The sequence below is a fragment of the Pectinophora gossypiella genome, chromosome 4 (assembly GCF_024362695.1).
Source record: "Pectinophora gossypiella chromosome 4, ilPecGoss1.1, whole genome shotgun sequence".
Classification (NCBI taxonomy): Eukaryota; Metazoa; Arthropoda; class Insecta; order Lepidoptera; family Gelechiidae; genus Pectinophora; species Pectinophora gossypiella.
Window position 1 is genome coordinate 10,682,488 of NC_065407.1, and position 144,179 is coordinate 10,826,666.

General features: G+C 39.0%; 5 protein-coding genes across 8 annotated transcripts; 2 read left to right on the top strand and 3 right to left on the bottom strand.

Annotated features, from left to right (window-relative positions):
- The first annotated feature begins 21,271 nt into the window (after positions 1-21,271).
- On the top strand, positions 21,272-86,017 carry LOC126382440 (teneurin-a). Of its 2 annotated transcripts, XM_050032311.1 has the most exons (24): positions 21,272-21,347; positions 30,720-31,058; positions 37,366-37,425; positions 45,906-46,159; positions 53,796-53,912; positions 53,988-54,668; positions 54,775-54,969; positions 61,396-61,605; positions 61,878-62,063; positions 62,261-62,407; positions 62,509-62,716; positions 74,285-74,404; positions 77,160-77,324; positions 78,075-78,249; positions 79,094-79,336; positions 79,605-79,832; positions 80,037-80,227; positions 80,318-80,553; positions 80,645-81,370; positions 81,472-81,875; positions 81,962-83,847; positions 83,929-84,082; positions 84,172-84,526; positions 84,637-86,017. In XM_050032311.1, exons 2-24 carry the CDS (start codon positions 30,931-30,933, stop codon positions 85,626-85,628), a joined length of 8,061 nt encoding a protein of 2,686 aa, XP_049888268.1. In that variant the 5' UTR covers positions 21,272-21,347; positions 30,720-30,930; the 3' UTR covers positions 85,629-86,017. The 2 variants fall into 2 exon arrangements, with proteins under 2 accessions (XP_049888268.1, XP_049888269.1); XM_050032312.1 differs by lacking the exons at positions 21,272-21,347; positions 37,366-37,425 and having other exon boundaries at positions 30,634-31,058.
- A 2,495-nt stretch (positions 86,018-88,512) lies between these two features.
- LOC126366031 (transcription factor SPT20 homolog) lies at positions 88,513-103,376 on the bottom strand. 2 transcript variants are annotated; one of them, XM_050008914.1, is made up of 18 exons: positions 103,187-103,376; positions 102,850-103,092; positions 102,319-102,474; positions 101,757-101,996; positions 101,107-101,328; positions 100,103-100,255; positions 98,905-99,214; positions 98,416-98,555; positions 96,973-97,061; positions 96,030-96,090; positions 95,187-95,378; positions 94,523-94,672; positions 93,771-93,903; positions 92,869-93,086; positions 92,126-92,287; positions 91,243-91,441; positions 90,262-90,420; positions 88,513-89,187 (listed from the first exon to the last, which is right to left on the bottom strand). In XM_050008914.1, exons 1-18 carry the CDS (start codon positions 103,220-103,222, stop codon positions 89,102-89,104), a joined length of 2,949 nt encoding a protein of 982 aa, XP_049864871.1. In that variant the 5' UTR covers positions 103,223-103,376; the 3' UTR covers positions 88,513-89,101. The 2 variants fall into 2 exon arrangements, with proteins under 2 accessions (XP_049864871.1, XP_049864872.1); XM_050008915.1 differs by lacking the exon at positions 90,262-90,420.
- Positions 103,377-105,301: 1,925 nt separating this feature from the next.
- Positions 105,302-105,962, bottom strand: LOC126366102 (signal recognition particle 9 kDa protein). The gene is made up of 2 exons (XM_050009040.1): positions 105,722-105,962; positions 105,302-105,427 (listed from the first exon to the last, which is right to left on the bottom strand). The coding sequence occupies exons 1-2, from the start codon at positions 105,860-105,862 to the stop codon at positions 105,332-105,334; spliced, it is 237 nt and encodes a 78-aa protein (XP_049864997.1). The 5' UTR covers positions 105,863-105,962; the 3' UTR covers positions 105,302-105,331.
- Positions 105,963-107,626: 1,664 nt separating this feature from the next.
- LOC126366034 (brain tumor protein-like) lies at positions 107,627-118,594 on the top strand. 2 transcript variants are annotated; one of them, XM_050008918.1, is made up of 9 exons: positions 107,627-107,888; positions 114,569-114,736; positions 114,819-114,963; positions 115,047-116,445; positions 116,515-116,798; positions 116,882-117,070; positions 117,163-117,331; positions 117,489-117,721; positions 118,112-118,594. In XM_050008918.1, exons 2-9 carry the CDS (start codon positions 114,627-114,629, stop codon positions 118,214-118,216), a joined length of 2,634 nt encoding a protein of 877 aa, XP_049864875.1. In that variant the 5' UTR covers positions 107,627-107,888; positions 114,569-114,626; the 3' UTR covers positions 118,217-118,594. The 2 variants fall into 2 exon arrangements, with proteins under 2 accessions (XP_049864875.1, XP_049864876.1); XM_050008919.1 differs by having other exon boundaries at positions 107,627-107,772.
- Positions 118,595-126,248: 7,654 nt separating this feature from the next.
- On the bottom strand, positions 126,249-129,858 carry LOC126366066 (N-acetylglucosamine-6-phosphate deacetylase). Its single transcript, XM_050008979.1, has 6 exons — positions 129,480-129,858; positions 129,036-129,310; positions 128,286-128,504; positions 127,524-127,659; positions 126,951-127,127; positions 126,249-126,566 (listed from the first exon to the last, which is right to left on the bottom strand). The coding sequence occupies exons 1-6, from the start codon at positions 129,682-129,684 to the stop codon at positions 126,364-126,366; spliced, it is 1,215 nt and encodes a 404-aa protein (XP_049864936.1). The 5' UTR covers positions 129,685-129,858; the 3' UTR covers positions 126,249-126,363.
- Between the last annotated feature and the right edge of the window lie 14,321 nt (positions 129,859-144,179).

Here is a 144,179-nt window from a genome sequence, read left to right on the forward strand (position 1 = left end):
TGAAGATATTAATGTGCCTATTGGCGATGACGGTGTGGTATGTAATGTAGGCGGCGCGGCGCGGGCGCGGGTGTCTTCGCACCCTAGCCACGCATTTATTATTTCAACTTCACCTTTTATGTCACAATGCGAGTTTTATAGCTTTTATGAAATTCTTTACACAATTAACTTGCACCCCCTGGCTACAAGCTCCTGCTGTTAAGTTTTTTGTTATTATAATTAGTGACACGCAGAGAGCAAAGTGAAAAGATAATTTTGATGAGTAGTAAAATACGTTTAATTACTTTTAAAAATCTGGGGCATCAGTCATACTAATACCCTACGTTATACTTACGAGTATTCTAGTTCTATTAAACTTGACCGACTAAGGATTAATGCAGCTCAATTATAACAAAACCTTTCTTTTGGTTTAACTTTCTCAAATATCCTCGACGTAACTCGTCCTAATTGCCACGTCTTTACTTCGCCCTGGGTTCAAGTATCATTTACTGGCCGTCCTGTTTCTTGCTATAAAAAATAGCTCGTTTGTCCGTGATGAATGACGCCGGCGACAGCTACGGCGTAATTGGGTGTCGAAGACTGAAGCTAAAAGCATACACGTGTCAATAGCCGCACTCTGATAGGCCATTGTCCATGCTATCTGCTGCAAGCTTGTGTCCAATAAATCGTGCGTGTAGCATTGTGTCGGCCTAAGTGGCGGCCAGTTGCTCTCAAAGCGGCCGAGAGGCTATGAGATACTCGGGAAATCGTAGAAAATCTACTTTCATAAAATGTAAAAAAAGAACAAGGAAATGTAATAATAACTTCACTAAGAAAAGTAATAGCTTTTCTAATAAACAAACTGTAGAATTGTAGATAGAAAGACAATGTTGTAGTGAATGCGTTTTATAAATAGTAAGTAAATTGTACCTAAGTGCACGTTGCAAGAACACTTTGGGAATCACCGTCATACAGTCGCTTTCGAGGTGTGTGAAATACCGTCTCGGAATGTTATTAGAACGCGGTGGAATACCCAATCGATCGACGGCATTTTCCGCACAGAAAAGGAAGCTTTTTGCGAGCCTTCATCCAAGTTCGGTAAGAGATAGAAGCCGCTCTTTGTGGTTTTTCGATAGCAAGCACAAAAGGAATGCGCCCACTTTTAGCATTTATACAAAATGAATGGTAATATTGGTTAACGAGACACGAGCAAACTTCAATATTGTTTCTCGGAAACTAATTGTGCCGCTGTCGGTCGAGAGAAACTAGTTTTGATCAAAGGTTGGTACAATTTAATATTGCATTGAGTCGGTGACTAGGATAGTTAGGTCAATATGAAGCAGGAATTGATTTCAGACGCATTCTATCGCCCATTAACTTCGTTTCCGGCTGCTCGAACGAGGACATGGCCGGTTCGCAAATTATTATGAGCTCGAAACTGTGTGTAATTTTACGTAAAATTAATTTAAAGTTTCATCATTATTTTGTTTCGCATGAGCTTGCGATTACATCGCAATTGGGGTAACCAGGGGTACATCCATCGCAAGATGAACTAAGTACCCACGTGTCACATCGAGCTTTCTGTTAGACGAACGTTATTTTGTTTCGCGTTACCTATTATATGACTTTTATCATTTTATTGGGAATGTTATCACAATTGTATATGTATATGTAACGGTTATTTATAAAATTATAACATTCTGTAGGTATATTATATCCTGCAAAACCTATGAAAATGCGAATGGCGGTGTCCACTGAGTGCACCTTTAGTGATATAAAAGGACTAAGTTCTTAATTGTTCAAAGAAACGCTCCATACGATGAAAGCAGAATCAGTGGCGCGGCTGGTTGCCTAGAAACGCCGCCATGCTTCCTCTCTATAATCCATTCCTAATATAGCCTGCCCACCCCTGTATACTGGGTGTTCTTTATCATCACCGTATAAAATGTGCATTGATCAGAGAGAGTATCCTTGATACATCATTATATCAGTTAGCAGATATTCTTAATAACTTCATAAATAGACTGCACATTCCAAAAACAAAAGCCCCTTAACCTTGACATGAACTTTTGCGTTCTCAAGTACTTATTTTTCTTGTCTCTATCAAAGGTGCTCAATTCTAAATCCCAGTAAGTAGGTATTTACTAGTAGTTGTTTAAGATAAAACAACACCCCATATAGCCTCGTAGAGCCCGTACACGCCGCCCCGTTCGCGCCGCCATTGTCCGCTTCTCCTTATTCTCTCCTTTTCACGCTCCACGATAATGGGAATTTTTGAAATTGCAACAATACACATACGGACCGGCTGCAATAGTGGCCAGCGGAAATTTTCTCTTATTCTGCCTTCTGTGAGTAGACACTTTATTTTAGAGACGTACGGAAGTTTATTATTGTCCTTTAATGTCGGACGAGACTGGAATCTGCTGCAAGCGGTTTATAAAAAATATATTTAAGTACGGTGTTTCAGAGAGGAACTAATGCACATACGTAGTTCATAAACATGGCTCGCTGAAGTGGTGGTGAGCTAGCTACGTTTGTCAGAGATATTATGCTCATTGAAGTAGACGAGTCTTTAAGTACTTATGGATCTATGCATCCTGTAAGTTACATCGCTGCTTAAAGACGTAGTCACATATTGAATAATAAACATTAACCTACATACACTGACCGGACGTGTACGAACGTATATTGATCAAATTGGAGATGTCCTCAGAAAAGGTTTAGTACGATCTACTCTGAACCAGCGTGCGTGCGTGTGTGTCAGGTTCGAAGCAAATGGAATTTCGTAGTTTCTGCTTACCCCGGTGGGAAATAGGCGTGAGTTTATGTATGTATGTATATAAACATTATCCTATGTTTCTATTGTCTTTCGTAAAAGGGTATTTCGTAAACAAAATAATATAAATTAATATTATGAAAATCACTTATTGAAATAAAGGCACTTGCACCAATAACCGTAAAACGAAATCAAATCCTTACCTCAATCCGACAACTGTGTCCACAAAATTCAACCCCAAAAAGCTATATGAAATTCTATACTTACTCTTCGACTGACCACCTGCGGTAGATGTCAGGAAACGGAAGCACACGCGTCCACCACCTGGCCTTGTGACCTACACATCCTTTAAACCTTAGAAGTGTTACTTGACAACTAACAGGCTTCGAAATTGCTCCATACTTCTTTAAAGGTCAGTCAGTGCCCTTTGGAAAGAAGCTTAAACTCATAACTTATGAATACTGAGTGGGCATCGATAAGAATAGCACTGTTGAAGCCTTTAAAGCAGAAGTGCTTCAGTAGGCTTTAATATACCAAGTATTTGTTATAGGTATTACGATATAAATGTTATCTTCATCTGTAGAACAGTTCAGAGCTCCAGTCGTTACCCACGTCTTTATAACTACTCGTATCAGCTTCATTATAACTTCACCACTGTTTCAAATAAACAGCTTTTGAAATAAATATATCCTTTTAAAAAAGATTCAGAGTTTAGATTTTAGAGAAAATCAGAGACGCTGTTGACTGTTTTGAAGTCCTGGACATTACGATGTGTTCCTTCACCTTCAAGCAGGTGATATACAGTTATGATCATGTACTAGAAAACATTATCCGCTGAAAACTGAAATCAGACCAAAATTATTTTACATCTCACGTGCTGTGAATTTATTCGCTTAAGATAGGTAGATACAGAGTCACAGTATGGTATAAGTCAGTCTTACAGAATCTATATCCTGTTAGTTATTATTAGCATGCAAATATCAAACATTTCAGTTTGAAACAATCAAACTGATTCTATTGATTTCATCAATAAAATTGATTGCGTAACGTAACTGAACACAACAAAAGTTGACTGTCTCTGTTCTGTGATAATGATTATAATAATTCCATATAAAATTTTTAATTCTGGAATAGCGAACGATGCGGAATTTTGATTTGCTGCCTACCTTGTTAATCAAGTAAATAAAAATTAAGAGTAGGTGACCTGGAAAATTTATTGAGTTGTGACCTGTACTAACTGGATGGATACAGACTGTAGCTGTGTAGACATATATACTTACATAATATTGACCTGTAGTTCAAAGTACGGTCAGAAGTGTTGAGTATTTGAGTTGATACGTTCTTTGATAGGGCGAAGGACGATAAAGATAAATAAAACATTTCAATTTCGGATATTGAATGTCTGACACTATTTGAGACTCGTCGCGATATGTCAGCGATATGATATTGTAAAAAAAAATATAAACTTGATAAAGCGTAGTCTAGGACCCAGACAAAATCTTAAACTGTCAAAGAAAAAAAAATCGTTTACGTATACTGATCAAAACATAACATAAGCTCACGACTATATCCCAATTGGAGTGTGCAGAGGTATATCCATCACAAGATGAACAAAGTATCCGCACCTCACCGAGCTTTCTGTTAGTCCAACGTGATAGTAACATGGCCAGAGAAAATGTCGTATCTCCTGATTCTTATCAAGAATTATAAACTAACTTTATGGACTTTTATCAATTTTAATTAAAAAAAAACAGTTAATTATGGCTGCAGATTTATGTTAACATTTCTTATTCTCCCTATTCACTAGCGTAATTGTTTATAAGCTTGAATCTTATCGAATATAGTTACAATTTAGGAATCCTAAATACTGAAGTAGACTAGTTTCAACTCCAACACAATCTTGATTTAGTTAGACCATTAATTTCCCAAAAATAACCACCAAATTCCGATGAAAAATAGCCGCCTTTGAAAAGATAACTGCCCACTCAAATTATCTATTCTAGTCGTATATCAACGAGGGTATTATCATAAAACAGTAAAAAGCAGGAGCTTCTGTCGCTTATCTTGGATACTAAAGTCAACATCACTGTAGCGGGACTGTAGTAAAAGTTTCTTGTGTGTTTTGCAAAATTATTGCTCTAAAAATCAACGTTTATTCAAAGTTGTTGAATTTAAAGGTCCAGTTATTTATCAACTTCAAATAAAGTGGAAATGTTATTATTAATATTTCACTCGTCGCAGTTATTGCCTGTTTTAGACCATAAACCTCGATATAGTTGTTTTTAAATTGACATCTTTTAGGTTAGGTTAGAATCTAATTAGTATTACCCTCGATTGGTTCATGGATATTATCTCTTGAGTCATAATAGCAATTCTGTAATACACTTCCGTAAACACAAAGCCGTTTAAATTTCTATATTGAAATTCCAACCTAAATCCACTTCGGCTTTCCACAGAACTGCTTTTTCTTAGCGTTTATACTTCGAAATAAGTTTCCATCATGAGAAACAGATATTGTAAGTAAAATGTGCTGAATTTTTCTTGGTATTCTTAAAGCACGATACGTCTTCATGACTCCGTCGAACATTCGCGAAGCCTCTCCGTAGTTTGTCTTCATTTTCAGTTCTGCGATTCATTTCTATCCAGCCATCCGTCTCGGCTACATTTACATCGCCGATGATGTTTATGTTACTATTGTAACTAAATTCGCATTTTATGAGACCTTTATGTGCCAATGAATTTTGTTTACCATTTCTCTGATATCGATATTGTTAGTTGTCATATAGCGCTTTATAGCTGAGTTTTAGCGAGTGACAGACTAGTTTTACCGATAAAACTATTGTAACCTTAACGAGACAGCAACACTACGTACCATTAACTGAAGAATGGACCAATTATAAATCTGGAACATAACAACACTATGAAAGTTTCCAACAAAATAGAAATATTACCTCCCTTTCCAACAAAATAAAATTATAAATTGCTGGTGTTACGATGCCTTTGACTCTTAAACAGAGCCATTGATTCAAATGTTATTAATCTGAAATTAACTCATACAAACTAGTTGGTTGACTTCGGAAATTTCTTTTCGGGACCTACCTACTTTTAAAGCTTCCGTTAAAGAAGTTCAAGTGGAAATTACCTTGGTCCAATAATTTTACTTTTATTTAGTGGTACATTTTACAGCGGTGTACCATGATTTTACATTCATGGTTTGAGTGTGTAGTCCCTAAATAGTATGTACTTACAGGAAAAATAGTTTAGTGCTTGTCTGTTTGGTAACATGGGTACATACAATGTAGTGTGTACTATATACCGAGCAGTCGGGATCACGTACTCCGTCTAGTAGGTATGCAAAAGACGCGTCGAGAATGTCGCGAAGCCCTCCCGTCCGCCCAACTTTGAAAATCGACTTTCAATGAAACTTCTCTTTTCTATTCTACGACAACTTTCCGTTTTTCTCGATTTTAGTTAGCATCCTTTGCTAAGTAAAATATTTTTCATCTTGTCTCTTAAACATCAGTTTTAAAATCTAGGAAACTTCTAAACTAGGCTTGGTTATTTTCTAATAATAACCATCTTTACCTGGTACGCGAATATAAAACGCATAGGAACTTACTTATTTTAAAAAACCAACTTTCGGTATTCTCCTCCTCTATCTTGAACTTTCAACAAAAACGTAAAATATGTTACACTACCTTTTTAAAACAATAGTATTATAGAACAATAGGAAACTTGTTAACGGCAGGCAATCTTATAATAAAATTCAAAGTACCAGTAACTACATAAATATTGGAGGAGGCTGTAGAACTTTTTCCATTATCCCTCGATGATGGGTTTATATTGGATATTACAAATATTTTAAAAACTTTCACTTTTAACGTGTTATGGTGTGGAACTAATTAATTCAATTAATTTTAAAGACAACTCATCAACTGGAGTGCTCTTAATATGTTTTAGACATTAAAGTGAAATGTATTGTTACGTCGCTTGGTAATACGTATCATTGTCCTGAATAGGCACTGTGTTCAACAAAGTGTGGTGATTTGCATACAACAGTAGCTTGATCCATCAATCAAGTATTTCCTGGATAGCAGGAATCATTATCAGTAATCGGGGTTTCGTATTGATTTGCCATTGCCGTCATGCTCATGCATATTAGGTACCTACATTAAAAACTGATATCGGAAGTGATTCAAGTGACGACATAATACTCATACGCGTAATTTTGACAGATATTGTTGTTAGTTTGTGTTGGGTGTTACAGCTCGCAAGCAAAACGTTTTGCAATATATGGCAAAACATATGTTTTATAAAACCGCAGTGCATGTTTTTGTATAAATAAAAAAGAATAAATGTGTATATACATTCGATAACAGTTTGTAATGTGGGCTGTAGAAGCAACATTCGATTTAGGAGATCTTCCTGAAGGTTTCCGGTCAAACGGCAAATTCGGCGCGTGCGGAGCGGCCGACCGCGCCGATTCGATTTGCTCTAACGCGATAGTCACACATTCGACTCCCGGCGGAGCGTGTAAGTGCTCCATCCACAGCTGAGAGTCGGAGACCATTATTAATACATCCCCTCCCCACTCGTCTCCTCTCAGGCCCTCATTGTGCGCCGTTGCGAGTTAATCCTCCGTCCGGCAAAGATCGCCGATCGAATGCGGCCGAGTCGACCGACCCAGCTTTGTGTAACGTAATAGGGTCCTACGGTTAAATGCCGCGTGTAATTTTTGGTTTGCGATTGTAATTATCTATTGAATCGCGGTGCTTCGGGGGAAGAGTTCAATTATCGCGCGACGCTCCGTCGGACTGATTGATTGGTTTCGGCCCTGTTTGTACCCGTCAGCTTGATAGACACACCGCACCAGTACGTGACTACATTCTCGAGTGAATTAGTGAAGCGCTACAAGCTCGCCCAACATATTGTTATACACCCATTACCTACAGATACAGAACTCGTAATAGCTGCACTAAATTGTACCGTTACAAAAGTAAGTGGTATTCAAGGTGCAGAATTTCATGACAACTGTAAACCACTTTACTTCCTTGGACCAGGAAACGTTACGACTAGTTTAAAACTGGATGTTGCTCTAACAATATTACTTATTATGGCATGATAACTTAGTTAATTAACACGACAAAGAGAATGATGATGTATTCAGTATTATTTATTTACTAACCAAAAGGATTACTCAATAATCGTATGATAGTCGCATTAAGGACGTAGCAGACGACCGACGACGTATCCCAGGAGACGAAGACCAACCTCGGCGCGGCAATTTGACCAATTTAATGTCATTCGCGCCCATTGACTCCCGCGTTCTCAATTTGAAAATAGACGCCATTGTATTGCTCTCGCGAAAATATTGTTATGCTCAGAACATTCCTAGCGGTATCACTGCGGTCTCAACGCTCGGATCTCAGTAGATTTCGAGCTTTTCTTAGAATATGATTTAAATAGCACTTAAAGTAGTCATCACAGCCAGTTCGACGACATACTTATAGCGTAATAAAGCGGCACTACGGACTAAAAAATAACTTTATTGACAGAGTCTCAAAAGATTTTTTATAATGATCCCAACGAATTTTATACATTCTACAACATCTTCAATATCACATTATGTGAGCTATATTCCGTCCAGATTGATGGATATGTGATGTTAGTCTTTGTAAATGGGTACGCCTTCATAAAATATGTATATTTTACGACATTCTTGCCTTCACTATGAATTTAGGTAATCTGACTTCAGGTGATTGATGTATATCCATCGTGATTCATTTCATTACTCAAAACTGACTTTTAGATAAATGATGTGCTTTAGTGAACCAACACACAAAACACCTACTTATTAGTGAAGGGGCTTATAGACATGTGGTGCCGGACTAGACTAGACATGCGCTGCTTTGAACTAAAAATAAACAGCTTTGATTCTTGAATGGAGACTTACCTTTTGCTCAATGAACGACTATTTCGATCGCAGCGCTATTCCTGAAGGCAATCTAAATTTCAATCTTCATGGCAGAATAGCGTTCATGCATGCATGCGACTGTTTTGTACAACATAACGACTTATTGACTAGGCTAAGATACAAGAGTTTAACGACTTGTCTAACACACAAAGCGAAATGTTCTTCTAATCCTTGCGCATCATTAATTCGTCTGGCACATGGCGGTCTCCTGCTGTTATTTCAAATTGCTCCCTCTCTCACAAAATAAATAGCGAAAACATAAATTTTAATTAGAGCTTGAAACAAGTTAATACTCTTTAATGAAGTACCGAGCAAGTGAGACTTTTAAAACTTCGGCACATTCCAAAATAAATATTTTACTTTACTTTCACAGAAATAAAAAATAGAGTAATTTACTTCAAGCTTAGTAACCTCCAAAATCTGCAGACGATTGGTTTTCAGTTTCTCACGCCGCTACAGGGATGAATAAAAAATGTGTTCACATTTAAAACGTTTCAAATAAAAAAGCAAAAGCGTTCTGACACGAACCAAGCAGTGTTTCTCTAAAACACGTCAATTAGCAGACAGCCGTAAACCACAGGCATTCGGTGGAGTCGACACCGCACCGCACCGCCGCCATCTTGGATCGGGGGTCAAATTAAATTGACATGTGGTTTGTGCAGACATATTGTACGGCGCGCGTACCATTGTGTTGTCACCCCTAATTATACAGGTCCGCTGATATGAGCAGATTAGCCGGTGGTAATTAACGTAATGTGAGTGGCAGATTTAAATTGCCCCGGTTTCGAGCTATTCCTCACTATAAATCACGCCCGCCCCCAATTCTGCAAGTTATTGTGTGCCGAAACCTCATTACTATTTCAAACAACACCACATTTACTTACGTTACAGCTGTCGCATTTAATTGAAACTTTGTATTTTATCCACAATAATTTGCGATTATAATATATCACGCATATAATCAGTTTATTGCCACTTAAAATATCCTTTAAAATGCAAAATAACATTCGCATAAAATTTCCTTAGCATAAAATGTTATTCAGCCCTGGGCAATAGCTTAAATTATAAAACGCAGTCCACGGCAGGCGATGTAATATCGTCGCTGAAGGGAAATCTCCGAAGCGCTGTCGTTAAATTATCGCATCTCATCGAAGCCGGGGCAGAGGCGGAGCACGGCAGCGGCGCGGCGTGCGGCGTCAGCGGCCGGCGGGTTTAGCATATCGCCTCGCTCGCCAAATGCTCACGACGTAATACAGACGTTAGCCGAGTACCGAGCACGGGGCGCCGTGTTAAAGCCATTATCGAACCCTAATACTATTTTAAAAAATGGCCATCCTAAAACTGAACGCGTTCGCAAGAAAGGAAAGCTGTTCGCGAACAGTCACTTAATAGGATTGGATGAAGATGGCGGAGTAATAAAGCGTGTTCGATAATGTATTTATAGAAGGTGTGCCGGCATCGCCTGGGTGCACGGATCGCCTTCAATTTACTGCTTGAGATTACGATTAGCTTCCCGATCGTGCTGAGTCCGTATTAAAGTTGTGAGAGGAGCTGGTTGAGGGCGTGTCACGCCGCGGCCTGCACTTGGTGCCTTCTTTACGACAAATATGCTCACTCATCTTTTACATCACACCAAAAGACTGCGAGGGACCACTGGCAGTATATAGCTCAAGATTTTTTAAATGCAAGTTTTCAAAGAACAATATCATTACGAAGACGTTCCCAGACATATGTTCAGAAATGTAGTGTACCTGTGGGTGGCAATTGAGATCCAATAAACATACTTTTTCACCTCCACCAACCCGCATTGGAGCAGCGTGGTGGAGTATGCTCCATACCCCCTCCGGTTGATTGAGGGGAGGCCTGTGCCCAGCAGTGGGACGTATATAGGCTGTTTATGTTTTATGTTTATGTTTAAACATACTTTTTACATGTTGTATTGATCTATATAAGTAAATTCAAGCCACTTCTGACCGGCTCATAGCTATGACCAAATACTTCGTATAGTACTTATGCCTATACATTTTACAATAACATTGTTAAACATCCACATTACACCTTAGTAACTCTTGTAAAAACAATATCTTATTGGTAATACCAAATTTAATTATACACACACACATAAACAGCCTATATACGTCCCACCGCTGGGCACAGGCCTCCCCTCAATCATCCGGAGGGGGTATGGAGCAAATTCCACCACGCTGCTCCGGTGCGGGTTGGTGGAGGTGTTTTTACGGCTAATAGCCGGGACCAACGGCTTAACGTGTCCTCCGAAGCACGGAAAACTTAATTATAGTTTAATACAAATATGAACTTATTTGTAAGTACTTAATACAAGAATCAAAATAGGCAACAAAGCTCGATTAACATTTTTTCATTACAAACATAAGTATTATATTATGTTATAAGTAGAATCTGGTATTTCTACTTCCAAAAGCCTCGCCTCCGCTTCTAAGCGTAGAGCCATACTAAACTAACAGAGTAACTATGTTATCACAAGTTCGTTAATTACTTTAATGGAGTAATACATTGTGATAATTTCATTAAGCAAATGTCATAAAAGGACAGTTAGGAAGTCGGTAAGGATTATTTGTGTTGTCCGCACCCACATCATTAGTTGTTATAAGAGTGTACAAGTACTGTACAGTCATCATCGTCAAAATGGTTTATACATATACGTGTAACTACGGGGTACAGAGCTCTACTCATCTTGGTGTGAGCTTTATTTCCTTCAAAAGTGACTTATTTATACAATTGTCACAGGCGAATAGTTATTGTAGAATTACTGCACTCTTAGCATACTTACTTGCTTTCGCTATTAGCTATGCTCTACCTTGGTTGAGTGTACCAACCACCTAAAATAATCACTACCTGCATTGCAACCAGTTTTTGAAATTTTCAACATACCAAATAATATAGGTAGTACATTCATTGGATTTCATTATCAACCCCTCAACGGGTAAAGCCCAAATAATACGCACTATTAATTCGTGGACATGTGACAAACAGAACGGTAGACTAACTATAAATAATTAATCGGAACAACATAGGGGCTCATTGGATTTGCGGATATCAGTCGGTATCATTACACGATACCAAAATAAACGAATGTAGATAATGGACGGCGGGATCAATACAAAGTAATCGCGCGCGGATCCAATAAGCCGGCCGAACCAGCGGGGGGCGCCGGCCGCGCCGATCGCTGTGCCGAACATGGGGAAACAATATGGCGGCATGCAAATAGCTCGGCCATTATCGCACCTGGGCAGCGGGCCCGGCGAGTAAACAAGATTACGGGAATTGAATGGCTAATTAGGGGAAAAGAAGCGGCCCCGCCGACCAGCTGAGTTATCGCGGCTCGTCTCCGCCATATTTCACGACGCTTAACTCGCCTTTATTGTTTGGCCGCCTCTTGTTTAGCTAAAGAGGCTTGTTAGCTTATCTCCCGGAGCCTAGGTAGACTGCATTAAGTGCTGTCACAGCCAAGAGCCCGGATTTAGTGCGCTACAGATTCCTAATGCCGCTAAATAATTGACTCGTCGAACTGTTAACTGCAGTTCGCTACACGGAAGCTCCGCGTTCAACTAGCGACCTAACTGGTGCATAGCAAATGTTTTGAAATCTCTCGTGCACACCCGAACTATTTCTGATGTGAAGCTATACCAATATTTCCAGTTCGAGTCCTGCAAGTGATTACAAAAGTTATGGATAACACGGTGAACTACCTACATTTAGAATTCCACGTCACGTTTCATACTACTAAAGTAAAAAAATAAGAATTCTGAATGTCGGAACTACTACTGATAAAATTGCTACTCATACAATTGTTTTGAATTAATCTTTATAGAGAATTATATCCGATCAAGTATTGCCATAAAATCATATCTAAGTTCGTTAATTTTATATTTATAGTTTAATTTATTTACCCCGCAGGATACAGCGGCGCGCGGCGTCCAAGTTACGCGGCGTTGATCTCATAAAGTTATCGCGCTCATAGGAGGCATTTAATCATTATTCAATTAATTAATTAGTGACGTTTATAGATGATAAAGCGAACATGTTTACGAGTGAACTTGTTAATTTTATGTTATCTGTTTAATAATATAAGCCCGCGGCCAGCTCCAACGAGTGCGGCCGGCGTCATAATAATAAACTGCTGAGATGTCGATCAGCACTACATTTTATTGCTCTCGTAACGTTGTAACTTGAAAATTGATGGAATATTATTTAATTGTATTTGCTTTTCATTACAATAATGTCTGAAATTCTCTGAAACACTTGGGAAACCAAGTGAAAGTGATGCAACGTCATTAATTTCGTATTCAGCCGCATAATTTAAACTATAACTCAACGATTTCATGCTTTATGTCGCAAGGCAGTAATCTATTGTGATTAAATGGCGAATAATCATTCCAAAAATGGAGGAAGCAATATGAAATGTCCGACTAAGATCAATTACGAGCGTGATATGATATAAAGAGGTGTGTCCGACGGCCGACGTTGAACTTAATTTAATTACATGCAGGGCTTGTCGCGGGCCCACACAGCCCGTTGATATAAGATTAATGGTCCACATCGACACACTTACACGACGCTCCTCTGCTCCGACAGAAAATTACAGCGTCTCCGTGACTCCTACGACAGATCCTACCAATCCTAACAGAATTTCGCAACCAATTAAAATTAATAATTCGACAAGACAAACATTCGTTCTGCCCGATTTCAATCACTTCTTGTTGTCAAAAACTTCTTATTAATTTGTGAAAGCTTTTAGTGACCCGCGATTTCGAAAAGCCAAACACTTTGTCTAGAAGAAGGCAGAAAGTTCCATAATTTCTTTGCTGAGATAAGAGGCGAAAGTTCACGCAGGAGCGGAGATTTATGACATCACCGTCGCTCTTTCACTAAATAATAAAAGGCCCGCTGTAAAACGCGGTGCGGGCATAAAAGTTTTACGTCCATACAACCCGTTGGTACGTAAACGGAGCATGCAGGGCGCGCCTGTGTCGCATTAGAACTCCAAATCTCCATAAAGAGTAATCAGTGTCGACACAATAGTCCGTTGCCTCATAAATCGTACGCCAACGTCCTCATTTAGTTGCTTGGTCTCCCACTACATCCAATGCGTAACGTCAACCTAAACCCTCTTGAACACAGCTGTAAAATTATTATGTTTCATTCAATCAAAGGTAAAAACCGTAACGCAAACGCGCTTGTGTGTGCATTCTTCCTCAAATCCTCATTTATACGATAATTAACTCCTCCTGAAATCCTGCACCAAGCGTATTCCTTCCCATGGCATCTAGTATTTCGATCTCACTTTCCTGACATTCACGTAAATGCTACATAGTAGTTAAATCGTAATGGTAAACTATACTAACATAAAATATGAAATTTTCAATTCGTTTTTTGTTTATTAAAACAATTTTTACTACTTTCGTCTCGTTTGTTTTTACAAGTTTCATCACAACAAACTTGGTAATATTTTAAGGAGTTCAGCAATAAAAAGTGTTATGAAAGATTAACAATTTTTATCTTCAATCTTATTGTCCAGTAAATTTTAGCCATTATCTTTTTATTTTAACCAATGACTCTTACCTACAAATTATAAACAGGTATTTAAACTTCATTTCAGTGAAATCTTATACTTTTGTTGCTTTGATATAAATTCCATAAATGAATAAAACTTTTCTACCCCAACCCACAGCTCATAGGGAAAGAAAGCACAACAAAACGAATAAAGTAAATTTACGAATAATAATTGTTATCGGAAAGACAGGATGCCAAAGTACGGAATTTTATTACCAATACAGATTAGCAATAATATCGACTTACAAAAAAGCCGAGTAGCAACTTTTTTTCATGTCGCATTGTAATCTCGGCATATTCTCGACTATTGAATCGAGAATGTTTTCATCTTTTATTGCATTTAATACTTCGCGTTTCATTCAAGCTGCGATATTATAAAGAAGATAATCGGCTTTTGATTGTACTGTTTATTGAAACGTAAAAGATTGATGTTAAGATTGTGAAGTATTTCAAGTTCTTCATTGCATAAATACTTATAATTAGTTAAATTTTGTTATACAACTAGCTCAATGAATGTAATAGAATGTATTCTAGGAAATTTCATATTTTAAAAACCTATCCCATCATGATGTTTAGATGCGCCTTAAAATTTTAAAGAAAAATTCATTGGAAAGATGAAACTCGTCATTTATAATACTGACAGCAAGGGAGAGAAATTCCTGGTCACGACATCTAGGCATGTTTCCTAACAGTTACCACTTGAGACTTTGCAAGTTTGCAATAATTTCATAGCTGAGCATGTTCCACCTCCAACCGCACCGTCTCACGTCGCTTTCATTAGATGAGATAGCGATCAAGCGCACACCAATTTTAGAATGGACCCAAAAAGAACAAAGAAATCAGAAATCAGAAAACAGAATCATTTATTCAACGTAATTATCATGGATAAACTTGTTGAAGGTCAATGTAACATTTTTGAATTTACGTCATTTCGCAAGGTGTTATGGCTGAGGAGAAGAAATGACAAGAAACTGCAACAGCAACACATCTTTTAAAAACCAATGAGGATATACATTACAAGTTATTTAATAACTAGAGGAACACATTCAATACCAGACATTTTTATCATTTAGGTAGTCATTAATCTTATAATAAGCTTTTTTACATAAAGTAAGCTTCACGTGAGCTTTAAATTTATTTTCTGACAAATTTAAAATATTATCTGGTATTTTATTGTAAAAACGTATAGATAACCCCAAAAAAGATGAATTTAATTTACTTAATCTAGAATTTTGAATAGCAATTTTATGTTTATTTCTTGTATTGTAAGTATGCCTTTCACAGTTTCTCGGAAGGAGAGATAAGTTTTTACGTACATACATAATGTTTTCATATATATATTGACTTGCGACCGTCAGTATATTTATTTCTTTAAACAGCTCCCTCAAAGAGTCCCGACAACGCAGCTTATAAATAGCGCGAACTGCTCTTTTTTGAATGATGAAAATAGTTTCTACATCAGCGGCTCGACCCCACAGCAAAATACCGTAAGACATTATGCTGTGGAAGTAGCTGAAGTAGACAAGTCTAGCAGTGGGTACATCTGTGAGTTGTCGGATCCTTCCGACGGCATATGCTACTGAACTTAGCTTGCCCGCTAGTGATACAATATGTGGGCCCCATTGAAGTTTTGAATCTACAGTAATTCCTAAGAAAACGGTGTGTTCAACAAAATCTAGTTTCTCGTCGTTAATTTTAATGTTATTATTTACTTTCTTTACGTTTGGTAGAACAAATTTAATACACTTCGTTTTCTTAGCATTTAGAACTAGGTTATTTACTGTAAACCAACTTAGAACCTGCGACACAGCGCTGTTTGCTTCGTCAAATTCCTCTAACTTTCTGTCGATTTTAAATATAAGAGAAGTGTCATCCGCGAACAGCACAATGTCAGCTTGGTTCTGTACTACATAAGGTAAATCATTTATGTACACTAAAAAAAGAAACGGACCCAAAATGGATCCTTGAGGAACTCCCATTTGAACATGAGAGCCCGAAGAAGTTGTACTATTGATTTGTACCTTTTGTATCCTACCACCTAGATATGAATTTAACAAACTGAGATCTCCATTATTTAGTCCATAGTGCCACAATTTCAAAAGCAAGGTCTCGTGATCCACGCAGTCGAACGCCTTAGACAAGTCACAGAATACTCCTACGGCATTCTGCGACTTCTCCCAAGCATCGAAAATGTGTCGAACAAATGTCACACTCGCGTCTGTTGTAGACCGACCCTTAGTAAAACCAAACTGCTGGCTGTGGAGTAAGTTATTTAAATTAAAATGACATAGCAGTTGGTCGAGAATAATTTTCTCGAAAATTTTACTAAGTACTGGTAGAATAGAAACCGGTCTATAATTCGTGGGGTCTGATTTTGTGCCCGATTTAAAAAGAGGTACAACTTTACTGATTTTCATTAAATTTGGAAAAGTGCCATTTTCAACACTCATATTAAAAATGTAAGCTAGATATGGTGCTAAGATATCAATAACAGAGCTCATCAATATGACAGACAATCCCCATAAATCTTTCGAGGTTTTAAGTTTCAGCTGTTTGAATACTTTAACAATACTACTCGGATCAACGCGTTTAAAATCAAATAATTCAGTGCAAGCAGTAACATTACTTTTTAATAATATATCAGCTTGAACAGGAGAGGACCTGAGAGATTCTGTAGTTTTTACAGGGATGTTCGTGAAGAATTTATCAAAAACTTCAGCTACATCTTTTTCTTGTTTTACTAACCCAGTGCCCGATTCTATATTGTATTCTAATTCACGCGGTTTAGAAGCCTTTGATTCACTATTTATTACTTGCCAAACTGCCTTTATTTTATTATCCGCGGTCTTTATTTTATTACTAATATGCATCTGTTTGGCTGTATAACACACTCTTCGAAATATTTTAGAATAATTTTTGACGTAGCTTTTGAAACTATCAACGTGTGTATACGTTTTTTCCTCATATAAAGAATAAAGAGTATTTCTACTTTTGCGAATGCCTACGGTAGCCCAGTCACTGAACTTGAATGATTGACTGTTGGTAACTACCTTTTGAAGAAAATTATTTTCAAATTCTTTATGGATAATAATGAAGAAATCCCTGTAAAAATCGTCAGGATTGTCTGCATCAAAGTTTGGACAAGGTAAGTTACTAATAAGACTATTTCGATATTTCTCTATCCGATTATCAGTGATGGGTCGAGTACTAAATTTAATTTTTTGCACATTTTTAAGTACTGGAAAACTAACCAACTGCCCACTGTGATCAGACTTAAAACAGTTAAGGATACTGTTATCTTGGAAATCACAATTGCAAAAAATGTTATCTAAACATGAGGCAAAAAGCTTCATAATACAAAAATTATAAATAGAGTACCTAAGTGCAAATTGTGAAGCACCTAACCAAAACAAAATCATTAAGGTACACGATAATGTACAAGGACAGCGAAGGCGCGGTGCTTGCTTTATGAACGTGTGGTAATTCAATAAGGCGCTCTCAACCGCCTAATGGAGGGTGCACCTCTGCGGAACAAACGCTGCCTTCAATTTGTATACAACCTCCGCACCTACATACAGTCCACTTCGCCACGCCTGTAATTGAATCACAGCCGAGCTTACATTTAAAACATTTGTAATAATCACCTTTACGATTTAAATTTAAACCTTGTTTACGATTTTCGAGGATCGAAAATTTGATTTATTGCTGCATCTTTTACCATTACGGGTACACAATGACGTGCAACATTTTAAATCCTCCAAAATCAATGATGAAACAAAATGCTGAATGCAATCATATTTCAATATTAAGCGTATTCCGTCGGTTCCGCGGCGTTATCGTGGATCGGAGTGCACGCGCTTGCTGCGCGCTGCGGTGACAAACAACATTCGGAGCTCATTCGTGGTCGACATTTATGCGACGTCATGGACCTCAATAGAAATGCCTCGATTTACGATCCTCTTTTACTTTTTGTCAGATGTCTTTTTTATTTGATTCGTGATCGGCTTGTGCCATTGCATTGTTGACATACATACATTTTACTATTATTAGAATCTAAAAGCTCACTCGGACTTTCACGACACAACCTCTTAATATTGTACTTACCTATCATGATTTCATCCAAACCGTTGATAAAATGATTAAATCAATCCAATTTCTTAAAGTAAAGGACGTCATCTTAGGTATTTTAAGAGACGACGAATTTAAATGTCTTCGGGAGAAATTGAAGGCAATACTTGGAGATCAAAGCGATAGCGGCACTTCACTTTTTTAAGGAATCGATACCTGTCTGCTCTTCAATAATTTCCTTTTCTGCGGATTCAATAAACGATAAGAACGTAGCAAAAAATTACAAGTCAATTAAATATATCTAGACGAACTTCGTTATAGTGCCTTTTTTGACAGGTAGGTAGGTTACCTACAAAAATACATGTAAAAAAATAACTTTATGAGTACAACAAAATTTCAATTAAATTTATTTAGTGGCACGTTCAAAACGGCTCTTTTCCGGAAAACGTAGGTATTTTCCTGTAGACGCAACATGATTTCAAGGGGAGATTATATTTATTTCCCCTTAATTTGTAGTACCTAAACGGTTGGTCAATGAACCACGCGACGGTGTCCCCTTATTTTCGAATCAACACCCTTAACAAACTTTGATATCGCAAGTGCAGGTTCCTATCATTTAATTCATTATTAATACCAACAATGGTGTAAAGTAGCAGGGTGAAGTTGGCAGCAAGCAGATTGGAACTAAAACAATATGCTCTTAGTTCACGCAACAACCAGTGTCGGAGCTAGATCGCTGTTTTCAAACTCTTAGCGTAAATTATATTCCATGAAAGCGTAGGGAATATTCGAATAACAAGATTTGCGGTTAGTTGTGAATCACTTGCCAACATTATGAGATACTTAAATGCATTCTAAGGGTACAGAGAGGCGAAACATACCATACGTACTGACAAAGAAAATGCACGGCAATATATAAGTACACACTTTTGCAACTTATAAAGACGTACAGACCTAAACATGACAGTACTAAGTGGCTTAACAAGTTGATTTCCATTTTACCTGAAATGTCAAGCTTTTCGTCAAAAGGGGTGCAAGCAAGACGCATAAATTAGAGACAAGTTAAATTTGCAATTCAATTATTGGAGTGTATTTTTGGGGCTTTCAACTGAGATAGGGCCTAACTACGGCGCTGGAGTGTAGGGGAGCTATTTGTATGCGTAATGGAAGATCGAATTTCGTATTTGTTCGCGGGGTCGTTAGCAGCACCTTCTTGCTTGTTTATAAAGAAAACAAAACCCTTTACGAGGTAGTCGGGTGGCGCGACGCTGTAAACTTACCGGCCTCAAGAACAACATAACGAGTCCAATAAATATCCGTTATTGTTCCACAACTACAACAATATTTATTTATAGTTATCCAACTGTTCCGATCGTAATTGAAAAGGCAGTTTAGATGGTATAATTGGATAACCATGTTTTTGTCACTTTTCGCGTTTTATCGAAAACATGTGAATGCACTGATGGCCATTTCACGTTTAACGCGACATATCAATGGTTCGGTCGCTTTTAACAGTTGGTAAAAAATAGGTAGCTTAATTCTTGATTGGATTTATAAAAAAATCAATCCATGTATGATTTGGATAGCATTTTTTAAAATCTACTATGATCCTCATTGGTTCATGCTAGTTTTATAGGTATAGTCATATGCGTAGACGAGAATAACTTCAACTTAACTTCACTTACATGTATTGTATACCGATATTGTATCAATCAACTAACTATTTAAGTGATATTTTAATCGTAACGAACGAGTTTCACTCCAAACCAAAACCTTCAAAAAACGACAATGTATTTCCATCGATTGTGTCAAAGTTCCGATAGTAGTCTTCAATGTTTACATGAAAGTACAAACATGGATATCCTCCGTTATCTATATATAGAGCGCACCAGGAATGTCTGTTTATAGGATTTCACGGCTAACGTAGATTGTCCGGTAGATACGGCATACCTAAAACTCGATGGGGCGTAAACGAAAGTCACGCGCCAAGGATTTCGTATCCACACGTAGCTTGTCCGTGCCCGCTCCGTAAAAAGCTCTCAGCGTTCTTCGTTCAATGCTCGCAAACATGTGGCCACCTATTGATTGTTGCCCCGTCTTACCTGTTCCAGATCGTGATGCGATTCAATCTCTTAGAACGTTCTATATATGAAGCAATAGGGTCAGTCTGTACACGGGTTTTAGACAGAAGACTCTAAGCTATTCTGACAGTAGGTAAAGGTTATTAGAAGCTTCAACGTGATATAACAATTTTATAATAATATAGGTATTCAAAAAGTCATTGTTTACATTTCTTAAGAAACCTTTATTCAGAATATTAATATTTGTGTTGGACGTCTGTTAAAACAGTGTATTTACACAGCTAGAGTAGAGCATTATAGGCCGAGCGTACGCGGTGTCAAGATCACGTCGTCGTGCCGTCGCGCCGCTCGCGGTGACACGCGTCGCCCGCGCCCCGCGCCCCCCGCTGTCGCCCGCCTGCTACCCTCAACCCTCGCACCACGCATGCTCCAATTATAATCTGTTTAGGGATGTCCACAGTCGATTAAGATTAATTTTTTACTTCAGAAACGACACAAAATTCTCAATAATAAAATTGACCTTTCGAAATATTCATAAGCATAAACTACGCCGCCCAAAAGAACCCCTATAAATGCTCGAAGTAGCGTCGGATTTCATATCGGACAGCAAATAAAAGCACACCCAAGATCTCTCACGTAGTGAACTCGAGCTTTCATATGTCTAGTGGAGAAACTGACAGGGTTAAGCACGATAGCCACCCGCGGAGGATAACTCGATAGCTCGACATAGGATAGGGCGGCATTATCCGCGGTACGACGTGCGCGCGCAGAGGCGTCGCGCGGAGGGCTTCAAACCGCCTGCGGAGGGCGTAAGGTCCGCGCGCGTCCTCACAGTGTATCGCGCGGTCACTCGCCACGACACCTCCGGTCGCGAACGGTACGGTGCTCGAGTCCCGCGCGGCCGCGAGCGTGCCAGCCGCCGGCGCCGCCGCTGCTCGCTCGCTGACTCCTCGGGAGCAGCAGGTACCGACCCCTGCCTCGGTAGCGTGATACCCAGCAATATCGCCGTAAGCGACGCAATATTACTGGCCCGCCGCTTCTGTGTGCGACTTTAATTTGTACTTTATTGTTTTCAGTGTTTATTGTTTTCCTAAAATGTGCTTTAATCGTAGTAAAATGCCTCAAATCACATAGTAAACCCTCGTCTAGTGTGAGTTATGGCCTGCGAAGGGAGTCAGGTCACGCGGCGTGAGTTTTGACGGACTGTTCTAGTTTCATATTGTTTTTGTTTGATTTCATGTTTACCTTACGTTTAATACACTACCCTTCCTGATATCCATAATTTACAGTTTTGTGTAAAGTAAACCCATTTTGTGATCACATTTGCCTACTCTGAATGTCGTCTTTCATTTTCCATAATATTTTGTCTCCACGTTACCCATTAATAAATTACCAGATTATCTCCATATTTACATGAATAATTTTCCATAAGACGGCTTGATGTTATCAAATAATTATATCTATTTAGACTTTTGATTAATTCTTCAAATTTGTGTTATGCATTAATATAAAACCAGAAACCACAGTTTATTGGATAATTTGAAGATATTATGGCTTATTACAAGTTCAAAACAGTTTTTGTTAACCAGATTTAGTTATACTGTGTTACAGTTAGTAGTTTTTGTATCTTCAGAGCTCATTGTCAAAACACCTACCTAAGGCAAATGGAACACGCAAATAGCAACAATAAATCTTACTACGACATTATATCTTTTGAAGTTCAAAGCAGTTTTGGATTGTAATGGTAAAGCCAGAGGTCAACATTGTCAGTGCCCTAAGACCTCAGTTTTAAAGCTTTATGGTACCTCATAAATACCGGTTTCAAACCTATTAGAGATTGTTATTTTAATATTAATTTCACAATCCATTATTAAGAAAAAAACAACTGTCAGCGACTGTTTTGTTTTTAAATTGGTATGGCTGTGACGTCATAACGTAACGACTTCGTCCAACAATATTGGAGACATCCAAAAACAACATTTTCAATTACGTAGTGACTTTTCTTTAATAACTTTGGTTCCCTATCTCTTCTTTCCTTCAATTTTACTCTTTTAAACATTGTATTAAGTTTAATATTTAAGTAATATGGGTACCTACTTATTTTGTCATTGTTTTTTTTTACATTATATAATGTAAACTAAACAAATAAGTAGGTAGGTATAAGATATGAGTAAATACCTAGTTCCTAATTAGGTATACAGAGGTATATCTAATATATTTTCATGCATACACTTTACTGTTCACCTTGTTATTGTTTATATTGATAAAAAATAAAATGTAAACAGAGATAAGTCGTTGCAATACGAGTCTATGTGATTTGAGGACAAACTACAGTAAAGATGTTAACCACATCCATAAAACGTATTTATTGTCATCATACCAGCTGATAATACGAAAATAGAGTGTGCCAAGACTGCCAAGTCATAACTCTCTTTGCAAACCATCAAATGATCAAATAATGTACATCCTTAGTAATTCTACATTTATAAATGTTTCCGAGTTCACTGAACTCAATTTTTAGGGGAGCAAAGAAGGGCTTAAATCTTTAAGCTGGTTTATTAATTCCAAAGTCGGTGTTAAAAAAACGTTTGCAATCTTGGGTCCGCTAAGCTGAACAACAAAGAAGCAAATGAGATATTCGGAAAACGAATCGTTCATTTTGTAATTATATTTTTTTATTTACCAATTCTCATCCGGCCAGTTCGTAACAGAAAACAAAATAAATACATGAGCTTTTGTCTGAGAGTAATATTCTAAGATACAATTTATATGCGGCCTGCGTAATCCTTAATTGTTTAAATTATTCGAGGGACTATGTGTAAAACTATTTAACTGTTAACGTGACATAAAATTAGCAGGAGTAATAAAATCTCGACCCACCAGTAGAAATGGAAGGCAAAAATAACATTATATTTAGATATATGTTTACCTAAATTAGGTAGCTGATTAATGACTACCTACGTATATAAAGAAAATATTATGGAGATAAATAAAATTCATTGATTCAAACAATGTAAACTATGAATCTTTTCAAAACATAAACAGCATATATACGTCCCACTGCTGGGCACAGGCCTCCCATCAATCAACAGGAGCGGAGAGGTGTGAATCATACCATACTGCAACACGCTCCTCCAGTGCGGGTTGGTGGAGGTGTTTGGGCTGGTAGCCCGATACCATCGGCTTAACGTACTTCCCGAAGCCCTGAATCACTATAGGTACTTTTTTGGACTTCAGAATATTTTAGGTCGACAGCGAGTGGGCGGAAATGAAAAAGAAAAACTATACAAATATCACTTTTACTAAATACATAATTACATAAAAGCTAAGAAAACTCCATAAATAAACGTGTAAATAAAAATAACTTACAAACAACGAGAGCGAAAAAATTATAGAGAAAAAGGAGAAAGACAATCGAGCCATATGGAAGAATAAAAACAGAAATTCTTATAACCTAAAGAGATTGTATATTACTTATTTATAAAAAATATTAAAACCATATAAAAATGTTCGTGGGTTATTTACACTTTTCAAAGGAAAAATATTTATATTTTTTGGCGGAAATTATATCTGCATAATCGGCCCGCTCATAACCTAAAACCCAAATCAACATTTAGGAACTAATAACCAATAAGCGATGTTAGCGTAATTAAGCGTGGCCATATTGGTCCCACGCTAGCATAAGAACCTGTCCGCGATATTAACGGCAACTTGAACTCGGACCCCTGATCAATTAGCTTGGACTTCCCGCAATTATGTGCTCAAACCAAACGGCTGGAAGATTCAAGCCTAATAGCTTGACTAAGTTTGTTTGACACGTGACTATGGTGTATGTAAATTTCACACGCTTGCACGGTGATGATTCATTAGTTTGATACTTAGTTTTTGACGTCACTTTACTGTAAAACGTCGGATGATTTATACTTCTTGGCTAGACAAATGAGGAGCCTATTTTTTTCTTTTTTTGACGTGACTTATTGAAGGTTTGCCTCCGATGGCATTAGGCCGGACAAACAAATGAGGAGGACTAAGTTTCTTACCCTATGATGTCCGCGCCTGTATCCTTACTGGGGTAGATATATTTAAAGCCTTGCTGTAGATAGAGACAAAAATCGCCGATAAACAATTTGAAGGCACATTTGACAGTTGAACCGTACAACTATGTAAGTAATGTAACAAGTAATCATGTAAGTTCTTCTAACAATTCTTCATAATAATATAATACTTGCGATCCCCCAGTATAATTGTCTTTATCTTCTTCTTCTTCCAGTGCCCGTCCATTACTGGACGTTGGCCGTCAGCTTTGAAAACTCTTCTCTGTCAGAAGCAAGACGAAACAGCTGTTCTACGGTTGTAACGCCGGTCCATTCGCGGATGTTCCGCAGCCACGACTTCTTGCTCCTCCCTCGACGTCTTCCCCCTTCAATTTTGCCCATCATAATTAATTGAAGCAGCTGGTATCTTTCATTCCTAAGAATATGCCCCAAATACGCTACTTTCCGTTTTTTGACAGTTTGCATCAATTTCCGGGACATACCGACGCGTTGGAAAACCTTCATATTGGTGACTTTCTGGGTCCAATTTTCTTCATACAACCATTATATTTTTAACTGTGTTAAGTTGTGGGGACATTCGGAAGCAAAAATGCAGATAGATACTTAACTGGTAGTTAAGTAGTAGTTAATAACTACTTAAATAACTTAATATTTAATTTGATAGATAACTCTTTCGGCAGTTATTGACATAGAAAATGCACAATGAACATTGGTTCTTTTTATAAAATATACAAACTTCGTAATCAGATACTAATGATAAAGCAGATTTACTTGTGATGCGGCACATTGGCCGGGTATGTCACGTGTCGCGGATGTAACACCCGCACCGCGCGGCCGCTGGCTAATGTCCTCGCCTAATGCGCCGCTGGCGGTGTACAAGAGGACAATTTCCGGCCCCTACCTTCCCGCCATTACGCACTAGAAACAATTCCCTAACCATTACATTCATTAATTTTACCCCCACCACACCCACCATTGCCGCCCGACATTGATTTTCTCCTGTCACTATTATTTATTGTCTAACCGACTCAAACCTCCTTTCTTATGACGCCGGCTCTTCTAATTTATCATAAAACTTAAAATTGAATAACTTGTAAAGTTAATTAGTTGTTTCATTGTGAAGCTACTTACTTATACCGCCCGCTCTCGATAGATCAGAATTTGAAATTGTAACAAGGTTTTATTTTGAGCAATTCAAATTTAAATGGGAAGTGGCCTCGTATAAATGATTCATAAGAGTTGCCAGAGTACTTTAACAATCAATGAGTTAAACTTGGATTTATTTGAAGATGTTTCTCGCGGCGCGTGATGTAGAGTCGGCTTTACGTTTGAGTCGATGTTTGGTGACGGCTGGCCGTTGACAGACGCAGGGCTTAAGACAAATTAACCGTTAAAAACTCGTGGAAAAGCAACGCGCCGGAAAAAACGTCCGAATAAAAAGCTACGACTCGACGCTTTTATCTCGACGCTCGTTTCGCGAAGACAGCGTTTGTTTTGAATGGGGAGTCCACTCGGGCACACTCGGGCACACTCTGCCCACTAAACACCGCGTCCGCTGTCAGATGTAATCATCGCATGCCGACTCCGAACCGTTTGATCTCTTCTTTTTAAACTCTCCGCTAAGATAATATCTCGCGCGAGCCCCGACATGTTTGTGTTACTCATTCCTACTCGCTAATTCACCCAAACATCTTCTTCATCTTTCCACCCATCTCCGTACCATTGTGTGGACGGAACGTATTATTAGCAACGTTCTATATACATTATCATAAACCAAAGAGTTTATAACTTTATTCCCCAAACCCTATCATCATATCATAGCACTGTGAATACAAATGCTATTCAACGCTCGATTGACAGTAAAACAATGGGTATCATCAAAGGTTGAATGAATTCGATTCGCACGCGAGCACTGATTGCTCCCACGATAATTACAGTAAATAATGTGTGCAGCAAATCATACAGTACAAAATGAGGCATAAAATGTTAGAGTTGAGGCTTGGGAACGAGACGAGCGTGCGTAATTACCCGGCGAGAATGTGGCCGGGTCCTGCGGCCGCGCCCGCCCGGCTCTCCGACCATGTCGCTAAACTAGGAATAAAGTGCTCGGTGCGGTGCCCTTAACTCGTTAATTACACTTGGAAACTTAATATACATGTTACAAATTTCGCCAGCCACATTTCAAGTTTCAATTTAAATCGAAAAAGGCAACACATGAAATTTCTTAGCGAACTTTTTTAGTACCTAACCATTTCTTAGAATATTTGTTGAACAAAGAGTGTTGGAGCACAAGTCCTCGGGGCATCTATTAAACGGACAGGAATCGTTTCCCACAGCCCGCTCTCGGCTCGTCACGGAATCAATATCGTCTTTTATCTTATGAAACGTGCTCCACATACACACACCAGCACAGCGCACCACTCACACGCCGGGGACTAGGGCTGCTAACGCGCGCCACGGGAACCAAATGAACAAAATGTTATGAGCCAAGATAGCGATAATTAATCCAAATTTCTTCGCTCTGGCACGTGTTTGTTCGCACGGTCTCTAAAACTCGGAAGATTTAATTAAAGCCTTCCCTTGATTCGTGATATTAGTTTTCTGTTGAATTATTCACGACAATTATGCACACTTTGTTCTTCCAAGCTTGAAATAGTTGTCACATGCACGACTGAGAATAACAGTACCGTGTTTGGTATTTTCATTGATTAAAATAAACCACATTGTTGTCTTCGTTAATCGACGGAGACTAAATTATAAATTATTAAGACGTCGTTTGGTATTATAGGCACCCCTGTAAATAATAGTAAACCGCGCCATAATACAAAATTCCTTCGCACGCAGATGTCAAGTGTGAGTGGATTCATTGACATTTTTTTCTACGAAACTACAAACGTTACGCTAATTAAAATAGTTTTGTATTTTTTGTGTCACAGTTGGCTGACTGATGTCGAAATTTATTTGGGCCAAGAGTGAAGATTAATATGGTTCAAACGAACAGGCGGCTCGTTAATGTTTGTGTAAATACACAGCACACAACGTGTTTATTAGAGCTCAACTACTCTTTCAAACTGGGCTACAGGGCTCTTGAAATATAGGTAAACAATGGCGCGTTAATTGTATAGCGTTGAAAACACAGCTACTGCGATGAAATTATTCGAATCAATAAGCAATTCAGTCCGGTTCAAACGCAGCTTTAGTCATAAAATGTAACCGTAGATAAATCTCGGTTGCGTCTGGTTAGAGCTGGTACATTAGTGAAGGGATGCAGCGTACTTCACTATGTTACAATCAGCGTCGAGCAAGCCATGCAAGTTCAAGTGCAAGAACAAGCCGGCTATACATCAGTCCGACCAGAAATACATCAGTCAGCGTCTATGCCATGGGAAAGCTGCGAGACGTGGTGCGCGGCGCGAGCGCTTCCTACTCGCCTTATATGCACCGACCACTATTGCACAAGACATGCCGTACGCGCCCGATGCAATATCTCCACTTGATTTACTATCGGAACAACAATCCCATATCTCTATTACAATAAATTGTTCCTGCTTTCTCGAAACTACAATGGTATTTCTCGCTATAAAATTATAAAATGGTTCGGTGGGCGTTATGACACCGTCCATAATGTTATTACGGAGAATTCTCGTCTGCAAAGGACACGGGACGAGTTAAATTCAATCCGACATTCCTTACTCCGATTTTCTATTGAATCTCTTTGCAATAAATATATCTTTACAAGAAGTCTAGCTCGGTGCAATAGAAAGATATTTACAGTTCCATTCAATTTTATTGCAGTGATTAATGTCTCTCTACTTTTACAGTCTGCGATGTAAATCGCCCACTTTGCAACGTACAGTGTAGTTTACGACACCTCAATTGATCATTAACGTTATACGACTAAATTATGAGCAAATAACTCATCTGAGCAATCTCTAGATCCTTCCTTATCGCAATATTCAGATCGAATCTTACAAGAACGTCGCGGGCAAAGCATTTTATATTGTAAATTAAAGTCTTTCAATATAGTGATTACTTATTCAAATGAACCACGTTTAAGTTGGTCCTTATAAAGAACTTCCCAAAGTGAATTTGGCCGCGTCTCGGCGTAAATTCACTTCGTGCCTCCTCGATCGACGTCACTCGAGAGACACAAAACAAAGTTCTGCCACTGAGGCTTTAAATTCCCTAATGTTTGTCAAAACATACTTAAACCTGTCAGGAGGCGCTTAAATCAATTTATTATACAGGTACTCTCAGAGACACTTCGGCAACGAGCATGTTTACCCACATGTATGTATGTAAATCTCGCATTCGTTGCTTCTTCAAAAACCCGTATGGAAAACTCTAAGCCTCTTTTATATTCTTATTCCTTATCCTTGTGGGATAATTCAAGCCCATAGGACTGGTTTTTACATAATTTTACTGCGACCCTTTCTATTGGAAGTACATTTTTGCAGAATCACTTTTTTCGTGCGAATTTTTATCGGCCACACAGGAGCGGACGCGCTAAATTAGTAAACATTCAATAAATCACGACTGCGTAATACAATTTCGCCGATCGTAAATAAAATTTTGAGCAAAGGGTAACGAGTTTTAAAAACAAACATTTTAGAGAACAAAAAGGGTAACGCGTGCACGCCTGTCGTGTTTGTCGTGAACAATGTAGAGTCGTAAGTGATGTGGGGTAATTGTTTGACATGCAAAGCACTGAGATCAACCGGCGCTCGGTGCCGGGGGACGGCACTATCACTGATTCACACACTCAAACATAACTCTACCTAACTATACCACACGCTATACAACTTTAGATTATTTGCATCAGAGGCATATACCTTCCTGGTTACATTTCGTTATGACATACTTAGCTGAACTCAATTCTCTCTAGTATTCTTCTGTCTTCAAATATGCTGCTGTTTCCGGTGTTATAATACTAATTCATTTTACAATCGACGCAAGAATTAATAACGCACGTGACACAATTTCGGAGTATTAGCCATAATGGAGATTCAAAGCTGCCGACGCTTGATATGATATATAGATCCTACCGTTAATTTTAAAACTGTTGACTCCGCCTCCTACACTTTACGATTACGTGGAAAATATCCAATTAGTTTAGTATTCATAGAAGTATAATTTTCGGTTCGTTATATTTCGAGAACAAACGTGCCTCCAGATTTTATTGGAGTGATAAAAAGTTCTTGTATTTTATGTCTGACAAAGATAGTGAGATAGTGAAATGACATTCAAATATCCAGTGTGAACAGGGTGTTATCAGCGGACGTAACTCAGAGCCGACCCGACCCTCATCCTCCGATAATCATATCGATTAGATATTTCTCCTTCCCTATCTCAGTTCCAATTATTTGCAGATATACCTTGACATTCCTTTATTGACGTCGCTAAGAAGATTACGGAAGCTGAACTTGAACAGATTATTTTGCTTTTAATGAAATTCCTATCTAAATGATCAGGTTAACATTCTTATAAAGCAATAAGTACTTACTATATAACAAATTTAAACTATTCGTCAAAAGCTATCTAATTATGTTCATAATTTTAAACAAGATTTCATAGCTGTTTATGCAAATATACAGAACATAGCTATAGTGGAAATAATAACTATTTACAGAAGGCAAAATACAATTAGGTACTTTTCGCACAGAATACGTTACAAAATTTCTACACGTGTTCTACGATATAATATTTTTTTATATAAATAACGTTTAATCTTTACAATCTAACAAAATCTCCGATTAGCAAAAAATATTAAAGGCATTTAATGCGGCATATCGTAAAGGACCCTCGTATTCTTTATAAAAACAGCTGTTATTCACACTTTGCACACTGGATATTCTTCAGACACACAATGGGAAATTTAACCGCATCACGTCATGTCGAGACGGGTGAGCTTAACGTTAGTTACGTCAGGTCTATTGCACTACAGTCCCTCGTTGGTCCGTATTTTTTGTGGCATGTCTAATAACTCCGCGAGCTTTCGATGGCACCTCAGGCGCGGGCGCAAAAAAACCGACAAAAGCTCATGTGTAAGCTCTAGGCAGGGGTCGCGGTCGGTCGGTGGAGCCGGCGCCGGCAGTAAGCCGCGCGCACGCAACGGAATAGGTCGCATTCGAGCACCGCGCTTTCATACACTTGAATTCATGTGACGAAAATATAAACTAAATAAATCTTTTCAGAAATCTACTTAAATATAAAAAAGTAAAAGTGTTCCATTTAAAAATGAGAAATATTATTAATAAAAACGTTTGAACACTACTAGTGTTTATTTAAACGTACGTGATGCCAACGAACGTAAATAAGATTGTGTAAACGATGTAAGTGATAAAGACGTTCAAGTGAGATGTTGGGTGCGAGCGAACAGTAGTGCAGTGGACTGGTACAACCAAGATGACGATGAAATCGCTGAAGTACAGCGAGCGGGAGGAGATGATGGAGGGGTTCAGCCCAGTACCGCCCCCGCTCCCCCGCCGCCAGCCCGTCCGCAATATCTACGCAGAACCCTTCGTAGACCCTAGGTAAGTACCACCGACAACCGCTCTACTAACACCAGGTAAGTCCATACCCTTACTAACCTCAACACAATCCTACCGGAGATCATAACTGGAAAATATTAAAACATTTTCTATTGCTATTTTTACAAAACATTCAAAACTCAAATGACATGAACTTAAAGATCAAAGGCGCGAGTGAGATTAGGGCGCAGTTGCTATAAATTTTGTAAAACGTGTAAACATCACAGACACTAAAGAGTATCTGCCAATGAGATCTCTTTCAAAGAAGCAGCCTACCGTTATCACTGCCTTTAACGTGGGTGCTAGTTATCATACTACATTAATGGATGAACTAAGACTTATATCCCGAACTCTACACAGAGGTCTGATAAAAGGTTATCTCATGTCTATTAAATTTATATCCGACAAATGTCTCTGATAAGAACCATTAGTAAGTATGAAGACGTCTAATACTTATGATTAAGGATATTGTAAAGAAGAAAGCCATTACTCTATTGTAGGAACAAATATTAAAACATTCATCTGGCGGTGAGATGAAACAAGTAATGGCTAAGCCGTCGCCGCACATAAATAACGAACCTTTGATAAAGCCGACTACAAGAAAAGCTCGCCGCGGAACAAACGTAAATGACCATTCGGAAAACATATCAAACGCCGCGACAGCGTTTAAAACTTTACGATGGTTCCGTATTCCGGTCACAACATGTTAACTATTAGTTCATACATAATAACATGCCATAATCTTCTATCTTCAAATCGATTACAATACTGATTCGATACGTTTCTAAAATATTAAAACAAAATAAAATAAGGAAATCTACAAAGCAAACACATTATTTCTTGTTGAAATCGAGTAAGTATTAAGCAAGTATTTGCAGACAAACAATGCCAAGCCGGAACTAATAATAAAAAGAATCCGAAAGAAATAAGGAAAATGTTCAATTCAATTGACTAGTTGAAACAGTCGGCGGCACTTGTTTACCTTCCCGACCCCAGTTCGACCCACCCCTTGTATACGCAGCCACTCTACAAAGTAATAATAAAGAGCCTGGAGCCAGAAAACATCTATTTCATTATATCGCACGACTACATAAACACGGGATGCTTGCCATCCCTGCAAACCTCTGAAGACCACCGAACATTATTAAAGTAAGGCACTACACAAAACTAATTCTGCGGCTCTTATTCGGGGTCTCCTTAGGGGTTCCAATAAGAGTTATCACATAACCTCTGTTACAAAATTGTGCTGATTTTGAGAGTATGCAGATCCCCTCCGTGCTAATGGACGGTGGCGGTGGACTAGACAGGCCGGATGCTCCTATATGCTAGGCCATAAATCATATTTTTATACTTGGCGCACGTTCCGCGGGCAGAGAGCGCAGTTACCGCCATCTGCGACACCCCAATCGCTGCTCAGCTTAATTTCGACAGATTCGAGGGCGAATCCCAACTATTAATATCGCAATATCGGTACAAAATGTTCATATCGTTATGGAAAAGGTCTGCTTGCCAAACCAAACGATATTATCTACTCTATTTTGTATTATTAAGAACACGAAGAATCTCACATTATTTTCTTATAATGGTAGATAGAACAATTGTTCCCATTTGATGAACACAAAACAGCCTATAAAAATTAATTCTTGTTGTGATATCCTAATTTATTGACACAAAATGCATAATGATAGCAATTTACCATGCCAGACCGTCGATCGATAACGGAAACATAATTTGACGCATAGCAAGCGGTGAGTAAAGAATGTAATTTCCTTTACAATGTGTTAACAGGGACCGAATACGGGGCAGACGAGTATGACGGTTAAGTGCACGCAACAATGGCGTAGATAGCATCATGTTGCCCCACGATGCTCACGCGCTACGCTTCGACAAGGAACCAATCATTATTAAGGCAACAGCCCCGAGCAAGCATTGTCTAAAGACTGCAGTACATAAATGTGCTCAGTAGACTGTTACGCAGAGACAACTAATCGCAAAAACGCCTGACACGTCTCGTAGTCTGCATGCCTGAACTAAATACATGTAAACATGCATGTTTTTACCAGTTACCTACCAAAATGAATATAATTCACTTAGAAGACATGCAAACTTTACCCAAGTTCCAAAGTATTTTGTTCTACACGTAGGTTCCAGTAACTTCCAAGATTCATAAATCTTCAGAAATTTCTAACATCTCACAAAATTCAGATTCTATTTCTTATTTCACCCACGTTATCAAACTTTACTGTACAAGCTTTAATGATCATAAAGTGTTGGCATCATTTTAGGGTTCCTTTGTTCGCTATTGGACCAGAAGCCCTTTCAATCTTGCATGCGTCATTCCCTCTAACAGGTATAAGTGAGGTGGTATTAAGTTTGTATTTAACTTGTTGTTTAACACGTGCATTGAAAGTTCCTTGTGTATTCAGTGCGCTTCTCGCCTACTGGTAAATCCATACCTAAGTATATCAGCTACATGCAGAATGTTTATGTTTCCAAAGATGTATACTTAGTTCACTCGTCCCCCGTTTAGGAAGTTTTATACTGACTTAATTAACGTTGAAATATAAACTTGGGCAAATGCGGCAAATGTCTGCAGAGACACGATCGGTGAACGTGTACGGGGGAAGTTTCGAACTGACAGTAAATATTTGACGATATGCGGAGCCGGGAAGCTCAGCCGAGCAAGAAATGATTTCCATACGGCCCGGACAGCGCAAACACCGTTCACCCATCAAACTCCAACACAAACGCACAACTTAGTTAATAGCATTTAGACGATCGCTCCCGACGCAAACCGTTCCCTCCGCACGGATTCGCTTTGTTACAAAATCCAATTCAACCGACTCCACCATCTCTATAACCAAATTGAATAGCCATAATTAATTGTTCATGTCACTCTGTTAATTAGTTTATGTATCCCAACTCTCGACGGGATAAAGATAATTCAGGGAGTTCAGCGAACTGTGAGTTTCTGTCAATTAAACAGATAACATTTGCAGAAAGATCATACGCGATTCTCTGTATTTCGCAGCGTTCAAAGTAAATTGCACGTGGGATCATTATCCGCTCAGTGCTAAGTAGCTTTAAAGCTCTCCCAAGTGGAGAGGTTGCCAAGCTGAGGTTCGATGCACACATGCATTTGTTTATTCAGCTGACACACGCTAGCAATATTTAGTTAGAAACAAGTTGCGCACTCCTGGCTCCAGAATATTGGCAGTAGTGTGCTCCCTATTACTGAGATTGCTTGCAGCGCCAACCCGCCCAACGCGCGGCGATGCGCTACTTTAGCGCCCGGAGCGATGATTTTAGTTGCCTGCCTCGTGTTCCATGTATCATGATTCTAATAGGTTCTTGAACACTCTCGTTTCAAAATCACTTCAACATTGATTACGTAGAAACCGTGTTCAGTGAACTCGAATTGTTCAATTAATAGAATCACTTACTAAAATATTCACTCGGTGTTCGAACCCGTCTGTACCTAGTTCACTTAACGCTCAACCCTTGAACTTAGTTTTAAATCTATATTTAAAAAGTTTTACGAAGCTATTATAGAGGATAGTGATCGATTGTAGAGAGGCCTCAAGCGTCTTATTAACAGGGCGTGTAATTAGAGGAAACGCCCCATCAAGCTAGCAAACACAAGTTCTCCTCTTGTGCGGCCGCATGAGGGGCACCGAGTACCGCTCGCATCAAAGTTCAAACCAATCGCTGTCCATTGCAGGAAGTCCAATTATCTCCCTTTAACGTTAAAGTTTAATGTCGACCCAATCATTTCATTAAACTGAATCTTGTTGCTTCAATCACTCATGATAGCTCGATCAAACGAACCAATCAGGAATTCAGTGACGTCACGCCACATCTATTCGCTTTGAGCAACAAACAATAGTAACATGGTAACTGGGTCAATAAAATGCAGCGAAGTCGAGAAATGACTTTCTTGTTTCGCAATTTGAAACAAAGCTGAAGTTCTTCAAAAGAGTTCTGCACTTTGTTCTTTAAAAGTCTTTGATTTCTTACTATATACTTGATCTAACTCGAAACTCGGTTTGGGTGGAAACTGAATGGAAACAACAATATAACTCGTTTACCTAGAAATTGAAACGTAGAACCGTCTTCGTTTCTATTAAAGGCATCCATCAATCGCACCATAACAAAGCTTATCAACAATGTATGACGACGTTGTGTTTGGGACAAAGGATAATCCACGTCCACAATTCCACTGTCACAAAGTCGGACATAAATCTTTCACGGTGACACCGATCGGCATCCAGTGCGTTCGAGTTATCGGCGCTCACATTATCTCCTGTCGCCGCCCTCCTGATTCTCCGGACTGTTTCTAAACGCAACGGTCCTATTTTCTTAACGTAATGACAGATTAAATCACGGATATTGACAGGCAGAGAAGTTTATTCTTAAAATGATATAAAATTCGTGATAAGGTACTTTATTACGGTGTAAAATAGGTATCTCAGTCGTAAATCAATACTTCTAAGCGTCGTTGCTCTATACCTGACGATGTGATCTATAGCAGCCCTACTAAGTCTCTTTATCATTCTAAGGATTACAGAGGATCCCTAATCTTTTCTACTTATCTGTCTAGGCGTTTGTAAACAAACAACTTTTCGTTTGAATAATACAGTCGGTGAGGTGAGGTTCTGAATACAATGGCGAGCCTGTAATAGTTTCCGTTTTGAATAAGAGATGCCTATTGTCTCCCTCCGATATTGATTGACTCCGTCTTAGGATGCCAGTATTCAAAATTGTTTTCCTGTGTTGTAACCAAGGTAATTCTAGTGTCAGATGTTCAACAATTCATTGCAGACAACGATTGAAATATTTAACCCTCAATATTTGACTATGTTACTATAAATTACCCATTGTATTCTCTTGTTGAACGTAACCTATTTCCTTTCATCGTCATGAGTAGCTATTATCCCAAATCTCAGTTCATTGAACGCATCTATGAATCATAATGAAAATCTAATATTAGGAATGAATATTTGGTGGTGGCGGCTCGGTCGCACCGCCACCGTCGCCGGTGACAACGTCAACCGCACGTCACCTCGGAGTCAGCAGCAGATATTTCTATGGCACCACCGCTCACCGCTCACGGGACGCTTATCGGAATAGGGTATTTTAGCCCAACCCGTTTCAAAAATAAACAACCTGGCGTCCCGTCCGAATAAATACAAACCTCTCTTTGACACTGCCTCCTATAAATAACTGTAATGAATAGGCGGCTGGCATTCCCGCAGTAATATGTAATGTCGACGTTTCCTCGCGTGGATTTATTTCACTCCTTATTTGAATATTTTATAATTTAGAAGGATAGGCTGCCTTGCTCCAACAATTAAATACACATTACTAAATAGGCAGCTGTACTGTTGCGTGTAATACATTCGGATTGCTGATGCTGTTTGAAAACGCATAAAGTTATGAAACATAAAGTCAAGTAAGGGATAGCTAGTAGGTATAATGCACGTTGAAATGATGAAATATTAATAGATATTAAAATGAAGCCGGCTTTGCATAATTATTCTACGCAGCAACCGGGGCGCATAAATGCTTTAAATAAGGAAATATCGTTACACCTATACAACAACAGGTACTAAATAGATGTACGTAGGTACATGTTCACATCAGCGCCGACCAAACACGAAGAACGGTTGAGAGCCTAGACACGCAGTTCGAGTGTCCACCATAAGTAGCGGTACAATATTCACGTTGTGTGGCTTCTCAGACAGTATTGAGCAAAGTTCTGCTCCGAAGCACATATTTGGTGAGAGCTGACCAAACAGCGGACCACACAGGGTGGCTCCATTTGTCCCGGTTCTTGCTCCCCGAGAGATAACAAACGCGCAGCCGCTCTACGCTGCACTTATCTAAACACTCAGCTTGCACTATACACAAACAAAGCTGCCCCCTAACTCACTTTTTACCACGAACTATCTTTTCTTTTTACCCTTTAGGGCTTCGCGGTGCTGCGAGCTTCGCGTGCCCGCTCCGAGTGCCTTTGTTTGTGTCCGGAAATTCATGCATTTTGCCGCAACATGCAGTTAAGTGAAGATATGTACAGGAATGTCTCTTTAACCTTATTTACAGCACAGAAATATTTCGTACAAAATAAAATGGTCATTTTAAACGTGTCCGCTCGAGGCGCCATTACTTAAAGGTTAAATGACAAAAACATGACGGGGACAATTTAAAACACATTCTCCGAAATTCGAAAAAAACCTTTTAAGACAAGCACCTACCTACCAAAAAAGGTTACGACGAAATCTTTCTAATAACAGTTTTGGTCTTGTCCAAGGTACACGTCATCGGGCGTGACTAACGAATGGCTCGCCCTACAGACCCTAAATTCTGAGTCGTAAGTATCAGTGACACGACGCCGCCGTATCTACGAAGGCTGCCGAACATTACCATAACTCTGGCTGAACCATAAACGTAATTAGAGACACCAATAACACACCGAACACTTGAAACACATTAATCCGTTTTGATTTGGTAGGGTTGACGCTCTAAGGTGTACATACGTGCATCAAAATGATATAGCGACGCAAGGGGTTCTGGTTCCCGATACACTACAAGTGCTCGAGTTATAAAATAATCGTAACTTTCCAGAGTGACTGTGACATGTCTTACGTGAATTACGACACTACGGTCGCGTGGGCGATTCCGAATGAAGATCGCCGGGAAACAAATTAATGTAAATTTACTTGCTCCAACATAAGAAAATACCGTGAGCGTAGCTACTTACGCTAAATAGTACATAATTACTGTCTATAATGACCGAATAGCGTTCCACGACGTCGTAGCCGCTGGGAAGCCAGCCTCACTTGACATCTCTAACATTGTAATTATAGAGAAACGGTAAATACTTAATTCAAATCGTGGTCATTAATATATCCTCGGTCGCTCGTTTAGAATACGCCAGAGAATATAAACGTCCCAGATGTGGCTATTGATGATATCTTTATACTAAATAGGTATTGAGAACGTATACTTTATGATGATTATTAAAGTTTTAAATAAATCGCCGTTAACCGCTTATTAAGAACAACCAAATTTGTGAATATTGATGCTGATTCGATTTATATAAGGCATTTTTATGCTTTTTCACTTCATAACACGATCATATCCAAAATCATTGACATAACTATTAACAGAGAGCCTTTTCTCAAAATTAATAGCTCTACATTTGACCCGCGTTAAAAATATTGACTATAAACGTCGTTAGATTAACGGCAAATCGTTTTTGTAATCCAATGGTGTAATATATTACGTTTTCTGCTTGCTTACGTAAGTGTTTAATGAGTTTATTATTATTAGTAGCCCACACATCATAATAGGTACACTCCCAATCTCCATAATGCGCTACTCGTAAAAACTACATTCGTAAATTATTGTTATTACGTACTGCTCAAAGAACAACGTAATTTTCTTTCACCTTAAGAAAGGCCATCACCGTCACTAACCTGTTTCGCTTCTCACACAGCTAAATGCCATTTGGATCCGTTGATCATGGACGTTACAGTCATTAGACGCGTAAATATTCAATGTGCAAGTGTACAAGCTGTTCTGCAATTCAATCGGTCGACACGAGGGAAGGAATGACCCATTACCCTTATCATTTAGTGTTGCCGGTGGAGCGTGGCGCGCCACTACACGACACCTCCGGATCGTAACTCTAAAACAAACGACAAACCCATATTTCCTTTCCACTGCGTTCCGCTTCGAATCACCCTTAAATCACCTGACTTTTCGACTCACGTAAGCATGTGCTTGCACCAAATAATGACTGTTCCCTTTTGTCTTTGTTACGCTTAACTCTTTACTTCCTGCAATTTAAATACTGAGGTAAGGAGTTTCAAATAATCCCTTATAATGACTCTGAAACCTGGCATAGTGCCACTAACCGCAGGCGGATCGTAAAACCCATTAAATGCGCAACAGTGACATTTTGATTTACAAAAATGTAGCAAGTAATAAATTGTTGGTTGTTCAAATGGCACGATGTAATTCCGAAATCGAAACCAACCGTGGTTAATTGATAAAATATTACTCGTGGAATTGTCCTTTAATAAATTTCACGGCCCATGAGCTGAATATGGGCAAAAAATGCAGATGAGTGAGAATGTCAATCGAGTTGAATTTAAAAAGGGGTCCTGCGGATTCGCCGGGCATGTGTAATGTAGTGCAACGAGTGACTCGCGCCCCTCATCTCAGCGGTTTTCTGGGCTAATGTGAAAATCTTGCTCTCCGCGTCGGAGCGCTCTCCATCTTCACTCTTAGTGAGATATATATTAGGTCGAAAACGGCGGCCAGATTGCGACATTACCTAAATGTGAGCTCCAATCAGTCTCCCTCGTTCTGAATATGTCGCCGTAGCACGCCATTTTGTCAACCGCTTAATATTTATAGCTTTGTACTTAACTACTCGTGTTGTTCTTGCTTTACTGCATTTTTATTATAATGCCACTTCCATTCTGAATACCGACGTTATTTGATATGGACTTTAAAATTTTATTACTTTCTATCCTATTATTTATCCGTCTCCTTATTTGTTGTACAAGCAGTGTGGAGCAGTATATTGCACAATCTATAGTCCAATGATATAGTATTGGACTACCTACTCAATCAGTTAAGCTAAGCTGGCGCGTTGATCAATCTAACGCGAATGCCCTTATCGATCGCTTTGAACTCGCAAGCTATTTGTCTTTCATTAGGCTCAGATCGAGGAAATCCAGTAATGGATCCTCATTTGTATCTGCGACTGTATAAATAATGGCGTCAAGAGATCCGCACCATTCACAGCCGCCTAAAACAAACATAATTAGAGAGATATTGTCAATCTCTGTTAGGGTAGTGACGTTACTCTATTAGTGTCGATTTCTCCTGCAAACACAAATGCATGTACATTTTGTCTTATACTAAGCTTCTCATATTTCAAAGCAATGTTTTTAAAATTCACATTTTATATTCATGCTGAAATATATCATATTCCAATGTTCATCCGTGCCGCGGACTATAAAGTAATACCATAATACATCAAAAGTTTTCCAGCGCGGGTCGGAGCCGGTCCGGCGTCCATATTTCGAAAGTTGCTTATGAAAAGGTAGTAGTTGGAGTGTTCCCGTGCCGTCTCATCCTGCACTCGCTATTCACAGGTATGTTTGTTGTCGGGAACGAATTTTAACATCACCAAATACGTATAACAAGCGAGCCGGACGTACAAAGAGAAACAAACAAACTTTCTCGTCAGGTTTAGCTTAGACGACGTTTCAGTGTTATAAAAATATTTATACCTTTCACGGTCTTATGATAACGGTACTATAATACATTGATCGATTAGCCGTAATATCCATAGATGGGCACGCTGTGTGCACAGGGCAGCAGAGGGCCGCAGACACTACCCATGTCAAATGTGTGCCTACGAGCGCTATCCATTATCGGAAGAGGCGGGGGAGGAATGCGATAAAATTTTTCAATCAGGCAACCGCCGAAAAATATTTACAGTGTAACCCGAGGCAGCAGGGAGGACAATATTGTGGAGCGATACGCCAGAGGCGCCCGCGGCGGCGGCGACGCGGGCCTTCCGTCGCTTTGTGCGCCACCGTCGAAATAATATTGAACTCTGGGTGAAATACGAGCGGCCGCGAGGGGCGCCTCCTGTGAAACCGTTTTTCCGTTTCAGTGAACAATACCAAGCGTTTAGTTTAGGACTTGGGCCTCAGAATCGGGTCACATTGATAGTTATCTGCTCGCGTTGGAGGGCAGTCAAATTGAAATAAAATCTCACATTTCAGTATTCACTTGCACAATCATTTCACATGCAAATAGCATCCCATTCTATGGTACTTTAAGACCAGTTGCGAATTGCATTTTCCTACACCACGCACTTTATATTTAATCGAATGCCGTTTTAAACTCAACCAGTGGGTAGACACAACATTTTACCATAACCTGGACCATTCTTTCAGTATTTATTGCGCTACACTTAATTTGCATGCGCTTAGTATTTTAATATCTTTGAACGACAGGAATAATAAAAGGCTATCGATATCGTATGGGCTCCCCGTTAACTATGGAAATTTGATAGAGAGGTATGGGCCCCGCCTTGTCGCTCGCACCGGTCAGCTAATGGAAAATTGTTTATCACTATCAGGAGGTGCGCGTGAGCACGATTATTTAGGTGCGGGTCCCCGCAGTCTACGGCCGGCCAGTAATTGGCCGCTTATTCGCTATCGCTTCCATTCATTTCTCGCGATAAACCTGCCCCAGGGCGCGTTTGCGGATGCAGTAAGCTCATTCGATGCAACTGCATAGAGATTATCTTAGGTTATTATAGCTTGTAGCAAGTGCCTCCACGTCACATATTTCAAGAGCCACACGTTACAGTTGCCTAGTTAGTTTGAAATTATGTAGAGATGAAATGTTAAGATAGACAATCGTGCAAACGGCAACCGTATTCTGTTTTGCATGGTTATTAATTTAAACGATTTGAGACTGTAATTTGCAAATCAAAGTTATGGCCACACCCGTCAATGTGTTACCTAGAACATGAGTTAATCAGTCGCCAAATATTCATTATGACTAATTTCTATTATTACAGACCATTTTTGCTTGTAAAATGCTAATGCTAAGAGCTTCCGTCGTCTGATATATTTCCAGGAAAATTGCTTGCTAAATATACCCGAGCAAACACTTGGTAGCGCGAGCCACACTCTCCCATTCATGAATCAACTTCAGCATTACCTAACCGGAGCTAGCGACCAAAACAAACACCATGCCTTGCTATGAGGTTATTAATACAAGACCCGAGTTCAACGATTCCGAGAGTGCTGGATTTAAATCGCTGTATCATACGATGCATTCGCGCAGCACGCACAAGTGTGTAACTACAAAAACAAATTGCATCTTCACTCACGTTTCATTCTACTTCGAAACTATTGCGGAAATTATCATAAACAGCTTTCCAATAAAACTTCTAGCTATATATATTCATGAACTTATCTACCGATAACATTAAACACAAGCTTAATCGACTGTCATAGATTACGTTGTTTATAACCAGTAACACATAATTAATAAAGCAATATAAACGTTCTCTCCGACTTCGAGGAATAACATTCCTATTTAAAAGACCATTTTGACGAATGTTTTTTAATTAATCCGTTGGGTGTGTTGGTGTCGACTGAGGCAGCTATTTAAGTGGACAGATTCCGGGCGTGGCCGGAGTACCAGCGTTAGACAGATGAGCACCACTTGTTTAATTCCTCCTATTTATCTGAAACACTTTTTGTTCAGTTTGGATTAACACTGATGCCCATGAATCCTCCCCGTTTATCGTCGCTATGCTTTAACTTACAGTCTTAATAATAGAAAAGGTGGTAATTTTATTCCGGTTCTTTATACTGAACGTTTTCGTCGGGGGAGGAAATTGGCATAGCGGAGCGACGCCATTGTTACACATTTCGTTTTAAATTGGGGGCTTTCTTGAATTTACACCCATGACTTGCAGCGAGGGGCCGGCCCGCGTCTTCAGACGCCGCCTATCGATTGATCCAACTAAACTGTTGCTGAGCTCCCTTTATTATATTGAAAATTGAACCGGCTAAAACACCAAAGCCCTTTTATGGCTTCGCTATCTTTCTCACTTGACATTTGAATGCAAAACCATTATTAAATAAACGGCTATCGCCATTGTATGTCCCACAAGAATACTCTGTTCTTAATTTGTGTTCAATATATTATGATGCATGCGAAACAATCATCATTGAAAGGCTCGCCGATGCTCACGGCCGCTGTTTCATTTTATCTCTTTGTTCGATACAACCCACATGGCAATTAGTTTGAAGGTTTCAGAAAATAAACTTGCGCGATAGCGTTATTACAAAATATTATTCATATTAAAATCGATAACATCTCGGATCGCTTTTCGACCCTCTCTACGAATGTAAGGGGCGTTTACAGATCCTCCACAAAAAGAAAATCAAATGGATCGAAGCGGGCCGTATATTCTATAGAACTAAATGAGGATTGTGGCTTTTAAGACTGTCAGTAATACAATAAACTCTACGTCAGGGCTTAGGCCTTTTACTTTGTTAATTGCAAAGATTCTTATCCTTAATCTAGGCCTAAATATCCGCTAAACGAGGGCTTTATCAGAAAAGCGCCCCTGTAGCTACCTTTAGAAGTAATTATCGTAGACATAGATCAAGCAAGCTGATAAAATTCAGAAGTTCCCCTCGCCATCGTTAAACGGGGAATCTTTTAGGATAGATAAAATAAATTTAAACATACGAGTTATAAAAATACTCGTGACATTTAGAACCAATTTGACAGCAAGCCCGAATGCTTCGACATGTGGTGGAATATATAGTTCACACATTTTAATTAGAGGCGTAATTTTACCGTCTGCACCTTTTTCGACAAGGAGGAATGTCGCATAACCTAATGAGTTGAAACGTCAAGGCAATGTGTTTTTACTTTGTTCATTTATTTTCGTACTCATCTGCTATGCACTAATAAAAGCAAGCTGTCTACAACCGGTCACATTCCACCTGTCCCTGCGTGCATATTAACCAGTAATACATAGCTAGTGCCTATATCGCAGTGCAAATAACGGTAATGCCCATCAGACGAGACAGACCGACATGACTATGAACTTGTGTCTGTGAGATCGCGATTAGACAAGACTCGAATTGATTGATTCATCTTATCTTTCCCAACATCGTAAGCATTGTCGAGAGCGACGTAATCGGACAGAAACATGGTTGATCACATTAATATTAATGTTAGTCTAATAGAGGTTAAACTTTACCGTGACAGATGTTCATATAACTTAATTTTATATAAGAATACAGTCTTCATGAGCAAATATGTCTCACAATAATAATATAGGAATATTTGCCGAAATATGGCTTTATATTATTTAACCGCCGCACCCAAAACTAAATCCAATCGTGATACGTCCAAAGTTACGGCTTCCATTCCATTGAACCAGTTCATCGTCAATTATTTTAGGGCTAAAAGCATGTGGCTTACCTCCACAGGCCTATATTTAAGGGCGCTGCAATAAAAGCACATCGCTGTCCGGTCCATTCCCGCACGACTGTGCAAGATAAATGGACGGCGCAGAGCGGGCGCGCCGAAGGAGACGCGTTCTCACGGCCCGTGCCTGTATTTCTTTCTTTTTGTTTCATCTGGTTTCCGAGTTAGAGGTCGGCTCGGTCGCTCCGAGACTAGAAGTGACCGCTGCACGCGCGATTACCACGATAAAAACTGTGCGACAGTGAACGTGAACAACTAACGAGTCTCCGCAACTACCTGCGGCGAACATGCCACATTTTTTTCCCTAACATAGCGATAACATTACCGTTCTAAGTGATATTTGAAAATTCAAAATAATGGCGTGAAAGGATCGTGTCACGTGTAATGCGGCGTTTCGTGTGTAAACTGGTTGTGGGTTCTCTCGCGTTAATTAGACACGGCTCTCGCGCAGCAACACCTCTGCTCATTATTTACCGCTTCATTAAGAGCTCACTCACGACGAGCGCCTGTCAAAATCTCGGCGAACACCCGTCCATCCGCCGCTTGAAATATCGCAGCATTGTCCTACAATAACACTGTCGTCGGCCTCGTTAATTGTCTTAGTCGCCTCTACTTCTCGAAATCTGCTTATTTGAGAGCTCCACTGCTGTGCTCGTAAAATAGAATGTGAGTTTCCGTTCCAAAATCGAAACAAGCACGTTGTCATTGCGCAACAACTCAAAGCTTCGCCACAATATTTCCTTTAAACAAAAACAAAATTAACACACAGCTCATTTCGGTAACGCGCGGAAATGATGCGCTTCGAACAGTAATAGCACCCATACGGGACTATAAACAATAAAATCATAATGATGATGGATTTAAAAAATCAATTTCATGTACAGTTACAAATGGTCAACATAATAATCGGCAATCACTACTTTAGAACACCGTCTTTGGAGCCGGTTTGTTCGTTAAAAACGTTAGGATACGTTGTAACCTTTTTGGAATAGATTGGATCTCTTTAGATTCCAATGCCTAGCAAAAATGTATTAGCATTAATATTATACTTTCTAAACATTGGATATAAAGCAAACGACGGCGGAGGCTTTAAAGCCATTTAAGGGCAGAGTCTGCATGCCCGCGGCATTGTGATTTCTGTACACGTTTTAATGAATTCGTCCTTCCTTCGAACGTTCCTCGGCCGCTATTCAAAAGAAAATTACAGTCGAGAGCCTCCTCGAAACAAACCCTTTAGAAGTCACGCTCCGTTCTCGCTAAAGTTGGACCAATTATTGTTTCTCTTTTTTTGCTTTCCTTTCCTCTAGAGGTCATTATAGTAGCGTCAGTTGGTGAGCGTTTGGTCGCGGCCACTGCACCATATGCTCTCAACTCAAGCTTTTAAATTTAGTCGTGACAGTGAAGTTCGGGTAATTGATTAATGGCCCCTCAAGGCGGACGTGTTTAAACGCCTCGATCATCGTTTTTTTGGTCGGAATCCCTGATAATGATACGTTTTGATTGTCTTATGGGACCGCAACGACACCATATGGTGGGCACAGATTCGCTTCGCCAACAGTTGGTTGCGACGTTACAACGGGGCAGGTACTTGGATATTGTTAGGACTTTTGAAATCTGTTCGTAACCTGCTTTGAAAGAATTTAACCTCTCCGATCCCTACCTGTGCAGTCTACAGATAGCCGAACTTTTCGTGAAAGATTGAAGGTCTGCAGCATTCACAAAGAATATCTTTTGTTTGCCCAATCAGTCATTTAAAACCAAAACAATACTAACTTTGTAAATCTTTGTCCACAGATTGGGCGGCACGGGCATGTCAAGCGGCATGGGTCAGGGTACGCTGGGTAGCGCGCACTGCCAGCTAGCCAACCAGCCTCTGGTGATGCCAGTGTTCCCGCTGCGAGCCAGTCAACCAAGCCCCGTGCCCGTCTACTCCCCCTCCCGCTTCCACATAGACAAGCGATGCCAACACCGGTGCACGTGGAAGTGTCTCGCCATCGCCATGATATGCCTCTGCGTCATCTTAGCGGCTATGCTCGCATACTTTATAGGTAAGTGCAACGGTGTTTTTTATACTCAAGGCGGTCGTTGTGTGTTATATATATTAGCAGTTTTACAGCCAAACACGTATCAAAGCATAATTTCTCCAATTTTAAAATAAGTAACCTTTCTTACAATTATTACAAAGGAGCTCTACAACAAACAAAAACAAAACAAAACAAATACACTTTATTGCACCAAAATAAAAATAAATAATCACAAAAAGACTCTTAACTTAGTAAATGGCAAATGGCGGCCTTATCGCTTAAAGCGATTTCTTCCAGGCAACCATAAGGTGAGGAAAAATTTTAAAAAAATTGAAAGATTGCGGGTACAAACTATAAGTACAACTTATCAATAAATACATGCAAATAAATATATAACATACTCTATTGAATTGAATACCGATGTCAGATAATAATCATCTGGCGTCTTTAAATCGAATAAGTGTATACGTTAAATCTGCAAATAATGGTTATTTATAAACTAATTTAATTAAAGATATAATAATATCATGTCTGAAAAAAAAACACAGAACTTAAGTATTATCATAATGAACAAAGTATATTAAATGCCACTCTAAAAGTACCGCAGTATTGCGTTGTACCAAATTAACGTTTCATTTCTCCTACTAAACTAGACTAGGTTAGGTAAGAGCACCGCATCGCAAAACATGTTGCATTAGACTTTCATTAACTAATAAAAGTGCACTAAAACCGCACTAACCCTGCCTACATATTTCAAGCTGCATCCTAATGGATATTAAAATATGCAATATCACCACAATACTAAAATATGAAACATTAAACTTTTGAGCAAAGGAAGTTCTAAATACTATACTCGGACATGCATTACGACACTTATTACGTAATAAATATCTAAGTTTATTGAACTAAATAATAGTTACCGTACCCCAATCACGTATACTACGAACAACTTTAAAGTAAGGATCTCATTATAATTTAAGAAGCTCCGTAAAATGATTTCATTATGCAATTTGTACACTGCATCCATTTAAGTGAAAAGTTTGTTGCAATTTGCAAGTACAAGAACTTATAACTACCAGAGTTCTTTGATCACGAGTTTCGTATCTTTTGAATTCTGCTGCGGTTTAAAAATCGTCTACGTGCACAGCTTACATTGAAAATAATGATGAAAAGGGCTATGATGTAGACAAAGACTCATTTAATCGATTAGATTTCGAAGGTTTTAACTACAAGTTATATTGTCGATACAATACAATACAATACAAATACACTTTATTGCACCAAACTAAAAATAAATAATTACAAAAAGTCTCTTAATGAAGTACATGGCAAATGGCGGCCTTATCGCTTAAAGCGATGTCGATATATCTTTGTTCGCCGTCGCAGCGGGGTGCTTCAAACCTCTCGTTAAGACAGTATTTTTATTAACTCGCTCGGAATGTTCGATTAAAATATTCATAACATTATTCTTTCTCAATCCATTAGCTTTGTATGGTCGCTCGAGCCACGCTGTCACGTGTTATTGTAGAACATCATTAACTTCAGGAAATCATGGTGTTTTGTTACCTACACGGACGCCCACAGCCACCATTAGAGACGCAGATTGACTTTAATCTTGAAATGAAGGTACCTTCAGTAACTGCCACTTACCATCTAACTCGTAAAATATATACTATTATTAGTAGATTGCAATTTCTCAGTTGATTACGACGCGAAGAAAAATCGCATAGGTTGAACTTATACCATGTTGTTAAGGCGAAATGACGCCTCAGGCGGTGGCTCCCTCCAATCAAGGGGCAGTTTTATCTTGTGTGATTTGAAACAATCAAAATGGCTAGCCCGCGAGGATTACGCCCTGCGGCTACGATTCAAATGAAACAGTAGCGACCCACAGTAAATTCCAGTAATCCCTGAAGTAGATTGAGGCTTTAAATCATACTTCTTATATAATGTGCACGCACACACCATCAATCGGGATTTGTCCGTCCAAAATTACAAACAATATATCCCGGTCAAAGGTTATTTTTTGTTGGTTGTTTATTTTTAATCTTGTTCCTTATTATCCTATCGATAATCTATTAGAATTGGTTTTTATAATGCCTAACCCATCACACTGGCCGTTGAAAACTGGTCGTTGTTCTAAGAGCAGCTATAAAAAGTTTTATTCGTTTATCGCTCGCTACACACCCAAATCATAATAGAATTGAAAAAAAGTTTCCGTCATCACATCAAAATTCAATTACTAAAGGTGATAAATTTGAATATCCACTGCGTGAATGCAAATGAGTTTATTAAACATTGATGTTGCAACGAAAACAGACTTCAACCATTAGTCTTTCATCATTCTTTGTTTGGATCTCGCAACCGACATCCACAGAGAGCCTCATAAAAAACTAAACAAACATTTGAAAATATAAATGATGCGCCTAACCTAAGGCAACGCGGCCGCGTGCCTCGGGTCCGCGCTCCCGTGTTAGCGGGGTTATAAATTATCTCACATTTCTACGTCCCATATTATTTTACTACGGATATATCAGACACTTGCAATCCCGGCCTACCCGCCAAACGACCAATCATAATTTATATCCCATACTATTCGCAAAGTATACATTGTTAAAGTAATCCTTTACCTGTGAAACAAAATGTATTAAATACACGTGTAGGTAATGTCTGTCTGTTATAAACTTATAACGGCACATTCAATGTGCAGTGTATATAGAGTAAACGCCTCGGCGGGTACACACCGAAAGCTTTTCCCGCTAACGGCGCAAAAACACGGAACAGCATAAACAAAGTGCTAGATAGTCACGAGTTCACTAACAGCTGTTGTTGGAGGTACAGTTACATCCTAATGGAGCTCGCGAATAACACGGGGCAGCTAACAATAAACCAAAAAATACAAAGGAAAATGAGTGTAGTCTAGTCTTCGCAGACCGTCCATTTAGTTATTTTAGAGTGCAGTATAATCGACCGCAAGCTTTCGTGGAGATGTAAGATTGTGAGTGGGTTCGAACCGCGAGCACATGTGAAGTTATACTCAAAATAGCATCAAAGTCACCGGCACTGCGCAGTGATACCTCTGGCCTACATTCTCCTCTACCCGTACATTTACCCCGGCAAGCCCTTCGTTTAACTAATAAAACTCGAATGAAGAACTCATCATCAAAGCTAGTACGACTTCTGAATAAACAGCCGCGTAAAACACGATTATTAGGTTTTATTTTCGTCCTAATGTCACTTAAAATGTTATCGTATGCTCAAGGCTTCAAAATTGATAAAACTTGTAGGCATCGCTTATTTCATTATTTATTAATTTCGAGTGTGTAGAGTAAGGGTTCAGCAACCTGCTCCAGCACGCAACGCACGCGAATCCCCTATAGAACATTCCCAGAAACAATGTGTTGCCTGTACTAAGCCATTTTACTGAAAACTGTTTCTTTGTTGCTTTAACTTGTTTTGTATCCAATTCTCCTAATTAGCTTCCAAATGTCGAAAAACAGAAAAGGGATATCAAGATAAGTTAAAATCATTTATAGCAGCTCCTTAAGCTAAAGCGCGCTAGCAACTACCGTTTCAATTTAACTTAACCCACAGCTCTATTAAACAGTTTGAACAAACACTAAATAATGCGCCGGAAGCACGCAATATACTGCCTCGAAACTTCACGATTTCGGCACCTCAAACTCAGTGTAAAGTTAAATCTTATTTTCTATCATAGTAGTCGATTAAAATAATAAAAAATGTCTACAATTTCTCACGTAGTCCAAGTAATAGCAGTAAGTAGAGAAAGCTAACTGGTAGTAAACGAATAATAAAATAAATCTAATACATTTCAAGGCTTCTTAAGTAATGTAATGAACCGGCCCGATATAAGGTGTTTCAAGTCAATGAAGCTTATCGTATCGGATCTCAATTCATTTAGATTTCCATTAAACTGTAGGGACAGCAGATAAGGAACGCGCGACGCATATTGATGCGCGGCTCGGCATCGATTCAAACTGGAACACGTTTTTCTTTAAATGAACTATGAGCGTCTAAATGACCACATTTAGATTTCCGTTAGATATTCAAAAATCTATCGAACCGATAAATGAGAGTTTAGTGATTACAAGGAGAAAAACATTCTCCCCGAGTATGAAACTCGTTCAGCAGCACTTGAGTTTTCCTCCTCTTTTGATGCTCCTCTTGAAGGTCAGTATCATTAGGGTTATCCTATCCTCACTTAAGAAATATTGCCGTTCCGAACGAGGATTTCGTGCTCATTTAAGAAGCTCTGCGTTTTCATGGATATGATGAATGTAATCTTTCCGACCTTGCCCCAAATAGCTAACCAAGTAGCGTTACTAAATCATGTATTGTGCCTTATCCGTCTAAAGTTATAAACCGAAGTTTACAAATTAAAAGCTTTTAAGTAATAACTAACTTATCGGGACTTTAATTAACGAAACATTCTTAATCATTTAACTTGATCATAAATCATTTTAGTCCTGTAATCATTGGGTTTCAGAACACAATAAAATATTTGTTGGACACGCCTCCTGGCGTTCCGGATGTGTACCGAATAAAAAGCGGTTCTGTAGTTTAATCCGACATAAATCTCCTGGTGTCGGTAGTTCTAGTGATGTAATGAAAAAATGTGAACCATCTGTTGCACCCTTCATTACGTGCATAGTGCAATGAATGGGGGCAAATACAGCACCGTCAACTTTTTAATGTAATTGAAATTGTGAGGACCCCAAATGTTTTATTAAAGCTCGCTCAGCTTTTTGGCATTAACGCTTTTGAAGAGATCCGTGGGACATACATCACCATCGACTCTTATTACATTGTTGATGTTGTATTATTAGCAAACATGTAGCATTAATCTAATCCTATTCACAAAAAAGTAAGTACGTAGTAGAGAACTATTCAGGTTTCTGATTCACCGGTTGGAATTTTACCAAATATTTAACGGCCATTGCTGTTTTCGTCAGCAACTAGTGGTCGGAGAATTATGATCAGCAATCATAAGAAATCAATCACAGTCAAAATGGAACGTGACTCTACGTCCGCCTCGTCTTCTTACCTGATAGAAAATAAATGAATCCAATACAAAATGAACTCTGGCATAAAAACGTTTAGCTTTGCGGTTAGTTTCGATACAAGCGATCGATCTCAGTCCTTTTATTACAGGTCACTGATCTCTTTATTGTTATTATTAGGAGACGCACCTTAACGTCACAGTCAGACACGTTCCAATATATTTAATCTCATTTTTTCAATTAGTCGTGGTGTAAAATTTACACTCTGCTAAGATACATTTGTACTTGTCCGCGCTTCTTATAAAATGGGGCAGAGACCTCGACCCTCCTGCGAATGCGGATCATATTATAAAAGACAAGGACGGTTATATGATCCTCCGTAAATAATAGAAGGAGATAGGCAACACACACGAGCACCGAGAAGATTTATCACGTGACTAATACCGAGTCAGTGCGACGGCGCGTCTCTGTCCCCCGGGACTCTATCAAACGAGTTTCGCTCCCCCATCGCACGATGCAATCTATGCTGAATCGTATTACAATAAATTGTATTAACTCGAAAAATAGTGGAGATAGCAAACATCGTCCATCTGCACACAATCGTCCCATGCATCGCGCTCGCCGCTGAAAGTACCCCATTTCCTACTCGCCGCCGCTCCTATGGTGAAAATTTATAGATTTTACGAGGGATCATCGGGAAAGTCGCGACTTACCACATTGCTATATTTCATTTTCGTTGGCGGAAATTACGTCATTTGAGTTCGCTTATCTCATACATTGTCATTGTTTGCGAGGGCTCTTATTTAAGCCAGAACATATGAAATAAATATTTCGTTGTTATATTTCATTTTGTCTGACGCCGCTTCACAATTGTTTAGTAAAGCTGTAAAAATACATGATAATCAAAAAATACTCGTATAATAATAGCATCATCTGTCGGCTATCAGAGTCGCTACAGCCTGTCACAACTCAACTGGAACACCAATATTTATTTTCATTCTTATGAGAGCCTTCTCTATAGACTATTTTACATGTCTCCGCTTATCTTATTTTGGCAGCAGGATTTAATAATAAAAAGCAACAACCAAAGCTTGACGCAGAATATAAATAACTCACTTATACTGATTGCTGACCGATAAAAGTTGTCATTAAACTATCGACCCTCGAGTTAGCATAATGTAAATTGTCCAATTCTGAGGCAAACGGCCAAATGGCGTCAACGCATCGCGATCCTTATCAGGAAGTAAATCTTGTGGATAGACGCGGTGCCAGGGCTGCCAGTGTCGGGGGACGAGACGATAACTTAATTGCTTTGACACCGCTGGGGGTATCCGCACGAATTATGGAAAGCGCTGCGGGCGCACTCGCCATGTCTCCCCGGGAAAAAAACTTGCATTTCGCTGCTTATTTTCCGGATTCCGACGACGTAATTTGGTGACTACGAAACTGTTTCTTTCGAGGAAAAATTTGACTTGCTCCTTTTCTTCAACAGGTTTTTATATCTGCCTCACTCTTTATCCTAATTTAAAGTCTTCTAAGTATTCATAAAACGTTTAAGAAATACCAAAATCCGGTTCCCATATATCTTTTAACAAATTAGTGAGGAGATTGTCTCGAGAATAATTAGTTAGGTTCAGAATGGACGTAACGTCAATTAAATCTATAAAGATTGACAGATGGCTTTTAACGCTTGCACCATAACATATTGAGCGCACATCCTGCGCGCACGCTCCGAAATAAATAAACATTACATCCCCATCGGAGCACAAATCCCGGACTCGCGGCCTTCTTACAAAACTAATAAATGTACACAATAAATTCTCTTTACATTAGAATGTCGGCGCCATTTGTTAGCTCCGTTGCAATTTTATATGTACCTACCCAATTACCCACGAAGAATTTTGCGATAGAACACGAAAATTAAAATTACTATCTTCAACAGAAACAGTACGAAATTAAAATTTACATTAAAGGCGCCTTGCTTAACTTGCTTTTACATCTACTATTTTCTGCTTGAGTTGTTTCTTCAATATAAAAAGTGTAACGCGTTATCCAAGGAGCCGAGCTCGTGCTCTTCTTAGTTAGACCGTGAAAAATTATCCAATTAGGTTGCGTAGTGCGGCATCCGAACGATCCGATCGCCGGCAACTGTCGCATAATGAGACAACGGCATTCCCCGCAGCAAGAAATGGTTGGGTGTCGCCAGCCACCTACGTGCTTTGGAGTGCGGCCCGCGGCAGCGGAACCAATCGCTCCGTCACACCGCCACGAATGCGCCTCAGCCGTGCTTCGGTTAATCAAAACCCGACGGGACGTCACGTCACTTACCCCGCACACTCACGCACCGCGCCCGTCACTCTGCAGCGACATCTCTTTGTGTCGCGTTTCGTAATACATGTCGTCTTGGCCGACACCCGTGTGAACCGTAATAGAATTACCTTTCGGCTACTGGGCATTATTGATGTGGGCCGCTGATAACAAGCGAACTTAACGGAAACTTAATTGGAAATCCAGATTGAGAGAAAGATTGGAAGCTTAGCGCACAATTTTCTATTAGACGAAAGAACTTTTATGAATTACGATGGCTTAATCTTGTGAGAAACTACCTTAAATTAATTGATAATTTGTCTTTGTTACAGCGTTATCGTCAATTAAAAGTAATATAGACAATTCAAATTGCATACTGGTTCAAGATGTGAAAGCTGTAACACATGCACAAGGAATTAGGGATTTATCAACGTCATCACCATCGGACGGTAAGTGTCTGAAAGTATTTATTTAACAACTTTTTTTGATGTACATAATCATTCTAACTCTTGTTTTATTTGTAGAATCAATATCAACATCATCTCTGGGAGGCTGGTCGACAACGGCGGAAGCTGCGCTAGAGTCAGCGGTGATACCGCAACAAGCGCAGCAGGCCGCGCCGCCGCCCTGGTCGCCGGCCCTCGAAGTCCGGGAATTCGATGAGCTGCACAGCGCCACCATACCTGCCTACCAGTTCTGGAGTTCAGAATTCCGCAACAAACAACCCGCCTACGTTAGCCTTAACTTTACTGTACCGTGGGGCGCCAATTTTGCTGTATACGGCAGACGCAACGTAGCACCAAGTGTTACGCAGTATGACTTTGTAGAATTTATCCGCGGCGGCAGAGTCGATCACCGACTCAGAAGAAGAAGAAGTCTGCATAAACACGACCCTCACGAACACAACATGAACGAATGGGACGCGTTATTGAGCACGATTAGTCCATTTCAGAGATGGAACCACACGATAACTAGGAGATCAACGGATATGAGGGTAAATGTCAGTATATTGCAGTACCTAGACACGGGGAGATGGTTTATTTCAGTATACAATGACGAACTCCAGCCGCACAACGTTGAAATGATTGTTTCGGAAGCCGAGGGCGTTACTAATTCTTGCCCTGACGATTGCTCTGGCCACGGATCCTGTTATCTTGGGAAATGCGAATGTATGGACGGATACGAAGGACATGATTGTTCAAAGAGTGAGTATTACTAAATTCTAGTATTTGTACTTATTACTAAATAAGTACAAATATTTGTTTCCTTTCTTCATAAATTGAAATGATTACATTTACTTATCAATTTAAGGTGTGTGCCCAGTACTTTGTTCTGGTCACGGAGCGTATGCCGGCGGAGTCTGTCATTGTTCTGAAGGCTGGAAAGGTGCGGAATGTGACGTACCAGCTCATGATTGCGAACCCGCTGACTGCTCAGGTCGAGGTCAATGTATCGCTGGACATTGCAACTGCAACGCTGGGTGGAAAGGTCCTAAATGTGATGAAGGTAAGGCAAAACCTTAATAAAGACTTTATAAGGATCAGTTATATGCATTAAACATTTCAAAAGTACTAAACTGTAATCTCTGGAACCGAAAATCAGTACTTAAATACTCACGACTTAAACCACGCTGTGAATATTTTCTTATGACAAAACCAAAACTGTTTACCAACAATTGGTTTTGTACGACTTGTGGTTTTGCCCACCCAAGTAGACGCTACAACCGTGACGTTATACACGTACTTATACCTAAAACGGATACCAAGAATAGCCCAGTTGGTATTATGTTATGTTATGTTAGTGGGCTCTGTTTTCCGCATTTAGACTCTAAGATGGCCCATTATGCGTGTGATTGTTGACTACGTAAGCCAACCTATCTCCTTCCAGAAGCTCAGAAGCCTCCTGGGGTTTTCACAGGCTTCGCGGAGCGACCCCATTTCTTTGAGGATTTTTACCCGTTGTGCTGACACTCCCGTGCATTCCAGGATTACATGGGGGGCAGTTTCTTCTGCGTCTAGACAGCCTCTGCAAAGTGGGCTGTCCGTTATCCCTAAGTTAAATAGGTGCTTGTTGAGTGGGCAGTGACCCGTAATACTGCCCACTACTATTCGAAGGTCATTGCGGTTTAAGCGAAGCAGTCGACGAGTGAAGCTCTTGGATATCATAGGCATGATATCCTTCGACTGTCTGCATGTGGGCAGCTGTGCCCATCTGTCGTTGTGTAGTTGCAGGGTATGGTCCCGTACCCACGAGCGTAACTGACTGAAAGGTATCGGTAGGATTGGTTCGGGTCCATATATCCTTGTGTCTGATCCTCTCCTTGCCAGTTCGTCGGCGGCATCATTACCCAGCGATCCACTGTGCCCTTTAATCCACTGCAGGGTAACCTTGTTAGTTAAGGCCATCTTCTGCAGTTCTCTGTGGCACTCGTATATTAGCCCCGAGGTTATGTTGTCACTATTTAGGGCTTGTAAGACAGCTGCGCTGTCTGAGAGGATTCTGATGTCATAACCCTTGACATTTCTCTTCCTCACTGTGCTGGCGGCCTGAATTATGGCTACACATTCGCATTGAAAAATGGAGCTGTATTTTCCTAAAGCCACTGATTTTTGAATGTTTAAGTCGAGAGAGAAAACTCCGGCACCCGTCCCTGAGGACATTTTGGAACCATCTGTGTAGATGCGGAGTTCCCTGATGCCGGATTGATCTCGCTCTGTTTCCTGCAGACTTATCACATAATTTCTTTCTGTAATCTGTGTTTGTGGGATTCTGTCGCATGGGGCGAGTAAAAGTTTCTGATGTTGTATTGCCCTGTCTAGAATTTTGGTATGTGGGCCTATGCCATTTGTATCCCATATCCCGGTGTTGCGGAGTCTCATCGCTGCCATCGTGGCTTCCTGTTTAACGATCAGGTCCAGGGGTGGCAAGCTCAGAATTACTTCTAGTGCTGCAGTAGGTGCAGTTCTCATGCAGCCGGTAATAGCAGAGCAGGCCAATCTCTGGAACTGCTGTAGCTTTGTAATGGTTGTGCTGAGCTCGGTCCTGGGCCACCAAACGACTGCTCCATATGTTAGTAATGGTTTTATCACGGTATTGTATAGCCAAAGCGTGATCTTAGGTGAGAGTCCCCATGTTTTCCCCATGAGCCGTTTGCATTGCCAGAACGCTATGCAGGCTCTCTCCAGTTTATTTTCTAGGTGTTTGTTCCATAGCAGCTTATTGTCTAGAATAACGCCCAGGTATTTGACTTCGCTACTTAATTTGAGATTTGTGCCGAAAAGTTTGGGTAATTTTAAGTTATCCAATTTCCGTTTGTTTGTGAAAAGTATAAGTTCCGTCTTGGACGGATTTACCGATAGGTTGTGCCTAGTGCACCAGTCTTCGACTATCCTCAAAGCGGATCCCATGAGATCGCATAGTGTGTTTTCAAATCTCCCACTGATGAGAATAGATAAATCGTCAGCATAGCCCACTGTGAAGAATTTGTGTTTATTTAACGATTCTATCAATTCGTTAACCACTATGTTCCATAAGAGAGGCGATAGGACTCCGCCCTGAGGGCACCCTTTCGCTACTATGCCTCTAGTGGTGTTGTTCACAGTGAATTGTATGGCTCTGTGTCTAAGCATGTTGTCTATCCACCCGGCAACCGTGGAGTCGACGTTATGTTTCTCAAGAGCTCGGCTAATGCTGGTAAAGGTTGTTTTATCAAATGCCCCCTCAATGTCGATGAAACAACCAAGGGTTGAGCCTTTTGTTGACAGTGTATTTTCGATGCGTGACACTACCGTGTGTAGTGCGGATTCGGTAGATTTGCCTTTACTGTATGCATGTTGTTGATGGTGTAATGGTCTACGTGTTAGGGCATTTGTCCTTATCTCCCTATCACACAGCCTCTCCAAGGTCTTTAGTAGGAAAGATGTGAGACTGATGGGTCTGAAGGACTTGGCCTGCGTGTAGTCACTTTTGCCGGGTTTTGGTATAAAGACCACTTTCACTTCTCTCCATTTCTTGGGCACATATCTAAAGGCTATGCATCCCCTGAAAATTACCACCAAGTGGTCTGTAAGTGATTTGTCGCACCATAACATCAGGCCTGGGAATATTCCGTCCAGACCTGCTGATTTGTACGGGAGGAAGCTGTTGATTGCCCACCTGACGTTGGTTTCATTTATCAGCCTGTGTGCTGTATCCCATTGTTCAGGATTAGGTGGCGGTGCATTGCAATCGTCCCATGTCGTATTGTCTGTGATATGACAGCCGGGGAAATGTGATTCTAATAGTATATGACTTGTCTCAGTGTCTGATTTTGTGTACGAGCCGTCGGGTTTCCTAAGACATCCCAACGTGCGTTCCGGATCACTACTGAGGATGTTTTTGACGCGTACAGCCGTGTGTGTAGATTCTATGCTGGTGCAGAAACGTTTCCAGCACTCAGCTTTCCTGAGACGGATTCGTTTCTTGTACGCCTGCCTGGTCAGATTGTAGTTTTCCCAGTCCTGTTCGTTGCGCGTATTTTTTGCCCTGTTGAAAAGCTTACGTAACTTACGGCGTAGTTTTTCTAGATCAGGTCCCCACCACTGACGGCTCCTTGACGATGCTGTCCTGGTATTAGTGAGTGGGCACGCAAGTTCATAATTAGTTATAAGAGTGGTGGTTAGGTGATTAACATGTGTGTCAATAGAGTCTGAGTTAGTGTAGGTGGGTGGCAACTCTAGTCTTTTAAGGTCAATACCAGTTTTGGCCCTGTACATGTTTTGGTTTGTTTTCCTGGGGTTGCGCTTTAGCTCAGCGCAACATACCTTGACAGTTAGGTAGTATCGGATCCATCTGTGGTCAGAGCAAGAGAGTTCATCAGATACATGCCACCCTGTTATGTGCTGAGATATTTGCTCTGTGGCTAAGGTGAGATCGATAATTGTTTGTGCTCTCGAATTGACGAAAGTTGGCTCCGATCCCCTATTTAAGAGATTGAGGTTAGTAGTGAAAAGATAATTGGTGAATTCATTACCTCGGTCGTTGGACTTGCCACATCCCCACATGCCATGGTGCGCATTGGAGTCGACGGAGATGATTAGCTCCAGTCCCTCCCTCTCGCAGTGCGTTATCAGGGCTGTCAGCTCCGGTGTCGGGATGTTGGTGTCACCGGGAAGATAGACCGACGCCAGCACTGTTTCTGGTAGGTAGAGAGAGGGGTTCCTCGGCAGTGTGATAGCCGTGAGGTCTCTGGAACAGAACTCGTTTATTAAGTTGGTACGCACATGTTTGGGAACAAAAATGCATGTGCGTGGATTACTTACGGTGGTATCCAGAAGTATTTTTCCACCGATATTATTGAGACCACAAATCCTGCCTTTCCTGATCCACGGCTCCTGGATCAGGGCAATGGTCTCTGTCTCCACCTCCAGCACTCTGCGTAGGGTAGCCGTTGCAGTTTGGCTGTGCTGGAGGTTTGTTTGGAGGACATTAGTCCTCAAGGCGGGGAGAGGGAGAGGGAGAGGAGCAGGGGGAGCCATCGCTACGTCCCAGAATCGCGTCCACGTCCTCCTCGGTCATCAACCGCTCGTCCCACTCGGTTAGTGCACTGGGCGGCGATCCTGAGACCGCGCCGGGTGCATTCACCGAGCATGGATCGCTCCGTTCCGTTGCCGGAATGGTCTGGCGCTGCGAGCTCGGATGAGGTAGTGCTGGGCCGTGACTACTGGTAGCCACAGCCGTGGGGTCTGGGCCCGTTGGGGCCTCCCTCACAGCACTATCAATGGGCGCCTTCGATGACTCACTATGGAGACCACCTCCGTGCGCCTCATTGAAGAAGAGGACGTAGATTGAGCCTGTTCTGTAGGCGACTCGTCGATCTCTCGCCTTGATTTTATCCACTTCCTCCTGTGGTAGACCGAGGACCAGGAACATTCCCGGTGGGTTTTCACCCTGTGGCTCGGCTTTGTACAAGGTCCAGGATTGGACGTCGTACCACTTGTTTTGCCGATCGAGAATGGTTAGCAGCTTATCCATGCAATCACTCCCGGTCCACTCAAAACGTGGTACGAACATCCCCGCTTTCACCCTGCGAGGTATCTCGCTCTGCCGCACAACGACAAGACGAGACCCCTCGCGGGGCGACGGTATCTTGCTGATGTTCTGCTTCAGCCATTGGACGGCGAGGTCGTCTTCGCACCACATCTTCAGCGCCCCTTCACTGCAGAAGGCTTTACCCCTAAAAGCCACTACATTGTAGTCTGGCGAATCCGGGGATGTGGGCTTGAAGAGTTCCTCAAGCAAAAGGTCGTCAATGGCCTGCTCTATTTTAGCAGCCTCATCAGCCGTCAAGGTCCTAAAGGGAGCAGTGATGACCGCTACCTGCAGCTCATTGGTAAGCAACGAGTCTGCATAGCTCACTGACTCCCTTGTGGTATTCGAGGGGCGCCCTCCTTTGGCCCGTTTGCTACCACCGCGGGGTGAGATGGTATCATCCGGACGTGGCCGTTTCGAGGGCTGGGCAGCAGTAGGCTCGGCACTAGCAGGCTTATGCCTGACTCCTGCCCTTTTTCCTCTAGGCCTGGATGACGCCTTCCTCTTCGGTACGTCGGAAGACGTAGATGCGGAAGGTTGGGGTGCCTGACCGATCTCAGCAGTCCCTGCAGCACGTAATTCGGCGCGGGGGAGCTGCTTGATTTCGGCAGCGGCAGCGTTGGCTTGTAATGGCCGTTCGACAGCCACCGTATGCTTCGGGGTCGACGACCCTTTGGCTGGTGACGGTTTCCTCCCTTGGCCTTCCGCCTTCTTCGCCTTCCTGGCTAGAACTCGCGCTTGAGCGCGTCTAGCCTTCCTATTTGAAGGCTGGGTCAGAGCCTTAGTAGAAGAAGGAATGCTCACGGCTTTATCTTTTTTGCCCGTTCTCCTTTTCGGGACTACTAAATGCCAAGGCGACTCCCTGACCCTGGAAGTCGATGGCATGGCCTGAGCTAAAGCCGTGAGATCCAACGTGGTCGCGCTAGGGAGCGCAGCCTTGTCGGATTTACTATCCGAGACCGGCGCGGTCGGAGACGCAGCACGGTCGTTGTCCAATCCGGTTCTCGTGGAAGCCATGGTATTGGTTTTGTAGATTCATCTTCGGCGGCGTTCCACCCTCCCTGGAGCCCGCAGATGGGGACGTCGTACACTGTAGTGCACGAGCGCCAAAACTACCCCGAAGATATAGGTCCCCGCCCCAACAGAAAGACGAGCCTAAACGAATCGAAGGAATTCCGAGACTGCTACGCAACCACGAGTAATTACGCAGCTCATCAAGGGTCCCGCGACCGCCGGCTGCCTCCCATTGGTTTAGGAACCTCGCCTGACCGCCCTCTGACGGGCGAGTCGCAGCCGATTGATCATAAGTGGCTAGCTTATAATCTCCCGTTTTAGGGTAAATCCGGGCCAAAGTGGTGTGTTGCGGCCTGCTCAACCACCAGGACACCTTCATCACACTGTACGGGTCTCCACGCACGGCACAAACACGCGGGTGGCCATAATCCCGTCCGTCGATCATCGTTCGTTGTGATGGCGGGCCCACAGCGCATGGCCACGTCGCGCTGTAACGAGGGGTTTGCTAGAAACCAGTTATTAAGGCGCCGGTGGTTCGCCTGCGCCCTACACAGTTCTGCTGTTAAGATTGCTCGAGGTGGATAGTATGTGCGAAACTCGTGTGTGATCTTAACATTGCCCAGGGTGCACGACCCCTGAAGGGGGCCCGGCTATGCCGGCGAGGACGTACTGTGTAGGACTTGATGGTAGGCGCCCTGTAGCCCGAGTTCGCACTCCCCTGGCGTGCGCGTTTCGGCATTTCCTGGTGCTTGTTGGTGAGAATCTCTAGCTAGATTAACACCCCAGGACCCTCTACACTACCACCCAAAGCACCCCAGCCCAGTTGGTAATTGTGCTTTGTTTTGACAGAGGACTGCCTGGACCCGACGTGTGGTGGTCACGGGTCGTGCGTGCGCGGGCGCTGCGTTTGCCGAGCGGGCTGGCGCGGCGCCGCGTGCAGCGAACGCGACGCGCGCGTACAGCGCTGCCTGCCAGCGTGTTCGCAACGCGGCGTCTACGATCTGGATGCCGGACGATGCGTCTGTGATCCGCTTTACACTGGAGATGACTGCTCTCAAGGTAAGACTAAGACAGTAATATTTATTTCGGACCCGTTTTCTTACGAATTTGATTCGTGCGTACACGTAAGTACGAACACAGGAACATACAGGAAAGCAGTAATTATCCCAAATTTCTAAGTACCATGGGAGCGCGAGTTGGTTGTCATAGTCCGTGCATACGTACGAATCGAAATCGTACGAAGACGATTTAACCGACCGGTCTAAATCTACATTCAACGCTCCGGCGTCATCCTAAATGACTTCAGGAACTAATGCGGCATTTGATTATAGTGGTCTGCTCCCTTGACTGTGGACCACACGGAGTTTGCGCGGAAGGAGTGTGCCGTTGCGATGAAGGTTGGACCGGAGCCCTATGCGATCAAAGACCATGCGACTCACGATGCCACGACCACGGACAATGCAAAAACGGCACTTGTGTCTGTACGCAAGGATGGAATGGCAGACACTGCACACTGCGTAAGTATCACTAAATGTTTTCAATTAATGTATCTCTATCGTATTGCGTTCATTAATGCTCGCTTATAACTCGATAAGCAATCCCGAGTAGATTGAATGAATCACTTAAATCAATTTATTGGACCTATTACAGACTCATGAACGTAAATAGAACACCACTTATTGAACACTTATTGAGTATTGTCTTATGTATGTAGCGGGTTGTCCAAACGGCTGTTCTCGTCATGGGCAATGCCTCTTGGAAGACGGTGTGTACCGCTGCTCCTGCGCCGATGGCTGGGCGGGCGTCGACTGCTCCATTGCCCTCGAACTCTCCTGCAACGACAACGAAGACAACGATGAAGGTAAGAACTTGCCTTCTTTTCAGATTCAAAGCTATAATGTTAAAATTGTCAAAAATAAATGTGAGATTGGCTATAACTTGACGATGGCACTACCTTTGAAGATGGCATGACGGACTGCTCGGACTCGGAATGCTGCAGTCGGCCAGAGTGCACTGAGCACATCATGTGCCTAGCGTCCAACGACCCCGTAGAGGTCCTGCTCCGGAAACAGCCGCCCTCCGTCACCGCGTCCTTCTACCAGCGCGTCAAGTTCCTCATCGAAGAAAACTCCGTACAGAGCTACGCCCACATGGACGAGTATTCGGAGAGGTAAGTCCAATCACGGACCTGACATGTCCAAATATTTAACGAACACCAAATCACTTCATGAACGTAAAGGATATCGTTCTCTATGGACCGAAATTCGCAATCAAAATTCAATTGATCGCTCGGTTACCTTTACTACGATTAACGGTATCCTTTACTCGTAAATTGGTTTAGGACTGACCTACCGGTTTGCACAAATCATGAATTAATATTTGCACTTTACAATGATTTTAGATTCGTGATATCATCGCCGTACTATAATGTAAATCCGTAAGAAGAAGAAACAAAGTTCATGACATAAAGTAATTAGGAACTAGCACCTTTACCATTTTTGATCCCGCTCATCTTCCTAAACCTCTCCAAGGATTTGGTGTGGTTATTTTAATTTAATTGATGAAACTATATTTTATAAATTACTGATTTTTTTTACCATCTGGTGGAAGTGTTTTGATTTTCCTCTGTTTTCTGACGTAAATAATATTGATTTATTATTTGCGATCCTAGCATGGTTATGTTTTTTATCATTAACCATAATTTTCATCGTGTTTATAAGTTTTTTGTACTTACTATTAATTTTTCACACCAGATCCGATGTGTTGTGTATTGTCTAATGTTTATCCCTTGTGTGTGTCTAACCCTACCTGTTTGTCTAAACCAAAACAAATGCGTCGTATAATAAATACAGAATAGAATAAATAAATAACACGATCGATCGAGCGCTCGAAAGCTTCGAACAGTTTGGCTTGTCTTCTTGTCGAACTAGTCAACTCTCGAAATAAGGTTCATCTATATTGTACTCAAATCATGACAGACGCTTCTCATGAATTTATAATACGTGATCAACCTCTACATATAAAGAAATGATTTCTGATCAATTTGTTGTTTGGGATACGTCGAGTCTTTCATGATCTGAGTTACAAATCTACAAAGTATATTCGTCCTTACAGTATATTCCGTGAAAAAGAATCAAACCGATTATAAAGTATGAGATCTAGACAAAGCAAAACTGAATAACAATACGAGTAGTAGTCAACCCACCTCGCTTAATATGCAAAAGCGCCTCAAAAGTTTGTTTGCATTAAAACACGAGCCGCTTCACTATTTTATTTGAGTTGAAGAGTCTAGAGTGGTTATATTGCGTTCTGGCATTTGTTTCATCAGTCCCAAGTAACACTTGACGGAGTGCTTCCTGAATCCAGCATGCCTTATACTCCGTGTAATCTTGGTGCAACCTACGAACATACGTTATTCCAAATTTTTTATCGAAATTTATTTTGTTCCGATGTTGAAATAGTGGTGGCGTTGTTCTAATGCAAACGGGCTTCGTTCATGAGCCAGTGCGTGTCTAAATTGGAATCGATAAGCAAGTGTTACAACGCAAAGTAACCAGTGTAGACGAGATGGACCGTCCGGAGCGGTCGCGATGACGGGGTGGGGTTGCACTGAGGGATGTAGGTATCTGTGTAGTAATCTGTCCTGTCTTTCTGTGTCCCTGTGCCGCCGTGTGTCCGCCACTCCTAGCGAGTTCTGGAATTCCTTTACACCATGGTAAGTGTCAGTCAGCCCGCCCTCGCCCCTCAGTGTTCAGTATCTGTTGACCTCTTCCCTTTGGTTGCAACTCCTGCATATGTGTGTGATGCCGGCGCCCGCCGCGTGTCCGCCACCGGCACGCGAACGGCGCCACTACAGCTTTTTCACTTTTCGTTCACTCCTTTGTCTGTATTCGTTTTATTCTCTATGTGTATGTAACATCTGTATGTTTGTCTTGAATGTTCTCGTGTGGCTGCGACAAAATCCTCCCATGTTTCACCGTAAATCAAACGCCCGTCCGCGGGCCGCGCCTCGCTCCGATATGATTTGCCGCAGCCACAATCGTATTTTTTTGTAATATTTATTTGTCTCGTCTACTGTGCTTATATTATAGTTCACATATACTATGGTATACTTTTGTTATACTGTATAAAACTTAGGAAAATCATTTACGCTTTCACGCAAAACGTTAAAACACAACGATAGGTTTAGGGCTTGTAAAATATACTACGAATCGAGCCGCGAGTTTTATATAGTCAATTTAGCAGAACTCCAGCGAACACGCAAATTTAGCTTCAAATAAACTTACCCTTTTATGTGTTCCTTACCCTTTGTCTGCGTCTTTCATCTGTTAACCAACCCCCTACCCTCTGCCCGAGCTCTCTATGTGTTTAGATCCTCACCCTTGTGACTAACCAAAACACAACTTATTGAATGTACTCCGAATACTTCACAGCGGAATAATAGCAGTCTTGTCGACATTGTACATTACTACCATCGCTTCCATCAATCAACCGGCGACTTACCTTATTACACTTTGAAGTTGGTGCAAGGATTATTGTGTTAACATTGTCAAAATGCAAAATTTAATTTAATTTATGGAACCTTTGAAATGTGCATTAGCTGAGGCTGATATATGTATTTAATAAGTAATTACATTTATGGTTTATGAAAATGTGTATCATACGTATTTTATATCTGTGTAACATCCTAGACTACATTTATCTGTAAACACATCGTTCTCTATCTATGTATCATTCCATGACAGTGAGTATTGTATTCTGTCCAAAAATTCTATGTAACTTTCAACGTACATCAAGTCAAGTGTTACACTTAGTATTACAGTTTGGTCTAAAACCGACTCTACATAAATCTAGCTGTAAACAACCGTTTCACAATAAATGTATTAAATGTTATTGTGTTAATCTTTCAAAGTTTTCAGGTCTTCGGAAAATTATAGTCGAGAGATAAGGTAACTGGTAATAGTTTTAGGTTTGTGTAGGTATAACTATATTTATTCAGTTAGTTTCAGCTTTTTATCGTTTCACAGAATCATGATTAAAAGAGCTTCCATCCGCTTGTTTTGTTTTATAGGAATTAATACAGTTCTTGCACCAATTTCAAATATGGTATCGGACATACAAACAGAGTTATACAAGTTATTATGACTGTGGTTTGTGTGCGAGCTGTTACATGCATTATAATTACATACCTATCTAGGTGGATTTCCGTTTACCAAGAAACGTTACGTCAATATTGCTCAATGTGGAAGTAAACGGGAAACCATCCTAACCTACTAGCTGATCCTGATAAGAGAATGTGCAATGCTAAGACTTCTTATTTTATTTTTCGAATATTATTTTTCATATTCTTCTTTCAAAACGTTTGGAGCATAGCACAGCACTTCGCTCTTTACGATCGAAGCGGCGACCCGAGCGGCACTGCTCACACCACTACGAATATATGCTTCTGTTTGGTATCACGACTAGCTATTTGGTGTCAGTTTCAATGAAAATAAAATTATGAAATTGTTTTATTTATTGTAATCTTAATATACTTACCGCCTTACCAATATAAAATAAACAAGCTGTGAACGTGTTTCTAAGTGTTTGATAGCCAAGCAAAATTTAGTCCAATTATCAAATAATACGATTGAACTTTACTTGCCTGTCAAATACCTACTTATACCTTCACCGATTGTTAATTTTTTATTGGTAAAATAGCTAACCTACCTGTGTATTACAAATATTATTTGTTGAATATGAAAAGAGAAGAAAATACTACGGAACAACTATAAATATAAATTTAAATAAAACTATTGTACACTACAATGCAATTAATAGGAGTATCTGTCACAAAAAAATATTAAGTATATTAATTAAGAATAAAATAACCGTTCAAATATTCTCTTAGTTCTAATATAAATTGTTGGAGTAGGTATTCTTATAGTCCGTAGGGGTTTCGGGTTATAAGTACCAACGTTTAACTCGTGAGAGCTAAAGGTATTTTTTCTAATTATACAGTTTTCCTTTTAAGTAAGATTGGTACTGGTAACATGGTATATTATTTGAGGTTATCTGTACTTTAGCAATAAATTCCATAAGGCAAATGCGACTGTTCTTTTTTTCGTACCGGTAAAATATCACAAAGATATAATGCGTCACACACGTTATTTTTAGGTAAGCCCCTTATGAATGACGACTTTATTATTCTCTTCCTCGAGATCCCAACAAATGACTATTTAAATACAGGGTATATGACTACTAGATGTACTTTTTACAAATTGTCACAACATCTCTATAAAGAACGAATTATGACGTCTATTACTGGTATTCCGACACTAAAATGGCATATCCACACAATATTGCGCAGTGAAGGAGGTACTTAACTATGACTTTCGCGCTAAAAAAATATTTAAGTAAAAAGATGCATAAAACAAAGACTGAGCATTGCATTTCATGTAACTACGCAAATTGTACATCTAATCATAAACAATTCAATCCTAAACGTTGTATTGTTGAGTAAAACCCACCAATAAGTGGGTTGTGCGGTCAACGACGGACCTCAACAATCCTGTCTCAAAACCACACACTTTTTTGAGTAGATAGTAGCCGGAACCATCTGCTTAACGTGTCCTCCGAAGCACGGATCATCTTACTTTCGGACAATCGGATAATCAACCCGTAATGTCTTAACCAAACTAGGGACCACAAAATGATGTTTTTGATTTTGATTTACCCCCATCGAGCTTCGAACCCAATCTCTAGATCGCGAGTGCAACACTCAATCACAGATCCACGTAGGCCGTCTATGTATTAGTGAACGTTATGAACCATTCAGTGAAGTCTTCAAACCTGTAGAGCCTTCTCAATAGGACGCATGCCAACAACGGATGTTTGAAGAGTATAGTTCAAATTCTTCAAGCCAACTTGCTTTTCTTATCCATACCAGTGGACAATAAGAAACTTTCCTTGCTCTGATACTAAAAATAAAGCCTATTAAGTAAACTCCAAAAGTTTTTATTCAGATTAAAAATAGAATAACAAATTTCTAAGCAATTTAATTCACATTTATATATTATCACTTCGTAAAGTAATTATGGAAAGCAATTACTTTTCTAACTCAATTTAAGCTAAGAAAATAATTTTAATACTTACAATAAATAAATCCAAATTATATATTTTAAATATATATATTTTTGAATAGACATGAGGCAAAACCGACTAAGAATCTTAATAGACGACTTAGAAAAAGTAAAATTTGGTCCCTGGAACTGAACTTCCGACCGTACAGCTTTACATTCAAAGATTTAATATAGGTACCTAGAGATTACCACACTACGACGTATTTTACATAAACAAACATAACGAGTATGATATTTCTCATTAAAAAAAATGAATCTACCGGCCTCCGTTGAGTGGTTAAGCGCTGGGCTCACGATCTGAAGGTCCAGGTTCGTTCTATGGGGACATATCACAAAAATCACTATGTGATGCTTAACTTGATATTGACATTGCAGGCTTTTCACTCGATTTTCTGTATGTGAGATGACCCGTGATTCGAGGGGCACGTTACTATCGGCCCCGGCTACTGTTTACTTAAATATACAGTGTGTCAATACATGAGCCATGTCAAGATCCTTTGACGGTTCAATGGTAACCTTGACATTAGGATACTTAGATCAGTCACTGACGTCACAGTATACAGAGTGTTCACTAACACCCTGTATACGGGAGAAGCATATATTACCTATAGTTTATGTGCTATTATTGTACAGTGACGAGCATAAATATGCATACGTTTTGGTACCATGTCACATGATTTTTTTTTAACAAATTGCACTGTAAGTCTCATTTAATGTCAAATATGTTAGTGCGACAGAGTCCAAAAGTGGGTACAGTATACCGCTCATGACTGTACAGAGCACTAATATCCGTCCAGCAATCGGAGACCATAATAGAGCCTAGTCCACCTCGCGGCTCCACTGCTGGTTAGTGTAGAAGTGTCTGTACAAAAGATATCATAACCTGAAATATTATCCTATATCTGTATACTTATGTAAATAATTGTTTTAATAATTAAACTGCCAAACATATTTAGTTGTAAAACATAGTACTTTAATAGTTATCTAATTTCGCTACCGACAACATTTGTTTTTCAGCGTAGGCGTAGATTTAATATAACAGCTACCTATTCACTCCCATTTCGGGTTATAAAAAACAATAAAATATAGCCTGAGAATTCAATAAAAATCTTTATTAACATTCCAAGAGGTTCAACCGGTTTTTGATAGATCTGAACAAAATATAGAATTAATGGAATCCGAAAATTTAAATGTCTTAGATGCTTTAGCCTCTGTTTAGAATACCAAAATTAAAATTATATGATATTATTCAAGTCATGAACTAAGCAGAATATTTATTTAAAAAATGGTTCACTAAAATTTTAATTTAGAATGCGCATTCAAATATGTACTGCGAGTCAACTTAAACGAACTGAATAATTCCTGAGTATGCCTATATTCTATACGCAAGACCTCGTTCACACAACGACTCAAGTTGCGTGATCAAATAAAATCATTCAACAATAATGTAAGATAAAAAAGTTCAGATAGGTGCATACTGTGCCCGACGCAGTACACCTAAATAGGTAGCGAAATAGTATCAAACATCGCAATATGCGATTTAGTGTGGACAACAATTAAGAGACTGAAAGAAAACAAGATAGAATGTGATCTTAGGCATGATGGACTATCTGTAACCTCCTGTGGCCCAGATTTCCAGACGCAAGTAAGGAAAGGGCTTGGGATTTTAAAAGGATTTTAGGCCTTAAGACCATAGGGGCTGCGGCTGCCACCTCATTGGCTGGTATACTAAAAGCCTGTCCTCAATTATAATATAATCAATGTTAAGATTTCAGTACTAAGTGTAATAAAAAAAATGAATCATACCTCCATGGTCTACCTACTGGTTGGCTCTGGGCTCACAATACGGAGGTCCCAGATTCGAATCCCGGTGGATATCACAAAAATCACTTTGTGATCCTCATCCTCATCACAATTGTCCGAAAGTAAGATGATCCTAGCTTCGTACTTCTACTATTTACTTAAATAGTAGAAGTAATATTTGTTGTTACAGAAATCAGAAATCATGTATTCGCTTAGGATAGGTAGGTACAGAGTCACAATATGGTATAAAGCAGTGTTACAGCATCCTGCTAATTATTATTAGCATGCAAATGTCGAAAATTCAAAAATTCTCAAACACTATAAAAACTATTAGTAATTAGCCATTCGCGCAGTTTAAAAGTCATAACTTTAGTGGGTCCGTTTTTAAATATATCAGGTATCTTATTGTATACTTTTATGCACATGTTATGAGGACTTTCTAAACAAAGTGTAGTTTTGGACAGTAGTCCCTTGCTAGTTCGTCTGGTAGCCGTCTCCTTCTAGGATTAATATCAGCTGCTGTCTTAAACAAATGTCCATGCTTTTTAAGAATAGATTTTTTTTTTTCGTAAGTTTACAAACAGCAGGCGACACGAAATATAAGGTTACATGACCTACATTATAATAAATACAGTCGGTATTTGCCGTAACTTACTTAATTGTATAACTCCGTTAATTAAGCTCAAAAGTTAAGCTAACTTTTCTAAATGGATCCCAGAGAATGGGATGAGCATAATGATGTTATTATAAAAAAGTGTCTGTATAGTTTTTATCTACTTTCAAACACATTTAGAATAAATAAAGTAAGAAACTTACTTATTGAAATGTTTTAAAGAATTGACATTCTTAAGTCCACCAATATTTTTATTTATTTATTTATTTCTCTCTCTACAATATTAGGTAGATAATAAATAATTCGTGTTGCTGAATTAAGAATTATGAATTATGATAGCAAAATACTAATTATTAAAATGAACTGAATCAATAATTTTATACATAATTCACTATATTTCACGAACGATTTGTGATTACATGAATTACTTAGCTGCAATTTACTCTTGATTTTAATTTACTCTTGATTTGTGTGGAATACTGATTCCACACCAACTAAGTTTATTTTAAGTTATACCTGTAATTTTCTTATCCATCGAAAAGGAAAGGGACGGGTAATTGACAGGCATAAAATTTAAGAAACACACGTAAATTTTAGGCAGAAATGTAAAAAACCCTTCTAAATAATATTATTTATGTACAACAATGTACATTATTTTAATTGGAAGAATTTACATAATGAAAGAAATTACATAATGTCGTGTATCCCAGACTTCCCGAAAGAATTAATAGGTTACCAGACTATTAAGTATAAGTAGTATAAACAAACATAACATATTTCTCGTTAGAAACCCGTTTGGAATGCCGGCCTCCACAGTCCAGTTGTTAAGCTTTAGGCTCACGATCCGGAAGTCTTGGGTTCAATTCCCGGTGGAGACACGTTTAAAAATAAAAAATACTTTATGAGACTGTCCCAAGGCTGGTCAGGACATAGCAGGCTGAAATCATCTGATTTTCTGAAAAATAAGATGATTCCGTGCTGTTTCGGAATGATTCGGAAGACATGTTACGCCGTTCGTCCCGGCCGTAAAATACATCCACCAACCCGCGGTGGAGCAGTGTGGTGGAGTATGCTTCAAACCCCCTTCGGTCGATTAAGGAGAGGTTTATGCCCAGCAGTGGGACGTTTATAAGCTGTTTATGTAGGTTTATGTTGTGTTGTATATTGATCAACCATAATTCATTATATCACCAAACCGATGAATATGGGAATAGAAAGTTGAATTTTTGTACGATCTTTCCTTTGTAAAGTACGCACGCCCTAAAGAAAGGGTTTTATAAGTATCTGCAAAATTAACAACAAGAATGAGAAATCGATTTCATTTTTAGTATGGAGAATGAGAAATCGATTTTTTTTTACAACTACGAAGTTTCATAACTAATAATGATTATGGATGAGAACTTAGATTTTCATTGTATCATGCTGCTTATTCCCCCGGGCACGCCACCGCCGTTAGATAAAGATTTTCTATACGAGCGAGCGATCACGTCTTGTGTAACTTTACGAATTTACGTGCCTTCCGAATCATCACGAATCATTCCGAAACAGCACGAAATCATCTTACTTTTTCGGACAATCACGTGATTCAAGCTTGCATATTGTCAAACAAAGGACAGTCTCACAAAGTGATTTCGACAATGTCCCATCGGGAATCGAAGCCTGACCTCCAGATAGTAAGCTTAACGCTGTAACCACAGGGTTACGGAGGCTGTTGCTGCTGCAATATAAAACACTAACACATTTTTTGATATGATATAATATTACGTCATAAGAGCCATAGTGTAAGAAAACCATGCTCAAAAGTGACAGTTAACATTTCAAGGTTAGCCCAGCTAACGTCATCCCACCCTGCGTTGCCATTTCGTAAAAAAAAATACCCACGACCAACGTTTTTATATTTACTTTGCAAAGAAATGTTGAACTTTTAGTACAAGATTTACTTACATGATTATCACGAGCTCACCGGTGAAAGAAAACCTCGCGAGGAAACCGACATTCCCGAGAAATGCATTTTTAGAGGTATGTGACCTAACCTGTATTGGACTCGTTTTCCCTTCGCGAGGTCAAACAGGCAGTCTCTTCTGTAAAAAACCGGACCTGTCAAAATCTTCAGGTTCGGCAAGCGGACCCTGTGAAAATTTTAGAAGAAGAATTTACTTATTATATATGTGACAAGTAATAATAATTAAATACATTAGTCAGTAATTCACTTAATTTTCAACAATTAATAGGGTTAGCAATGGCGGCTTGTCATAAGATTGAGCGTACCTGTTTTCTTTATACCATGATAAGAGCTAGAAGTTGTCTTCTCATAAGACATGAACTCTCTGTACTTAACTCTATGTACGAATATATTACGTGGAAGCTTGTAATTGGCCTTCTGCTAACTACCTTTGCATTCGTTTGTAAATTAAGCTGTTAGCTTCCCGAAGATAATAAAATAAGTAAAAGAATAATAAATAAATAAACACCTATTATAACTCATACTCGTAACAACGTCCCATATTAAGGGACTTTACCTACGGCGCGGATATCGAACGGATATCCGATTTTAGGGTAAGGATACGAGTTATAGACGTTTGAACATTTTTTTACGATGTTATGATTGCATTAAAGTTTCATAGACATGTTTAGACAATTTGTAAAATGTACATCTGTTCTGTCCTGTACTCAAATTGTCATTTGTTCGGATATCGCACGAAATACATCGCGCTATGAGGATACGCTCATTTACAATACGTCGCAATGTATGTGTTATATGTAGTATAAATAACAACACTACGGTATTCGTTTTATACTAATACATAAGTATAAAAGCTAACACGAGCTTGGAGCGAGCTTGATTTGCTTCAAGAAAGATATACGTGTTAAAACACAATTTTGCCCATAACAGTAGGCAGATAGAGCCACATGTGGCGTTGTCAGTCGACAACTTATATAGGCGCTTTCCTAATTTAAATAGCAATCTTATAACAATAAGGACTACACGTAAGTGTTATACCATTTTATAAACCAAATGAAATGCAGAAGTTTTAAATGCAATGATACTGTTCTCTGTCATACATGTTCTTCGCAAGACAGCTTTTTAAGCCGGAAAATAAGAGAATTGTCCATTCGAGCTGTTTTGTTTAAAAACAAATTAAAACTTTAACGTCAAACAATTTACTGTGTTGAATATGTTCACTATTCTATAATAATTCATAAAAACAATCCAATTAATTATCATGGATTAGAAAAGATCGTAAAAAAAAATGCCAACCCTCAGCTTTTTAAAATCTAATTGAATTAGTTTCATTAATAGGTGCACTATATTCCACTTACGTTTGATTCATTAGTTAGGTATTTGCTATGTAAAAAGAACCAATCCTTCGTATATCGGACATTAAATTTTATCTTATTGAAACTAAAATAAACCTTATAATATGTTTATTTTACATAAAAAACTGACTCCAAATAACTTATTATAACAATTTAATGTTATACATTTGTACGTAAGTGCATACCATAAGTCGGTACAATAAAATATTTTGGCATAATAAAATATTTTCTTTTCGAGACGTGTGCGTCAGTGTAACGGATACTGGTTACGTGACAATGTCGCTGACTTATGACGTAATCAGTACCCTGAAATTCACACGTTACATGTCGTGAAAAATAATATTTTGTTTCCTAGGTTAAGCGTATATACCTAACGAGTCTCGAGATATTCGGATTTTTAAGCTTGAAGTACTTACGACTTACGAAAATACAAACTACTTCTACTATTCGAAACTATAGGCACACTTCGGACTCTACATACATAAATCTCATTCGCTTCGTGTGCCGCCTTATCACGTAAGAGCGAACGAGACAGATAGTCCGCACGCGCTCTCCCTTACTCATTTCGTTTGAGGCTTGGAGCCATTTAGGCTAAAGTAAGACCTAGTGGGAGTGAGGTAAATCTAGCTCGGCGCCTGACACCAATTGGGCAGGGGTTACCGTTCTATACGCTGTATTATTCTATCCTATAGATCCGAGTATCTCGAGCCAGTTGTATCATAAACCTGAAACAATGATATCTGTAATAAACGTACCATACATTAATTTTGTTCTACGTCTTCCAAATTAAACACATGAAGCATTATATTCGTATGTCGTATGAACACTGTCGCTCGGAAGCTATGCCGTGTTATGACGTGGTCTGATGGTGTGGTCTGTGCAGTCGCGTGTCCGTGATGCGCGGGCAAGTGGTGTCCCCGCAAGGACTTGGCATCATCGGCATCCGAGTCTCCGTCGACAGAGAAGCCAGGTTTGGCTTCACGCTCACCAGACAAGGAGGATGGTAAATAATCTAAAGTTGTTCTCATTGTTATATAAGTAATCTACTAACCTTATTAAGTATATAAGTTTTCTAACCGATTTAGGAATTAAAAAAGGTTTGTATTGGTGTTGGTGTAACATAAGTTAAGGGAGATATTTTTTAATGTTTTCCTGTTTAACGTTTTAAAATACCTAGCATACCTAGTGAAATAAGGCATTTGTAGAATTCCATAAGAATCATAGACTTTATCATCAACAGCCTGTATGATTTGTTTTATTCTCGTGTCTACTATTTTATTTTTATTTACTATTTATTCTCCACTAGTCAACAATGACCTTACCTACAGTAAAGTTCAGTAAGTAATTATTTATTTTGCAGTAGTTACTCTGTTTTGTAAACAATAACTAAAAAAAATATATTTTTACATTAGGCTACTTTCCAACTAGTCAAATCAGTTACTTTTTACTAAACGTCAAAACACGAAATTAATATGGAATTTGTGTGTAAAAGCACACTGGGACGTCATAGAAAACCGTGATAAAATGTCGGACTTTTTTACGTTTTTCTTGATTGAAATGCATAATAAGTTAAATAGGAAAAAGAAATTTTTTTTCGTTAGTTTTAGATCCATCTTTATTAGTAATCAGAATTTCATCATTTATCTTGAACCTAGTGCACGACCCAATTGATAAGTATAAAACCTTGAAAGTTAATAACTTCATAATATTTAAGCACCCCGCCTGACTTCTCGGAAAATAATTCTGTTAGATTATCGTCTAGACAAATTTTAATGGGAAAGCTATTATTTTATTCATTACAATGCGGTTAAATTCAAAATACATTAAGAGTTATTAGCCAAACCATCGTTTGTTACGGAGTAATCGATAAAGGCACGCGTGTTACAAAAAAAGTACATGTTCGATATCAAAATCGTGTGTGTGTATGTTTTTATTGTATTTAAAATTAGAAAGAATAGCCATAGACAATAAATTGATTGTGAGCTATTTGCATAGTCGTTTAGCCGCATATCACGGTAAGACCGTGACGGTGCCTTAGCTCGTTCTCAAGATACACGTTTCGTCACAGAATAATACGATTTCATACTCGGCGCTCGCCGCAAGGAACGCATAACAACCATGACCGAAAATTAATTAACCAATGTTATTCAAATATTTATACACATTCCAAATACAAATATAAAATATACAAATATATTCAGTCACGCGATTGCTTTTCAAATGATTCACAATAGGTAAATTGAAATAAAACTCGCCACGAGTAAAGGATAAAGACCTTTAGCTAATTAAACGCTTTTACTTACAAGTTTCTAAACGGATTGTAAGCACTTTTATGAAAAGAATTAACCTCTGTTTAATTTAAAAATTGTTTTTAGTCAAATTCTGAGCTAGCTAATTAATTACTTAATCAGTTGTCAAGGAAATACGAATTTTTTAAAACTAAAAATCAGTATGTGCAAAAGCGACTGAAGCTGGAACATTATAATTTATTATTATTCTAAATATCGAAGTTATAAATATAAAGCGATAGAGATCATGCGGCTTGTACTATGGCCCGGACTCCACCAACGCGGAGAGATGTTTTTTCAATGACCAACTGTTCGCTCCATACAGCGACATAGGTCGTGAGCTTACTAACTGCAAATAAATTTGTAATCGCAAAAACAGATATATTTTTTTAGTAGAACAACAAATTTACGATTCTTGGATTTTTTCTTGCCACATGATTCTACGTCTATGGGAAGTATCCTCCGACGCAATGTATGGAAATAAGACAAAATGGCTATAAGTACCTTACAATTGCCTTTAATTTAGAAATATGATTTTTATACAGCTTCAAAAGATCGCAGAAATTTTAATATTAATTTCAACTTGATAATACCTCACCGTGTTACCGAGAAAAAGGTACGGCCAACAAAATGATTTTATAAGGGCTCAGTTTTTCTTTTTGAGGATCGGAACCCTAAAACTTTAGTATCTCTCACATAGGTATATAAAGTGGAATATCGTATAAAAATGTTAGAAAACATGAAAATTAAATAAAAATGTAACAAGTTGAGGTTGGGGACGTCCTATAAATATTAAGTGGAGCGTAATCATAAGCATGCAACTGTTCTGATACTTGTAAAAGCGGCATATCGTAGCAACCGCAAGCGCTGGACTAGCTCTACGCATGCTCAAAACTCGCTTAAGGAGCACCATATAGTAGTACCAATTTGATCGACAAAATGTCAATCATGTATCGTTTCCACTTCATTTAGTCAGAGGCTTTTTTTCTACGCCCAATGTAGGTAGGTACTTACGCGTTGTAACTGTTGTAACGTGATATCCAAACGTGACATGATGTGTAGATAAATCAACCCTATGGATATCCACCTTATAAAGTGCACTATTATCTTTAAACTTGCTACTTACGAAACATACTCGTAAGTAACGAATAGTAGACTAATATTGGCTGATGATGATGATGATGGAAATAAAAAAATATTACTTGGTTATATTATTAGTTTTATCAATATGAACCACTGGCAATATTGTTCAGTATTTTTTTTTTATTTGATCGGTAATGACGCACAGTTACATGTCGGTACCTACGTACCGTATGGTGGTTTACTGATTTCAGAAGTCATGTGTCCCATGGCTAATTCCCAAAGCCAGTATCTCGACGCCACTACGATAAAGCTTTAACAAACTACCTATTTAATTCTGCCATAATTCCGCCATTTTTTATTTCTAACCACGCACGCCCGTTCCCTAAGGTTCGACGTATTGGTGAACGGTGGTGGGGCAGTGACGCTGCAGTTCCAGCGATCGCCCTTCAAACCTCTGCGGAAGACTGTCTTCGTGCCTTGGAACCAGATCGTCGTGCTGCCACCCGTGCAGATGGAGCTGAGTGATGACAACGTCAAAGTACCTACGCCGAGGTCAGTAGAATATAATAAGCACAGACAGAAGTGCAATAATGCCACGCTTGCGCTTTGTAATTCGTATTTTCAGATGAGTGCAGTTATTAGGACACAATTTTTAGCGCTATTTGTTTTTTTTTTTACATTCGAAAGTTGCCTACCCCTTGGGTGGGCGTGTTGCTATGTACAAGTAATATTATAAGCCCTTATCCTTAAAGATGTTTCTGCTGTTTGGTTAGGTTAAAGCATGTTGCTATACGCTAATGGCAGCTTGTAACGCTAAATTATCACGTATGAACCTATTTTTGACGTAAAATTAAAACGTTCAAACGTTCCACATAAAATAACACGAGTTTGTCCCCTTTGCAACACTAAAGCTCAATACAATACATACAAAAGCGAACCTGTATCTGGAAGCTCCTGCTCCTCGGTCCGCAACCTTGGCGGTACTACCTTATAACATAGAATAAAGAATAATACTACGAATAGAACGGCAACTCTCCGCTCCCCACCAGCGGCTGAGCTAGGTTTACCTCACCTCCCCTTCTGTGTTACTTTAGTCTTCCACCGTATGGGCGTCAGACGTCAAACACACAGATGCGCGTGTACGATAACGACAATGTGTCTGTGTAAAACGAGGTTTTTTTGATTAGGTTTTTATAAAATTAATCTTAGAATAGAATTAAGTTTATAAAAACCTGATTTTATTCTTCTTCTTCTTCGCCGCAAACCCTACGTAACAATAACCTTTCTCGCCTGTCTCTTCAGAGCGCCTCCCCGCCTGGATTGGTCTCCGATGCCGCAATGGTGGGAGTCGCAGGCGCCGCCCTGCGCCGCCCACGACCACGAGAGGCTGCGGCCAGAAGTGGTGGCAGTACCGCCCCTCGCAGCACCCGCCGCTTCTTCGGCTACTACCACCACTGTTATATACCCTGAAGCTCAGGTAAATTATTTTTTTAAATATTTTAAGTGTGGGTTTCGAGATGGATTACCAACCTCATCAACCCCGGTGTCAGGGTTATTAGTATGAGCCCTGGTTTGGTTAGAACATTGCAGGCTGATCAACCGATCGTCCGAAATTAAGATGATCCGCGCTTCGGAAGGCACGTCAAACCGTTGGTTCCGGTTGCTACTAGTACATAGTCGTTGCATAAGTCATGTCAGGGGCCTATGGCGGCTCAGTATTAACTAATTAATATTTTTAATAGCAATGGGCTCGCTGACACAAACAGGAAGAACATTACCTACCTAAAACCAAAAGTTTAAAAAATATTTATAAGCAATCGTCCATATATAAAGAAGCGTTTAACCCTGAATCTCACAAAAAACCCTCAAAATCGCCTCACGTAATTTTTAGACGGTCCTTAAGGGGATTTTTCCATTGTTCCAACAAGAATAGGTAGGTAAGGTACGTAAAGATACAGGAGATAGGTCTCATTTTATAAAAGTAAAATTAACGAGGTATTTTTCTGTCTTTTCTGTTCTATCTAAAAATAAAGAAATCCTTTTATGAATTTAAGGAGCCATTCAAAAATAATTAAGTACTTAGGTAAATAGGTTGTCTTAGGAAAACAAAATATTCTCGTCGTGTCAATCCTTTTATCTCAGCTAGACACAACACTACCCACGATTTCTATTTAAAACATTCGCAGCTAGTAGTAGCAGCATTACCTAAAATAAACATCTTCCGAGAAGCACTGTAATACCAAAAAACAGTCCTTACTTAACCCTGTTTAGTAATTTATATTTCATCGAAACTTTCTACTTAACCCTTTGTTTTTTTCCAGATTGTAAGCGAGTCCATCCCGATCCCTGGCTCATCAGTCACGCTTACCTACCGCTCGTCTCAAGCCGCAGGATACTTATCATGCGTGCACGTCCAACTCACACGCAAGATCGTCCCAGCTTCCTTAACGCGTGTCCACGTCCGTGTCGAGATCGAAGGATCACTACACACGCATACATACGAAGCTGATCCAGATCTGACCCATGTCTTTGCGTGGAACAAGAGGAATGTTTATAAACAGAAGGTAAGATTGGATTTATAATTTAAGGCAGATCAGATAGACACAATTAAAACTTTAGTAATTGATCAGAGCTAAGTTTAAACTCTACGACGGTCTGAGAACTTTCTAAAGGGTACCTACCGTCTTTACTACGCCACGTTATTTTGGGAAGTTGAATTATCTTTAAAAACTTTCAAGGACAGGCGATATCCCGATTTCAAGTGTCATACTTTTTTATTAATGAAAGATCAATCACACAGATCAATGATACCATAAACTTCATTCTCACCAGGTTTACGGTCAAGCCCAAGCGAAGATCTCCATCGGCTACGAATACTCTTCCTGCGCTGCAATCGTATGGGAGACGCAAACAGCTACCTTGGCTGGCTTCGATGTGGATATCTCAGACATTGGTGGCTGGGGCTTGGATATCCATCACCACTACAACTTCCACGAGGGAATCCTACAGAAGGGCGACGGAGCTTTGCTGCATCTCAAACATTACCCAAGGACTGTTCAGGTAATTTGATTGAAAACCTTAAATAATTATAAAATTTGGTAATTTCAGAAACAATATTGGGTGACAGATAGTCCTCAGACCGGGCGGATCCCTCAGCGGTCTCCATTTGTCTAGCCATCCGACAAAAATGTCAGATGAATCACGTTTCTAAAAAAAACAGAAACCAATCAACCAATTAACAATGAACGTATGCGTTCTTTCTAGGTTGTAATGGGCACCGGTCTCCAACGATCTCTAGATTGTCCCGACCACTGCAACGGCAAAGCAGCAGATGCTCGTCTCCTCACTCCGACTGCTCTGACATCAGGACCTGATGGTTCACTCTACGTCGGAGACTTCAACCTCGTACGACGCATCACTCCAGAAGGCGTCGTTACTACTGTTCTTCAATTGGAGTAAGTCATATTCCTAAACGATTATTATTTATCTAATAATTCATCTGTTTTTCCTGAATTTATTGTAACTTTATATATATTTCCCCACAGGACTACCCAAGTTGCCTACCAATATTACATTTGCATATCGCCAGCCGATGGATATCTATACATATCAGATTCAGAGAGACATCAAGTAAAGAGAGTTATGACTTTGGAGAAAGTACGAGATCCAGCATTGAACTGGGAACCTGTTGTTGGCAATGGCGATCGCTGCGTGCCTGGTGACGACTCCAACTGTGGCGATGAAGGTCCTGCTATTAAAGCTAAGCTGGCTCATCCAAAAGGTACTGTACTTTTATTACTACCTAGAAGTTAATAATAAATATTTCATATAAAAAGAGAAGCATTTACTAACATTATTCTTAATTTTTTCAGGTCTTGCCATCGCAGCTGATAAGACAATGTACATCGCTGATGGAACGAATATTCGAGCAGTAGACCCGAATGGAATTATCCACACGTTAGTTGGTCATCACGGACACCACAATCACTGGTCACCGGTTCCATGCCGAGGCGCCATAGCACCATACGAAGCTCAACTGCAATGGCCAACTGGAGTAGCATTATCCCCTCTTGATGGATCTCTATATTTCATCGACGATAGAATAATTCTGAAATTAACTGTTGATATGAAGATAAAAGTAGTCGCTGGTCAACCCTCACATTGCCGTGTTGGTAGCGACGGCAAACCACTAGTCAAAGGCATGAATAAGACCAACACTGATTTCAGGGAAGACTCAAGCTTGGGTACAATACTAGCTATTGCTTTTGCTCCAAGTGGCGTGCTATACGTCGCTGAAGCAGATTCAAAGAAGTCGAATACTATAAAAACTATTGATCCTTCTGGCAAGATTATGCATTTCGCTGGAAAACTACAAGAGAACTTGAAAGAATTAAGTTGTGAATGCAATTCGTCTTCGTCCGCGACAGCAACGCCAACTGCGAGAGATGCTGATGGTGGTTGTCCATGCAAGCTCAGTGTAGCGGCCGGAGATGAACCTCCAACTAGCACTGAAACTTTACTCTCATCGAATGCCAAGTTCCAAACCATATCTGCTCTTGCAGTGACTCCTGATGGCGTGCTTAATGTTGTTGATCAAGGTACGCTTACAATTTACAAATATAAAATGTATTTTTCTTATAATTATTAGGTAGTGTAAAATTATGATTAACACAGAGACTAACGTATGTATTTCTTGCAGGTTCACTACATATACTGGCCCTCAAACATTATCTGCCTACTCACGATGAGAATGGGGAGTTTAGAATACCGTACCCACCGACATCAGAAATCTACGTATTTAATCGCTACGGACAACATATCACTACCAAGGACTTAACATCTGGAAAAACAAGATATTCATTCCTTTACTCAAAGAATACAAGCTTTGGAAAGTTGTCTACAGTAACTGATGCATCAGGAAATAAGATCCAACTACTGAGGGATTATAGTAACGTCGTGAGTTCAATAGAAAATACTCAAGATCATAAACTAGAACTGAAGATATCTGGAATCGGTTACCTAACTAAATTAGCAGAGAAAGGCACGTCAGAAATTGAATTAGATTACGATGCTAATTCTGGATTACTCAACAGTCGTTCAGGGGTATGTACCACTTTTATTGCCGAAAGTGAATTATGAAAATTTTGTTTTCCTTAGCAGATTCATTAACTCATTTTTTTCTTTCGCAGGCTGGAGATACCGTAATCTACAACTACGATGAACTTGGCAGAGTGACCAAAATTATAATGCCTTCAGGCGAACAAGTTCATATAGCGTCGGGTCTAGCCAAAAACTATGGCTTAGCTGTAACTGTATCCAATCCATCTAGCACAATTCCCGTAGGGGTAGCTAAGAAATGCGAATACGTATTACATGGACAATCCTTTAAACAAATTACTATTAATAACGGCAAACAGATTACTGAAGGAAAAATCTACACGAACAATACTCTAATGCTTGAAACGCCATGGAATGGCAAGTTTGAGAGCATAGCAGCTGCTAAGCATCCACTCTTAGAAGCAGCTCTACCAATTGAAGCAGAAATGCTTCACATGTGGTCTCATCAAAGTACTACCTTTGGTGATGGACTCATCAACAACATGTACTCGCTATACACGCTAGTAGGTGATGTAAGGAATCCGCAACAGACTCTGAATCGCGAAATTTGGGTTAACGACTCCAGAGTTTTGATGATTGAATTCGACCAGTTCAAGAGCAAAGAAACCTTTTTCAATGCTGACAGAAATCCTTTGTTTACAATCGCGTATGACGTCGCTGGATTGCCATTATCTTTCACTCCACACGGCGCGGGTGTACCTCTAAACATTTCATACGACAGATTCTACAGAATAAACGGATGGAAATGGGGCGACAGTGAGGAAAGTTATAATTACGATCCGCATGGTATGCTATCGGAAATTACCAGTCCCCAAGATGGAACGAAGTTTATTTATTACAATGAAGGTAATCTCGTTTCAAAGATAACTTTAGCTAGCCAGAGAAGTTTCAAATACTTGTACGACAATGACGGCGGTTTAACCCACGTTGTTTTGCCATCTGGAACAAACCACTCAATTAGTGTGCAACCCTCCATTGGATTCTTGAGAGTAACCTACACTCCTCCAGGATCGACAAAGAAATACCTACAACATTATTCTCACACTGGAGAACTTCTTCAAACTGTCTTCCCTGGAGATGGAGCTCGAGTAGTCTACCGTTACTTTACTACAAACAAAGTATCCGAAGTGGTTCATGGAGACGGTCAAACGCAAATTCACTATTCGGAGAACAGCGGCCTTCCATCGGAAATATTACATGTTGACCGTGACGTTGACTACAGATGGGAATCTACATACGCTGGTGGTTTGCTTATGGAAGAACGTCTAGACTATGGCGCGAAAACTGGACTAAGCAATGCTAAGATTATTTACGAATACGATAACAACTATCGCATTACATCAGTTCAAGGTCGTATCGGCGGTCAGACCCTCATTCCACATCATATTGTGTACAATAGTAAAACGGGAGCACCGGAATTACTCGGCCAATTCACTGTATCCAAGCAAAAGTGGAATGAGACATCTGTTTACGATGGAATCGCAATGTTCTCTCGTGTACTAAACGATCAATTCTTAGAAAAGGAAGTAACTGTGAATATTCATAGAATGGAAGTGTTCAGAATGGAATTTTCCTACGATAAACATGGAAGAATTTCTCAAACACGGACTCATACGAGAAATGTAGGCGTGAACACTTACACCAATGTTAAAAATTACACGTGGGATTGTGATGGGCAGCTGACAGGTGTGGAAGCACAGGAACCATGGGGCTTCAGATACGATGACAACGGAAACATGCTCTCACTGACTTACAGAGGCAACACGATACCCATGGAATACAATGACATGGACAGAATTATCAAGTTTGGAGAAGGCCAGTACAGATATGACAGCAGAGGTCTAGTGTCCCAAAATGCGAGGGAGGAGAGATTCCAGTACAATTCTAAGGGTTTACTTATTAGAGCGACGAAGCGTGGAAGATTTGATGTTCGTTATTATTACGATCACTTGGATAGGTAAGTGATATTATTTCGTTAATAGACTTTATTCTATAGTTAAGGAATTGACAACGTTATTAACGATTTCACCATTTTCAGGCTGTCAACGAGGAAGGACAACTTTGGAAACGTAACCCAATTCTTCTATACGAACAAGGAGCGTCCCCACGAAGTCAGCCACATATATTCACCACGAGAAAACAGATTCATGACCCTGGTTTATGATGACAGAGGACATCTTATTTACACGCAGGTATATATATACTGGGAATAATTAGATAATTATTATTAAACAGCGTAATTTTCTGTTTACTTAACTCGATTTTCCTTTTTTGTCTATAGGTCGCCCGCCACAAATATTACATCGCTACAGATCAATGTGGTACTCCGGTCATGGTCTTCAATCAGTACGGTGAAGGCATTAGAGAAATCATGAGATCACCTTACGGACACATCGTCTACGATTCCAACCCTTACCTATACCTTCCTGTGGACTTCTGTGGCGGTCTCCTAGATCAAGTGACGTCACTAGTACACATGGCGAATGGAAAAGTCTATGACCCTCTAATTGGACAGTGGATGTCACCATTATGGGAGAATCTTATCGATAGGATTCATACTCCGACCCAGTTGCACCTCTACAGATTCAACGGCAATGATCCCATTAATGTACGGCCTCAAAACAAGAAACCAACAGGTAATAATCATTATTTAATTTTTACACATAATTTGTATATAACTTACCAACATTGATGTTTTCACACCCTAGGATCTTCGGAATTAAAAGCAATCACTGGTTTCTTTCAGATCACATATCGTGGCTGAAGCTTCTCGGCTACGAAATCAAGAGCTTAGCACCGCAGCTGTATCCCGACGAGCTGCCTGGAGGCTCCGTGCTGCCGAACATCCCGCGTGGGCGCCCAGTGTGGGGCACTGCGCCCTCTGAGGGCAGCCCCGGCCTGCCCGCCTCCATGTCACTGCTCCCCAGTGTCAGCATCGAGTCCGGCTTCCTCTCACACATGTCCAACAAACGTATAGCCGACTTCCGAAGCCTCTCCATCCCAGCCATGTCCGCACTGAAGACAGATGCGCTCAATCTGGCACCAAAACGTATCGGTTCAGATTCAGAACCGCCTTTCGGACGAGGAATACTAATATCGCGCAACTCTCGCGGGCGAGCTGTCGTCACGGCCGTACCGTCAGCCAACGCCATCTACCGCGACGTATACACCTCTGTCTTCAACCGATCTCATCTCCTGCCATTCTCGTTCGTCGTGCACGGTGATCAACAAGACGTCTTCTACTTCGTCAAGGAGGACACTTGGCGTGCGCCCGACGACAAGCAGCAATTGAAACGCATGCAAGGAAAACTGAACGTGACATTCCATGAGGTAGCGGAGGGTGGAAGGTCGTACGCGGACGTAAAGATCCACGGACAGACGAGTATCGTTAACTTGCGATACGGGACGAGCGCGGAGCGGGAGCGGCAGAGGCTGCTGCACCACGCGCGTGCGTCGGCAGTGCGCAAGGCGTGGCACCGGGAGCGCGAGGCGCTGCGCTCGGGGCTGGGCGGCTCGCTGGACTGGTCCGCGGCCGAGCTCGATGAGATCCAGAAGGCGGGCTCGGCGGCCGGCTACGAGGGCGAGTACATCCACGACGTGGCGCGCTACCCTGAGCTGGCGGAGGATCCGTACAACGTGCGCTTCGTCAAGAAGCGCGCCGACCGCGCCGAGCGCCGGAGGCGGAAGCGCGAGGACTGCCGCGCGCCCTGGTGGCTCGCCTGGGACGACCTCTGCTAGTGACGTGCCGCCATCCATATGCCAAATCGTGTGAATGTGAAATCGATGTTTGTGCGAACGGTGACGAATGATCGTGTGTGTGCTCGGAAATATATTTTGTAAATAGTCTCTATTAATTGTTAATTGTTGATGTATGTATGTACGGTAGACGCGAATCCCTATCGCTATGTAAATAATAAATTTTAATTTGCAGGGAGAGAATGGACCTTTTGAGAGGACTGATATTAAATAAATGTAATGTATGTATAAATAAGACGATTTATGTGAATATAAAATTATTTATACTTATTTATCGGTAAAAAAGCTTCGATTGTGTCCAATGTTCTTATAAAATTTAGATGAAGACTATTTGAAAAGAATAAAAAGGCATACTTTTTTAACCAAATCAAGCTGCAGTTTTGTTATTTATCCTAGTGCAAAGAAAGTGTAAGACTTATAAAGGAGAAATAAAACGTAAGATATATATAAAAGAAAGATACGAAACCTTATACATAAATTGAGCTAGCACACACTACACTAGAATGAATTAATACGACTATAATTAATTTAGTTGTACCTCACAAAAAAGTATAAATCGTAGGTAGTTTCCATCAAACTTTAGCTCGTTCAAATCCTTTACCTAGCTGTTCATATTTACGAATACGACATGGAAATAATGCAGATTATCAATAAAAAAAGTGTAGAATTTGTGTAAAAGTTATTTATTTATGTTCGAAACGTGAATCTCTGAACAACGTACGCGAGTTAATTTTATACAATATCAATTTATACACGAATCCATGTCAACACAATCATATAAATTTTATGATACACCTCTATGTAATAAACGTCAGAATGCATATCACATTTCATTTAAATTACTATTTACATTACATTACCTATCAATTAATCAAGTATTGTTGACACTGGAAAATTCATACAACCATCGAACTTATTAAAATTGGGTTATGTATAAAAATTCCATTACAAAATATATACAATTCTATTACTTCTTAAAAATATAAATTTACAAGTTTCAAACATTGACTATATGTTACAAAAAATCTACATATTGAGCTACACATCCGTAAACAAATGAGATCAACAATTCGCACGTTTCGCCTATATCCCAACTAATACGGTATTATTGTTTGCAGCAACACAATGTCCTAGGCCCGGCAACAGGCAACACCATAACCCGGCGCACTACCTACCCAGGCATGTCATAGAATGCCTGGGTGAACACATCGTGATAACTACCATTAGTAAACATAGAAACAAGAACTATTTACGTATGACGCATACTAACATAAACTATTTCCGATACAACAACGAATTAAACAATTTGTGCTTGAACCAACAATTAACAGAATGAAGTAGTGCGAATTTTATTGGCTTATATAAACCACTGACATCCTATATAAACAAATAGACTCATATTCGCTTAGGAGTTTTGTTTTTTCTAAAAAAGCGTCCGAACCGATCCGTGTTGTCAATACGTATACATTAAGTTATGTATATAGTATAAGTTCGTTCCCTAAAATTAAGATGTTATGGCTGTTCAAATAAGTGCAATGTCGGTTGTAGTGTCGTTACACGCCAACGCTTGTGATAACTTCTTTACAGACACTTTTTTACAGAGACTGCTTGTCTATTTGTTATACGAGGTCTATGATAGAAACATAGCAGCTAAAGCAAAGCCAAGGTCTACCAACGAGTGTGGATGTAATATCTAAGTAAACGATTGCTATAAAGATGACAACAGTATTGTCAATCGGTCCCCGCGCCCGGCCCATGTAAGCGCCACTAGTTTGAGTAAAATTTTACGTTTAAAGTATCTTTTGATTAAAAGAAACAGTCAAATAAATTACATTAATTTCGTTCCGCATAATATCGATGTAAAAATCATTTAATATTTCATTAGAATCGAATATCTACACATGTTGCACGCTAATTATGAGTATTTACAACAGTACATTCGAACAGTTCGAGAATTCAAGCGGTAAATTCATCAAATACTAGAATCGGGTGGCAGGGCTTTTCTATTTCATTATTATACATACGCTTCGACAGAATCTATTCCAGCTTCAAATAAAATTCATTCAACGCAAACTTCAAGTCACTACTTACACCAATCACAAAAAAAATCTGTGATGCTTACACGATCCTGAACATATTTACACTTACCTAACTCAATCCTGGACAAACTTGTACTTTAACAAAAGAAAATTCATAAGCATAGGTTAGAATGATTTCACAACGACAATGTTTTCTACTAATACTGATTTAGTGAAGCTTAGAATGTAAAGTACAGAGAGTCTGCATTCCATTATGTTAATCAAAATCAAACGGTTAAGTACCAATTACTCATTAATTTTACGTGCCACTAAAGGTGGGACTTAAACCAACTTATTATGTCTTATATTTCAAACCTTATCGACCTGAACCTCCTCCTATAACATTTATATTTACATTTGTCACCTTTCAACGAGACCAACAACAAATAAAATCTTCGTTAGCGATAAAATTACGTATCGGTAATAAACATTCTAAACTTAGTTTTTTTTATTTATAATCTTCTGAATTCCGTCACATTTCACATCACATGTCATGATCCAATGTCAATAGTCGCTGTAAAATTAAAATTGTATACGTAAATACAATAATTTGTGACTTTCAATAATAGCAATACATGATTAAGGTACGTATGTCAAACGAATATAATATGATAAAGGAAAATCCGTGAGACACATGATTAAAACTGAAGATCATTATTGATTAAAACGTGTTAAAATAAATAAAGGATATTGTATGATTTGGATTATGTTAAGATCATCATCATCATCATCATCCAAGCCGTGTCCGGCGACGGCGACTCCTAAATGTCTATCCCAGGTCGATGTTAAGATAAAGTTGCTGCGATTACATAAATATTAATAGATTTTTTTTCAGTCTATGCGACTTGGGCTGAACAAAAATATCGTATATGTCGTGGGATCACAATGAGGCACTTTCCAATCGACGTTCCCCAAAAACACGATAGATGGCGTTGTTAAGTTTTTACTTCTGAATTCATGTATAACAGACATATGGATCTTTTATCTTTGTTTTTGGGTATAAATGATGACTCTTTTTATAACACCAAGGTACAATTACAACTTCAACCCATTATTATACTGACCAAAATAAAGAGTAGCAATATAGGTAGCAACATGCATAATGTGATCCAAATATCAAGCAACAATCAGTTTTATTATGCTTCTGCCATGACATTACATTTTTGAATAATTATGTACCCCGGCAATGAGAAAATAGGTAATTATCACGTTAAAAGTGAACAACGCCATCTATCGTGTGGTTGGGGACGTCGATTGGAAAGTCCCTCATTATTTGCTATGGCCATTGCGAGACGGCCGTTATTTTAATTCATCTAGTATATACGCGACTATGTACACATTATGCTAAGACGGCAGTGGCTAGCGTTGCGGCACTCACTACGAGCTGTCGGTGTTGGATTTCCGGCGCACTTGCTGCGCGTTCAGCGCTTGCGCCTGCGCTTGGGTTATGAACTGAGCGGTCCCTGGAACGAAATTGATAATTGCTAATTAAATATTGTTTATTGTACGACTTATGACTGCCCGTCCCAGTGGGGTTAACGGGCGTAGCTTCACGTATGTAAGTACGTGCCTACATAAATAATGAAAAAAAAAAACAATTAGAATAAAAAATTCAGCGTCTGTATTAAAATTAATAGTTATCAGTGGAAGGATATAATACATACACAAATATAACATCACAGCCATTTCAACAACACTATCTTCTATTATAGCAGAACATTTTTCTAAATTAAACTAAAACATTAGACATAACATAATTATATATAACATTAACAGCATATATACGTCTCACTGCGGGTTACAGGCCACCCCTCAATCAACCGGAGGGTGGTATGGAGCATACTCCACCACGCTGCTCCAGTGCGGGTTGGTGGAGGCATTTTGGTTACTGCCCAGGACCAACGGCTTAATGTGGTTTCCGAAGCATGGAATCATCTTACTTTTTCGGACAACCAGGTAATTGAGCCTGTAATGTCCTTGCCAAACAAAGGACAGTCTCACAAAACCTTCATCACCACACCATTCCCTACTCATTCCCATTCCCTAATTCATTTTTACACGAATTATTTCCTTTATTTTTTGATTATGGTGCGAGCGCACGTGGACGTAACGAGGTTAATGACCCGGATCAGTGATGTGCCGTTCAAATAAAAAGCGCACAATAAAGGCACAAGTTATGTAAAAAGAGCTTTATTAAGTAGCCTTTAGGCAGATACTCTGATCCTCAGAGTACAAGAAAGAACAATTTGAAAGAAAAGCTGCCAATGTCCTTACTATTAAAGAGTTTTTCCGACAGGAACATTATTCCTATTGGCCATACTGAGGAGTCGCCATACTGTGAATGTGGCCACCCAGATCAAACCATATGTGATTGCATTGTGTGACGGATGCGGCAGAGACTTGGTTAGGAGAGCTTGGATATATGATCCACGCAGGATATTTTATTTTTGCCTGCCATACGCAATAATAATAATTCCCATTGGCAACATTCCCGGGTACGGCACATGAGTGTGTGCTGGTGGGCAAGGAGTACGTACCGGCGGCGCTGGCGGGCTGTATGGCGGGCGGGTGCGGGTGCGGGTGCGCGTGCGCGCGCGGGTGCGGGGCGCGCGGCGCGGGGCGCGGCGCGCGCGCGCGCACCACCTGCACGCTGCCGCCGCGCACGCCGCCCTTCACGCCGCCCGACATCAGCTGCGCTGCACCACAACACGCCGTTAGTCACACACTACCACTCGCACGCTATTAACTTATCATTACACCCCACTCGCACGCCAATGGAGTAATGGTTTCGACGCTTGTGATTATGATGTAAGTACCTGAGGTAGCTTCCTAGGTCAAAGATAAATTATCAAATTCTGTTTACCAAAAAAAGATCCTTTTCTATTTAACCTATTTATGAATTTTAATAAAGGAAAAAATAATAATAAGTGCGATATTTTGTTAAGTTTTTCTATGGCGTCACAGGTTGCTATTTCATACAAATTACATAGTGTATTTGGGCGTTTAGTAAAAATTAATTCATTTGACTAGTAGGAAACTACCCTATTATATAAATAGAAAAAAGATGGATGCAATGCAAGTGAAAGTAAGCTAAGGTGAAGTATGATACTTGATATAATATAGAGAAGAACAACTACAGCAAGATAATTGATAGAAGAGCGTAAAAACTTAACCTTGATTATAAATGCTTTAAGAAGTAAAGGACCTTCCTCACAGTGCGATCGGATATCACAAAGATATGTCATTTTAATATAAGGGTTGTCAGTATTAGACGTTTCACCATTTTCGAAGAAAACTTATCCATAGTTATTAGTAAAAAGTATAATATCTAGTTACTCAAATAATCACTTTTTTTCGCGTGAGGAAGCTCGCTGATAACAAAATCCCTTACATTTATGATAGTAATAATATTAGTAGCAAACCGTTAATTCAAACACACACTTCCGGAACTTAAAATCCTTACACCCAAAACCCCAAACACATTGAGAGTCAAAATCGCATAGCAAGTAAACACTTACCAATAGGCAATGATAGGACAGACGGTTGGTTCGTCAGTACCACCGACGTGGTCGGAGGTACAGACACAAGAAGCCCGCTCGGCGCGCCTGACACATTCAGTGACAAGGATATAGGCGCGGACAAACCCGGGATCTGCACTTGCACGTTTTGGAGACCCTGGATTCCTTGCAGGCCTTGAAGCGACGTCAGGCTGAGACCCTGGGAATTGGAAACATGTGACTACGGATTGCTTGTTTTACTTACTCCAGAAGAAGAGTTCAAACTGTTCGAAAACTTTTATGTACGTGGACAAAGTGAAAGAAAAAAAGAAACGGATATGTCATATCTTCAGGTTAGGTTAAAGCAGTTATTACATTGCCCTGTCCACCTGGCTAGATGCGTCAAGGTGACGAGTTTGCCGATCAGATCGTGTAATCTAATAGCAAATCGGTGGGGCGTAACCATGGTAACCACGATCTCAAGCGAGTTAGTGGAGAGTAACCATGGTAACCACGATTCCGAGCTAGTGTAACAGCGTCGATTTTACCAATCTCGATGTTACCTTGACGCATCGCTCTGGGTGGAGAGGGTAATGTAATAACCGCTTAAATTAGGTTAGTAAGGGTCCGCTTGGACTCCAGGAAACCAAGATTGCCTCATACATTTAGCTAATTATACCTGAAATTTTAATGTAGGTCAATGTAGGTAGATAATGTGTGATCAAATCGTGAACTTGAATGTTTAATTTTTGTGGACTTTTATAAGAAAGTACTTAAGTGGAAGATGGCAGCCTTATAGCTTAAAACGAACTCTTCCAGGCAACGTTCGATGGGAAACGTGATTATGACTAGTTGGAAACTAGCCTATTGGGAATATCGTCGTGAACTCATGTTATGTACGTACCTGTAGATGGCAGACGGGCTGCGGTTGAGCTTGTTGCGGCTGTGGCGGCTGCGTCTGCGTAGCTGGCACTGACGACTCCTGTCCTATCAGCCGCTCTAACAGCGCACTCTCGCTGCTTGATACGTTCGTCGACTCCGCGTCGCGCGTGTAGCCCGTCATTACCTGTGCATAAATTGATTATATTACATACATACATAAAGTCACGCCTGTAATCCCTAATGGGGTAGGCAGAGCCACAAGTAATCAAAGACTTGCAGCCATCGTCGATACGAAGTCCTAAGATGGATATGATGATCCTAACGGTGATAACGGCTCAGCCTGTCACCCATAACCATTGGGTAGTTTCTTAGGTCAAAGATAAATTATGAAATTCTTATTACTAAATAAAGACAGATCTAAAGGTGACAAAAATCTTTACCCTTTTTCTATTTAACTTTTTAATTAATAAACTTTGATAACGAAAAATGTAATAATAAGTGCGACATTGTGCCACGTTTTTCTATGACGTCACAGGTTGCTTTTTCATATAATTTCCATAGTCATTTTGGGTTTTGACGTTTAGTAAAAAGTAACTGATTTGACTAGTTGGAAACTAACCTAATGTCCGTTATGTTAGAAAGGATGTCGGATTTTACGACATGCGGCATTATCAGGTAAAGATCGTTAAACCAAAGAGAACGAATGAGCGATTTAAGAAGATGAATGAAGAAATGAAAGATTCTCCTGTTATGTCTTACTCTGACCTGCTGCGTGAAGGTGGGCATGGTGTGCGAGGCGGTGGTGGTGATGAGCCGCGCGCCGGCGATGGACACGGTGCGCCCGAGCAGCTTGTGCGCGTCTAGCGTGTTGTCTGCCGTCGACGTCACGTGCGTCATCGCAGCCGGCGCGCTGTTCAACAGGTTCAGTATCGTCGCGTTACTGCTCGCTGTTGTCGCTACCGCTTTCGCTGCGTTTTGGCTCGCTGCAATAAAAGTACAATTATAACATACCAGAAACAAAGTAGTTTTGTACACAGCTAGAAAGTATCGCAAAACAGCCTCATTTTGCGTTACTTTCTAGCTGTGTACAAAACAAAAAAAATTAAAAATATATAATATAAGGGATTTTTTTTAAAGTAATAATTTGTCACTGAAGTCCTTGTCACCTGTGGTACACTGGCTTGCTTCGCAATCGGAGAGCGCGGGTTGGAACTCCAGTACCGGACTTGCACCAATGAGTTGATAATTTATCTTAAGTGAAGTTTTTACTAACACAGTTAGCTCGACGCGCGATCTGCGAGACTGGTATCTAGTTCATCTTGCGATGGTTGTACCTCTGACTACCCCAATTGGAACATAGCCGTGAACTTGTATTATATTGTTATGTCTTATGTCGAGTCACAACCACGTAACGAAATATATTGTCTATGTTGCGAACTCTTCGTAGGTTTTGTAATCTTTTTATATTATTATGTTTTTTATATTTATTCTTTTTTGACGTTTTGTATGTTGATTTTGTTTTTACTTCTTATCGTTTGCTTTTTGGTGACTGGTGAAAATATATTAAATAATTCTCAAAGCTAAGTATCTGTTATTCCTTCATTTCATTTAGTTATACAGTCCACTTCATATTCATCAGCTACCACCGTAGCTCACAGTCTACATACCCTGTTGGAACTGCTGTGCAGAATTCATAAGACTAGTGACCAGAGCGCTTATTGCTGGGTTCGTTGTTCTTGGTTTGGTGATCGCCGTCTTCTGTTGACTCGTCGACGTCGTCGTGTACTGAATGTTTTGTACCTGCAACGGGAATTATTAATGATTCGACCCGACTTAGTCTGGGTGCATACAATTTTTACCGTCTTATCCTTAAAAATCAAATCACAATAGTAAAAGCTCCAAACTGCCGCGAATGGACAGTTGTAATAGCAGAATGTCCGTACCTCGACCTTTGAGGGTTCTTCATACAAAAGACGGATGTTAAGGACAATAATGTTTAACACCCTCCTCGTGGCTTAAAAACCCCCTAGTTCGAATCTCGTCGAAGTCACTTTACGATCTTTTTTGAGGCATGTAATTCTCCAAATATATATTGTTGGAGATGTCCTTAGAAAAGGTTTAGTACGATCTACTCTGAACCGGCGTGCGTGTATGAAACGATTGATGAATGTGGAGGAAGCAAGAGAAGTGTGCTAGGATGGAATTCCATAGTCTCTGCTTACCCCGATGGGAAATAGGTGTGAGTTTATGTATGTATTCTCCAATTAACTAAACTAAACAGTTGGCTATCGCCCATAGCAGTTCACTATCACGTTGGTCTAATAGAACCCAAGTACTTAGTGCATCTTGCGATGGCTGTATTTCTAACTCCTTAAATTGGGAATACTTGTGAGCTTATCATTTTATAATTATTTAATACCTGGGAGGTGCCAGCGGTGGACATGAGCGGGTGCTGAATGTGTATGATGGCTGGTTGCATCTTCTGCGGGTTGAGCGGTTGAGGCGGGTTGGTGAGCTGCGCGGCCAGCAGCTGGTTGGTTGACGCCTGGGTTGAGTGAATGTCGTGCACCTGGGTAGAACACGGTACAAAAATTAAAGAATAACTGTTACAATTTGTTAAAAAAAAAACCGTTTTCCGAATACAATGCTTTAACGAAACAGATCCACCTAGGTAGTTTGAATAAAAGGATAAATCACTGTCATTTTTCGGAATTGAATGGCCCGTAACTAACAGCTCTTGAATTGGAAGGATAAAGGACCGAAAACCAGAACATTTGCGAGTTATACTTTGCGTTGGGTGGCCTTAAGTGCTCTGCTGCTGCATTAGAACACTCCACGCTACTAATGCTTATCATGCTGCCGACCACATTGCCCACTACAATCACGCCCTCTTTTTCTTATCTGTGGCGACAACTTCGGTGTAGGACATTGCTTGATCACTCCGTCGGTCAACCCCACAGTGGCGACGCTCCCCACGCTTCCTACACTTCCCATGCTCCCCACGCTTCCCACATTGTCAACCACGTTACCCTCGTGGTTACAATACCAGTGGATATTGTCTCTGTTCTTTGCAAATTTCTTACCTGTGGCGACAACCTTGGCGTTGGAGACGGCTGTTGCTTCATCACTCCGTCGGTCGACCCCACACTGCCCACGCTTCCCACACTGCCCACGCTGCCCACACTGCCCACGCTTCCCACGCTGCCCACACTACCGACCACGTTGCCCACTGCGGTCACCGTGCCCACTGTGCCCACTTGTTGTAGTTGTGCCTGCTATTAGAAATAAGTTAGTATGCATGGTAACAAGAGAACAGTGGAACACCTTGATAAAAGAACATCTTCCCTCGTGTGGGTTGTGAGGCAGTTTACCAAACTCATCAACTCTGGTGTCAGGGTTGTCATTGAGCCGCCAAAGGCCTCTGACTCATGTAACGACTACGTACTTACATCAGTAAGTAGTACCTAACCGAGAACAACGGCTTGACGTCTCTTACTCATCATCATCTTACTTTCGGACACTCGGGTGATCAGATTGTATTGTCCTAGGCAAGGCTCATAACCTGATTCTTGTGATATGTCCCCAACGGGATTCGAACTTGTGGCTCCGGATTCTGAGCCCAACGCTCAGCCGCTGAACCACGGATGTCGTCATACAAAAACATGATAGAGCACGAGCGCAAGCGTGCACTATTCAAACGATTCGAACGCTCAACCCTCGACTTTAAAAAATCTACAAAATGTTCAACATCTATGAATGCAAGTGAAGGAATTCTAGAAGTAGCGGAATATGTGTAATTGGTAACGTATGAAATTTTAAAAACAACTGATCGCAGGCTTGCTCTTATTACATAAACTATTTTTAAGCGAAGGAATCTTATGAAAAAGTAGCATTGTAAAGTAAAAAACATTGTAAACATAACCAACCAGTATAGGGAGCTGCCGCGCGTTTGTGTGAGTATTTGGAGTGGCGGCAATAGCTGTGGTCCTGTAAATAGACAATATAAATTAACACCACGTTACTGATATGCTAATAAATATAATCTAACGGGACATAAAGCCACAGATTACTAAAATAAAACAGTACCCGCAGCATGCAGCACGTATATCTGATATATGCCTAACATGAAACATATGCTTACGACTATATCCCAATTGAAGTAGTCATGGGTGATGAAATAAGCATCCACGCCTCATTGAACTTCACTGATAATTGACCCAATATTATAATGGCAATTGCTTTATCTGTAGCTCTAGCTAACAACATTGGTTCATAATTATATCGCAACGCACGCGATATACGTGTTACGCGCTAAGATGGATAGACAAGTGCCACAAACCTTGTTTGTATTGTTTTTTACTTTCGGAAATTATCTCCTAAAAACTTACGCACATTAAATTAGCGGGTTACTATGAAGCACGTTTTGGCGTTTGTCCTGCTCATCAAGTTTTGCACTAATTAAGCTCCGTTAAAGGAGTAAATGAGGAGCTCGGTGGCGCAGCGGTAAACGCGCTCGGTCTGCGATTGTTGAAGTTAAGCAACTTTCGCAAAGGTCGGTCATAGGATGGGTGACCACAAAAAAAAAGTTTTCATCTCGAGCTCCTCCGTGCTTCGGAAGGCACGTAAAGCCGTTGGTCCCGGCTGCATTAGCAGTCATTAATAACCACCAATCCGCAGTGGGCCCGCGTGGTGGTTTAAGGCCCGATCTCCCTATCCATCCATAGGGAAGGCCCGTGCCCCAGCAGTGGGGACGTTAATGGGCTGGTGATGTGAAAGGAGTAAATAGCTGTAATTTATAACTAATTGCTGTATTTTCTTATGTCAAACGGCCATCGTAGCTTGGCGCCAGTTTACTGTAGATATACTTACACGACAGGCACGGTGGTAGCGTGTGTTTGTACGGTGGCGCTACTGGCCGCGGCCGCTGCGGATCTCTGCTGAAGTAACAACTGTTGGCCCTGCAAAACAAAATAGGCTAGACGGTGAAAGGAAATAAACATTCTTGGAACAGGAAGCATTCTTGTGGCTCAAAAATGACCCACAAAAGTCATACCGTCATACCTGGGCTTTATCGCTCTGGTACATCCCAAAGACTTCATACAAAATGTTTATGTGTTTTAATTACTTCATACAAAACACCTCGTTTTACACAGACACTACACATTGACGTCATCGTACACGCGCATCTTTGTGTGTGACTTCTGACGCCCGTACGATTGAGACTAAATTAAGACCAAAGGGTGAACGTAGCTCAGCCGCTAGTGGGGAGCGGAGAGTTCGTTCTATGCGTATTCCTTATTCTATGGCTTTGGTATAAAGGTATAAAATTAAATCGACGCGCGTCTTTCTCACTTACCGGTATGTCAAAAGGAGTAATAATAATAAATAACGGCGTAAGTGGCTGAGCACAGAGAAATAGCTAAAAATAGCTAAACTCAATACAATTTACGGGTTTACTTTTTTTTTGTGTAAGTTTATTTTCAATGATCAACTGCAGCGAGTATGACGAGACTGCTTTCATGTTCATTTCCGTTAACCAAGGATAGATAACTGGGTCAAAGATAAATTATAAAATGCTAGTCTAGAAATAGAAGCTAAGCCTAAGATGATTAAAATTCAATCTCATTTTTCTGTTTGACTGATTTACAAATTTAAATTAAGAATTACATATATATAGTCCTCCTTGTCGTATCCGACAACGGCGACCTCAGTCTCTTCTCTCGTGCGCTCGAATGTGACTGGCAAAGCCAAACTTCGTTCTGAAAACCCGGTCACATTGGAGGCAGAATAGCTGTCTATCCGAGTCGAAGGTGTAGCTATAGGTGGGCTTGGGACGATCCTTGCGCGTTTGGCGCTTTTCGTCTAGTTCTCTCAGACGATTTTGCTCAAAGTTGGCCACCCCTGTTTTGACACAGTGACGCCACTCAGGTCTTAAAACAGCAAAGTAAGAATTACATAATAAAGAGTACGAAATTTGATCCCGCTTATTGATGACGTCATACGTGTGTATTTCTATACAAATTCCATGGATCTGTCGTATTGTAAAATGTATCTCATTTGACTATGATCTTCTCTTGCTCTTGCTCATAAATCCCAATTAGTTACACCAAAAAGAAATCGTATAAAAGAAATCATATTCGGAAAAATAGTGTAAATACTGTTCTGTGCTTACCTATCCTTATACATTCCGATGGGCCTGTGTGTACCAAGGCAATGGCGGTCCATTACCTTGGAACCGAATAATGTACGAAAACGCGACACCAGCCTATGTATGTTATTTGTAATAATATAAAAAAGAAATAAATTCCTTACCATTTCTCGCATCCCCCCAGTGAATGAGACCCTGGGCAGTTGTCCTGGGACGATGTGCTTTATCCGCACCGACTTTCGACCTTCCTCTGTGAAGATCTCCGTGAACTGCTGAATGTATTTGTTTGCTTGCAGCCTCGAACCTGCCATCAAATAAATGGGTCGTGTACTAGGTTCAAGATAAATGATAAAATCTGATTACTAAATAAATACATATCTAATTTTAACGGAAAACATTTATTAAACAAACAAATATTATGTCATGGAATATCAAAATACAGTAAAATAGGACTAGATTTACACTGGATGTGAATTGGATGTCTTGAATTTATTTTTGTCCTTTTAAAATCCAGACCCCACTCTAATGTGTCTGAAAATCTCGGCCTTAGGAAGTCAAATAATAAAATTTTCTTAATCCAAGATGTTTAGAAGAAAGGCGTGTGTTCAATTGAATTGTTGTAAACTAAATAACGAAAATACAACCAGCCATACCTAATGTAAACCGACACGCCGCTCCGTTCCTTTCCCCCTCAACGTGATCTCTGTCCACATACAGTTCTCCGAGAAACTCTTGATCGGACGGCCTTTGGAGTATCGACAACTTTATATGAAAGAACCCCGCCCCGGCGTGTGGGGAAGTTTTCTCAGTTTCTAGAATGTACTCTTCGACCAACTGGGGTTGACAGTCGGGCGTCGGCCGCGGCCGCTCATACGCTCGAGCTAAGCGAAGCGGCCCGCTAGGCTCCGAAGGCAGAGCTAAAGGTAACGGCTCCATCTTGGGAGGCTCTATTGGTTTGAACACCTGGAAAATAAGCATTGGTTATGCTGCAAGTTTGTAATGACATTTATTCATAACACTGAAATTTATTGTATTTTCAACTTCTCAAGTTTTTAAAGTATCAGATGAGATTATGTGTTTTTACTTATAAATATGACTTTTCCAGTCATTTATTTTATGTGTGAGTTTCCGTTTGTTTGAGGGGAAGCCTGTACACATCAGTGGGATACACACAGATACATTTACAGGGTGTTAGTAATATCGTAACGAATACTCAGGGGGATGATTTAGACCATGATTCTGAGTTAATATGAAGTGGAATTTTTCGTCGCAAAATTCATGTTTTTTTTTTATTTATTTTTTAATTATTTTCAATTCTATACTTTTGCGAAGGAAAATTCTACTTGATATTAACTCAGAATAATCAGCTGAATCATCCCCCTCAGGTTTCGTTACGATGTCACTTACACGCCACACAAGTACATACGGTAGCCATACAAGTAGGTATGGGTGTTAGTGACACCGTAACGAATACTGAGGGGGATGGTTCAGACCATGATTCTGAGTTGATATCAAGTGGAATTTTCAGTCTGAATATTCCTGAAAAATTTTGTGTTTTTTTTAATTATTTTCAATTCCATACTTTTGCGACGAAAAATTCCACTTGATATCATCTCAGAATCATGGCCTCAATCACCCCTCAAAGTTTTCGTTACGATGTCACTAACACCCTGTATACACATGTACAATAATATATTCTGTTTTTTTGTGGTTTGTCCGAAATAAACGTTTTTATTATTATTTAGATATTAGAAAGTGTTCTGTGGGGATACAGGTTTATGCTGTTTATGTGTAAGAAATTATTTAGAATCTTTGATACAGATTTTCTTACTGTATTGCAGCATAACTTACCTCTGGTGGCTTCTTAGGATACTTGGACGTAAGCCGCGTATGAGGAACGGACTGGCGACTGTTTTTCGCTCTCTGTCGATGTATTATCTCTAACAATTCCAAACCATGGTAATGTGTGAATTGATCTAATTTCCTTTTTCTATTTACAGCCACCTGGAAGGTTTCAATATAGTTGTAATGTTGTATGTGTACACATTAAAGTTACTTTCTAGTACCTAAGGAGTCTCAGTAACATAACATAAACTGCCTATATATGTCCCACTGCTGGGCACAGGCCTCCCCTCAATCAACCGGAGGGGGTATGGAGCATACTCCACCACGCTGCTCCACTGCGGGTTGGTGGAAGTGTTTATACGGCTAATAGCCGGGACCAACGGCTTAACGTGCCTTCCGAAGCACGGAATCATCTTACTTTTCTTTTTTGAGTCTCAGTAAAATAAAGAGTTTTTGATTTAGTTTAAAAAATGCAGGCAACATTTTTTTTTTAATTATCTCAGTGAAAAACGTAAACGTATAATGGGGGAAGGGGGGATTATTCTTATACATAAATAAATTCCCGTGACACGTTATCCCTGATAACGGATAGGATGGGCAGGATAAGCTACAACCGATAATAAATATAGCCATATACAGCTACCAACTACCAATACAAAGTACTTAGCTGGATATGTCGATCAGCCCATCGCCCATATAATGGTTCATCAAGTTAAAAAAAATACAATCCTTTTGTTGGTTTTTATAACGTGTCCAGAACAATAAAATACATATAAGATCACGACTATATTCCCGACGGCTAGTCAGAGGCAAAAAATAAGCATATTATTATTTACACTTTTATAACATAAGCTCACCGCTATATACCAATGGGGTAGTCAGAGGTACATCCATCACAAGATGAACTAAACACCCACGCCTCACCGAGCTTTCTGTTAGACCAACGTGACAGGTGGTGAACCATAATATCTTTATAGGTCGAACCGACTGTGTTAGTGTGTGTAATATACCTGTGAAAACTTCTTGGCCTGTCTCCGTATCCTCGGCGTGTTAAAGAGTCTGGGCGCGGCGTGGAGCCTGGCGGCCAGCAGACCCACGGCGGGGCGCGGGTCGAGGCACAGCGGCGGCGCGGCCGCATGCACCAGCGCCGCCTCCACCGCCTCCAGAGCCCCGCGCTCCTCACCAGCCCAGCCGCAACGCCCGCCGATGCACATCGCGTCTGTTATTATACTCTGCAATAAGGTAAAACCGAGTCAAAAATAAATTATAGACTAGTAATCTTTCTAAAATGGTCAAAAATAAAAATATATATTTTTACTTATTTTAATTATGAAAAAATAATGTAACAATGGAATGGGTATTAAGCCAAAATAAAGAAATCTCTAATAATCATTAGTTGCAGCAAAATAACAAAATAAAATACACTTTATTATATTATTACTCATATGCAAATAAAATGGCTTGATGGACTAGAAAACATAAATCCTGGAGACATGATGAGTTCTGGAACATGTTTACATTTAAACCCAAATCTATGGAATACACACACACACACACACACACACACATACACACATACACACAAAACACTAAAATAATACTCTGCGAAGTAACACAGTGGTTTTAATGCTGATACTCTTACTAAAGAACAGTATTTCACCTGATTTGTAGGCCTGAGTAAGACGTGATGAGTATCACACAAAAAGCTAGGGTACGCTTGTCTGTAATCCCGTATTTGTGCTATTATGCAGCCTGAGTAGAAGAGGCACGAGTGCTCAGATTCCAACAGGTCTAGTAGTACAACTGGTAGTTCTTCATTGTCTATGTAACTCAGTAATTCTTCCTCTTCATATGGCCACCGTGGAGTCTCTATTAATGTCTCATCTTGACTTGATGACGTCTACAAAATTACTCTTGGATTAATACAGAAGTGTTAAATTCAAAAATAAATTACCTAAATTGCGCCTCTATTTTTTTACATCTCTTTACTCTTGTGTATGTATCGCTAGAGAACTTTAAAAATAAACTTTAAATTTATGTAAAAACTGTATAGAACAATCTCTTAAACTTTTTGTAATGATCATAATTGCATACATTGTTTTGATATTATTTTCATAAAGGAGATTATTTCCAGTGACCTACTTAATGTAAGTAAAATTATAAATCTGAATATGTTCAATTGTAGTTATATTTCTAAAATATAGCTAGGCATATATACTCACATTTCCATCAGGTGGGTGAATGTACTGTGTGTTACCATTAACCTTAAGTGAGAGGGAGTATCCTTTATTCCCAGGATATAAGTTTATTATCAAGGTATTCAGATTGTATGTTGCCAACAGCTTCTCTAACAGATATGACGTTGTCTTCAGCCCTTGCTGTAAAATAAAATTAGGGCAATATAGTAACCTAACTTATTCATATCACAAAACAATAATACTGTAAAAACAAAATATGAAATAGTTTCGATATCATTAGCACTTCACTATTCTGATTATTCCATACTTTCTTATAAATATATAATGGACTTGCGTAACTAATCCAACAAATACTAGAGAAACATATTCAAAGATATTATATATTTTATTTATTATGTAAGGGCAGTATACTATGAAAAGTAACAGATTCTGTAAAGCATAAACTTTGAGCTATTAACATCAGATATATAAAATAATTTATTAAAAAATGTATGAGGCTTTGTATAGCTACGGAACAGGTAAAATAAATAGATAACCACGGGAATCTAGACTTACATAGTTGACTTGTGATGCTTCATCCTGGCTCAACTCATTATACAATTCATGAAGCTTTTTAAATAAGTCAAACTTTTCTATACTCTTTGATGAAGATGAGTTCCGCTGAAACTTCATCCTAGACTCGTCAACAGACTCTGCAAGATGCATCTTATCATGGGTCCAAGTCATTTTATGGTCTGGAACACCACTGTCAAATTGTGATAAATTTGTGTTCACATGCTTCGCCCGGTTAAGAATTACCTGTAAATTAAAATTTCGAAATAGTTAAATAAAGACACTTAAATTAGTATTAGTAACAAATAAATAAGATAAATCTATGAAAATAGCGAAATACCTCTGCTTCCAATGCCGCGTGAATTAAACCATCCATAATGTCATTTATTTAAAACAAATGTAAGTTGCAGTTATATTTTCAAATATATTATTTCATATTAGCAGTTTAGGCCTAAGTATTAAGTCATGATTTATAGAAAAACTAATATGTTTTATTTATGTTTCACAATGCATGACAGTAAAATAACATGTCCAAATCCAATTTTTGACAGTTCTGTCGAAAGTTATTAGTGTTGCACACTATCTCGGTTTGCTTTTCGTTAATCCATCGATTTGATAATGACAAAAAAAGAAGATTTAAAAAGTAATAAATATAATAAATTCGACGCCCATTACAATGTTTCATCATGTTAGAAATAACACAATCCTCTAACAATTTTAATATCTTGCTCTGGAAGGTAAGCGGTCTGGTCTAATTCCATATGTATTATAAAGAAAAATGTAATGTAATGATAATTTTATTCACAACCTATTTCGAGATTCCTTCTTTAGCTGTATTTCTAAAATACCTTCAAAAATATTTTTTAAATATTTTTCTTCAAAAATAATAATTATTTTTCAAGTAAAACAAAGGGCTGAAAAGTTCTTCGCGGCTCGATAACCAAACGCGCTATTACGTACATCTTTCAAAACGGTCTCAAACACATACTGATAAATTTGACGTGACGACAAAGGTAAAAAAATCGACTTCAAAAGATTAACTACAACAGAGTTTAGAAAAATCGATCTTATTATTACTGTACTGTGATCGTTATTTGTATAGGTCTTTGTCTGATTGTAAGAAAATTACAATCAGATTGTTATCATTAAAAATAAAATCGCCCTTATTACCAAACTTATTGACGATTAACGACATTAACGAACGACGACGATGACAACGACGACGATGACTTATTGACGATATTGGACTCTAGTAATCCTTAAAAAAGCAACGAGTTGGTTAAATTTATATCAGGATACCGATTTATGACCATTATCGTCTTCAGAAAATTATCAGGAAATCTCAATATTAATAAAAATCAATATTTTTGAGATCCAGGCACCATTACCTACTTAACTAAAATCGATCGATTTAACAACTTCAACTACAGCATCCCTACGGAGAAGTTGTCATGGTTAAATATTATATTTTTTTTTTTATAATTAATCAAGCATAATTGTTGCCATTTCTTTTAAAATTTAGCAATTAAGTGACATTATGTCATGACAATAAATCAATAAATTAAAAATAGAGTTGTACTGATACCGGATATCCGGCCAAACTTGGGCCAAACATTACCGATAGGCGCTGATAAAGCGTTTGTATTTATTCTTACAGTATGGATATTAGTTTTCTTTGTTGGAAATTTAAAAATATTATATTTAATTTAATCCTCATGTCATGTACAATCTACTATCACTTTTTATGAACCTTCAATGAACTAGTTCACAAGTACAAAATACAAATACAAAAACGCTTTGCATATATAAACTAAACACTAAAAACAACAAACCAGTATTTGGCCTAGAGGCAAATCTGTTAATATAATTCAAGCCCAAGTACATGTCGATCTCATATCTACAATCACAAAATGAGAAACGGTAGTCGAAGGTAGGATTCCATCCCATCAACATCCAATACTGCTCAGCCAAATCTGAAATGACCTCCAATTGGTGGTTGGTACTGGTTGGCACCATTACTGGTCACTGTCAACTGAATAAATAAACATTTATTTATTATTTACCATAGAGCTAGCTAACAGACTACCAACTCTTTAGAAGCTGTGTCAAGACTGAAAATCTGCTTCTCAGGTAATCCCACAGTGCATGGGAGTTGTAGCAACTATAATTCACTATGTAGTTGTAGGACAACAGGAACAAATGCTCAAGCTAATGAGGAACAAATACAAAGCCTGTAAAATCTCAAGGAGGATTCAAAGCTTCTACAGGAAGCTAGGTTGCCCAGTATAGTAATTTACGATTCACAAAAGTTTAAATTTATTTTTTCTCAAATTTTGGCAAGTTGCTGTTATTATGTATTCCTAATTATTTAATATGCTGGATAAGACCAGCACACCATTATAAATTGTGTATACTGATATCTACTCAAAAAATGTAAGGATTGAATAACAGACAATTAAAAATAAAAATAATTTATTATGAGGTATCAGTTTTCATTAGAGGCCATATGTCTTATTAAATTAGATATGAATTTATCTACTTTTCGGACATCTTGCTGCACTTCTGTTTTATACTGCAGGCACTGAAACAAAAAAGTAAGATTTGATCGTAACATTTAAAATAAAGTCTGTGGCACAACATTAGCCAAATTGACTGCCACCTGCCCAAGATAACCAGAATAATTATGTTCCAAAAAGTTTTTCATAGTAGGAATCAATTTAACTGTTCAGGTTTAATACAAGTAGTTCTATAGTAAGTAAGGTACTATTATTGCCTCATTAACATAACATATATTATACAATTATAACATAATTTATGTTAAAATCTTTAAAATAATAAGTAAATTAAAAAAAGCAAATTATATTAACATAGATACCTTTTTATTGTCCGTAATTTTTACCAAAAAGACACCCTTGGAATGTGAATATTTAACACTGTATCGAGTATTCAGTGGGTCACGTAAATATAACATCTCAGCGGACTTCTCAAACTCTTCCCAATTTGGTATGAAAGTCATACTTTTTGATTTATTTAATTACTTATTTTCAAGAAAAACGTAACACTTTCCCAACCACACTATGCAAGTTGGCTCATTTGATTTGACATTGACAGTTAAATGTTGCCAGTCAGGTGTTGCCGACAGTAATTTGCTAAAATCCCCAAACGCATTGTCGAAATTCCCCACGTTTGGGGAAAGAAAAATGATAATTCCCCACATATTCCCCACAGAAATAAAACAACCAAAAATGTAGGTAAAGTTCGGTCTCTGTGAGAATGCATTTCTGACGTATGTCAGATATCACTAGTGTCACATTCACTGTAAAGTTCTTTTTAATATCTATATTTTCTAATTATATTTTTCGTTACGTTGAAGAGCAAATACCATAATTTTTTTATTTTTTACAGAAATTAAAAAATGTATTTTTTCCCGCTAGGTAGAGCTACTTGAAAGCTAAATTCTGCCGGTAGGTCGCGATATATTCCATGTGATTTTTATTTCTGCCACTAGGCGGCGATAATAGATAATACTTAACGTTAAAATCACCGCAAGTTTCCGTAAAATTTTACTCTCCAGATTCTGCTGGTAAACTTGACGTCAAAATACGGCATTAGTTGGACGGCAACTTGACCATTATTCTGACGTCAACTTACGGAATAAAAGGCTATCAGGGAAATCAATCAAGACTAGCAGAAATTTGATGTTAAATATCGCGTATTTGTGTTTATACTTAAAATCCCCGCATTTTCCCCGAATTGAAGCTCTCCCCACACATTCCCCAATCAGCTTTGCTTTCCCCGCAGTTTGGGGAATTCCCCACAGATCGGCAACACTGCCAGTCACTCAAAACTCAGAACAATATGAGACTCAAAATGATAAAAAAAAACAAATATTTTTTCTCCAATGGGATGGTAGAATAAAGTCGATCGGATAAACTCTCTAAACTATTTAAAAAAATTAAGTAATTTCTTTACAACGGGGAGTGGAGGCGAAAACAAAGCGTACAGATGGCGTTTTGATCAATATTTCCTAAACCTATCCCATTATAACAACTTGTAGGTAATGTATTTTATGTAAGACGGCGAACACCTTTATGTTTTTTTTATTCTTTTTGATATATATCGCCAATATGTAGAACTTATATTCTAACTGGATATTTGTTGACTTCCGGTGTTCTGAGATTCACCACGTTCTGGCAACGTTCAGTTTTTTTGGCAATGACAAACAACCAAAACCAAAAATGGCAAAAATCAAGGCTAGAGTCTGGATTCGGACGAACCCGAATAATGTCCCGATAAATAATAACCCGTAAAAATGGTCTCACTCTCTTCTCAAAGGCCTTAGAGATAAAAGCTATCCATCAGTATAAAAAAAGGATTGGCTAACTTGTGTAGAAGGAATGATTTGTCCAAGATGCTTATCATAATATAGGACACGTTACATACATACGTCTGGTATTTTCTTCTGGTTCCCGGATCCCGGAAGTCAAAGCGGTTCAAACAAATAATATAATAATAATAAAATGGTTTGAACGCCTTTTTATAATCGAATTAAGTTCCCGGATCGGGATCCGGTTCCGGACCTGAATAGAAAAACCTAATCTGTATTAAAATACCTTTATTTCTTAGGTTTCTTTTTTAAGTTCGTTCCGTTAAAATTAAAATTAAATAATTATGAAATGTATTCAATGTACCTTTCTTTTCAAAATTTATGGATATTGTGAAAAGTTGCCGATCGATGATAATATGACAAATATTGGCAACATTAGTTGGCGCAGCGCGCAACCGAACGATTATCTATCAACCGACGGATGAGGACGAAGAAAAATCAATACACGCGATTGTATTCGTCTTTTTAAAATGAGAACGTGACAAAACATTTAATCCATCGAAAGAAACCATTTTTATTTAAAAAAAATATCTGCAAAGGTTTGATGCTCATTTTTTATTTATTTACATAGTGATGAATTTTCTCATAGTTACGGCGTGGTAGAACATTCTGCGCGTTGATTATCTGCTTTTTCTGCAAATTATACCTGTTAGAGGTAAGTAAAGCTTTAATTTTATTATCCTGAACGTTGTGGCGTTCTAGTTTAATCTATAAATTTGGTAATTATGTCGTATATGGACCATTTGAAAATGGACTATCGACCTTCGCCATTGTCTGCATGGTGCATTGCGTTTGCGAGGTAGGTACATAGATATAAAATGAAGTCGTTATAATAGGATTATTTTTGATTTTACTTGAACTACACATCGTTGTGCAAGTTAGTGTCAATGTAGTTTTGTTATGCATGCGTAAATCTATCCGTAAAATAGTAAGAGTTTCCTGCAAGGATAATGGACAGCTGCATACAGTAGGTAAGGTAGGTAGTAGGTATTGTGGATCTGATGGATATTCGTTATTTGATTTAAGAATATGTTTGAATTAATAAGCATTACATTTTAAGTATTTTACAGGCAATGCATTATTGTAACAATATTTTTTGTTTCTTAGGTTACTAATTTGCTTGTAAGTGTATGTTCTAATGTTTAAAATTTTTGAGTTAGTAGGATTGGGTTTTTTTCCCTAATCAGAGTTGGTATTTATCTTTCAAGTGTACTTTAATTATCATAGTGAGTTTGTCTCAGTCTAATTGAACTCAGAAGATCAATAATAGGTAGGTTAAAGTTAACATTCTATAGGTTGAGGGTCACAACATTTTGCTTTTTAGGTAGGTACCTATAAAGCACAATGTGGTAGGTAATTAAAACACATAATAACGGGTTCTTACTGCGTTTAAATGGGGATATGAGACTCCCGATATTTCGACGCTGTTGCAAGTGCCATGATCATGGGATGACTGATGAACAGTGTCGAAATATCGGGAGTCTCATATCCCCATTTAAACGCGGTAAGAACCCGTTATTATGTGTTTTAATTATGATAATAACTGCGTAAACTTAAAACAATGTGGTAGGTAGTTTCTTTCTTCAGCTTTATGATGATCCTTATCCAAATCAATGGTGCTCAGACAAATAAATTCATTTTTTTTGTGTATAGATACTATGATTATTATTAATTTATATAAAACATGAGATCACTTTCCGAATTGAGCTAGTCATAGGCACATCCACTAGATGAACTGAGGAGCCATATAGCCGTCTATATGGTTGGACCAACTGTGTAGTGAAAATTACTTAAGATAAATGAATAAATTATTGGTGCAAGTCCAGCACAAAGGTTTGGATGAGCCAGTGACATTATGGCACCGGTATCATTTTTCCACAGCAATTTATATTTATTCTCATACATTTATATTTAAAAACACAAATTATACAAATATTCTTCTACATAAGTAAATCAGTATTGGTTGTCTTAATTAATGTTTTTTGAAGATATGGTTGTGAAAGGAAATTGCATTTGAGGCTATATTGATAAGTTAGCCAATTCATAATATATTGTTATCTCAAACCAATACCTAGGTATATACAATTAATCCAATTTGACAAACACTCAAAGATGTTTAGTTACCAATTCATTATGGCTGGTAACAAAAATTGTTGGGGATGCCGGGATATTTCTTCTTCTTGTTTCTCATTAAAACTCGATATTATTTATTGTTCTTTTATTATAATGCTTCTTCATCAAAAATCTTACACCACGTTCTACAATATTTTTCCAGAGAGAGCTTAACCAAAGACAATCACTTTCTTATATTATAGAAGTAAAGCGCCATAAAGTATAGCCTATATAATTTAAAGGTTTTGGATGAGTGGACATTGGTCTCAACAATCTCTCCCTCAATGTTCACTCATTACAAAAACATAAACATTATTAAAGAAAACATAAGAAACATATCCCCTATCATAATAACCAAAAATAAAACTTCTAAATGATACTAACATAAACAACATATTCTTTAAATAAACACCCTACTCTTTCAAAAAACAACCAACACCAAAAAAAACTAACTCAATTTACTTTTAAACATTAAAAAAAAAACTAACCAAAATAATTCTTATACTAATCCACAGTCACTAACTTATTTATTTCTCTAATTTAAAAAAAAACATACTTTTTCTAAACAAAATTGTTCTTATACTAACTCATTTCTCTATTTAACTTATTTATTTAATCCTATTTTTTATATATTTATTTACTTTTATCTATTCTAACTTAATAACTTTCTTTTACTAACGCTAAATTCTTCAACGTTTTAAACTTACAACATAATTACATACAACATATTTTACTTTAAGTTTAGCATGTTAATTAACTTACAAAATCTTTCACCAACAAGAGGCTTGGTGAAAACATCAGCAAGTTGATCTACAGTTGAAATATATTTAACAGTGATCAATCCTTCCTCTACCTTTTGTTTAACGAAATTGAACTTTACATCAACATGTTTCAATCTCTTTTGGTCTGGATTTTTAACAGTTTTCATGGTGCTTTGATTATCTTCATAAATTACAACATTTTTAATATTAATATTTAAATCTGACAACAACTTATGTAACCAACATGCTTCTACGGATGCCTCACACAATGATACTAACTCTGCTTCTGTAGTACTAAGTGCTACTGTACTTTGTTTTCTAGATCTCCACGAAATTGTATTTCCAAACAATTTAAATATATATCCACTAGTAGATTTTCTATCACTATCTCGAGCAAAATCGGCATCAGCAAAACCTATCAGAATGTCACAGTCATTTAAGTTATTTTTATAATATATCAAGCTGTAATTTACTGTTTGTTTAACATATCTAAGTACTCTTTTTAAAGCTTTCCACAACTTTAGAGTTGGTTTTGACTGAAATCTACTTAAATATGATACTGATGTGGCAAAGTCTGGTCTGGTGCTTACCATGGCGTACATTAAAGAACCTATCAAAGATCTACATTGGTATTCAAGAGACATATCAATTTCTGAATCATCAAACTCAAGTTTAAAGTTTAAGTCCATCGGTGAGTTACAACCTTTGCAGTCAATCATGTTATATTTTAATAAAACATTTTGTAAATATTTGGTTTGATTTATTGAAATGCACTCTGAATTATTTTGAATGCTAATTCCAAGGTAAGTTAAATTATCAGAACCTAAATCCTTCATTCTAAATTGTGTTTTCAAAAATAACTTTATCTTTTCTATCTCTTTTTCATTTGGCCCAATTATGAGTAAATCATCTACATATAAAAGTATATAGATTTCACCTTTGTTATAGAGGCAGTAATCATTTTGTGAACGGATAAATCCATAATTTGTAATTACTTCAGTGAATTTTTCATACCAGTATTTTGGTGATTTCTTGAGTCCGTATAATGACTTTTGAAGTTTCAACACATGACTTTCTGGAATATCTAGTCCTTGTGGAGGTTTCAAATATACATCTTCATCTATCCTCCCATATAGAAATGCTCCTTTTACATCCATCTGATGGATTTTGTATTCTTTTTGTGCGGCAATAGATAATAAAACTCTCAAGGTTTGAAGCTTCAGTACTGGTGAGTATATATCTTCTAAATTCTCCTTCTGTTGAAAACCTCTTACTACTAATCTTGCTTTGCATATTTCCTCATTTCCTACTTCTTTTCTTGTAAATATCCATTTACTATCCAGTAACCTTTCTTTCTCTGGTTTATGTACAATTCTCCATGTGTCACTATCCTTTAATACTTTTAATTCTTCAGCTACTGCCTTTTCCCATTCTACTTTATCTTCTCTTTGATTTATATCATCAAAATTTAATGGTACGTCTTGTTGACTTGTCAATAGAGCATACAACGCTTCATCTTCTGAACTTAAATCCAATTCATACTCCTCTTGCCACTTTGGCTTCACTATCTTCCTTTTATCTCTCCCTCTTTCTTGTAATTTAATCTCTTTCTTCTCCTTGTTGTCACGTCCTGGTTTTCCATAAATTTTCTTCTCTTTATTTTCCTGTCTTGGCTTTATACTAATTATATTTTCTTCTACTTCACATATTTTTTCTTCACATACTTCTTCTTGACATTCCTGATATTCTTCTTTTTCATCTTCTTTGTCTCCTTCTGTATCATCTAGTTTTTCTTTATCCATATTAAACGGTATATAACAATATTCATCTTCTTTCTTTTGTTTTTCATTGAATACTACATTTCTCCCAACTATAACCTTATTTGTCTCCTCATCATATAATTTATATCCAGAAGTACTATATCCTATAAATATCATCCTTTTTCCATTATTATCCAGTTTCTGTCTCAACTCTTTAGGAACATAATTATATGCTACACATCCAAATACTCTCATATTCGATACATTTGGTACTCTTCCTTCCCATAATTCTGAAGGGGTCTTGTCCTTTCCCAATGTTGGGCTTCTATTCGTAACATATGCTGAGAATAACACAGCATGCCCCCAAAAGTCCTTTCCAAGTTTAGAATCAATGAGAATTGTCCTCACCTTTTCTACTAAAGTCCTGTTCATTCGTTCCGCTACTCCGTTCATCTGTGGGTTATACGGCACTGTGTGTTGCATCTGTATACCTTTGTCATAGCAAAAATCTTGAAATTCCCTTGATACATATTCCCTACCATTATCTGATCTCAACTTCAAAAGGTTAGTTTGAAAATGATTAGTTGCATAATTATAATAAATTTTGAATTTTTCAAAAACTTCACTTTTGTTTGAAATTAAATATACAATTACAAAATGTGTGTAATCATCAATGAATGTTACAAAATATTTATATCCTTCTTTAGTAGCTGGATTTATGGGACCACACACATCGGTATGTACTAACTCAAGAGGCCTAGTTGCCCTACGTCCTGATTTATTGAAAGGTAATTTTGTCATTTTTCCTACCAAACATGGTTCACATAAAGTATGATCTATTGTGTTATTTTTTAAGTTATCTAATCCATGGACCATTTGTCTCTGTGCAAGTAAATTTAAGTTTTTTAATCCTAAATGACCAAACCTTCTATGCCACAACTGTAACATATCACTTTCATGTTTTGATATAAAGTTACTCTCAATTTCAAATTGTGGAAACACTTTAATAGTGTACAATGAACCCTCAATATTGCCTATCAAAGATAGATAATTGTGTTTATATATTCTCACTTTGCCGTTAGAAAATTCAACTTTGAAACCACTGTTTTCTATTTTAGATACAGACAATAAATTTTTTCTCAATTCCGGTACATAATAAACATTTTTTATAGTAAAGTCAGAACATCTTTGTCCTACATAAGCTTTCACATATATATTTCCAATTCCTACTGCTGTTAAAGTTACACCATTTTTAGCTGCAGCTATAATTTTTGGTTTACTTAATTCCACATATTCGTAAAAATAATCTTTAGTATTAATTAAATGATCAGAGCAGCCAGAGTCAATACACCAAGTTAACGTTTCACTATCATTATTCAATTTTACTCGCTCACCTGAAAATTCCTTGTCCGTTCCTGAACAATATGCACCTTCCTCTGCTGACATGTCTGCAGCAAACGTCTGATTTTGCCATCCCCGTTGTCCGTTACCTGTTCTTCCATTCCCACGAAATCCTCTGTTTGGTCCTTGATATCCTCTCTGTCCTCGTCTAGGTGTATATGATTGTCCTTGTCCGGGTGTATATGTCTGTCCTCTTCCGGGTGTATATATCTGTCCACTTCCAGGAGTATATGTCTGTCCTCTTCCAGATGTATATGTCTGTCCACTTCCAGGAGTATATGTCTGTCCTCTTCCAGGAGTATACTGCCCTCTTGACCAAGTTCTTGAACGGCATTCATATTTTCTATGTCCTTCCTTTCCGCATTGAAAACATGTAAAAGCAGTTTTATAATGTCCTTTTTCTATTTTTTCTATTTTGTTTCTTTTTTCTTCTTCACCAAGTAGACGATCTTTCACTATGTCGACTGTAAGGTTGGGCATTGATTCCAGTGTTGTTACAATAATGTCATATGACGATGGCATTGACAACAATATAATATTTATTTTTTCTTCTTCGCTCAATGGACTTCCGGCATCCCTTAGTTGATTAAATAATTTAGATAATGTCAAAAAATGATCACATAGTGGTGTACCTTCTATGTATTTTATGTCCGTTAATTGTCGTCTCAAAAATAGTTTGCTTCTTGTTCCTTTCTTCATGAAATTACTTTCCAATTTTTGAATCATATTATAGGCTGTGTCTTCATCTTGAATGTAATCTAAATATGTGTCGGCCACTGCGCCAATTATTATGCTTTGAGCACGTGCTTCAGCTTTTGTGTTTTCTTTATTACTCGCAAACTCGATATTTTTTATAGCATCCAAACATTCATTTTCTCTCAATATTGCGCTAATTCTGAATTTCCATACTGCATAGTCTTCGCCGGCAAATTGTCTAATATTACAATGAAATTTCTGGAATTCCGATGACGCCATTTTTCCTTATTAGAATCTTGTTGATTTTCTTACCAATTTCTCGGAACTACGCTCTGCTACCACTGTTGGGGATGCCGGGATATTTCTTCTTCTTGTTTCTCATTAAAACTCGATATTATTTATTGTTCTTTTATTATAATGCTTCTTCATCAAAAATCTTACACCACGTTCTACAATATTTTTCCAGAGAGAGCTTAACCAAAGACAATCACTTTCTTATATTATAGAAGTAAAGCGCCATAAAGTATAGCCTATATAATTTAAAGGTTTTGGATGAGTGGACATTGGTCTCAACAAAAATGAATCTTCAAATTATTTTGTTTCAGATTCTTGTTGTGTAAGGTCAAGATTATACATTATACACCAACATAATTATAAGTTAAAATGGAAGAAATGAATGGGGAGCTTTACGGGGATGGGTTAGTAAGCCTTGATGAAGGATCCTTGGAGTCCACTGATAATGGGAAACAGGAGCAAAATTGCAAAATTTGCGAGTAAGTGAACAATCTACTTAAATTAATAAATAATAATGGAAATATTTGTTCCTTGTGTGTAACAATTTTTATTGCATTACAGCAATAAGCTATGTAGTCCACGGGTGTTGTCTTGCCTTCATGTATTCTGTGAAGCTTGCATTGATAAGTTGATGGTTAATGAAGCTGGAGATTCTCTAAAATTTGATCTGGCTGTTGAGTGCCCAATATGCAAGCAAGAAACCAAGGTAAGAATTTCAAAATGATTTGTGTTCTTATATCATCTTAGTTTTTTATTTTTGTGTTAATTAATTTTTGTCTTTGTTTATAGATCCCTGGAGGTGGAGCTTCCTCACTCCCTTCTGATTACCTGCTTACCAACATCTTGGATGTGTCGGCTATGGACCAGTCTGTTGTGTGTACTTGCTGTAAGAGCAAGGAACCTGCTGTCGCTAGGTGTACCGATTGTTCTCATTTCTTATGTTCCAACTGCAATTCTGCTCATGAGTTTATGAGGTGCTTCGAGAATCACCGGGTCGTTCCATTCGACGCGCTCAGGTCCTCCAAGGAGAAGTCTGCCGTGCATAAGCCGATTTTCTGCACTCGTCACGTTGGAGAAAGTCTTAAATTCTATTGCTGCGAGTGTGAGGTCGGGGCTTGTACTGAGTGTCTTACTGTAGACCACAAAGTTGGTGAACATCGCTGTGAGCGCATTGTTGATGCGGAGCCAAATCTGCGGGCTGAATTACGCAACTTTATAGTCGAAGCCAATGCCCGCGCAGCGGCCGCTGGTAGTGCCTCAGCGCGCCTTGACGATGCTCTCGGAGACCTGCAGCGCCAACGCGATGATGCCGAAGCAGTTATAAACGAAGCTTTCCATGCCTACAAGGCTGCTCTTGAACGACGCCGCGAAAAAGCTCTCGAAGAACTCGAGCGTCTTCATAAAGAAAGGGAGCTTAAAGTGATGGATTTATTTGATCGTGTCGACAAAACTGTTCAGCGTATCGATTGCGCTTGTAAGTTTACTGCGAGGCTACTGCGTCGCGGTGATGGTACTGAAATAGTCATGCTAAAGAAAACTGTGGCTTCTCAATTTGCGCGTCTGTTGGAGGGAGCACCTGAGTTTGATGTCGATTATTCTTTGGAGTTTGTCACCAAGATGGATAAGTTTGATGCAGTCACAGAAGAAACATTTGGAACATTCCGTACTGAAGCAACCCGTGCTGAAGAAAGAAAGCGCGCAAGCGAGTCATCCGCTATTGTGTCCGTGGTATCAAACTCCCACTCTCCCGCTGTTTCCGTAACCAGCGCCCCCGTATTCGATGATTTTCCTATGGGAAATGCTCGCCGTGTGACTGGAATGACAGGAGTCGGTAACATGGTGGGAGTCACCGGTGTCGGCGGCGTGCCCGCTATCGGGGTGCCTGGAGTGGGCGCCGTGCCGGGAATGAGCGCGGTCACTAACACCAGCGTCATTTCTGGAGTTGTTAACGTCAACAGTGTAGCCGGAGTCGGGGCAGTAACGGGTGCGGGTGGCGTACCCACATTGCCTTCGATGGTGGAATACAATTTGCAACAATTGGCAAGCATTGCCGAGAAAGAAGTTCCGCCGCCGCCTCATGCATCGCCCGCTCCATCTTTCACTCTTGCCGAGCTGCTAGCTGGAGACCTAAACTCCCCTCAAGCCTACAATAATCTGCAGGCGCTCGCCAAGCTCGGATTAAATACGGGTATGTTCAGATTCGAGAATAATTATCGATGCCACCTTTCAATTTCGTAACCGAATGCTTTGTTTACAGATGCTAACAATGGTTATGGAGGAGTGGGAGGCGTGGGCGGTATCGGCGGGGTGGGTCCGCGCGGTGTGTCCATCGGGCGGCCGCTGCTGACGGCCGCCGAGGAGGCCGCGCTGGTGGCCCCTCCCGCGCCGCTTGTGCGTGCTACAAAGGCTACACCTATGCACATTAGGTTCAAGTTCGGACAACTCGGAGGGGGCAAAGGACAGTTCAACGCTCCGCATGGATTCTGTCTTGGAAACGATGAGGATATCATTGTTGCTGATACTAACAACCACCGCATTACGGTACCGCTTCTTTTTCAGGAAAGATGTTTCTTATTTTTGTAAAGCTTATGGAATTTTGATAACGAGAACTTCTATATTTTCAGGTGTTTGATAAATCTGGCAACCACAAGTTCAACTTTGGAGTGGCTGGCAAGGAGGAGGGCCAGTTGTGGTATCCGCGTAAAGTGGCTGTCGTTCGCGCCACCGGCAAGTTTGTTGTTTGCGACCGCGGGAACGAAAGATCGCGTATGCAAATATTCACCAAAAATGGGCATTTCCTGAAAAAGATTGCTGTACGTTACTAATAGTTAAAATAAATACATACAGTACTTAATATATTCCACTTGTCACTTGTAATATTTGACAATGTAAATTTTGTTTAAAGGTGCGCTTCATCGATATTGTTGCCGGGTTGGCCGTGACCGCCGAGGGCCTCATCGTTGCCGTAGACAGTGTGACACCTACCGTTTTCATTCTATCTGAGGAGGGCGACCTCATGAGTTGGTTCGATTGCAGCGAGTGTATGAGAGAACCTTCGGACATTGCCATTAGTGGTATGTCTCTTTACTAAGGCTGTAAACTGAGCTAAGGTGGCAGCGCGGCGTCAAATGTATAGATTTGACTCGCGCTGCGGCTGTTAATGCAGTTTGCGGCCATAATTGCTTTTGAAGTTAGGTGGGGTGCTGGAGTACTAATGTGTACCGTTTTCAGGCAAGGAGTTCTACGTGTGTGATTTTAAAGGGCACTGCGTTGTAGTGTTTGACGACGAGGGACGGTTCCTGCGTCGCATCGGCTGCGAGAATGTGACCAACTTCCCTAACGGCATAGACGTATCGGACGCCGGCGACGTGCTGATTGGAGACTCGCACGGCAATAAGTTCCATGTCGCCGTTTTCTCGCGCGATGGCGTGCTTGTCACCGAGTTCGAGTGCCCGTATGTCAAGGTGAGCTTTTCGTACTATTTAACATCTATTTTCGCAATTTTGTTTGGCTAGGTTGCAGGGTCAATCACCCGATTGTAAAAAAGTAAGAAGATTCCGTGCTTCGGAAGTCTAACGTGCCTTCCGAAGCCGTTGGTCCCAACCCGCACTGGAACAGCATGGTCGAGTATGCTCCATAGGCCTGTGCCCAGTAGTGGGACATATAAGCTGTTTATTATTTTTTCGTCACTACCTACTTCTGTCTGTCTATAGTATTGGCTGTCTCTTTATCATGGCATATCTTATGCTGTTCTGGCTGCTGCCTTTCTTTATGTAGGAATTATATTTTCAGGCATTTGTAAGGCCCAATTTTTAGTGTTTAATTTTTTTTGAATAAGTTTCGTTTGTTTGCAGGTTTCTCGTTGCTGTGGATTAAAGATTACTTCTGAAGGCTACATCGTCACTCTGGCTAAGAATAATCACCATGTTCTAGTCCTCAACACCCTTTACATTGTTTGAGGAGTAATTCGATGGCTGTAAGTCTGCATACTACAAGATCTCACATTTATTCCCTATATTTTATATTTTAATTGCTGTTTTTACAAAGCTTAACGTTTTTGCTAAACCAGTATTTGACTACTTATTTTCGTTGTTTTGTGTTGAATTTCACATTAGTCTGATTTTTAATATGTACTCTGTCCATATGCAGTGCTTGCAGTTCTTAATTTTCATCATCTGGCATTTGAAGGTGACAAATAAAGCATCGCTGCGTATGGATAGATCTTATGAGTCATTATTTCCAAAGTACTGATACTACTATATACAATATTTCGGTTTGTTCATTTCTCATTTTATACAGTTGCATTTAGTTATAGTAACGCAAAATCCAAAGTTTAGTGTAATGTTTTAAACTTCTTTTTTATTTTTTATTATTAGAGCCCAGTCAATAGATCCATAAACACTTTTTAGGTGTATTTGGTTATTAGAGTTTCCAGCATTATATAATCGGTATTTAAGTTTTAATCTTGAACAATCTGAAAGCAACAGAATGTTACGGATGCCTGTGCAGTTACGTTTCTTTTTAATTATTAAATGAGGGTATTTCCCTTTTACCATAGAAACTTAATAGCCAAGTGAAACCAAAAAAAACCTTTGACTGGACTATTTATTGTATTGTGTTTCTAAATTTAGCAGCTGGTATGGTTCCTAGTTCGAGTGAAGTTAATACATGTCAATTAGGGGACTGCGTGGGAGTGTCGCCTCGTATTTCGGAAAGTTGTCGTTTCTGTAAAATGCTTGCTTGATATACGTACATTTAAAACTACTTTGAGATCAGTCATCCGCTTAGTAGTGAACAAATGAACGCACAATTGAGTTTTTAACAAAATTTTAGTGCTACGTGACCAAAGGAGGCGACACTAAAATAACGTGCCATCTAGTTTAGGTTAATATCGTATACAATATTATATATTGTCCGTTAAAATATATTTACCATTTACAGAATTCTTGTGTCTATACAAAATGTTTTTCATGTACTCTTGTTTTGAGAGCCTATTACATATTTGAAGTATTTTTCATGGTTAGGCTATTACATTATGGTAATAAGTATTGGTTCATTTAAAACTTATTATCACGATATATGAACCATTATAATCCTAAATTATTGGATATTCGCTGTAAATTAAACTTTGCAATAATTTTGTACAATGTAATGTAATGGATAGTTAACAAACAGTTTATGTGGCATTTCCATGTATAAGTAGCATAGCAAGTAGAGGAGTGTAATGTTTAGACACTTGATAAAAACAGTTTTTGTCTTGTAACTAGCCGCCTAATAACATCGGCGGCTTACGAATTGTGGTTTGGAGAAATAAGCCACAAAAAGCAGGAACGCTACAAAGTTGTCTTCATCAAGATATTGTTAGAGTTGCAGCTGTAGCTGTTCTATATTATTCATGTTTACCCACCGCATTAGGCGCAATAGGATTTATGATTCATGAAGACAAGTTTCTTACATGGACTTGCCATGATAAACATTTTATTTCTACACTCGATAACTCGATAATATGTTCGATGTTCGTATACAGTTCGCCAAAGTATATATTTTTATAACTATCCACATTTTAATATTCAAAATTGAGATTCATAGTTTTTTAGATATTAGAGAAAAAATACGGTTTATATAAAATGCGATATCATATTTAGAATTTCACGTTATGGTATATATGTTCCACTTTGGCCAGGAATAGTCAAAGTGGGACATGGTAGAATATTTGTCAGGCACCTTGATAATAATATGGTATTAGGTCTAATTGTAATTCACAGGTTTAATAATGGTCAGATTCAACTTTTCACCTGTAAGACATCGCGTAAATTCATAATATAGTCTTCCAACTGTGATTAGGCTTTTTGGCTAAATTATTAAAAGATGAAGCAATGATTCCTTTGCTTTAGTCATTTTTGCTTCTAGGAAACAAACGTGGGAAAGCCAAACGTGAGCCAATAGTTTCGCTTTTAATAATTAAAGTACCAAGCAATAAGCAATATTTAATGACCATTACGTCAATATATTCAGTTTGGAAATAGTACTTAACCAGACCACCTAAATTTAGTGTGATATTTTGTTATATATTTTGTCGTTTTAATTACATAATGCTCTCTAGTATATTGTGGGTTATAAGATTCGCATAGTTTAAATAAAACCCAGTGTTAAAACGTTTTAAGATATTTGGCAACCCACATGAGTATTGCGTGGCAGAGCCATATTATTATCATCTATATATAATATTCTAACTATTCAGATATAACAAATGTTTGTACTTAATTATCTAGTAATATACACGATATTTATTTGGTTGTGTATTGGAGCAGTTCTACAACACTCAATACACTATTAGCAACGTTTGATGTGATATGAGCAATAATAGAGAGACATAATGAACCAACAAATTATTAAGACTTACATGACTCAATATTTTGAAAGACACGATACGGGTCGCAGTGTAAGGGTGTCGGGTAGGGGCGCCGTGGAGCCGGCGGCGGCGCGCGGCCGGCTGTCGGTAATTTGAACTTGACGTTGAGTCTGAATCCTCTATTGATTAGTGAGTAACTTTTGGGTTTATTTTTCATATTGTTTTTAAGTTATTTGTTTCAGGATTTTTGTCCCGATAGTATTAGGGAATTTTATTTTCTTTATTTTAATTAGATTTAAATAACCCTCGCGGATGAGTAGGTGATTAATACTCTTGATTTTGTCATTTTACTGTTTTGTTTAATTATATGTTCCGGGCCTATATTTAAATAGTATTTTTGGCCAGTGTGTTTAGGCCTTTAGAGTTACGAATTTTACTGCCAAATTATTTTCTTACGATATTTGTGCATGCACATAGTAATTATTTTATTGTATAATATTTGTAAAAATTAGTTACTAATAATTATTGTTGCCAATTTTTTTGTTTTATTAATATTCAGGGTTTAAATATTATAATGTTCAATTTTTTGATTTGTTGTCAATGATCAAAATTATTGTGTGTTAGTCAAGTAAAATTAACCGAAATAGAACTTATGCCCCAAAGGGAGCGTTTGACGCTATTAATAATGTCGCTTTAGGGTTGCATAAAATTATTAAAAAGTGGTGTGATAAGTTTTGGATAATTTTACAAATTATACTATTTTATGTGTGAATTCCAATATTATAAATTTAAAGTTGAAATACTATATATATGTGTAATTTTTCATATATTTACAATGACATTACTATTCTGTCTTATAATTGAAAGTATTATGTATCGTTTGTAAGTCGTAATCCTCTTGCATTCGTTTGGTGATATCGTCGACAATGTTTCCTTTGTTCTTGCCATGTATCTTGTGTAGGGTTCAGCGTAGAATTTTTTTGTAGGAGATAGTGTTTTACAATTGGATATACACAACAGTATCACAAGTTTGCCTATATGGTGGTGTTGTTTAGAGATGTTTATTAGCGGTTGGCGCGGGCCGGCGGTATTCGCCGCGTCTGCTTGGCTGTATATTCTTGCTGTAGCAAGTAAGCACTTTGTCATGGGATAATGGCAGGTCAAATGGTATCTATTGTCCATTGACATTATTCGATAATAATTGTATCATTAGAGTACATTACAGTAGCCTTTCTCGGGAATCTTAAAAGTTACCTATATATACACTTAAAAGCAATTTTTTGGTAAATATATTTCTCTTGAATCTATATTCCCTTATGTATCCAGCAATAAATTTCAGTAGTTGTAGTATCACTTTATATGGCACTGTAAACTGCGACTTCCTTGGCACGAAACAAACTTAGAGGGAGGGTGGACTGGCGGGCGCTAGCGGGAACGGAGCGCGGGGCGCGGGGAGCACAGTCGGTGCCAAGTATTGTGATAGTCGTAGGGTTCGCAGCGCACAAGGTGAGCTCTAATGTTACCCTCCCTATTGGAGGTGGGCGTATTGCCTATGTTGTGGCACCAAGCACAGCTCGATGGTTCCGGTGGAGTGTTGTGGCATTCATATTCGATTCTCTTTCTCTTACGGACCGCGTTATGTGACTGTGGGTGGGATCGTTAACCCTCTTAATTAAGCCTGGTAATTCAAGCCTTCAAAATATTCCATTAGACGAGTTGAAGACGCACGCTCAAACGGTTGAAAACGATTATTTTCTTCTCCCACCTTAACAATTTCGGTCTCCACTGTTTTTAAATCAACAAATAATAATAAAATAAGGTTGTGAGCTCTATTCCCATTGGAATTTTAAAGCCACATTTGTGCTTGTGCAATAAATATCACAGTTTGGATCTAGGCTTTTAAATTATTATAGATTATATACATTGTTGAGCTGATTATAAAAATTTAATATATTATTATACCTTTTAATATTGTTAAAGAATTCTAATTGCATTCCACATCTTAGAGTGAACGAATTTGAGATGACCGTTTTCAATCTACATTATACAAGTTATTTTTTTTACAATTGTAGGATTATTAGCAGTTGCCAATGTTTTTTTCCTTTAGTCAGTAAAAGTACAAATATTTTAATATACAATTCTTGGTATTTACGTATTGTAGTGATCTTATTTTTTAATTGATTCTATAACTATAAGCATAATTTTTTCACATAAGCGGCCATTTAGATGTTTCTCATCTCACAAATTATTCAGTAAATAACAAAACATATCATACCGAATCAATTTAGTTTACATAGAAATTGTCTGCAACTCCCGAGACTTTCTCATTGGTTAGGTTTATGGTAAAATGGCTATTTTCTTTTGTTTTCAAATTAGTTTTAAGTATATCCTAGGTTACACTGTATTAAGTTTCTTGTCATTTTTATGTTGAGGATGTCAAATTTATTGTAATAATTTGTGTGAAAGGTGCATGTTCCATATGCATATTTTAATTTTTGATCCAAAGATTTCGTATACTATTCCTTGTAATTTTAATTTTTAATTCTCATGTTGAAATGACATTTGTGGAGTGTGCATTGGTATTTGATACTAGGATTAACAAGAATTTTCCGTAGAGTTGGTGCAGCCGAGCAAATCTCTACTATATTCTCTTAAGAATATATTGCTCAATAATTTAGTTCTGTTAAAAAGTATTTTAAACTTAGGGAGTAGTCCACGTGGAGTGTTTTGTAAGACAGTGGACTTCAGTGACACGAAATTATATCTAACAGACAATACCCTCCGTAAAGATTTGAAACATTGTAAAGGTTGAAGTTTTATTAGATGTAGTTGTTTGCCTTCACGGCGACCGCCCGAGCGGCCGCAGGGGCTCCAGCGGCATCAGCACATGAGTGACACGCGCACGCGCCTGAAACCATTATTCTATACTGCTCACCTCACACTACGATTATTAAATATTACGACATACGACACATGCTACCCGAAAAGCTCCTGCAATAATTCACTTTTACATATCTTTTTCCTCGTCCCACCATTGAAGTTAACGGCAGGTTTAGATAATGCTTTCAACAAACTGATGTGATGGTGTTCGCTGATAAGATACTATTTGCCCCACAGTCAACGAAAATTGTTATGTAATCCATACAGGAGTCTCTGCTGCATTGTGCCTAGATCTTAGAAGTTAATGTATCAAGGTAGAGTTAATCTCAAATATTTTGGCTCTTTGAATATTCCATGATATTATTTTGTTTTTCATGAAAATGTATTTACATTATATACATTCATACACTTAGTAATATTGTATACATGAATATACATTGCGTGGTTTGTAACTTGATGTTTAATTTTATTGTAAAAATAAGATGCCCAACTGGTTACGTCTGTCCACGACGCGTCAACTGTGGAGGAATTGAATGTTTTGAATGTTGTCTATTGTAATGGAAGATAGTTTCGATGTTTACAGTGGACAGGGTTAGAGTTTATTTGTTTCAACTAGTTGCACATCTTACTTTGACCAAATTCGTTTACCGCTGAAGTTACTTGAGAATTGGACGGTTGTCTTTATTGCACTCTTTCTTGTTTTATGGCGAGTGCAAGTTTTCACGTGACCTTAGCGGGTTCTTAATAATTATAAGTTTATTATCGTGAACTGTGGCCAGGATAACAACAGCACAGAGCAGTGTTATAATTCAGAGCCTGCCTAAAATATATTTTTGTCATGATTTTATTTAGGTATATACATGTTATTATTCACATATTACAGTTTTCTCAATATTAGCTTGTATTTTAATTAAGAAATAATCATATTTAACATTGCCAGGTGATCAGCAACCTGCACTTTAATATTTTTGGAAACTATTGAACTTAAATTGTACTGACTTTATAAATATATTTACTTCAATAAAGATTTTCCATGCCACTAAACGATGTTTTAATATAAAAAGGTGTTTTGAAATTCTAAATCCCCTACGACACTACTGGCTGGTAGTGCAGAAGGGAATAAATATTCCCCACGGCACAACTGGTAGTGCGGCTTGGTAGTGCGGTGGGGAAGAAGGGGAATCTGGTTGAGAATTGGTGAGTTGCGAATCTGGTGAATTGAGAATCTGGTAAATTGCTCCGAAAGGGTATTGAGTACCTTGTAAGGCATCGAGGCCAACCTTGCAAGGCGTTGAGCGCAACTCTATAAGGCATCGAGGGCAACCCTACAAGACGTCGAGGGCAACCCTACAAGACGTCGAGGGCAACCCTACAAGACGTCGAGGGCAACCCTACAAGACGAGGGCAACCCTACAAGACGTTGAGGGCAACCCTACAAGACGTCGAGGGCAACCCTACAAGACGTCGAGGGCAACCCTACAAGACGTCGAGGGCAACCCTACAAGACGTTGAGGGCAACCCTACAAGACGTTGAGGGCAACCCTACAAGACGTTGAGGGCAACCCTACAAGACGTTGAGGGCAACCCTACAAGACGTTGAGGGCAACCCTACAAGACGTTGAGGGCAACCCTACAAGACGTTGAGGGCAACCCTACAAGACGTTGAGGGCAACCCTACAAGACGTTGAGGGCAACCCTACAAGACGTTGAGGGCAACCCTACAAGACGTTGAGGGCAACCCTACAAGACGTTGAGGGCAACCCTACAAGACGTTGAGGGCAACCCTACAAGACGTTGAGGGCAACCCTACAAGACGTTGAGGGCAACCCTACAAGACGTTGAGGGCAACCCTACAAGACGTTGAGGGCAACCCTACAAGACGTTGAGGGCAACCCTACAAGACGTTGAGGGCAACCCTACAAGACGTTGAGGGCAACCCTACAAGGTGCTGAGGTCAACCATACAATACGTTGAGGGCGATCGTGTAAGGCGTTGAGGGGCGATCCTGTAAGGCGTTGAGGGGCGATCCTGTAAGGCGTTGAGGGGCGATCCTGTAAGGCGTTGAGGGGCGATCCTGTAAGGCGTTGAGGGGCGATCCTGTAAGGCGTTGAGGGCGATCTTACAAGGCGTTGAGGGCAACCCTACAAGTACACGAGTGAATACAAATCCCTACAGAAAGACGGAACGTTAAAATCTGGAAAGAAAAACTAAAAAAGGCGAGAGCGGGTGTGCCGCGTTGGGAAGGGAGCATTCCTCGCGGATGTGTAAATTTTACGGGTGTAGATTTTTTTTATATTCTACTCACATAATATCTTTCAAATTATATACTTCTTAATTTAAGCACTAGATGTACGAATAGGTAATTTAAGTGAAATTATAGTCGTAAATAGGTTATTTTTTATTATTTTAGTGTAAAAGTTACAAAAGAATGTCATTGAGAGAAAAAGTTCCGCTGACTGGAGGTTTCATTGCAGCTTGATTGTAGCTGAAGTAAGGATGTCAGAAGTATTTTTTTTTGTTTTGTTGAACAGAATAAATACAGATCTAAAAGTTAATACCAATTTATACTTCATCAGACTTAACTTTGGGTAATATCCCGCTGGCTGGAGGTCGGTTAGAAAACTTTGTATTTCCGTTTTTTTAACGAAACAAATTCTGTTTTCAGCATAATTCAGTAGAACAAATCCATTATGTCTCCCAGACAGGGGATCCCGCTGAGTGTAGACACATGAATTACGTATATAAAACAGCTTCTAAAATTGTCATAATAGTATTTTTATTAATTAGATATTCCATTATATGGTTAGGAAAACATTATTTTAAGATTTTCGTCGAAATATACAAATATTTTTCTATAAATTCATAATTTATAAATCACACATTTGCGGTACCGTTACTTGGAGATTTGTAAACGCATTCACCAGCTATCCACGTTGATAATACTTTTAAAGATTTCGGATGTAGAATGACGAAGTCTGCGTCGCATCCGAAGTTAAGTTTGCCTTTTCTGTCGTCGATACCGAGAGCTTTTGCCGGATGTAACGACGCTGTTTCAAGAGCATATTCCGTTGAACAATCTGCGAATTGAAGAATTTTATTAGGACGAAACACGTATAAGTCGAGTATGTTGGAAGGTGGTAAACTACTACACCAAAGCTTTATTCTGGATCCTCTTGAGATTCGGTTGAGTCGCATGATAATACTTGCGTTTTTTTATTAAGCTGGGGGCTATGCAGGTCTTTTTTCATGCACTATCACTGCGACCTGTAAGATTTGTTGCGATCATCGTATAGTGAAATGGTTCCTAGACCCAACACTTTCACTAACCGGCAATGGCGCAATGAGTGTTTCAATTTCCTGCGGTTGATAGATAGGATGCTGGTACCCAGTGTAGTGGGGCGTTTACGTAGTGCACCGTGTGTGTTGATGTCGTTATGCTATATTAAAGATTACAATCATACCTGTAGATTCCTTAAAGGTTGCTACACACTCATTGAGTCCAGCTGTACTTCCGCACAGAGTCTTCGTGCCTGTGACGTAAGCCCGTCCTTTTTCCATAGTGACGGATTGCGTTCCAATACTGTAGTGACCATCAGCCAAACCTTGAGCTGCTATTGCGTCACTTACTAGCACCAAACCTGGAACCAAAAAATAGGTAATAATAATTAAAATTGTACTTTAATAAATGAATAATAAAATATGTAAAGAAAGAATATAATTAAAAAAAAAACGACGAAACGTTCGAGGAAAGGTAGGTAGTGTCTTGCCCATGCGCTTCACTTTGCGCGTATTGACGGGGGCGCCCGAAATTATCAATTTTTCACTATTGACTATCTACTCTATAGATTACTATTATTTATTAAAATAATATATCTACCTAAGTAATTACCTATTTTTACCCATAAACATACCATTGTTATGACTTGTAACAAATAATAGATTCTGCATTTTATTGTACAGCACAATTACATATTTTTGTACTAAACTAACAGATATATTACAGAAAAATGTGTAGTTGTTTTATTGTATTTTACCTTCAGGATTCGTTCTGCAAGCTATGCGTAGTGCAGAGGGATGTGTATGGATACCATCAGAGATTATGCCATAGAACACTTGCTTGTCAGTAGATGAAGCCAGCAAACCCACCAAGCCAGGGTCTCGGTGGTGAAACTGCAAACATAATTCTTATTTCATTTTTCGTGTGGTAGCAAAAGAAAAATATTCATGAATCTAACTCTAGGGTCTATTACTGTGATATAAATTCAAAACAAAAAACAGCACAGTGTGGTAAAGAAAGGAACAGTACCTAATATAAATTTAAAGTCACTTCACAATCCTGGAATGGCTGCTAATATTTTGCATGTAATTACAGAATTACACACAGGATTTCCATTAGGATAGCACAGGCTATGTTACTAATAATACTATATTAAGGAAAAGTTTGTCAGGATGTATGGAAGTGCGAATGTCATGCATGTTTTTTTTATATGCATTAACATAAAAATGTTAATGAAACAGTACAATAATAACAATAGATCATACATCAAAATAACACAAGTTATTATTTATGAAGAATTTTGTGCATCTGTGGCACACAGATACAGACGAATATAGGACATGAAGGAAGTCATGGGCAGAAAACTAGGGGAAATATAAAATGTATCATATTGTAACACACAGCAGCCTTACTTTATCTTTCGATTGAAAAAACAGTGTAAATTGATATTCAGTGAACTCGTTTTGCCAGTTTGTGAGTGTTCAGTGACCCTTGTATAATCTCCTTGACCAATACTTACTGGGAGCATAGCATTGAATAAGTGTGTTATCAAGTTTGCCCCACTTCTCACTGCCTCTTCACCTTGTGCGAGGCTGGCACTGGAGTGACCAAGTGCAACTTTGATACCCTTCGCAGTGAGACCTTTTATAGCTTCCAGGGCTCCTGGTAGCTCCGGAGCTAGGGTAACTATGATCACATTGTCTAGGGACCCATAGGTTTCCATAATGGATTGTAAGCCCTGAAATTAGAATAAATATGTGTTATATTCATTTGAATAACTAGAAAGGAAGACCTATTAGGGCATGGGGAGAAATTATTGTATCTTTTAAGTTAATCAAGTTGTCATAGAGTTCATTACATAAATGTATCTAAAAGCTTGGTACTACTGTTTGTTTAACAGAGCTGTTTTATTTACCAAACACGCCTGTACACTTTATTGTCATTGATATGATAACACAGTTCAATAACCATGATAGCGGTTTCCTCACTTTACAGAAATGGGTTAATGATAATAATAATAACTGATTGTAAACATTGCACAAGTATTTACTTTGTACTCAATATTATAAGTATTGATATAACTTTACAATATGGTAGCTATTAACAATTAAAGTTCACTCCTACTTCAAATGAAAAGAACTACTGTAAACTAAAATGATTACAACAAGATCATGTTTCTTTCCTTCTTTCCCATGTTACAAGGAGCTAGCTAACTTACTAATAAACAGTTTTGCAACCTTAAAACCTATTTATTTATTTAACCACATACCTTTTCAGGATATTGTATGAACTCATCAGCATGCGCACCTTTCTTAGCTAAGCTAATGAATGGTCCTTCGAGATGTACTCCAAGAATGGTGGCTCCATCCTTGTTACCTTGAGTCTTTTGTATCCTAGGGAGAGTTTTATGGTACATTTCCTTGTTTGATGTCACTATTGTAGGACAAAATGATGTCACACCATGTGCTAACAATTCTTTTGCTACTTTTTTAACTCCGTCTTCTACATTGTCTGAGTTAGCTGAGAAGTCTATGCCCCAGCCACCTAAGTAAAGAGGCATACATCATTTTAGAGTTAGTTATTATCTTACTTAACAAAAAATATCAATGATGAGTAGAAATATCAATTTTGGTTCTGAACTCAGAACTGTTGATTTTTAAGTAGTTACAACAGCCAAGTACTTAAAACGAAACGTTGTATTATGGTCACTTACCATTGATTTGTATGTCGATAAAACCTGGTGCAATAAGCAGGTCCTCGCAGTTTACAGTTACATCGGCCTCCAGTTGTTCCACATAAAATATTTGTTCAGGGTTTTCGATTTTACCGTCGCGAATCCATAAGTCCTCCTTAATAATTTTACCGTTTCTAAGAATAAAACAGTTGTGGAAACGAGTCAGGCCGGAGTTAGGCTTCATAGTTATAAAAAGTAAAGTATGAAACAAGTTAGGTACGAAACGAAACACTACACTTCTCAGCCGAAGTTTGAAGGAGAATGATTTTTTTCCTCCTTGTAAAACATATGACTATCGTACGAGAGGTCATCAGAAGTTGGTCAAGAAAACAAAAATTGCAAACAAAAACAGAACAGCTGCAGATAAAAATACTTGGTGATTGACATATAAAAGAGCTAGTTGATGAACGAGAAAGAGAAAGTGCATACGACTGTAATATGAGTTGTATAGTAAAGTCTGCTTTGTTTTTCTGGGTAGCGCACAAATGATTGCAAGCAAAATCAGTGCAACGAATGACATTTCGCTCGATTGTAATGTTGCCAACTTAATTAGGAAATTGGGCTAATCTGCAGAATTTGGTCAATAATGCACAATTGCCCCGATTCCTGCAGACACCTCTTAATTTTATTTTAAGATATACCCGTCTTTTTCTTAGCCGGAAAGGGACGGATGGTTGACAACTATTAATTTTAATATGAATGAATAACCCAGGCGAATTAAATAGGCATCTCGCTGATATGCAATCCATTTTATGTGTGCTGTCAATTCTCTCGGGTTATTTACCAATGTAATTTTTTTAAAGGTTTGTTTTAGATTTCTGCCTAAAATTCATGTGTGTTGCATATATTTTATGGCTGTTAATTGCTCGTCTCTTTTCTTTTCGGCTGATAAGAAAATGACAGGTGTAACTTAAATTAAAATTAGACGGTGTCTGCAGGAATTAGTACCAATGGCAACCTATAAACGATGAATATACAAGTGAATTTATTAATGAAATTCGTTTATTCTCGAAGATTTTTTACCAAACATTTATTTTTTAAAATATTAGAATGGTTTTTTAGCTTTTCTAGAACATGATTCAATATCTTCACATTAGTGCCTAAATCACGGGCAGGTGAAAGTATACAACGGGAAAGCTATCCGAGGGTTTCAGTTATAGATTTCATCCGTGCATTTGCACACAGAAATTCGGGCTCACCAATGATATTACACTACGCGGTCAAACTCGAGATAAACCTCCCTCCGAAACGCTCTCGCCGATGCGCCGATAAATCGCGCTCGGCCCTCGGGTAATTTTTCAGTTGACTCTACTCTCTATTAACTCTTTCACACGAATACTTAACCACCGTTGGTGAAAAATGCTTTACAAAGAAATAATTACTCCGTTCCAGCTATTAAAAGGGAATGAAATCAGGATTTTTCAAGCTACGATACCAAAAAAAAAAAAAGAAAAAAATAAAAATAAAATAAAATAAAAAATAAAATACATTTATTTCAAGCAACATAAGGCTCATATACAATACTTTTGACACAATACAGTAAAAATAAAAATAAAAGAAAAACACAATGAAATGACAATTAAATGATATAATATACAATGAAAATAAACTAAAATAAAATTAAAATGAAATACACTAACATAATAATTATCTAACCAATACCAGTTTTTACATGCCTGTCGCAACAGTGCATGATGTAAGGACAGTCCAATCTGTCCGCGATCACCGCCAGGACGGCGTTGGGGCTGGCACGCACTCGCCGTACCAGTGCCGCCGCACGCACTCGCATAGTGCTGTGAAAACAAGCTATCCGTGCTTCCGCGAACATGCCCGAGGCACTGCAGTACCGACTCAGCCCCATCACCACCCTGAACGAGTTATTATATTGGACTCGAAGCGCATTGTACGTTTTTTGCGTATAGTTTGCCCACAAAACGCACGTGTACAGCGACGTGCAATATGCTTTGAAAAGAGTCATCTTCACACCGCTTGAACACCGCGCAAACCTGCGGGCCAACATATTTGCTCTTACGCACAGCGCCCTTCGCTCCCTCTCTATATCAGCATCGTCCTTGAGGTCGGCAGTAACGATGTGACCTAGGTATTTAAACGTGTATACTCTTTCCAATGGAGTACCATATAAACATACAGGCGGTATGTTGTCTGGCTTATTTCTGCCAGCCTCAAAGACCATATACTGACTTTTTAATACATTATATTTTAGACCGTGACTCAACGCGTACTCCTGACATAAACTTAGCAGCTTCCTAAGACCACAGACCGATGCGCTCAGCAGCACCATGTCGTCTGCATAGCTAAGATTATTGACGCTTACACCGTCAATATTACAGCCGACATGCTGATTGCTCAGCGCGACAATCAACTCGTTCATATATAGGTTGAAGAGTGAAGGGGAGGTCAAGCCTCCCTGTCTCACCCCACACTCCAAACCATACTCTTCCGACATCGCTCCCGCCCATCTGACCTTGTTGACCTGGTGTCCATACCAGTACTTGAGGATGTCTAACAGTTCTCCAGGTAAGTTAGTAGACTCGAGTTTCTTCCATAGCACGTCATAGGACACCAGATCAAAAGCCTTGGACAGGTCTAGGAAGCACGCGTAAACCGGGGTGTCACGATCAGTATAATACCTGACGGTATGCTTAAGGCACAGTATGGCACTTTCAGTCGACAAATGAGGTCTAAAGCCAAATTGATTGTCATGTATATTCAAGTGTTTGTGCAACTGTGTATTAAGCATAGCGTCAAGCACTTTCGCGATGACAGTGGCTAACGAGATCGGCCTATAATTGCATGTATCAGTCAAATCCCCTGTTTTATTTTTCACTACCGGAACTACAATGGTTTTCAACATGTCTTTAGGTAAGTACGTGTGACTAATACTTAAGTTATAAAACATAGCAAGAACTCGTGACATGTGTGGACCAGCATGCTGGAGGTGCTCTATGCTCAAACCATCGTGGCCTGGAGATTTCCCTCGTGAAATTGACTTTATGGCGTGTGCAACGTCCTTGGCCGTAAATCTCGTCCCCACTATCTCGTTTTTATTCTGATCGTCGAACATCAACCTACTAGGGCCCAGCGGCGACTGTATCCTAAAATGGTCCTTGAAAATGCCAGCTATGGCTTTGGGGTCACTAATACCATTGACACTCACCGGCATGCCAGGCCGAGTATTTTCCTTCTTCGTACTACGCCAGAAACCTCGGAAGTCACCCCTGGAGTGTTGCTCAGCGAGAGCGTCCATCCTTAACTGTTCTTCGTGGTTTTGACACCACCTCAGTCTAGATTTAAATACTCTGCGACTGTCACACATTTCATCATAAATTACCCCCGACCCAGGCCACCCGCACAGCACCCACTCTCTAAACTTCACCCTGGCCACACGGTGAGCTTCCAGCACATGTTGATTCCACCCCAAGATACGCGGACCTCTCCCTCCTTTACGTATAACCTTACCGCACTCCGATGCTTCGCATAACGCAGTCACAATACTATTGTACATAATGTCCAGAGCACGCCTATGAGCCGGGCTATTACAGTAAAAATCTGCACAATTAACATATTTTTGGTCAAAGTCTATATTTCTCAATCTAATATGAGCCTCTCTACCATAAAGTGCAATCTGTTGCTCCGTTCTCTCTCCCCATACGCCTTTTTTATCTGCTACTACTGTGCTCCGCAGTATGGGTGTTAAAAGCTCAAAATCGCACTCGATGATAAGGGGAAAATGATCGGACCAAAACACATCATATTTCACAAAAACATTACGCACAGAATCCACAGCGGCCCGGGTCAGGACAGCGTGGTCCAACCAGCTGGGGGTTCCATATGCTTCACTAATGTAGGTATAGGTGTGAGAAGATTGGCCTAATTTTATTATATCTATACACGCCCACTTCTGTTCACTACAAAAAGACATTAGTTCAGCATAAAATAAACCCCCAGGGCTCGCATTAAAATCCCCCAGTATATAAACAGATTCTATGCCATATTCGTCTATAATAGCACTTACCTTACCCAGGCAGTCTGTGAATTCTGGCAAATTAACAGGCGCATTAGTAGGCATATACACACTCATTAAAATTATAGGCTGGTTATTAATAAACACTTCAATTGCACACATCCGCGCGTTATCACATTTAATCACTGACACTTTTGGAAACGCACTGTATCTATACAACAACGAAACGCCTCCGAATGGACGACCTTGAAGGATTCCCATCGTCATATCCATAGCCGACGTTCCAGTATATCCAAAAGAACGGTCTATGGTACTTAAGTAATTTATCTCGTCAGGCCGCAACCAGGTCTCCTGCAAAGCTATCACGTCGCAAGTACAGCATAGCTCTCTTACACCATCAATGGAGCATACATACATACATACATACATACAGAGCTAAAATACATACATGGCTGTACATGAGCAATATCATGTACCTACCCACTTTAGAACCCTGTCGCACTTTCATATTTGACACTTAATGAAACTTGCGGTATAATTTGTCAAAAAACTTAATGTGACATGGTTTCAAAGTGTATACAGAGTACTCGTGACCGTACAGAGTTGCTTTCGTTTAATCTACTAATTTCATGATAGACGTACTTATACATCTTATTTTTTATTTATTTTCAGTCTCTGCAACTTGTACCTAGAACACGAGGCTTGTATAATACGGCGCTCGAAGCTTCTAATCCTGGGAATCCGAATGATTAACTTTTTTCACTTCTTGGTATGAAAATGGATTTATTTCGCAAGGTGTCCAGCTTAGTACCTAACTATTAAAGCAACTTCGGTGCTATCCTCGTGCCCTAGGCTGTTATCTCAGCTCTGTATGTACTTATGTCAGGCAAATATTGACGAGTACTCGTGGACGAAATCTTGTCTATTGACGTTTGGCATTGTCGCCAGCAGCATGTACAAATATTAGTGTCTTTGATTATCATACTCCAGCTCTCCATAGACAGAGACAAACCTCGATGTGAACGCCGAAGTTGGCAGCCTAGTAAAAAATGCGTTTAAATGGGTTAAATGTGTTTTTTGGTTGCATTTGGTAGATGGTGTCCTGCCCAATTCCTCTCCAGCTTAGCGGACGATTTATCGCCTACATCTGCTAATTGGGTTTTGAAGCGCAGAGTCGTATTTCTGATGCAATCAATCAATTTGACACCTAATATGCTGCGCACCGTCGCTAGCTGGCTGACTTTCTTTTTGGTTGTTTGACGTTTGGTTAGACACCCGTATGGTTTACACCTCAGCGTAGTATTATTATTTATGTCCTGAGTATGGACAATGTGTACAACATTGCAGACCTGTTTGTATCTCAGGCGTATTGAAATTGGTTATTCTTTGTTAAATCGTTAAATGACGGATGGGATTTGGTTGGATGGATTTTCTATGCATGCAGCATTACGGCGAAGGGAATTCTTTCATAAAACACACTGTGGGTTTTTTGGTTTATAAAGATAAAAGTACAAAAATATCTGATTCAAGTAAGTACCTACCTATAGATCGTGAAGTTATACGGAGCAGGGCCGTTCCGGTTTTAGAATTTGTAAAGAGGCTCTGATGTAATGAAAGAAAAATAAGACATTCATAAAAAACAACTTTTATCTTTTACTATGTACATCCTCCTTGCTTACTACTCCTACTACTAACTGCCTTTTCCGGTGCCATACTTCATTATATTTCGCCAGGTAAAAAAATGTTTTTTTTTATTATTAAAATTGTTTTTTTCACTCGGTTGCGGTTGCTTTGGTTCATTGAAAGCCTTGTAGAGATTCATTGATGTATAACTTATCTTCAAGCCGGTCTCTTTTTGAGTAAGATGGAGGAAAAGTATACTGGTTCCGGTCCCAAGATTTCTATCGCATTATTAAAAGCTATCTGCATTCGTAATTAATTATTCAAAGTAATAAACAATTTGAAAAATATTAATGCTTTTCCGTTATGTAAGAAAGCTGAAGCTAATTTCTTGAATAAGTGTCATAAAAACAGCAGAGTTGAAAGCAAATTAGAACGTAATAAGCCACTTCAAATTAGTTAAGTACAAAACAAATGTTTGCCTCAGAGAGTTTCTTGGCTTAGTTGTTTGCTCACATAATGCATTTGCAAGTTAACAGAACAGAGGCTTTAGAAGAGTTGCGGCTGCGCGGGCGAGAATGCAGCGCGTAGCAGAGGCGTAGCTCGTAGACGGACGTTACGCCAGTCTGCTCTCCGCGGCTACGGCGCGCGTTACGTCCCCACGCCTTAAGCCCGCGATTTTACTTCGAACCGGACTCGCGTAATGTTCACACACGCGTGATCGCATGGTTATTGATACTTAACAGTGACAGTTCAAGTGATTAATATTAACATTAAAGCAGGTGAACTTTGCTATTTTCTAAGTAACGTCACTCTCAAATGGCTGCACTTTCTTTTGTTACAAATTTTAGTCCTTCGAGAACAAAACTTTTCGTATCTCCATTGCTGTTATTTGTCAACTTTTTGCACGTAATGAATGCGGTATTTTATTTAGACTTGTGTCGTAGCTTTTGTAGGCTTTCTGTTAATTATTATATATGTATACGTAACGAATCTGAGTCGTTATTTTTGTAGTAAGTGTCTGTAGTAATTTTCTATTGTGTCTTTGTGTGTTTTGGTAAGGTACGTTTAATTTTGGACCTAATTAATCTAATTTAACGATGAATGTGTTAGATGGATTGTTGGTAATAAATATAAATTTGTTACCGAGAATGCGGTCGCTGAAGGTAGATTATCCATAAGGGCGGGCACTTTACACGATTTATACGGGTATTCAAACAGATTATACGATCGCGGATGTTTTAGCGTCAGTATCGCTGAGGGTACTGTTCAAGCACAATAATTTTAAAACGACAATTTAAAGGGTAGCGTCGTTGAAGTAACGCGAGTCTTTTTTGATGTGTTCCGTTATGTAAGGAATTTAATTAGATTGAGATAAGGTGTGAGTTACTTCATTTTCACATTCTTTTTTGAATACCAAGATTGTTTTTCTTGGATTGTGTTGTAAAATTATATTATTAATAACAATTGGTAGGAGGAATCCCGGGCCGCGCTATTCGTTGCCTTAATGCTCCTCGTTAATTATTTATTATCTGAAATTTTCCACTCAATCAGTACACGTTGGAATAACAATATTATCGATAAGACTACGCACAGGTTTGGTATGATTCTTATTATTGAATTTAATGAGACTATATTACCTGAACATCAATCAATGTGATTGGTCTCTCATTAGCTTAATTTCTATGTTCATCACTGCATAGGTACATCTAATGAAGTTTATTCAAGCGGTGTCTGCAAGGTATATTGACAACAAGCCATTTCATGTATTACTACCTATAAAAAATCGTGTACCTAGATAATTTCGACGGTAAATACTCGGTTAAACGGGTATTTGTTTTAAGCTATATTTTTGCGACTGTAAAATATTGCTGAAAAAATAGCATTTCGACTGTACACACGTGGACAAAAAATACGCTTATCGACATAAGATCTGTTGCCGAGTTTTTAATAACTGTGCTATAAGATAGGTATCACTGTGGTAGGTATCATTTTAAAGGAGAAGGTGTCCAGAATCAGAAAATAAACGAAAATGATATAACAAATATTAATTTGCGTAGAGCAGAGTATTTTTAAAATCCTCTGTAACAAAACTTCAGTCGAATTTATTGTCCGTCGGTGTGTTTTATATCTCTAATCTAGAGGTAACATAGCACCTTTTAACTAAGTCTTTCAACAGACGATATAATCTATACAATTTGTTATAGTATATAAAAAAGTATGTACAATGCGCACACCATAGATGACTATATCTCCGAAAAAAATAACCTGATGAGATTCCTTTACAACTGTCGAGTCACAGTGCATCACAATGGAATGTACTCTTGGTTCAACCCTTCTAATTAGTGAGGGAAGATGTTGTGCTCAGTACTGGGATACAGATTGTGTAAATATACACATTATATAGATTGTTGCTGTAACATAAATGGGCCTATCTACTTACTTCGCACTGTAACGCACAGTTTTAAAAATCGTTAGTAAATCGACTATTAATAACTCATTGTCACGATTACTAAGAACTGGAACCAACCAGTATTGAACATGGTGATTATAATCAATATTGGTAACGAAACAACCAACCTCGATTTAGTATGTGACACATTATTTTAATCGATCAACATTATTAGTTGGTTAATTTTTTATTACCCGTAACGTTTTATAACGTTTTTGTTTCACAAACTACGTAAATGTTAGTTGTTCTGGCTGAGTAAACTTTTCGGTAGTTATCTTTAATCATTTTTTTATTCGCAAAAAAGGTGTCGGCAAGCTTGGCCGCTGACAGTGACTTATGCGCTACCCGCCCTTTTCCTGCGATTGTCGCCCTTCCATTAAATTGTTACCTAAACTCCGCGTCACCACTTCACTCCTCTAACGGAAGAATTAGAAGCAGCAATATTCTTTTATTGTATTTATCAAAGAGAAAATTAAATCGAAAAATTCTTACTCGGACGGGGCTTGAACGCGCAGCTCTCAAGCTGGGACGAGCCTATTAACCATTATACACTACTGGATCCTCACCCTGTCCATGCGTAATTTTCGATCTATATCGTCATTAAGCCGACGCTATATTGTTTTCAAAGCAAAACTCCTTATTATTTATTTAGTTGTGCAGTGTACTTACCGCCGCCGTGCCGCCGAGCTATGGTAGACCAGTTGGTAAAACGTTTGTCTCTCACTTTAAGGTCACAGCTTCGAATCCAGCACAGTCCTAATTAATTGTCGAATTAGTTTTTGAATTCACGTTTCGATCATAAATGATTATCATCTGCTCAGCGGTGAAGGAAAACATCGAGAGGAAACCCACATTCTTGAGAAATGCATTTTCCGAGGTATGTGACCTAATCTGTATTGGGCTCGTTTTCCCTTTGCGGGTTGGAAGCTCAGACAAGCAGTCGCTTCTGCAAAAATCGGGCCTGTTAAATTTTCAGGTTAGTTAAGCGGACCCTGTGAAAAACGGGATAAGATGATGAGTGAACTACTTGTCAATTCAAGTGAGACTATTTCGGTAAATACCCACTTACTTGGTTTTAAGTAACGATGTGGCCACAATAGAATACGCTTCCTTGTAAAATTAAACGTCTAAACAGTCTACCCTTCTCATCGATAAACTACCGAAGGTAATCCATAATGTAATATTATACTTATTTTTATATTGCGCTGTTACTATGGAGTGGGCGAGACCGATACTTATTTCGGGAATTATTATCCTTTTCAATTCTTTTTCTTTTTTTTCAGAACACATAAATACGCTCACGATTATATTCTCAATTGGGGTAGTCAGAGATGTGTCCGCAAAGTGAACTAAGTTTCCACGCTTCACCGAGCTTTTTGTTAGACTAAGGCCGTCTGTGATAGTCTTTCAGAAATCTTCCTTCTATTCAATATATATTTTGATCCTAGTAAAATGTGTTTTTTTAAAACTAAATTATGTTATTATCCGAACCGGTGCACGAGTATGAAACGTAATGATGAAACGTCGGGATCGAAGTATTTAAATGGAATGCCATAGTCTCTGTTTACCCCGGTGGAAAATACGCGTGAGTTTATGTATTAATGTTATATTTTATGACGTTTTTATTCTACGATGACTGTAATACAGCAGTAGCGTAGTGGAACCTAAGTAAGGTTGTGGAACCTTACTTACGGGCCCGACCTTCCCGCCTGTTAACCGAAAGGGGTACGACCCGTACCCGTACGGTACGGGGCATATCTGACTTAACGGCTACTGACATGGGTATTGACCTTTTGACCGGCCGGCTTTTGACCCGGAACGAATAATTTCATGTGTATATGGAGAGACTCGCAGCGAACGACACTATTATGTTTACCGTACCGAGCTTAAGGGACGTTACTTAACTTTGTTGATTGTTTGCTGTTGATAAGTGCAGCTGGTTGACGATTTCTTAGTGACGATGACTATCAACGATGTGCCGACAAAATAAAAGTATCTACCTACTAAAGCGAGAGCGTGCCCAGCCAAGTTTCTCTTTCTAATTTTTCATTTTGAGCCTGAACTTCTGGGCCACCCTGTATATTATATACTTACATATAATTTCTATTTTAAGTAATTTGGTAATATTTAATCTATGTACAAATATTAACGCACATTTATGAAACGCGACATTCGTGCCTCACCCAACAGGGTCCACATAATACCAGCGTCGTGGTTCACGCCGCGACTTGTGCTGAGTGAGGCCCTTTTATCTCAGGACGTCCACCACCACCTTATGATCATTGTAACATCCTCCTATGCTTTTTGTAATTGTTTTGTGATTTTTTTTAAGTGATGTTATTGTCTTGTCTTTGTTTGTGGCGTCCTTTTATAATAAACAATTTCTATTCTATTCTATTCTAAGTTCAGCAAGTAACAGAACTGGCGAGCAGTACTTTTTTTTGACGTGACTTATTGTAGATTTGTCGCAGATGGCATTAACTACTTGGCCGGACAAATGGGGAGCGCTGAGCGGCTCTCACCCGGTACAAAATTTAAGACAAAAGGCCTGAGGGTGCGCAGTGCGAGCAGCACCATGTGTAAAATTTATATGGCATTTATTGACATGGTGCCCTTACTTTTATATGCGCAAATTCAAGGTGGCTTTTTTAACCCCCCTGGTTTGACTATTCGGAAGAATCGTTCGCAGTTGCATACATATATAAACTCACGCCTATTTTCCACCGGGGTAAGCAGATAGTATGGAATTTATTTTGTTCAGCCACGTAGTTAACGCTATGGATCATATTAAGTACTATTTAGTAAACAGATATTTGCAGATATGTACTAACTTTATCTATCTCTCCACGGGCTTCTATAGACACAAGTTAAAATTTAGTACCCTGTTTATTTAGATAAGTAAATGTATGCTAATGCATCGTATATAGCCCATCATTCATCGCAAGCATGCAGCACGGTATGCTTAACGTATTGAATATGATATTTAAGTATGTAAGCAAGTAGTTTCTTTTTTAAATATTCTATAGTGTAGTGAAGTAGCTATTCAGCTTTGTTCGTCTATCTAGGAATAGGGCTTTCTTTTGTTGTCCAGCGGACCGTGTCTTCGATCAACTTTATAGAGGCTATAATTTGCTTGTTACCTTTTTTTTTAAGCTTGATGAACACAGCAAGTATTAGGTACTTACACACTGTTTGATTATATTTTGTCTCATTAACATGTCGATTCTATGTTTTTCTGATTAACGAGGTACATATCGCGCTAAAAATGGTAGATATATATAAATGATGAAATAGAATTAGCCAATTGGTCGCAGGGTTAGTAAAAGGCGTACCTACCACATAGCTTGACGTCTGTTTTTTTGCTTTGAAGATTTGGATCTCTCAATGTACACAGAGGCGGTGCTGGCAGTGTTTTGGAGGGGAAGCGGGGAAATTAGTTGACTCCTCCATGCGCATTGAGTTACCGTTTTTTTGAATGGATAGGAAATCGGTACTCACCGTGATTTCATACCGGTATGAGAACGATAGCGTAACCTTAACAATTTCAAGACCTTCAATGCACTCCATTCAACCACCAGTCTAAAAGAGAGGTAGATGATAAAACAAGGATTTAGAAGTCTCACCTACCAACTCAGTTTCAAAAGTATATGTATGAAGCACAAAAAAAAAGTTTTTTGGTAATTAAATTTTATGACCGTAGCCCAACATGACACGGGTGAGGATTTTATCCTAAGTAAACAGGTACCGGGACTGTTTGTCTGTACTTCTTTTGGCATACTTTTACAACATTTGAATTATGGTAAATGTTTGTACGTCAGGTAAAATATTCCATTATTTAGAAGCTATTAAGCTATAATATAAAAATAGTCCAACCAGTACAATACTTTTGCACTTTCGAAGATGCCATTTTAGGCACGGGATGTTTGAATGGATCAATCATTCAAAATTTCAGAGATCTGTCTAAAGTAACTTGGTAAAGTCTAAAAGTTTGTTTTAATTGGTTCTGTTACAATTAAACTCATTCAACTCGAGAATGAATATAAACTTGAAAGTAATAAGATATAAAACCAAGTTGACCATTTGAAATAAGCGTCTGGAAATGACAGGGGAAGGCAGCAGGGTCAGATAAAAAAGACAATGCGGCCTCTACTCGTGATAGTGACGTATGGGACACCGTCCCTTTGCCTGCACTCACCACTCTTGAGTAATGTCCTAAATTAATTTAGGGTCAGGACGATGCGGACAAAGTGGCTATTTCAGGGAATGTGCCGCTACACACACGGTCACATTTCGTTTTGTTTGCCTCGTAATTGAATGAAGTATACACAATCACAATAATGAAGCACTTACTCCCGAGAGCCGGTGAGCAAAATTCGAATTTGCAAGATACGTTTTCATTGTTATAAAGTAGAGATTTTTATTTGCAATAATGGTTTTATATTTCGTTATTACCCCACGAAGAGACGTAACATTTTATCGTGGGATGTTTTCATAAAACGCTCGTAGCTATCATTTATCGGCAGTGTGTTCCTGTGGGAGTAAAGCAAACATTTTCCGAAACATTTATTTGCTCTAGCACAGATTTAAATTTAGGCGACAAGCATTAATCGTGCACTTAGTCCCGCCAGTGGAATTCACTACTTTTATTTATCTTTTACGCGGAATTTCCGACTCTGGCCAAAAGCTGCGAATTTATTTGCACATAGTAAGTTTAACGTACCCCTCCAACGTGAGATAACATTGAACGTTTGAATAGTTAAGCTAATATTCTTGGTTGTATATAATACAATCAATTTAAATACATTTCCAATCCATGTAGTAGTGAGGATATAATATTAGCTCTGCATGTATTGGGATCTACGTTAGAACACCTGAGGAGAAACTTGTGCTCTACCACAGAGATATTTAGTCATGAGTGGTTTCATTCGTACTCGCTCATAATGAGTCTTAAGATGGAGTCTTAAAGAGGTACAAGAGTTGCTCCTCCCTCATTAAGTAGGACAGTAAAAAATACGCTCGTCCATAATTGCGGAAATCCACCAGTTAACCTTTATGGCGCGGCATAATTTAACCTGGATATTACTTGAATAGAACCTGCAAGTCCGCTTTTATTGCGAAGAGTGAAGCGAGGAAATAATCTACAATTTTATTTGCTTTAGACTAACTCAAGTAGTAAATAAATACATCTTTTCTATACAACACTGTTTATTTAGGCCCTCGTGAAATCATTAAAGCGTTATAAGTTTTGTGTTTTTTGGGCAGCTTTGTGAGAATAATCTGAAATACTTCATGGTAGTGTACTGTCGCATCTCGAGCTCCGACTTGCTCGCTGATTTTACTTGCTTTTAAGATTCGTTCATTACACGTTTCGCTCCACTTTGAAGAGCTCGCAGCTTTAATTTAGAAGTTTTTTTTTTAATTTAATGTACCCTTTGATTTACGCGGTGTGTGGGCGGTAATGAGATCTGAAAAGCCTTCCCTGTCGTCGGAAGCTGGCGAGGACGGAGCGGTCACTCGTGCATGATCTATGAGATTTTTTTATAGCCATTTAACTATGTGCTACATATATTTTGCAGACGACAGCAGAATTATGACCGTCCATTTGTTTTCCCCTTTTGTGAGAATGCAGTGTCTTTATTACCCGTTTTCGATTCATATCGCGTTGGTAATCAATTATTCTGTTATATCCTCATGTCGGCATGTTGACTGTCGACTTTTGTCAGCATTATTTTGCTTGTAGAACATTATTTTGTCGTAAAACTCCAAGGCTACCGTGCTAAACACCAGGTTACCTGAGAATAGTCAGCTTTGTAGACATAAATGAGTCGCTCCGAGACACATACGAGTACCTACATTTCTTCACGTTGTCGTGCGTGTTCTTAAGCGACGGTACGAGACCGTTTTGAACCGAGTTCCTTTTAATTCTTCTAAGTAGGAAACCACTTTTAGCGATTTCTGTACGCACCTCTACAAAAAAATACACAACATTGTTTTACTATAGGGATGGATATTTAAAAGTTTTATATGCGTATGATTTAGAAATGTAATTATTATGTCCTATCATCCATAGGTTGGCTCGAAGAAATTGCTACTTAAACAGTAAGACCACCTTTTGTACGTTTGTTTAATTTGTATTCCTGTGTCTTATGTTCCTTTTGTGAAGTACTCGTATTGTTTATTGATTGTACGTATTGTAAAGAGATCTCGGCGGCGATCACGCTACTATTATAGCGCTCCATCTATTTGAACCTCGAAAAGGGTAGGAATGTAAAAGTTGATTGAACTATAAGTATAAAACGTACTTACATAAAGAAAGAAAGATCAAGTTCGCAACATTTGGCTTCTCAAATCGACCGTGTGACAAACAAAGGAATATCAAGACGAAATTTCCTTTTACAGGGTCATTGTGTTCATGTAGCTTGAATGGGGCTTTTGTAATTGTCGAGGCTGAAGAGAAGTGTTCGGGTCGATCGACAATAGAAAACATACTTACAGTTATAGGAAATTCAAGTTTCGTCTAACCTCTTCATGGATTATTTTCTTTGGGACGAGGTAAAACTTATCACAATGTATTATCTGGTTTACTCTATAAGAGCTTATCTGTATGATGTTTGAGGCGGAT

What these genes read in the sequence shown, in the direction of transcription:
- LOC126366031 (XM_050008914.1), bottom strand. Translation starts at nt 103,222, where the DNA reads ATGGATGGTTTAATTCACGCGGCATTGGAAGCAGAG. An exon ending in GCTACCACCGTGCCTGTCGT is followed by an intron (nt 96,091 to 96,972) that starts GTAAGTATATCT and finishes GTCTATTTACAG; the next exon opens with GACCACAGCTATTGCCGCCA. An exon ending in CCACCGCTGGCACCTCCCAG is followed by an intron (nt 93,904 to 94,522) that starts GTATTAAATAAT and finishes TTCCCGTTGCAG; the next exon opens with GTACAAAACATTCAGTACAC.
- LOC126366066 (XM_050008979.1), bottom strand. Translation starts at nt 129,684, where the DNA reads ATGAAGCCTAACTCCGGCCTGACTCGTTTCCACAACTGTTTTATTCTT. An exon ending in TCATACAATATCCTGAAAAG is followed by an intron (nt 128,505 to 129,035) that starts GTATGTGGTTAA and finishes TTCTAATTTCAG; the next exon opens with GGCTTACAATCCATTATGGA. An exon ending in TTGCAGAACGAATCCTGAAG is followed by an intron (nt 127,128 to 127,523) that starts GTAAAATACAAT and finishes TTTTGGTTCCAG; the next exon opens with GTTTGGTGCTAGTAAGTGAC.
- LOC126366034 (XM_050008918.1), top strand. Translation starts at nt 114,627, where the DNA reads ATGGAAGAAATGAATGGGGAGCTTTACGGGGATGGGTTAGTAAGCCTT. An exon ending in TTCGGACATTGCCATTAGTG is followed by an intron (nt 117,332 to 117,488) that starts GTATGTCTCTTT and finishes TACCGTTTTCAG; the next exon opens with GCAAGGAGTTCTACGTGTGT. An exon ending in TCGAGTGCCCGTATGTCAAG is followed by an intron (nt 117,722 to 118,111) that starts GTGAGCTTTTCG and finishes GTTTGTTTGCAG; the next exon opens with GTTTCTCGTTGCTGTGGATT.
- LOC126366102 (XM_050009040.1), bottom strand. Translation starts at nt 105,862, where the DNA reads ATGACTTTCATACCAAATTGGGAAGAGTTTGAGAAGTCCGCTGAGATG. An exon ending in AAATTACGGACAATAAAAAG is followed by an intron (nt 105,428 to 105,721) that starts GTATCTATGTTA and finishes TTTTTGTTTCAG; the next exon opens with TGCCTGCAGTATAAAACAGA.
- LOC126382440 (XM_050032311.1), top strand. Translation starts at nt 30,931, where the DNA reads ATGACGATGAAATCGCTGAAGTACAGCGAGCGGGAGGAGATGATGGAG. An exon ending in TATGCTCGCATACTTTATAG is followed by an intron (nt 46,160 to 53,795) that starts GTAAGTGCAACG and finishes TCTTTGTTACAG; the next exon opens with CGTTATCGTCAATTAAAAGT. An exon ending in TGGCAGACACTGCACACTGC is followed by an intron (nt 62,064 to 62,260) that starts GTAAGTATCACT and finishes TTATGTATGTAG; the next exon opens with CGGGTTGTCCAAACGGCTGT.